We start from the raw sequence: 117,930 nt of genomic DNA on the forward strand, positions 1-117,930 counted from the left end.
GTCTTCCTTCGTCTTTCAGTTCTCTTTTTTCCCCCTTACTCTCAGGCTTTTAAAAATGATTCTCTTCCTAAGTCGTTCCCCCATTTGCCTGCTTTCATTGCGTTGTCATCTATAAAGTCCTCTCAGATATAAAATATTGCAGTGTAATGATGTTGACAAGGTTTTATTTGGTATAATCACGAAATACTCTCACACATATTGCAGTGAAAGCATTTCAAAAGCTATTGGCTGGTTGAACCTGGGAAGGATATTGCACAAAGTCTCGGTATTAGACCCATGAGATTATCAGCTTCCGCAATAATCTAAACTACAGAATTACTTTTACCTATTTTATTGAATACTGTTTGATTACCGTTTATATAATGCCTCCAGAAAGAATTCATACCGATTGACTTATTCCAATTCCACATTGTGTTATTACAGCCTGAATTAAAAATGGATTAAAACAAAATAAATCTCACCTATCTACACACAATACCCTGTAAAGACAAAGGGAAAATATTTAAGACATTTTTGCAAATGTACAGTTGAAGTCGGAAGTTTACACACACCTTAGCAAAATACATTTAAACCCAGTTTCACAATTCCTGACATTTAATCCTAGTAAAAATTCACGGTCTTCGGTCAGTTAGGATCACCACTTTATTTGAACAATGTGAAATGTCAGAATAATAGTAGAGAGTGATTTATTTCAGCTTTTATTTCTTTCATCACATTCCCAGTGGGTCAGAAGTTTACATACACTCAATTAGTATTTGTTAGTATTGCCTTTAAATTGTAACTTGGGTCAAACGTTTCGGGTAGCCTTCTACAAACTTCCCAGAATAAGTTGTGTGAATTTTGTCCCATTCCTCAAGGCAGAGCTGGTGTAACTGAGTCAGGTTTGTAGGCCTCCTTGCTTGCACACACTTTTTCAGTTCTGCCCACAAATGTTCTATAGGATTGAGGTCAGGGCTTTGTGATGGCCACTCCAATACCTTGACTTTGTTGTCCTTAAGCCATTTTGCCACAACTGTTGAAGTATGCTTGGGGTCATTGTCCATTTGGAAGACCCATTTGCAACCAAGCTTTAACTTCCTGACTGATGTCTTGAGACGTTGCTTCAATATATCCACATCATTTTCATCCCTCCTGATGCCATCTATTTTGTGAAGTGCACCAGTCCCTCCTGCAGCAAAGCACCCCCACAACATGATGCTGCCACCCCCGTGCTTCATGGTTGGGATGGTGTTCTTCGGCTTGAAAGCCTCCCCCTTTTTCCTCCAAACATAACGATGGTCATTACGGCCAAACAGTTGTATTTTTGTTTCATCAGACCAGAGGACAATTCTCCAAAAAGTACGATCTTTGCCCCCATGTGCAGTTGCAAACTGTAGTCTGGTTTTTTTATGGCGGTTTTGGGGCAGTTTCTTCTTCCTTGCTGAGCGGCCTTTCAGGTTATGTTGATATTGGACTCGTTTTACTGTGGATATAGATACTTTTGTACCTGTTTCCTCCAGCATCTTCACAAGGTCCTTTGCTGTTGTTCTGGGATTGATTTGCACTTTTTGCACCAAAGTACGTTCATCTCGAGGAGACAGACCACGTGTCCTTCCGGAGAGGTATGACGGCTGCGTGGTGCCATGGCGTTTATACTTGCTTACTATTGTTTGTACAGATGAACGTGGTACCTTCAGACGTTTGGAAATTGCTCCCAAGGATGAACCAGACTTGTGGAGGTCTACAATTTGTTTTTGCTGATTTCTTTTGATTTTCCCATGATGTCAAGGCACTGAGTTTGAAGGTAGGCCTTGGAATACATCCACAGGTACACCTCCAATTGACTCAAATGATGTCAATTAGCCTATCAGAAGCTTCTAAAGCCATGACATAATTTTCTGATATTTTCCAAGCTGTTTAAAGGCACAGTCAACTTACTTTATGTAAACTTCTGACCCACTGGAATTGTGATTAAGTGAAATAATCTGTCTGGAAACAAATGTTGGAAAAATTACTTGTGTCATGCACAAAGTAGATGTCCTAACCGACTTGCCAAAACTATAGTTGGTTAATAAGAAATTTGTGGAGTGGTTGAAAAACGAGTTTAATGACTCCAACTTAAGTGTATGTAAACTTCCGACTTCAACTGTATATACATTAAGTATTCACACCCCTTTGCTATGACACTCCAAATTCACTGCAACTTGATTGGAGTCCACCTGTGGTCAATTCAAGTGTTTGGACTTGATTTGGAATGAAACACACCTGTCTATATAAGGTCCCACACTTGACAGTGCATGTTACAGCAGAAATTAAGGAACTGTCCGTAGATCTCCGAAATAGAATTGTGATGGTAGCATCATGCTACCGGGATGCTGTTAAGGATAGATGGAACAATGAATGGAGTCAAATACAGGCAAATACTTGATGAGAACCTGCTTCAGAGTGCAACCGACCTTAGACTGGGGGGCAAATATTTACGTTCCAACAGAACAATGCCCAAATCCAGATGTGCAAAGCTGATAAAGACATACCAAAGATGACTCAAAGCTGTAATTCCCGCCAAAAGTGCTTCTACAAAGTATTGACTCAGGAGAGAATTACTTAAGTAATTTAAATATTTCTGTACTATTTTCAATAAAATATAAAAAATGTCAAACAATGGGTGAGAATGTGTATTTATGTAATACATTTTAAATTTGGGCTGTAACACAAAGTGTAGTAAGTCAAGGGGTATGAATATTTTGTCTGTGTGGATTCTCATGGGTGCTTCTTAACAGTAAGAATTTGCTCTGCAAAAGCTTTGAGTTTAACTACACACAGTCTGGGTGGTATAGTTGTACATGTGGGCCCCAGGTTTGGTATAAATAATTCTAAATTTGGATGATGCGTTAAGCCACAATAATATTCACTCCAGTGCTGCTCCCTCCTCTGGATATACGAACCCTCAGGGTTAAACACATTTCACAGAAAACAAAACCGAGAAGCTCATCATTCAATTGCTCTTGGCCCACACAGCACGACATGTCTTTCCCAACTTTATTGTCCTTTTAGCCAATCTGCTATTCATCCACTGCTATGTTTCCTTGTGTCTACATGTTTTGTGGGCCAGTAATGGTGGTAACGTTGGTGCACAACGTGAACCCCAGCAGATAATTAGACCTTAAACCAATTAGGAGGCAGATGGAGGAGGCTTTGTATTGCCCTGAGGCCTGGCCCTGTTATCCAGCTCAGGACTAGGCCTTGGCCGAGGTGGTCTCCCCCAGCTCTGGCATCGTTTTAAGAACCAAGTGACATTACTTCATCCCAGTTGTGGATTAATACAATTTCCTGTCAGTGTAGCCTTGGAAAGACCTTGCCAACTTAGCTGCAGGCAAGGCACCATAGTCCAAAAGCCACGTTTTTAAGAACAAGGTGGCCATTTTAGGTTTGTCATCGTGACGTGTGGAGATTAAAGTGCTACCTGTGGTTTTGGAGAGAAAGGGGAGAGAACGGGATTGGGAGTGGCAGGGGAAAAAGAGTAGTGAATTCTGCAGACATTGGTTTTCAACATTTTCTGTCCATCCTACAATCCTTGAGTCAATGTTTTGGTTTCATTGTGCTGGGAACAGTAGGAGGCCTAGAACTGCAAGACACAAGGCATTGTGCATGTTTAGGCAGCATGGTTCTAAGCCATCATCGAGTCAGATGGGATAAAACTCTCCCGTAGCAATCCATGTTGGGAAATCTACAGACACCTCCCTGTGAAGTATCATATGGTTACTGTGGTGGACACGTATTTGTACACTTCGTTCTTTCAGACAAATGTTTCCCAGTAGTCATATTGTTGTGCTTGGCCTATGTAGGTGAACTCTGAAAAGAGTGCAGTTGTGATTTTAGCAAATGTTAGAAACTCAGGTCTTAATGGACAGTTTTGAATGATGGATTTTCATCATTTAGAAACCACTTATGGCACTTTTTATTACAACTAAATAGTTCATCTTTAACTCAAACATTGACTCAATTGAAATAAATTGCTTATTTACAAGAAATCCCATTTTCTCCAGAGCTTTCACTTCCAAATCTGAAAGCGGGTCAAATCCATCAATGCAATTGTTGGTCGTTATTGCTCTGCAAATTAGTCCGCAGTCTGATCAAGCAAATTCCAATGTCATTCTCCACTGATTGCTCTTGTAATCAGGTTCATAGGTTTAATTGGTCATTCGTGATCTATTTTTCTCCAAGGAAAGTAACAATGCCCTTACACAAACAATTACAAACCTTGCCAATACCTGTGAAACATTCAGAATCTATGCTCTACTGAAGTTATTATCGCCAACAAAGTCTCTAAAAACAGTACACTGTCTCATAATGGTCTCATAACATGAGTCCCTTGTTTACAGTATAATCAGAAGGCATAGAACCACCTCTTTGTGGTAGTTTTTATAGTATTGTGAAGTGTTGGAACAAGCTCCACATCAGACACCAAATGAAACAAAAAGCCTGCTATAAACATCAGTATTCTACAAAGACATTCTATTGAATCTTTCACATGGTGCTACTCTGCAGATGTCTGTTTCTGACTTTCCTGAGTTAAAACGACAGTCTCCTAGATTACTGATTTAATTTGTGTTCTTGCCGTCAAACATGTCAACATGCTGGAGACAGAGGAGAGGAAAGTGGAGAGTCAATACAAGCCTCAGTAATAACACTGACAATAGAAAGTTGTTGATTTAGACCCTGGATTTGAGAATAGCTGTTTATCTACACTCCCTAGAAAGAGGTTTACAGAAGGAGGGGGGTCAAGACAGGTTATGGGAGAGAGGGGAGGGGACATGAGGCGAGTTTAGGGCCAAGCTAGTTCACTCCAGGGAAGGCAATGATTGACACTTCTGGGAATACTCCAGAAGACACATTTTCCCAGCGTATGTTTCATGCAGAAACCTTGACATAAAGTTTGGGGGCGTGTGTACATGTGATTGTGTGTGGTTATTTCATTTTAATTATGGTAATGCTGCACTTGTATCTGAACACCAGTAGAGGTCAGCCTCCTCCTACATACTCTTCTTTCTCTTACATTCAGATCATACATGCTCCCATACTCTGATTTCAACTTAGCCATATCAATTAAATTCAAAGTGCTTTATTGGCATGGGAAACATAGATAATAAACAATCAGAAATTAACTGTAAACATTACACTCACAAGTTTCAAAACAAACATTTCAAATGTTATTATTGGCTGTGTATTGTCTTGTGACAATGTGCAAATAAACTCAGAAAAAAATAAATGTCTTCTCACTGTCAATTGCGTTTATTTTCAGCAAACTTAACATGTAAATATTTGTATGAACATAAGATTCATCAACTGTGACATAAACTGAACAAGTTCCACAGACATGTGACTAACAGAAAGAAATAGAATAATGTGTCCCTGAAGAAAGGGTGGTCCAAATCAAAAGTAACAGTCAGTATCTGGTGTGGCCACCAGGTGCATTAAGTACTGCAGTGCATCTCCTCCTCATGGACTGCACCAGATTTGCCAGTTCTTGCTGTGAGATGTTACTCCACTCTTCCACCAAGGCACCTGCAAGTTCACTGACATTTCGGGGGGAATAGCCCTAGCCCTCACCCTCCGATCCAACAGGTCCCAGATGTGCTCAATGGGATTGAGATCCGGGCTCTTCGCTGGCCATGGCAGAACACTGGCATTCATGTCTTGCAGGAAATCACGCACAGACTGAGCAGTATGGCCGGTGGCAATGTCATGCTGGAAGGTCATGTCAGGATGAGCCTGCAGGAAGGATGATGAGCCTGCATGAGGGAGGAGGATGTCTTCCCTGTAATGCACTGCGTTGAGATTGCCTGCAACGACAACAAGCTCAGTCTGATGATGCTGTGACACATCGCCCCAGACCATGATGGACCCTCCACCTCCAAATCGATCCCACTCCCGAGTACAGGCCTCGGTGTAACGCTCATTCCTTCGACGATAAATGCAAATCCGACCATCACCCCTGGTGAGACAAAACCATGACTCGTCAGTGAAGAGCACTTTTTGCCAGTCTTGTCTGATCCAGTAACGGTAGGCGAAGTTGTTGCCGGTGATGTCTTGTGAGGACCTGCCTTACAACAGGCCTACAAGCCCTCAGTCTAGCCTCTCTCAGCCTATTGCGGAGAGTCTGACCACTGATGGATTGTGCGTTCCTGGTGTAACTCGGGCAGTTGTTGTTGCCATCCTGTACCTGTCCCGCAGGTGTGATGTTCTGATATACAGATCCTGTGCAGGTGTTGTTACATGTGGTCTGTCACTGTGAGGACAATCAGCTGTCCGTCCTGTCTTCCTGTAGCGCTGTCTTAGGTGTCTCACAGTACGGACATTGCAATTTATTGCCCTGGCCACATCTGCAGTCCTCATGCCTCCTTGCAGCAAGGCACATTCACAGAGATGAGCAGGGACCCTGGGCGTCTTTCTTTTGGTGTTTTTCAGAGTCAGTAGAAAGGCCTCTTTAGTGTCCTAAGTTTTCATAAGTGTGACCTTAATTGCCTACTGTCTGTAAGCTGTTAGTGTCTTAACGACCGTTCCACAGGTGCATGTTCATTAATTGTTTATGTTTAATTGAACAAGCATGGGACACAGTGTTTAAACCCTTTACAATGAAGATCTGTGAAGTTATTTTGATTTTTACAAATTATCTTTGAAAGACAGGGTCCGGAAAAAGGGACATTTCCTTTTTTGCTGAGTTTAGTTGAAGTACAAAAGGGAAAATGAATAGACTGATAAATATAGCTTGTATTTACAATGGTGTTTGTGCTTCACTGGTTGCCATTTTCTTGTGGCAACAGGTCACAAATCTTGCTGCTGTGATGGCATAAATATGGGAGTTTATCTTAATTTGATTTGGTTTCAAATTCTTTGTGGGTCTGTATAATCTGACTGAAATATGTCTCTGTTAGGAAGTGCAGCTCAGTTTTCACCTCATTTTGTGGTCAGTGGGCAGTCTTCTCTCAGGAGCCAGGTCTGCCTACGGTGGACTCTCAATTACAAGGCTAAGCATTCCTTACTTTTAGGTCAGTCACAGTGGTCAGGTATTATGCCACTGTCTGCTCTCTGTTTAGGGCCAAATACCATTCCAGTTTGCTTTGTTTTTTGGTTAGTTCTTTCCAATGTGTCAAGTAATTTCATTTTTGTTTTCTCATGATTTGGTAGGGTCTAATTGTGTTGCTGTCCTGGGACTCTGTGGGGTCTGTTTGTGTTTGTGAAAAGAGCTCCAGGACCAACTTGCTGAAGGGACTCTTCTCTAGGTTCATTTCTCTGTAGGTGATGGCTTTGTTATGGAAGGTTTGACATTTGACTTAGAATTCTAGCAGGGTGAGGCCAGGTGCTGAAAACTGTTCTAGTGCCCTCGCCAATTCGTTGATATACTGTATATGTTGAAGAGGGTGGGGCTTAAGCGGCAGCCATGTCTCACCCCATAGCCCTGAGGAAGGAAATCAGTGTACATGAATATTATGCTGTATGTTTTTTCCCCCCAACACCTCTTTCCATCAATTTATATAGCAGATCCCAAATTGAGTCAAAAGATTTTTTGAAATCAACAAAGCATGAGAAGACTTTGCTTTTGTTTTGTTTGTCAATTAGGGTGTGCAGAGTGAATATGTGGTCTGTCTTACGGCAATTTGGTAAAAAGCCAATTTGACATTTGCCCAGGATGTTGTTTTCACTGAGGAAATGTAGAAGTGTGCTGTTTATGATAATACAGAGGATTTTTACAAAGGTTGCTATTGACACAGATCCCACGATAGTTATTGGGGTCAAATGTGTCTCCACTTCTGTTGATTTGTTCCACATATTGGGGAAGATGCCAGAGCTGAGGATGATGTTAAAGTATAGCCAATTGGAATTTGTGGTCCAAATATTTTATAATTTAATGTAAGATACTATCAACACCACAGGTACAGTGCCTTGCGAAAGTATTCGGCCCCCTTGAACTTTGCGACCTTTTGCCACATTTCAGGCTTCAAACATAAAGATATAAAACTGTATTTTTTTGTGAAGAATCAACAACAAGTGGGACACAATCATGAAGTGGAACGACATTTATTGGATATTTCAATTTTTTTTAACAAATCAAAAACTGAAGAATTGGGCGTGCAAAATTATTCAGCCCCTTTACTTTCAGTGCAGCAAACTCTCTCCAGAAGTTCAGTGAGGATCTCTGAATGATCCAATGTTGACCTAAATGACTAATGATGATAAATACAATCCACCTGTGTGTAATCAAGTCTCCGTATAAATGCACCTGCACTGTGATAGTCTCAGAGGTCCGTTAAAAGCGCAGAGAGCATAATGAAGAACAAGGAACACACCAGGCAGGTCCGAGATACTGTTGTGAAGAAGTTTAAAGCCGGATTTGGATACAAAAAGATTTCCCAAGCTTTAAACATCCCAAGGAGCACTGTGCAAGTGATAATATTGAAATGGAAGGAGTATCAGACCACTGCAAATCTACCAAGACCTGGCCGTCCCTCTAAACTTTCAGCTCATACAAGGAGAAGACTGATCAGAGATGCAGCCAAGAGGCCATGATCACTCTGGATGAACTGCAGAGATCTACAGCTGAGGTGGGAGACTCTGTCCATAGGACAACAATCAGTCGTATATTGCTCAAATCTGGCCTTTATGGAAGAGTGGCAAGAAGAAAGCCATTTCTTAAAGATATCCATAAAAAGTGTCGTTTAAAGTTTGCCACAAGCCACCTGGGAGACACACCAAACATGTGGAAGAAGGTGCTCTGGTCAGATGAAACCAAAATTGAACTTTTTGGCAACAATGCAAAACGTTATGTTTGGCGTAAAAGCAACACAGCTCATCACACTGAACACACCATCCCCACTGTCAAACATGGTGGTGGCAGCATCATGGTTTGGGCCTGCTTTTCTTAAGCAGGGACAGGGAAGATGGTTAAAATTGATGGGAAGATGGATGGAGCCAAATACAGGACCATTCTGGAAGAAAACCTGATGGAGTCTGCAAAAGACCTGAGACTGGGACGGAGATTTGTCTTCCAACAAGACAATGATCCAAAACATAAAGCAAAATCTACAATGGAATGGTTCAAAAATAAACATATCCAGGTGTTAGAATGGCCAAGTCAAAGTCCAGACCTGAATCCAATCGAGAATCTGTGGAAAGAACTGAAAACTGCTGTTCACAAATGCTCTCCATCCAACCTCACTGAGCTCGAGCTGCTTTGCAAGGAGGAATGGGAAAAAATTTCAGTCTCTCGATGTGCAAAACTGATAGAGACATACCCCAAGCGACTTACAGCTGTAATCGCAGCAAAAGGTGGCGCTACAAAGTATTAACTTAAGGGGGCTGAATAATTTTGCACGGCCAATTTTTCAGTTTTTGATTTGTTAAAAAAGTTTGAAATATCCAATAAATGTTGTTCCACTTCATGATTGTGTCCCACTTGTTGTTGATTCTTCACAAAAAAATACAGTTTTATATCTTTATGTTTGAAGCCTGAAATGTGGCAGAAGGTCGCAAAGTTCAAGGGGGCCGAATACTTTCGCAAGGCACTGTAGCTGCCTTGAATTGACAGTAGTTAGCCTACTTTGTTCTTATGTTTTCCCACAGTTATCACACATGGGGTTAAAAAATTCCTGGAACTTTCAATAAACTCTCTGGTTTTCCAGAAAACCATTTTGCTACCGTAATCACACATCACCTCCATGTGTGTGCGCACCCTATCCCATCCATCAATAAAGTAATGCTTCTTCTACTGAACTCTACAGTACTGCTACCATACCAGTATTGTACATTGTAATAGTTTTGTGAGTAGTTGATTGATAAATTATTTCCTATTTTGAGAATATAAACTGTTGTGTACATCAATGTATGGTGTTTGTCATGGCTCAGAAGATCTAGACCAGTGACAGAAAGAAAAAACAGATTAAAAAGTGCAAAGAAATGCCCATCACTACATTTCTCACTTACCCCTTTCAAACATTTACACCAGAGCTGTCCATTATTTTAGCATGTCATTATGACCATTAGAAGCACATAGTATAAAAGTTTAGGGCAGCACAAAGTAGTTGTGAGAGTAGTAAAATAAGTGTATCACTGTGTTGAGAATGAGACAGCCTATAGGGAGGAGGTCAGAGACCTCGCCCCCATTCTCATCAACGTGGCTGTAGTGGAGCAGGTTGAGAGCTTCAAGTTCCTTGGTGTCCACATCACCAACAAACTAACATGGTCCAAGCACACCAAGACAGTCATGAAGAGGGCACGACAAAACCTATTTCCCCTCAGGAGACTGAAAAGATATGGCATGGGTCCTCAGAACTTCAAAAGGTTCTACAGCTGCACCATCAACAGCATCCTGACAGGTTGCATCACTGCCAGGTATGGCAACTGCTCGGCCTCCGTCCGCTAGGCACTACAGAGGGTAGTGCGTACGGCCCAGTACATCCCTGGGATCAAGCTTCCTGCAATCCAGGGAAGGCCCTAAAAATCCAGCCACCCTAGTCATAGACTGTTCTCTCTGCTACCGCACGGCAAGCGGTACCGGAGCGCCAAGTCTAGGTCCAAGAGGCTCCTAAACAGCTTCTACCCCCAAGCCATAAGACTCTTGTACAGCTAATCAAATGGCTACCCAGACTATTTGCATTGCCCCCCATGCTACTCTCTGTTATTATCTATTCATAGCCACTTTAATAACTCTACCTACATGTACATAATTACCTCAATTACCTTGACACCAGTGCCCCCTGCACATTGGCACATTTACTCTGCACCGGTACCCCCTGTATATAGCCCCGCTATTGTTATTTACTGCTGCTCTTTAATTATTTGTTATTCTTATCTCTGACTTTTTGGGGGATTTTCTTAAAACTGAATTGTTGGTTAAGGGCTTGTAAGTAAGCATTTCACTTTAAGGTCTACACCTGTTGTATTCGGCGCATGTGACAAATAAAATTTGATTTGAACCACATTGGAAGCATCCTGAGTACGATCAGGCATAGCGCGCCATCGCGTGGTCATTTTAAACACCATTCCATACGCAGGAATAAAACTGCGCGTGCGCAATATGTAAACCATCCACCCGGCCACTATCAATCGATCAGAGAGTGGAAGATGGGGGTAAATCGAGCCTGTGGGGCTAGATCGATCACCGAAAAACTCGATTGAAGGAATTCAACGGATGGTGTTAAAATAGTACAAAACAACACCATAACAAGCGTTTGGAGCGGGAAATTCAGCGATCATCAAGATGTATTTTGAATGTACGTCTTTTGAAAGATGGTGCATGCTTAAAGCACACAATGAGGCTCTAAGGACGGGCAGAACGAAAGGCCCCAAAACATGTATGTTTAGGCAGGCTAAATTAATCCCGGATAGCGAATGTAGAAGGATATAGTATTCGTAATCAATCCGCTGCATCGTCAACCCAACAAAAATGCAAGATGTTCCTTGAAAACGACCAACATTATGTCTCGTCGATTATTAAACTAGGACTCTGATATTAATAATCGGGAGGCCATATAGGTGGTATAGGCCAACTCTTTTGATAAATTTAATTTTGCATTGCTATAAATGGAATATTTTAACATCTTTATCTATAAAACAACCCCATCCATATCTTGTGAGCACCGATGATTTGGTTGTCAGGCTATGTCAAATTATTAAATTGCATGTCATAAATCACCCAGGAATACAACTAGCTGTAGGTGATTATACTGTATCATCATATTAGTCACATTTGAAGTGAGAATCCCCTCCAGTCATGGCTTTTTACATTTCCAAACATTTTGATAAGTTTGACAGTGGTAATGTGTTACCTCATCTGATTGACTAAATCCAACACAACCCATATTTACTCAGTGGTGTAAAGTACTTCAGTAAAAATATTTGAAGATACTACTTAAGTCGCTTTTTGGGGTGTCTGTACTTTACTATTCATATTTGTGACAACTTTTACTTCAATACATTCCTAAACAAAAATATGTACTTTTTACTCCATACATTTTCTCTGGCAGCCAAAAGTACTTGTTACTTTTTGAATGCTTAGCATCCATGGTCATCCTTACTGCCTCTGATCTGGTGGACTCACTAAACACATGCTTTGTTTGTTAATGATGTCTGAGGGTTGGAGCATGCCCATGTCTATCCGTATATGCAAAAAAAGCAAGAAAATTATGCTGTCTAGTTTGCTTTATATAAGAAATGTGACATTATTAACTTCTGACACTATATTTGATAGTATATTTAAAACCAAATACTTTTACTCAAGTAGTATTTTACTAGGTGACTTTCACTTTTACTTGAGTCATTTTCGATTAAAGCATCTATACTTTTACTCAAGTATGACAAGTACTTTTTCCACCACTGCCCACTCTCACCAGGATGGACTTTCCCTGGCACAGTGGCAAGGTTTTGGAACAGCTCAACCGCCAGCGCCAGCTGGGACTGCTGTGTGACTGTACCTTCGTGGTGGACGGGGTGGACTTCAAGGCCCACAAGGCCGTGCTCGCTGCCTGCAGCGCCTACTTCCACACCCTCTTTCTGGACCAGAAGGATGTGGTGCACCTGGACATCAGCAATGCAGCAGGTACATCCGACTGGGTACAAACTGGTTGAATCAATGTTGTATCAACGTAAACATTTGAGAGTGAAATTTCAACCACCGGATTATGTCATCATGGTGACTTAATTTCAACACAGACAAATCTTGTATCAAATGTTTTATTTGTACTTTTAAAACAATGTCATATTATTATATTTTTGTATTTAACTAGACAAGTCAGATAAGAACATATTCTTACTTACAGGACAGCGGGTTAACTGCCTTGTTCAGGGGCAGAATGACCTAGTCACCTCAGGGATTCGATCTAGCAACCTTTCGGTTACTGGCCCAACGCTCTAACCACTAGGCTACCTGCCACCCCAATATAAGAAAAAATACAATAGGCTGGTCAGCACCTCCTACTGGAGAATAGATCTATCTACAGCTATCCTTTGGTCTCCCATCCGATGTTTTAACCAAGCCCAGCTTAGCTATATTAATTATTTGTCAATGACTATTACCAATGTGCTGTCGTGAGAATGATTGTTGAGAGATCTCCACTTAAAAACGACACTGATTCGCTTTTGCTATTGAAGTCATTCCAAAGGGTATATTTAACAGAGCAAATTAAATGTGATCATACATTATCAGTCATCAATGATGCTATTTATCCCTACAGTATGTAACAAGTCATCAACAGCAATTGAACCCAGAATTCAGCTAAAAATAGACAATAAAATAGGACTGGTTGATTTCAAATTTAATGATATTTAGTGATATTGCATTGTGTTTGGTTGTGAACCCAACCAAATATCAACATTTTAAGGAGATCATTTGAAGGAGACAGTTTCATCTGTGCCACTGACTTAGTCTTGCTCAGGGTTGGGGAGTAACGGATTCCATGGAATCCATTACATATGTTAAAAAGAAAAATGCTCTTGCAACCACTTTGCAATACGGAATTGAGACCAAAGGCTTAAGAGAAGTTTCAAGTGTTTAATACCATGGATACAGTCAGCTGAGCGCGTACATTTAGAAAACTCACAACACATGTTATACTCTTCCCTTGTAGGTGTCACATGTCACCTCCCCAGCTATACATTTTATGACCCCAATGAGTTTCCCTCTGGTTCCCTTGTGGAATGTCCATGGTTCTCTCTTTGTTTAGCCAGATGTCAGAATCACACCCTGTCCATCATCTGTTCTGGGCCTGACCCTGCTCTCTGATCCTAGGCAGTTTCCTAGAAAAGAAAAAATAGCAAATACACAGTTTCATGGCCTAAACTCCATTAATACTCACAGTAATCATTCACTAAACAGGATACAAACAAACTACAGTTTAATTTGAAACATGTTACATTTTAATAGACTCCATCACATATAAGGGATTACAAAAAAAACGGTAACTGGAATCCGTTACCAGCTAAAATATTGTAATCCGATTACATATACTTTTGAAAAACTAGATGATTACTTTGAGGATTACTTTCTGCATTTAAAAGTATGTTTGCGGAAAAAAAATCTTTGTCACTTCTGTTTTCTCAATGACATTTAAATCAGCATAGAAAAGAGGCGCAAATGTAAGTTAGTTACACCTGAGCGAGTCTGACCACAAGTCAGAGAACACTATAATGACACACCAAATGGGTTTGATGGATCGCGGGAAAAGAGCAGGAATAGGCTTTTGTAGGCTACAGTCCAAGCAATGTGCGACTGCTGTCAGCATCCAAAGATTATCCAACTTGAATAAACACTTGGAGGTAAGGGTGACAGCAGTGTAGTCTATGGTGATACAGATATCACTTATTGATATCTACATAGCGCAATGATGTGAATTACACTGCTGCTCTCTCATTTAGCTATTTGCGCCTTATGGATTGTGGTTGTTGTGTGGATGGCTGTTCACAAATCTAAATGTGTATTTAAAGTAGGGTTGCACATTCTGGGGAATATTCAGAGGTGGAAACTTTCCATGGGAATATATGGGAATTAACAGAAATATATTGAAATTAATATTAATTTAAATGTAAATGTTTTTTACATTGGATATATTTACCATATCATATGGGGACAGAAACATAAACATTTTATCTTATCATAAGTATACATAATTGCAAATGATTAAATCCTTCCAATAGAAAAAATAAAAACAATTAGTTACGAATTTAATTAAATTTGTTGACTCTTCACATGGGATGATTTCACTGAACAACAAAAGAAAGGGAATATTGAATGATTCCCAATGATCCATCGCATCTCCCAAAAACGTTTTCAACAAAGTCTAAAAACTAAAGCTTTGGTTGTCTTCCTCTCAGGCTTCCATGTCTTCTCCCTGGACCTGCTCAATGTCCACCTCTTGAACATCAGACTCTGAGGCCTCATCTACACTGTCACTTTCCAATCTTGAGGATGAGGATGGCTTGTTGTCAGGCTCAAAAAGCCTCAAATTTGCCCAGATGGCCACCAATTTTTCAGCCCTTTCTATTGGTCAGGCTGTTTCGTGCTTTGGTGTGTGTGTTCCCAAACAAGGACCAGTTGCGCCTTGAGGCGGCTGATGTTGGTGGGATTTGGAGGATGATGGAGGTAACAGGGGAAAGAGCCTCAGATCCACAAGTTCCCTTCCACCAGGTAGCTGATGAGATATGTTGGCACGACTGCCATAATTGCATCTCCATCCCAAAGCACTTGCTTGGAAGTGTACTTCGCAAGACTGCCAAGAACCTTGCCCTCATCCAGGCCAAGGTGGCGAGACACGGTAGTGATGATACCATAGGCCTTGTTGATCTCTGCACCAGACAGGATGCTCTTGCCAGCATACTTGGGGTCCAACATGTATGCTGCAGCGTGTATGGGCTTCAGGCAGAAGTCTTCACACTTTTTGATGTATTTCAGAACTGCAGTTTTCTCAGTGAAATGGGCAGGGCAGTACAGATTTCTTCCCTTATATCTGCAAGCAGAGTCTGAACATTAGACAGGATGGCATTGTCTCTCTCAAGCCGTGCAATGGCTACTGCTATAGGTTTCAGGAGTTTCAGGCTGCTTACCACTCTCTCCCAAAACACATCATCCAGGAGGATCCTCTTGATGGGGCTGTCCATATCGGCAGACTGTGATATGGCCATTTCTTGGAGAGACTCCTTCCCCTCCAGGAGACTGTCAAATATGATGCCAACACCACCCCAACGGGTGTTTCTGGGCAGCTTCAATGTGGTGCTCTTATTCTTCTCTTTGCTTGGTGAGGTAGATTGCTGCTATAACTTGATGACCCTTCACATACCTAACCATTTCCTTGGCTCTCTTGTAGAGGGTATCCATTGTTTGCACTGCCATGATGTCCTTAAGGAGCAGATTCAATGCATGAGCAGCACAGTCAATGGGTGTGATGTGAGGGTAGGACTCCTCCACTTTAGACCGAGCAGCCTTCATGTTCGCAGCATTGTCTGTCACCAGTGCAAATACCTTCTGTGTTCCAAGGTGATTGATGACTGCCTTCAGCTCATCTGCAATGTAGAGACCGGTGTGTCTGTTGTCCCTTGTGTCTGTGCTCTTGTAGAATACTGGTTGAGGGGTGGAGATTATGTAGTTAATTATTCCTTGCCCACGAACATTCAACCACCCATCAGAGATGATTGCAATACAGTCTGCTTTCTCTATGATTTGCCTGACCTTCACTTGAACTCTGTTGAACTCTGCATCCAGCAAATGAGTAGATAAAGCATGTCTGGTTGGAGGGGTGTATGCTGGGCAAAGAACATTCATAAATCTCTTCCAACACACATTGCCTGTGAGCATCAGAGGTGAACCAGTTGCATACACAGCTCAAGCAAGACATTCATCAGCATTTATCTGACTACGTTCCTCCATTGAGTCAAAAAAACTTCTGATTCCAGGAGGACCATGAGCTGTTGCTATCGATAAGGTGTCTGATTCATCATTTTCACCTTGAATAGAAGTAGAGGGACTTTTGTCAGAGGTTGCTTATTGTGAGCGCTAAGGGAACTTTATGCACTTGGCTGATTCTGAAACTGTGTTGCATTCTTCACATATGATTTGGCACAGTATTTGCAAATGTACACATCTTTTCTTTCTATATTAGCTGCAGTGAAATGTATCTACACATCAGATGGTGCCCGCTGTAAAGATTATAAAAAATAAAAAATACAATTCCATGTACAGATAGATAGTTAAGCAGTTAGATTAAACAACTCCTTTGTAGGATAAATGTTTTCAAATGAAACATGTATGGAAACAGGTGAATTAACACTCCTCAGTTAGCAGACTCAAGCAAGCTAAAACCCACATGGTAGCAAAAACTAACTTGCAGAAATTGTTAATAAGTTAGAAATGATTTAAACACACTTTGCTGTAGGCTACTATTTACTAGTTAACAAAAAATAATGTATGTCATATATATTCACCCCACCCAGTATTGTAATCAAAACTTTCCAGAATGCATGTAGTCCTTGGCTCAGACAGTGTAGTAGTGTGGGCTCAATAGCATCTCATTAGTGTGCAAGATCTTGAGAATCAGCTGTACATGTGATGGAAGAGTGCACTGCACATGTGATGAAGAATGCACTGTGCATGCCATTCCATTGAATTGGGGATAGTTTATCCAAAATATGCCACAAGACCTACAATTCCCTTATGTGTATCCCACAAAAACGGTTCACTGTTATAAGCTAACTTTTTTTGATGAATTAAAGCAAAATTCCCCAATTTCCCGTGCTTAACTACCTATGGAAAATTTCCAGAAAGTTTCTGGAAAGTTTTTTGACTCTTTGCAACCCTAATTTGAACTCAATAATGATTGAATTCAAGAAGTTTAAGCTGCCTATATATCATTGTTTTTGAAACCAGTGGGACAGACAGTGAATAATGTGCTCTTGCAACAGCTGCACAGTGCGGATCCCAGCCTATGGAATAAAAGTAGGGCTTTTATTATTCAATCTAATTCATGCTGATAAAACATTTGAATCCATAGACCTAATGGACACATGTTCAAACTCGGACACTTTTTATAGATTAAAGGGGCAATCTGTAGTTGATACATATATTTTTGGACTTAGAAATTATATATATATATATATATATATATATATATATATATATATATATATATATATACAGTGCCTTGCGAAAGTATTCGGCCCCCTTAAGTTAATACTTTGTAGCGCCACCTTTTGCTGCGATTACAGCTGTAAGTCGCTTGGGGTATGTCTCTATCAGCATTTGTGAACAGCAGTTTTCAGTTCTTTCCACAGATTCTCGATTGGATTCAGGTCTGGACTTTGACTTGGCCATTCTAACACCTGGATATGTTTATTTTTGAACCATTCCATTGTAGATTTTGCTTTATGTTTTGGATCATTGTCTTGTTGGAAGACAAATCTCCGTCCCAGTCTCAGGTCTTTTGCAGACTCCATCAGGTTTTCTTCCTGTATTTGGCTTCATCCATCTTCCCATCAATTTTAACCATCTTCCCTGTCCCTGCTGAAGAAAAGCAGGCCCAAACCATGATGCTGCCACCACCATGTTTGACAGTGGGGATGGTGTGTTCAGGGTGATGAGCTGTGTTGCTTTTACGCAAACGTCTTGCATTGTTGCCAAAAAGTTCAATTTTGGTTTCATCTGACCAGAGAACCTTCTTCCACATGTTTGGTGTGTCTCCCAGGTGGCTTGTGGCAAACTTTAAACAACACTTTTTATGGATATCTTTAAGAAATGGCTTTCTTCTTGCCACTCTTCCATAAAGGCCAGATTTGTGCAATATACGACTGATTGTTGTCCTATGGACAGAGTCTCCCACCTCAGCTGTAGATCTCTGCAGTTCATCCAGAGTGATCATGGGCCTCTTGGCTGCATCTCTGATCAGTCTTCTCCTTGTATGAGCTGAAAGTTTAGAGGGACGGCCAGGTCTTGGTAGATTTGCAGTGGTCTGATACTCCTTCCATTTCAATATTATCGCTTGCACAGTGCTCCTTGGGATGTTTAAAGCTTGGGAAATCTTTTTGTATCCAAATCCGGTATCTCGGACCTGCCTGGTGTGTTCCTTGTTCTTCATGATGCTCTCTGCGCTTTTAACGGACCTCTGAGACTATCACAGTTCAGATGCATTTATACGGAGACTTGATTACACACAGGTGGATTGTATTTATCATCATTAGTCATTTAGGTCAACATTGGATCATTCAGAGATCCTCACTGGACTTCTGGAGAGAGTTTGCTGCACTGAAAGTAAAGGGGCTGAATAATTTTGCACGCCCAATTTTTCAGTTTTTGATTTGTTAAAAAAGTTTGAAATATCCAATAAATGTCGTTCCACTTCATGATTGTGTCCCACTTGTTGTTGATTCTTCACAAAAAAATACAGTTTTATATCTTTATGTTTGAAGCCTGAAATGTGGAAAAAGGTCGCAAAGTTCAAGGGGGCCGAATACTTTCGCAAGGCACTGTGTATATATATATATATATATATATATATATATATATATATATATATATATATATATATATATATATATATATTGATTCTTGAAGAATATACATTCTAAATGCCTCAGGAGTTTAGTTCAACTGTTACACTCCATGATACCCCAAAACATAAGATTGTTTTTCGCCAATGTTTATTAACATTGTAAATGTAAACACTGTATAGCCTCAACACAGTTACAACAATCATTTTGATATCATGGATGGTCAGTCCTTGCATCCATAGCACTGCCTATTAATCTGAGAGGGCCCATCCCTCAGCTTTTTACCAAAACAGAGATGGGGCAACCGTTTTATTATTGTTTCATCTTTGGATTTGCCCTTTAAACAGCTGCATATTATCAAGATATCAAAGTGTCACCAACTAAAAGGTAAACAGTAGGCCTACAGCAAATGCAGCATATGGCATTCATTTTTCACATGTAAACAGCACTTTTCGGTAGTGCTCTAAGCATGCCATTCCATGAGCGCCGCATTTATTTTTGAACTTGAATCAATGAGCCCAATCAGTCCTCCATGACAACAAAATCATAAACAACAGAGTTGGGCTGGATAATAAATCTTTAGTTTTGGGGTTATGCTCTGGTGAAACAATATGGCTAATTTAGACTTCCTTATTTCCCCATCCTATTCTTGAAGATCAAAGGGTATAATATTTATTGGAATGACTGGAATTCTGATAGACTTTGGTTTTTAATGTAAAGATATAATTTAATGGAATTATTATATGTAGTAGAAAGCGTTGGTTTAGAAGAAGCCTACATAACCAACCCATAAAGTAAAAATGTACATCCATATATGGCCAGCTATGTAAACTTTAACATTGATTTATCCTGCAATAGATGTCGTTCAATTGGTAACATTCATTTTTGTCTTCTTCTAATGCCACTTAAGGGGTAAGTCATCTAAAAGTAACTGAATGTAATCAGATTACATTAGAGGTTGGGTAATCCAAAAGTTACATTACTGATTACAGTTTTGGAGGTAACTAGTAACTGTAACGGATTACATTTAGAAAGTAACCTACCCAACCCTGGTGTTGTTTAGTTCCAGTTTATCTACAAAATAATAATTGATATGTTTGATTTCATGTCTCCTTCTCAAACAAAAATCGAAGTAAAAAAATAGGGCTAAATTATATCAAACTTTATTTAAAGTGCATTTAAAGTTTGATTTGATTTATAGTGTTCAAGATAGCATGCATAAGACATCGCAGATCTGTGGAGATCTTCACAATTGCTGTTATAATCTGTGCAGGATCTTAAACTGCATTGATAATTTGCACCATGTATTTTTAATGTAATCTAACTGCAATCCAGGTCATTTGGTTCTGCTATAAAATGAAGCAAAGTGATATCAAATTCATCTGAACTCTATTTGCTTTACCTTAATATCCAAGACCATGTTGAACGTAATGCTTGAGCTCCTAAGTGGCACAGCGGTCTAAGGCACTGGATCTCATCTCAGCTTGAGGCGTCACTCCAGACACCCTGGTTCGAATCCAGGCTGTATCACAACCGGCTGTGATTGGGAGTCCCATAGGGCGGCGCACAACTGGCCCAGCATCGTCTGGGTTTGGCCAGTGTAGGTCATCATTGTAAATAAGAATTTGTTCTTAACTGACTTGCCTAGTTAAATAAATAAAATAAAATCTGTCTCGCAGTCACAGCAGGGCTCATGGATCCATCCCTGTGTGTATGCTGCAGGTTTGGGCCAAGTCCTTGAGTTCATGTACACGGCCAAGCTTAGTCTGAGTTCTCAGAATTTGGAAGATGTGGTGGCAGTGGCCACATTCCTTCAGATGCAGGAGATAATCAATGCCTGCTCTGCTTACCAGTCGCTGGCTGTCTCCACAACATCCCAGTCAATACAAGACTTAAATGACAGTGAGTACAGTACAAATCAGTACACAAACATTGGTTATTAGTACACAGAAATATCCATCAATAATTAGTATGCTTTCTTTAACAAGCCCACTAATGTTATCCGTCATAGCTTTGCACAGCTGAAGCAAGCACACTGATTTTCTTCAGGAAATGTACATTTTGTGGTTTATATTGCTCTCTCCCATAATCTCTTCCAAACCATAAAGACAAGATTGAGGAAGGAGAGCAGAACATAGAGAAGGTGCCATCAGAGACATGGTCACATGACGAGGAGATGCTAAAAACAGCAGATGACGGAGGGTCAAAGGGCGTTCAGGAAGACCCGAACGAGAGCACCCCAGACGATGGACAGATCAACAGTAAGACCCCCGACAAACCCAACCCACAGACCCCGGGGAGAGGAAGACCCTCCAAAACCTCCAACTACGCCGCACCAAGAAAAGCCACAGCAGAGAGAGAGGAGATGGAGGTGGAGAGCCCTACTAAAGATGTGCCTGAGTGTCAAGATGACCACTCGGATGTGGACTACACTCCCAGTAAGTGAATTAGTCTTCATACTTTTCATTGGTGATCTGTATGTTTAATATTGCTGTGCGGATAAAGATGTATTTTGTTCTTAGAGTTTCCATTCAAGTCTGAAGCCGGTATATCTTACATGAGTACCAGGAGAAGAAGGACAAGGAGAGCTCCTCATCGCAACCACTCTCAGGGTAAACAAACAGCTTGACTGACCTTCCTACCTAGGAGCAATCACTAATCTGCCATGCTTTCTCCTACCCAATCATGCTAGATCAGTGACTACTTCGAGGAAGGAAAGATGGACGGCTACATTTTCAAAACATTTGACTGCAGTGGGCCACAGTGTCTGATGGTTATACAATTCCTCTTCATAGATAATGACTCCGATGAGGGGAACAGCGCATCAAAGACGGTAAATGAAGAAAAAGAGGTTGAAGAGGGTGAGATGGATGAAGAAGACGAGGATGAGGGAGAAGATGGCCAGGGGACGGAGAGCGGAGAGGAGAGGAAGCAGCTCCAGTCGGGTGCCGTCACCGACCGCACCGAGTCACGGTCCTACGGCTCTGTGACGCACAAGTGTGAGGTGAGGACCGTGTGTGTTTGCGTGTGCTAGTTTGAGTGTGTGGTTACTGTAGAAATGTAAAGGATTGAATGTTTTTGGATGATCCATTCCCTATTAGAGGAGGACTTATTGTTTTGAACTGTGTATTCATATAGACAAAATTGTCTTCAAAAAGTAAGGAGGACCAAGGCACTACATTTTGGAATGAAACCAAGATTTATTTTTAACTGACTTGTTTCGGTTGCATGGCCTTTGTCAGGGGGTACGATGATACACAATTATTTTGAACCAAGCATTTTACAAACAACCCTGATTAGAGGGAATAGTCAGTCATTGGATAACACCTAGTAAAAAATAATATACCATGAACAAAAATATAAACGCAACATGAAAGTGTTGGTCCCATGTTTCATGTGCAGAAATAAAAGATCCCAGACATTTTCCATAAGCACAAAATCTTTATTTCTCTCAAATTCTGTGCTCAAATTTGTTTACATCCCTGTTAGTGAGCATTTCTCCTTTGCCAAGATAATCCATCCACTTGAAAGGTGTGGCATATCAAGAAGCTGATTAAACAGCATGATCATTAAACAAGTGCACCTTGTGCTGTGGACAATAAACAGCCACTCTAAAATGTGTAGTTTTGTCACACAACACAATGCCACAAATGTCTCAAGTTTTGAGGGAACATGGAATTGGCATATTGACTGCAGGAATGTCCACCAGAGCTGTTACCAGAAAATGGAATGTTAATTTCTCTAACATAAGCATAGATTTAGGCTTAATTAATGTATTTCAATTTACATATTTCCTTATATGAATTGTAACTCAGTAAAATCTTTGAAATTGTTGCATGTTGCATTTATATTTTTGTTCAGTATACATTCAAAATGGTCTACTAGAGAATATTGCATTCACATTCATGTAATTCGGGATTGAGCATATCTAACTCACTAAATTGCCATGTATTTTCTAGGACTGTGGAAAGAAGTTCACCCACACGGGTAACTTCAAAAGACACATCCGCATTCACACAGGAGAGAAACCTTTCAGCTGCCGTGACTGCCACAAGGCCTTCTCCGACCCGGCTGCCTGCAAGGCTCACGAGAAAACACACAGGTTAGTATCAACCTCATCACTCATCTCTTTGGCCCAATGCCAAACAAATCCCTTAGTGTTCAATAACAACCCTTTGTATGACAGAGACGATACGCATTTGTGCAACACGTCCTCTTGTAAAATAGTTATTAATTGATAATAACAATGATCAAATTGATAGTGAATTAAAAATCAAGACAGTCATAGTAATCACAGTTTCATAGCATCAACATAGCATCAGCATTTCTCTCTCTCTGTGTAGCCCCCTGAAACCCTACTGCTGCTCCTCGTGTGGGAAGAGCTACCGGCAGATCAGCCTACTCAACCTGCACCGGAAAAGGCACACAGGCAAGGCCCGATACAGCTGCAAGGACTGTGGCAAGCTCTTCACCACATCTGGCAACCTGAAGCGCCACATTCTGGTGCACAGTGGCGAGAAGCCGTATCACTGCAACTACTGCGACCGGGCCTTCTCCGACCCCACCGCTAAGATGCGCCACCTTGAGACCCACGACGCAGACAAGGGCCACAGCTGTCCACACTGCGATAAGCGCTTCAACCAGGTTAAGACCACTTCTTGACCACTACATTGACCAGTATTGGGGATAGTAGGGAGAATTTGACCTGCATGTAAATAGTTGGGAGATAGTGTGGCAATGTGTTTGAGCAGTGGTGGGAAAAGTACTCAATTGTCATACTTGAGTAAAAATAGATACCTGAAAAGAAAATGACTCAAGTAAAAGTGAAAGTCACCCAGTAAAATACTCTTTAGTCATTATTTATTTTTTAAGTCAAAGTTTCCAGTTTTAAATGTACTTAAGTACAGTGGTGGAAAAAGTACTAAATTGACATACTTGAGTAAAATTAAATGCTCTACATTAAATTCCTTATATTAAGCAAAATAGACAGCGAAAATGTTATTACATTTTTTATTTACAGACAGACAGGGGTACACTCTGACATCATTTACAAAGTGGAATTTGTGTTTAGTGAGTCCACCAGATCAGAGGCAGTAGGGATGACATTGCGTTATATTGATAGGTGCGTGAATTGGACAATATTGCTGTCAAAATGTAAAAAAAGTACTTTTGGGTGTCAGGGAAAATGCATGGGAGTAAAAAAATACATATTGTCTTTAGGAATGTAGTGGAGTAAAAATCAACATTTTCAAAAATATAAATACCCCCAAAAAGTACATACTCAAAAAGTAAATACTCTAAAGTATTTAAACTTAGTTACTTTACACCGCTGTGTTTGATTTAAGTAGCCCTATTTTGTACAATCCTGTATATAGTCGCTCTCTATCCTTGCATTGAAATGTTGAACTGTATCTAACCTGGCTATTCCTCTGTCTGGACAGACTGGGAATCTAAAGGCTCACCTGAAGATCCACATCACAGACGGCCCTCTGAAGTGCAAAGAGTGTGGCAAACAGTTCACCACTTCCGGTAAAACCAGACCAGACATGGACTTCCGAACCTGTATTCATAAAGCATCTCAGAGAGTAGGAGTGCTGATCTAGGATCAGGTACTCACTGTCCATGTAATCTTATTCATTATGATCTAAAAGGCAACACTGGTCCTAATAAGATTACATGGACAGGGAGGGGACCTGAACCTAGATCAGTACTCTTACACGCTTTATGAACACAGGCCCTGGTCTCTCGATGTGTTGATATATAACTAGTCTCTGGTCTTCGCATTGATATATATATATAACTGTAGTCTTTGATTCCCAGGGAACCTGAAGAGACACCTGCGTGTGCACAGTGGGGAGAAGCCCTATATCTGTATGCACTGCCAGAGAGCTTTCGCTGACCCAGGGGCACTGCAGAGACACGAGCGCATACACACAGGTAACAGTCCTGGATTTAAAGGATTATGTTCACATTGACCTCTTTCTTTGTATTTTTTATTTATCATTTATTTAACTAGGCAAGTCAGTTAAAAACAAATTCTTATTTACAATGATGGACAACAATGATGGACAACGCTGGGCCAATTGTGCGGCGCTCTATGGGACTCCCAATCACGGCCGGCTGTGATACAGCCTGGAATCGAACCAGGGTCTGTAGTGACGCTTCTAGCACTGAGGTGCAGTGCCTTATTCCGCTGCGCCACTCGGGAGCCCAAACATGTGTAGCCTAAACATGTGCAAAAAGAACAGGGAATGCCTGTGCATTGCATGATAGGTTGGAGACTGTCATGTAATTGTAGTGTCTGTGTGCATGCTTGTGTGTGGGTCCTGTAGGGGAGAAGCCGTGTCTGTGCCGGATCTGTGGGAAGGGGTTCACCCAGGCCAGTTCACTCATTGCTCATGTCCGCCAGCACACCGGAGAGAAGCCCTATGTCTGCGACCGCTGTGGCAAAAGGTAAACACACACACACACACTATAATCCTATTGATGTAACATAGAGCCCTTTTTGTCTTGATGCCCTATCTCCAACTCCAGGTTTGTCCAGTCCAGTCAGCTGGCCAATCACATCCGTCACCATGATAACATCCGGCCACACAAGTGTCACAACTGCAAAAAGGCGTTTGTCAACGTCGGGGACCTCTCCAAGCATATCATCATTCACACAGGTAGGAAGACATGGAATGTACAACTAACTGTGAGTGAGAAAGTACGGTTCGCTGGGAGTAGTGGATAATAATGGATAGTCAAAGAAGTCTATAATATGTCACTATCTTGTGGAATATAGGTATCTTGATCTAGTTAAGAAAACAAAGCTGTTGGGTAGCTGGGCACATTCTTTCCCCTCCAGCTTTAGTGTGCCTCCAACCTCCTTCCCCTGAGGTATAACATTAACTGCATTAGTCTACCTTCCCCCTTCAAGTAATTCTCCCCCACGGGTGGTGTCTGAGATATCACCTGTGACTAATGTGGTCAAATAACACAAGTGTGTAACCTGGGCACTAATTCGATACAGTTTACCCACGCTCTAACCGCAGCAGGTAGCCTAGCGGTTAGAGCGTTGGGCCTGCAACCGAAAGGTTGATAGTTCGAATCCCTGAGTCGACAAGGTGAAAAATCTGCTGATCTATCACTTAACCCTAATTGCTCCAGAGTTGCTGTCAATAATGGCTGATCCCTGGCCATGACCCGGTCTCCGAGGGAGCGGGATACACAAGTATAAGCACCCCCTATTAAAAAATAAATAGCATTAATCACATTTATTGTCCCCCATGATGAAATCAGGGGGAGGGGGATGGACGGACGGGCTATGGATCTGTACATTCGTAAGTCACGCGATATCAGACACCACTGGCCCGATCTTGACTAAACTTACAGTGATTGGCCCAATGGGGATGCTGCGTCATTCTTGGGGGAGGACATGTTTACTGTTGCATTGTTCTCTTTTTTTTTACCATCCCCTAGGAGAGAAGCCCTTCCTGTGTGACAAGTGCGGTCGCGGGTTCAATCGTGTCGACAATCTACGCTCCCACGTCAAGACCGTCCACCAGGGTAAGGCTGGGATGAAGCACCTGGTGGTTGCCGGGGGTGACAGTGATGACGGGGGTGACGGGTTCCATGGCGGGTCGGCCTCGGAGATGGACGAAAATGAGATCAACATAGTCACTGTCACCACCGAGGACATCGTCACCCTGGCGACGGAGGCCCTGGCTGGCAGCACTGTGTCCCAGCTGACAGGTCAGATGGAGCGCATGCTGGGTAATGTAGTTCAGACGGGTGGGAGAAGGGGACTATGCAAGGGATGTGACTGTAAAAGGAATGGGATGAAAGGAAGGTGGCTGTGTAAGAGTAAGAAGGAAATGGACTCAGAACAAAGGGAATAATAAAGAAAATTCTCCTGCCATGTGTTTATATGGGATTCTGTCTGTTTCCAGTGGTGCCTGTGGTTGCATCAGTGTCAGCAGATGAGACGGAGGCTCTGAAAGCTGAGATTGCGAAGGCTGTGGAGAAGGTGCAGGAAGCAGGTGAGACTGGCCACACACAGCTTTGAATAGCTTTTACTATTCATAACTTCCTCATACATCCTCACTGTCTATCTCCTCTCCCTCCCAGACCCCAACACTCAGATCCTGTATGCATGCGACTCTTGCGGTGACAAGTTCCTGGACGCCAGCTCACTGGCCCAACATGTGCGAATCCACACCGCCCAGGCCCTGGTCATGTTCCAAGCTGACTCTGACTTCTACCATCAGTACACCGTAGCTGCCACCACCGTGGGGGAAGATGTTACCACAACCTGGCAACCCACTTCCGAGCAGGTTATCCAGGGAGGGGAGCTCGTCTTCCACACCCGAGAGGTTGAGGCGGAAGGGGATGAGGTGACTCAGGAGGAGGGAGGAGAGGTGGTGGCCCAAGCTGACCCCCAGCCAGAGGAGGAAGATGAGGCTGTGACAGAAGAAGGACAAGGAGAAGAGATGGAGTGTGGAATGTGCAGTGATGTGGCACTCAAGAATAAGAATAAAATGCAAAGCAGTCAAGTTCTTACTGGGGTCTGACAATACCTCATACGAAGCTGCCAGTCTCTGGGTCTCTCTGAGTCTCTGCATCAGTGACATGAACATCTGTGTCCAAAGTTTGGGAAGAAACCGTTTGGCTTGTTTTTTGGACATTGTATTAAGTAAAATTATATATATATATATATATATATATATATATATAAAAAGAAGCAAAACACATTGCTATAGGCCTATCTGTGTGTTTCACCATTACCTTGAAAATAAATATGTGTTTAGAGTTAAATAAGTTTGTTATTTGGTGTTTAAAAAAAAAAATGATGAGGCATGTGGCCCACGATGCACACTGAAATTCTCAATGTGGCAGCCCGGGTAAAATTATTGCCCACCCCCATGCTGTACAACATTCAAACTGGGGACCATTGAATGCAGGGGTCAGCAACAGGCAACAGTTTTTGGCCCCCCATATTATTATTTTTTTAATGCAAAATGTCCCAAAAGTAATGTCCCAAGAAGGAAGTTACCCCATCTAAATAATGCAAAAGGTATATTAACTTCAATTATTGAAGAGAGGGCAGGAGACAGTCAACTAAAAAGGTGAGCGGGCAGACAGCTTTGGAGTGCTGAAATGTGAAGCGGTGGCCTCGACAATCAGAGGTGGACTGCAAAAGGTGTTGAAAGTCATTTGAGTAGCCTAATTAATTTCAACAATCGTCTTCATTAGACTTAACAACAAGAGGGCTTTGTTGGAGCCTATGTCTTCCTATTTAAAAAAGAGGTATGCTATCCGACGCCTCAGTTTTAATTAAATAATTGAAATAAGGCTATTGTTTAGGGGCACAAGGGGGAAGATGGATTCTAATCTAGATAACTGGCAAAGTGTATTTTGGGTCGTATAAAATAAGAATATAGCTTTTCATGAACAATTATTTTTAAGTTAATGTATTTATCCAGCTCAACTTCAAGAAAGAACCTGAAAAAATGTACTTCAAATGCCAGCAAGACACTGGGAAAGCACTGGACACAACCAGACCAAGTCAGTTCAGTGCTCTGAGCATTGTCAATCAGCAGCCACTAAACTAAATCAAATCCAACAGTCACCCACCTAATCCAGACAGCCATTTTTATTTGTAATGTTTTTTTTATTTAACTAGGCAAGTCAGTTAAAGGTAATGGGTGTTAGTTAACACCATCCCTTCAGACTGTCTATGAACAGACAGAGACCGAAGATGAAACAGACACGCCAGTCATAATTCTTTAGAATTTGGTGCGGGGCTGTGATCTGGTCTGCTTATTGTCCTTGCCTCGCAGAAAAGTTGCCCTTTTAACAAAATGTCTGGTCAAGGGAGCCTCCTCTGCGGGGCGGGATATTTTTGTTATCCGTAATCTTTGGCCTGTCTGATGTTTGTCTCAATCAAATCATCCCAGACCCCTCCCATATACTCCATCCAGAGTTACAGCCTCTCTCCTCAGTCTATGCAGTTCCTCTATGGACAGTTAATAGATTAAGTATTCATTCATTAGTATTTGATTTTCTGTTTGTTTCTTTAAATAGGAAATAAGCAGACGAAGCCATGTGGCCATAAAGATGTAAGCCTAATGGGTAAATCTAGGAAGTCTAGATATTGTTACGTATTCGGTACATAATATAGAGAATGCAAACAAATACTGCATTCAACTCATCCGTGTACAATTCAAAGTTGCTTAGGGATCTGACCCTTTTTTTAAATTTTCGCATAAAATGACAAACTGCCTGTAGCTCAGGACCTGAACCAAAGATATGCATATTCTCAATACCATTTGAAAGGAAACACTTTGAGGTTTGTGGAAATGCGAAATTAATGTAGGCGAATACAACACATTAGATCTGTTAAAAGATAATACAAAGAAAAAAACATGTTTGAAATGCAAGAGAAAGGCCAATATGACTTAGGAATATAGCCAAAATTTCGACAGTATATGTTCAAAGTTTTAGACTGATCCAATTAACCATTGCATTCTGTTCAAAATGATGTATCAAGACTGCCCAAATGTGCCTAATTGGTTTATTAATACATTTTGAAGTTCATAATTGTGCACTCTCAAACAATAGCATGGTATTCTTTCACTGTAATAGGTACTGTAAATTGGACAGTGCAGTTAGATTACCAAATGTAAGCTTTCTGCCCATATTAGATATGTCTATGTCCTGTGAATTTTGGTTACTTACAACCTCATGATAATCACATTAGCCTACGTTAGCTCAACCGTCCGGCAGGGGATACACCGATCCTGTAGAGGTTAATTTGTCTACAATTTGTTCATCATTGTTGATTTAATTAACTTGCTGGTGGTCCAATATGATGCGTCAGCTTGCCTGCCTGTCGATCTAGCTGCGACTACAGCTGATTTTTTCTCAATGCTTTGTGCTGACCAGTGTTCCTACAGAATGCCTTCTTGTTATGCTATTAATGTACTTGAAGATAAAACTCTGGGAAACCTTTAAAAATAACTGCAGTAGTGAATAACACATGGTAAGGTTAAAAGAAAGCCATCATGTTTATTTGTACAACGGTTCTGGGCCAACATTTCACGAGTGCATAAAATGTTTTATGTCGCAGAGGGGCCAGGCTATGTGTGTAGTCTATACTCTTGTATAATCTTTACTGCAAAATTCAGACAAATACATCAGTCTACACCATTCAGGAAGAAAAAGTAGTGACCAAGATGTTTGATTTTTTTAAATGAATTAGATATTATTAGTAGTATCTTTGGTAGAGCACGCATGGCTTGCCTCACTCCGTCTGACAGTCAAACAGTGAGGTTTTGAGACTGTTCATGAAAGTAACAAAGTAATATAACGTTACTTTCTATGCAAAGTAATATTGTAACAACATTACTTTTGTTACATGTTCTTATAACTAATCACAACACTGCCTAGGACTAAATACCCTTTAAAAAAAAATTAAAAAATCTGATAAATAAACAAACTGCAAATGAACTTTTACATTATTCGGGTAATTGTGTGAATATTAAACATTGTACATAATATTGTCTTGATTACAACTAGGGAATCTGGAGGCACTGCATTTCAGACAGGCAGAGGCACAGACTGACAGACAGGCAGGCAGAGGGACAGACAGGCAGGCAAAGGGACAGAGACAGGCAGGCAGACAGATATGCAGGTAGAGGAACAGACAGAGGCAGAAAGACAAGCAGACAGAGGGCCAGACAGACTACAACATTTATTGGTAGTCCTGCTCACATGTGCTGTAATTCTGTTCTTGACATAATACTTCACTGCCCGCCAGTCCCGCTCTCTGAGGGCTTGTGGCACTGCCTTGATGCATGCAAGAGTCTGCATTCCCTGGAGTAGCTCCAGAGTCCATGAATTGAATATATGTTTCTTCCACTGTCCCTTTGTCCTCCTCACTCCACTTCCTCTTCTTAGAACCTTGGGACAAGTAAACAACAATTCAAAAATATTTGAGGCATTTTTGGTGCGTCACCATACATCATGCTGTATTTGAATTCTATGCATGTGCTTTTGCTGCTTAACTGAAGTCATGCGTTATGTTGCATGCTGTTTACAAACTGGATACATTTTTATTTGTATTTTTTTAACATTCCAGTCATTTAGCAGACACTCTTATCCAGAGCGACTTACTTAGGGTTAAGTGCTCAAGGGCACATCTACAGATTTTTTCACCTTGGAGATTCGAACCAACAACCTTTTGATTACTGGCTTAACGCTCTAACCACTAGGCTACAAAATTGTAAACAAATTTGTGCATACAATTAGAGAAATAAGCTTTTTATGCAAATGGAAAATGTCTGGGATCTTTTATTTCAGCTCATCCAACATGGGACCAGCACATGTTGCGTTTACATTTTTGTTCAGTGTAGAAACAATAACGTTTACTCACTCTCTTACTTTCATGTAGGCTATTTTTGCTTTGACCACATTGATTCGGATGGGGTTTCTCACGATCCGCAAATGCGAGTTGTAGTTGCCATTTACCGATGGGAAAAACAAATGCTATTTGTTGAGTATTAGGAGTACAGTAATACTTCAATAATTTCTGGAAAGCACTGTTATTTGCCCCCTTGATAGTTACGATGGGTAGAAAAATATGTGGTTGTCCCACCTAGCTATCTTAAGATGAAGCTATCTTAAGTCGCCCTGGATAAGAGCGTCTGCTAAAAGACAAATAAAATTATAATAAATTGCTGTGGCTAAAACTACACTAAAATTGTCCAGAGTTTTAGATAACTAAAACTAACGAGAGATGAAATTACTCAAATGTGACTAAGACTAAAACAGCTAACAAAATTAACACTGGTCTCGCTGAGTCTCTCTTTAAAAAATTGGAACATTGCATTATAAGAATGTAATTGTTGGAGCATGAGTAATGAAATCACGAGTGTGTGGATTACTTGTTCATTTTTAGAGCCACAATTTGAGACTCCTTCAGCAAAGTGGCTGAGTACCACTTACTAAAGAACAGAGCTCTAAGATCTGGCTTGGCAGGAAATATAAACCACTAATTCACCGACCACAGTCTACGTGCAAGGACTAATATGTCTATAATAAAAATGTTTGTGGGAGTAAACAGAGAAACTATTTTGACATGACTAAGTGCTGGAAATGCATGCAGACATTTTAGAATAGCAGAGACTAAAGAGCCAAGTGGAAACAGGAACAAACACATCAATAAGATTCATTTGGGCAGGTTCCTTACCTGATCTTCCTGCCATGGCCTCTCGTGTCCTCTCTGGTGAGCCAATGGAAACACATGAATACAAATTCCTAAATCCCATGGATCAGTATTGAAATCCTACAACATGCTGTTTGCATATACAGTATCAATTAAACTGTTGGCCCTAAGGTACAGTATGTGTGTGTCATTTATGAATATGTTATGGCTGGAAATTCAAATTGAACAAGTTTCTAAAAGCTGCTGGGCCTTAAATGCTTTCATTCCACATCAAAATCTTTACCTTGTGGCTCACATGACCTTCCAGGAGTTTCTTCAGTCAAGTCTGTATCACTCTCTTCATCCAGCTCAACACACTCTGAAAGACAAGCAAGCAAGAACATCTCTTAGCAAGGAGAGCGAAATAGACAGGTTGCTCAGAAAAAGTCACCATGACAGGGTTGAGGTACCAGGTTCAACTTGACAGATTGTTACATACCCACTGGACTGATGTGGATCTGGTCAAGACCTTTCCCCTTGAATTCGTTTAGCCTTCCCTGCTCCATCGCCATGAGGACTTTGGTGATTTTTGCCAGCTGAAGTGTCCCCTCAGGTAACCTGTAATATTTTTTGTCCATCTGTAGATCATGTCCCAGGAAATCGGCTAGCAGGTCCATGTCGGTGTCATTTAAGTTGAGTACAGTAGACATCATGGTGATGTGTTTACGCAACTTGGTGGACGAGAGGGATTCTGGACATTTAGCCCCACACTTCTTGGCAAAGAGACGCAGGCAGTCTGATCCGCTGAATGATGTTGGACAGCCTGGAATGGCGAACATATAGATGTTCTCCTTCAGAACGCTGCAATGTTCACGCTTCTCTGCAAGCAGCTCCATTGATTTGATCATTGTAGGGGATAGAAGCACTGCGACTTTTCTTGATCGCTTTCCACATATTTCTATGCGACTAAAATGTTGGCATAGCGCCCGTTCAACATCTGAAAGGGAGTTCCCATAATCGTCATGTAAAGCAGTTTTGTCTCGAGACACGAATGAGGCCACTGTCATCAGGGAGGCATCCCCTGGTCTTTTTCGGTTAAAGACCGTCATTTGTGACAGAGTGACTTTAGCCAGCTGTGCCCACGTCTTCCTGTTAGGTTCTTTGAAAAGTTGGCTGTAGCATGTTTTCTGTTTTTCTTGAAGGTGGATGTGCAGTTTCTTGACATCTTCAGCAAATGTCAAGATCAGTGGAGCATTGAACTTATTTTTTTCAAATGTTTTGTGAGCATGACACGAGATGTACTCTCTCCAGCATGTCTTATAGATATGTTTGAAGTCCTCTACCTTCTGAGCCTTTTTCTTGTTACCGGAGACCCTAGCCTCACAACTAACTATGTCTGCAACCTTCTGAAGGTTATGGCCAAGTTTTAAGGCTAGTGAAGGTGTCTTTAGTGTATTCTTATCACTGTCAAAGCCACAAACAGCTTTCACTGCACTGATTGTGTGGAGGAAGTTGGCTGGATCAATGTATTCCTCCAATCTCGTGAGAGGTGATACATGCTTCCCTTTCAAAACTAGTCTCCCCAGCTCGCGCATTTTCTGCCGTATCAATTCATGATTGGCACGTCTGTGTCCCATAATGTTGTAATGTTGCTCCCCGAACTGGATGATACATTTGTCTTTCTTTATGACATCTACCACCTCATCTTGTGTCATATCATTGACGAGTTTCCACAGTCCCTTGCTTATCCCATCAGGCACAGGTTGTGCATGGGCACAAATAGCCTGCACTCGTGTTTTACCAGGTTTCAGCCGTACACCACTCAGTGGGCACCTTTTCATGTGTTTCCATAGGAATTTTCTTTTAAAGAGTCCTTGGCAATTTGCACAGTGCAAGAAGTCTTTTGGATTTCCATTTGGGGAACTGGTTTGTTTACAAGGAACTATAACACCTTTGCCTTCTCTTATGACTTGCATGTTGTGTGCCCTGTCCCCTCGTTTCCTCAGTATTGTCAGTTGGAGCTTTCTGTCCTTGGAGTTCTTTGGGAAAGAAAGGGCCTTTGCGACTTCAGCTTCACTTTTATGAATCATTTCCAGATGCCGGGCAATTTTTGATTGTGGTTTCTCACAAAAGAGACAGTAATGTTTTTTGGTGTATCTTCTTGATCCATCTTTAGTCTTTGTAACGTGCATGACTTCAAGTGAACTTGTCGATTCTTGCACAGAGGTGTCAGATTCTGTATTTCTATGTCTCTTATAAGTCTTTTTTGGACCATCTTTAGGAGCAGATCTTGCTTTGGTGGGGCCTTTGTTCTTCAATACAGTGCAGTGCTCCAAGCTGCTCTCACTGTCACTTTCTGTTCTTGACACACATTCATCTCGTGTTATTTCTGTGCAGCTGATTGAATCTTCAGAATTATATCCAATCCTGTCTTTGTCAAGTTGGCCATCTTTAGGTTCCAATCTTGCTTTAGTAGGGCATTTGTCCTTCAATGCAGTAAAGTCCTCTAAGCTGCTCTCACTGTCACTTTCTGTTCCTGGCACATATTCATATTCTGGCACATATTCATATTCTGTTATTTCTATGCTGCTGATTGAGTCTTCAGAATCATAACCAAGCAAGTCTTTGTCAAGTTGGCCATCTTTAGGTGCAGATCTTGCTTTAGTGGTGCATTTGTCCTTTAATGCAGTAAAGTCCTCTAAGCTGCTCTCACTGTCACTTTCTGTTCCTGGCACATATTCATATTCTTTTATTTCTATGTTGCTGATTGAATCTCCAGAATCATATCCAAGCATGTGTTTGTTGAGCTGAAATCATGAAAACAAATCAGAATTGATACATTTGTTTTACTAAATGCATTGTCTGATCACTGAAAACCTGAACTGTTTTACTCCAACATATCAACTCATTTACTAAACCAATAACTGTGTCCTTATTATTCTGAAAGGGCCTATTTCATGCAATCAAGTAATAAAATAAAACCATGCACCTTTCTTATGTGTAATCATTCCATTATCTATTCTGTATGCTAGTGTACAGAGTAAAACATGTATCAGGTCTCTAAGTTCCTGACTAACTCCACAGCTAAAGGGATACCGAGACAGATTTGGTCCTTGTGAAAGGAATGAGACTAATTTCATCCCTGTATGATGACCACAAATCAGTGGCCCTAGAAATATGATATCCACAGTATCTTGGCCTGAGCTCAGTCTTGCTCGACCTCTTCAGACTCTGTCACAGACAGAAATATCAACTCAGGGATAATCTTCAGACTTTAAAGTTTCCGGAATGGTGACTTGCTCAGGTAGACCATTTTTAGATAGCTAAAGATCTCATTGGGCCCATATAATACATAGTCACCTCAAATTATTGGCACCCTTGATAAAGAAGAGCAAAAAAGACTAAACTAAATACCAATACTGAGCTATATTTTATGCTCCAAAAAGTTTTCAAATTATTATTTTATACTGATATAATTTCTCAGAGAAATAGATTGTTTCAATATTTTTTATCTCTTAAAAAGATGGGTGAAGATAATTTTGACCCCTCTGTCAAAAGTTTAGTGTTTAGTATTTAGTTCCATATTCTTAGCGCACATTGACTACACCAAGCTAGTGACTACACAAACTTGTTGCATTCACGCTTTGTTTTGGTTGTGTTTCAAAGATCATATCCTTAAGACATGCTAACCTCTCACCATTAGCAATAACAGGGGAGGTTGGCATGTCTTGGGGGTATGATCTTTATTCTTTGGCCCTAATCTATGGATTTCACGAGTGGAAATACAGACATGAATCGTGACACGTCTCCTTCGCATAGAGTTGATCAGGCTGTTGATTGGAATGTGGAATGTTGTCCCATTACACTTGTTGCTTGATATTGGCGGGAATTGTAACACGCGTTCCTACGCGTCGATCCAGAGCATCCCAAACATGGCGAGTATGCAGGCCAGAAACTGGGACATTTTCAGCTTCCAGGAATTGTGTACAGATCCTTGCGACATGGGGCAATGCATTATTATGCTGAAACATAAGGTGATGGCTGCTGATGAATGAGCCTCAGGATCTCATCACGGTATCTCTGTGCATTCAAATTGCCATCGATAAAATGCAATTGTGTTTGTTGTCTGTAACTTATCCCTGCCATACCATAACCCCAAAGCCACAATGGGGCACTCCATTCACAACGTTGATATCAGCAAAATGCTTGCCCACACGACACCATTACACGTGGTCTGTGGTTGTGAGGCTGGATGTACTGCCAGAATCTATAGAACGACGTTGGAGGTGGCTTATGGTAGAGAAATTAACATAAAATTCTCTGGAAACAGCTCTGGTGGACATTCCTACAGTCAGCATCCCTCAACTTGAGACATTGTGGCATTGTGACAAAACTGAACATTTTAGTGGCCTTTTATTGTCCCCAGCACAAGGTGCACCCGTGTAATGATCATGCTGTTTAATTATCTTCTTGATATGCCACACTTGTCAGGTGGATTGATTATCTTGGCAAAGGAGAAATGCTCACAAAATGAGAAAAATGGGCCAAAATTCACCCAAATTATTGTGGGAAGCTTGTGGAAGGCTACCCTAAACATTTGACCCAAGTTAAACAATTTAAAGGCAATGCTACCAAATACTAACTGAGTGTATGTAAACTTCTGACCCACTGGGAATGTGATGAAAGAAATAAAAGCTGAAATAGATCATTCTCTCTACTATTATTCTGACATTTCACATTCTTAAAATAATGTGGTGATCCTTACTGACCTGAGACAGGGAATTTTTACTAGGATTAAATGTCAGGAATTGTGAACTTAAGTTTAAATATATTTGACTAAGGTGTATGTAAAGTTATGACTTCAACTGTGTGTGTGTGTAATATATATATATATATATATAAATAAATAAATAAAACATCCCTTTTTCAGGACCCTGTCTTTCAAAGATAATCCAAATAACTTCACAGATGTTCATTGTAAAGGGTTTCAACACTGTCCCATGCTTGTTCAATGAGCAATAAACAATTAATGAACATGCACCTGTGGAACGGTCGTTAAGACACTAACAGCTTACAGGCGGTAGGCAATTAAGGTCACACTTGTGAAAACTTAGGACACTAAAAAGGCCTTTCTACTGACCAAAAGAAAGATGAACTGCGTGAACGTGCCTTAGGCATGCTGCAAGGAGGCATGAGGACTGCAGATGTGGCCAGGGAAAGAAATTGCAATGTCCGTACTGTGAGTCGACTAAGACAGCGCTACAGGGAGACAGGACGGACAGCTGATTGTCCTCGCAGTGGCAGACCACGTGTAACAACACCTGCACAGGATCGGTACATCAGAACATCACACCTGCGAGACAGGTACAGAATGGCAACAACAACTGCCGAAGTTACACCAGGAATGCACAATCCCTCCATCAGTGCTCAGACTGTCCGCAATAGGCTGAGAGAGGCTGGACTGAGGGCTTGTAGGCCTGTTGTAAGGCAGGACCTCACCAGACATCACCAGCAACAATGTCGCCTATGGACACAAACACACCGTCGCTGGACCAGACAGGACTGGCAAAAAGGGCTCTTCACTGAAGAGTCGCGGTTTTGTCTCACCAGGGGTGATGATTAGATTCACGTTTATCATCGAAGGAATGAGCGTTACACCAACGTGACACGCCTGTACTCGGGAGCGGGATCGATTTGGAGGTGGAGGGTCCGTCATGGTCTGGGGCGGTGTGTCACAGCATCATTGGACTGAGCTTGTTGTCATTGCAGGCAATCTCAACGCTGTGCATCACAGGGAAGACATCCTCCTCTCTCATGTGGTACCCTTCCTGCAGGCTCATCCTGACATGACCCTCCAGCATGACAATGCCACCAGCCATACTGCTCGTCCTGTGCGTGATTTCCTTCAAGACAGGAATGTCAGTGTTCAGCCATGGCCAGCGAAGAGCCCGGATCTCAATCCCATTGAGCACGTCTAGGACCTGTTGGATCGGAGGGTGAGGGCTAGGGCCATTCCCCGCAGAAACGTCCGGGAACTTGCAGGTGTCTTGGTGGAAGAGTGGGGTAACATCTCACAGCAAGAACTAGCAAATCTGGTGCAGTCAATGAGGAGATGCACTGCGGTACTTAATGCACCTGGTGGCCACACCAGATACTTACTGTTACTTTTGATTTTGACCTCCCCTTTGTTCGGGGACACATTATTCCATTTATGTTAGTCACATGTCTGTGGAACTTGTTCAGTTTATGTCTCAGTTGATGAATCTTATGTTCATACAAATATTTACACTTTAGGTTTGCTAAAAAATAAACGCAGTTGACAGTGAGAGGACGTTTCTTTTTTAGCTGATATATATGTATATATTTTTTTTTTTATTAAATCTAATTTACAAAAATCTGCAAGGAACAAGAGAAAATGCCTAAATCCAGATGTGCAAAGCTGATACAGACATACTTAAGACGACTCAAAGCTGTAATCGCCACCAAAGGTCCTTCTACAAAAGTAGTGACTCAGGGTTGTGAATACTTATGCAAATGAGATATTTATCCTTCATTTTCTATACCTTCGCTAACATTTCTAAAAGCATGTTTCACTGTCATTATGGGGTTGTGTGTGTGTGTAGATGGGGGGGAAAAACGAGCCGAATACAATAGGTATTACCGTGAAATGCTTACTTACAAGCCCTTAACCAACAATGTAGTTTTCGAAAAATACGAGTTAAGCAAATATTTACTAAATAAACTATAAAAGTTACAAAATAACAATAACGAGGCTATATACAGGAGGTACCGGTACAGAGTCAATGTGTGGGGGTAGAGGTTAGTCGAGGTAATATGTAAAGTGACTATGCATAGATAATAACAGCGAGTAGCAGCAGCTTAACAAAATGTGGAATAAGTCAAGAGGTATGAATACTTTCTGAAGGCACTGTATGTCAAGGGTTTTTGAAAATCAGGAAGGCAGAAGCCTCTGCAGAATTGCAGTTCACAGTCAGCCTAAAACATGACATAGTTGCTGTTGACACACAATGGAAGTGAAACAAGCTCCAAAATGGCTATTGTACAATTATCCCCAAACATTTCTCCCCAAACACAAGTGGTGACAACTTTGCAGGACTTAAATAATATCAGCCATTTTGTGTTGTGATATACAATGATACTTACAAATACACTCTCCACTTCTCTGGTTGAAGAAGATGTATTGTCCATTTCTGAGCTTGACTGAAAAGAAAATCTAAAAAGAACCATTTCAGGTAATGAAATGACCACACTCAAATCAGTGACTTGCATCTTATGTGAGGTTGAACTGACAGTCTTCCAAAATAAAAAAGGAAGCAAAGCGCCTTACTAGCAAGAGTGACACAGACAAGCTGATGTTAGAAGACAACATCTAGGTTAGGGCTATTCAAATGGCTGCCAGTGGGCAAGATGCGGCCTTTTACCAATTTAGATTGGCCATTTGCTCAAACATAAAAAACGATTTCATCAGCTAAAAATCCATGCAGAAATCCAATGTTAAGTGCCAAAATGAGTTCAACATTCTCCAATGGGAGAATCTGTTTTCCCAACGTCCTGCCCATTAAGTGCTGTCAATCAATAGCACTAAGATACCAGTTACAGCCAATCAGAGCAGCTAACAGGGGTACAGGGTCTGTCTGGTCACCTATAGGTGGTATGGACTCTTTCACCGCAGATGTGACTACACTGCCTGAGTGTGCTTTGCGCTAAACTCTGCGGTGAGTTAAAGAATGCACTGGACTCAGTTATGGCCATCATAAACTTTATCTGATCAACATTTAGCCTTCAACATTGCTTGTTTCTTAGTCTGCTGAAAGACATGTCTGCTGAGCATCATGATTCAGTGGTTAAATAAGGGTAGACCTAACGCTCTTAAGAGAGTATGTGAGCTTAGGGAGGGGAGAGTTGCTTATCTCTCGACTGCCGTCAGAAGAAACCCATCACATTCTAGAGAAAATGATTTTTTTTTTCAATCACTTGAATGGACTTAATTTGGGACTACAGGGGAGGGACAAAACAGTTAATGACATAAATTAAAAATAGTCTGCTTTCCAAAGAAATTTGGGTAACACTTTACTTGACACCCAGTATCATAACGTTATGGCACGGTCAAAACCATGTCAAAATATGTCATAACAGCTAACATAACTTTTCATAACACTCATGACCCATATATGTACACCTGCTGAGACAAATTGCATCATTTTATGGCTGGTTATGTTCAAATGTGTTTTTTTCCTGCCAATAACTTTCCTTTCGTTTGTTGTTGTAACAAATTCTTTAGTCATTTTTTCTCTCCATCATATTTAAAATAATTTGTCATTAAGCATTATGATCATTATGACCATCATAATCATATAAGCCAGATATGTATATCACGTACTTTCCCTTATGTCAGTCATCAGTCAAATAGAGGGTGTCTTGTCCTGTTCCTTAAATCTGCTCCTGCATGCACCCCAGTCATCAGAAACAAAGCATTTGGGTAGTTGCATGTCTGACATCAATGTGTGCACAAATACAATGATATTAAATTCTGGTCAATTCCAGAAAATGTTTGGTAACATAAACATACTACTGACAAGTAGGCTATGGTGTAATGAAATGTTTTGCTTTGTGTGGTAGGTTGTGGGTTTTGACATTTATGTAGGCGTCATAACCAGCCATAAAATAATTGAATATGTCACAACAGGTGTAAATATGCCAGTTTATGACAAGTTATGTCAGCTGTTATGACATGGTTATGACCGTTTCATAACGTGTAAGGACGCTGGGTGTCAAGTAAAGTGTTACAGACATGTTGTATTTTCCCAAACATCTTTGCAACGAGATTTGGTGAGTTTAATCTCCCCACAGAGGTGCTGAATTTTGTTAGGGACATGTTCGATACTGAAGGGGGAGGGGGCACTTCTTTGCGAAAGCTAAACAGGTGCCGACGTCACTCACCGAGGGTTCCCTCCAGCTGTAGACATGCAAACGTCTTATCTGAGGCAGGCACTTAAGTCTGTGGGCTGTGCAATGTTTTGGACTGATCATATTACTGCAGAGTAATTCCCAAACATGACAGCACTGGCGTTTTTTCTTTTAACGGTGTTTGGATAAACATACACAACATATAAATTCAGCTTCTCTCACATGAAAACGAACACTGTTCTTCTCTGTCAAATGTGCATCAACAACACTGCAGGTTGCCCTGAATTCATATGTGCCAAATGTTTTGCTCTTTCACAATTTAAAAAGTGCATCCAACTTGGAATTCTAACTCAGAAACTCTGGCATCTTTCTACAGCTCAGATTTTCCAACCTGAAGATTACTGACATTGTGATTTGACTCTGTTTTTTTCCCCAAGTTCCCAGTTGTCTTGAAAGCACCATTAATGTTTCTGCACTTTAATGTTCCATCATTATGCAGTTTTACATATTCATAAGCATGATCATTTCATACTTCAAAACATGTTCATAACAATTATCAGATTATCTTGAACCATCATCATAACATGGCATGTGCATTGTAACAATTAATAACCCCTTACATTGTCAGGTTAATTATTTTACTGATAAAAGTCTTTACAGTTTGAGTAGAATAGCTCTGACTTTTATTGACAAATTCTGTCAAATAGGACACAATGCGTGATTTCTGATTGTCTAGTTTTCTGGATATTACAAAAGGTGTACCGCAGAGATCAGTATTGGGACCTGTTCTCTTTCCCATTCATATAAATAATATTAAAACTGTTAAAACTTGTAATATTCATCTGTTTTCAGATGACACTTATGTATGCCATTGTCCCAACTGTTGACAAGGCTATATTAGAGCTGCAATTTGACTTTGTTGCCTTACAAAATAGCCTGTTTGGTTTAAAACATGTACTTCATGCGGGCAAGACTGTTGTATGTTGTTCTCTAATCCTCGCAAACAAAAAACATTTGACTACATATTTATTAATTGCCTTTCTCCCATCAATCTGGTTCCCGGCAATAAATACCTGGGCATTTGGATTGACAAGATTTAATGTTTAAAAAAAGATATGGATGAGATAGTTAATTATCCACGATTTAATGTGGGCTTCTTTATAGAAATATATATTGCCTCTCCCTAAATAGCAAGAAGCAGATTGTACATTCAACTTTCGTGCCAGTTCTTGATTACGGTGACACCATTTACCAGACTGCAGCAGCCATTACTGTTAAACCTTTGGATGCCATGTCTCCCATAGCTCCCTTCACAGGTGACAGTTTCAATACTCACCACTGAATGCTGTATCAAAAGGTTGGCTGGTTCTCATTAAAGTCCCGTAGATCAGTTAATTATTACCTTTTTATTTACAAAGTACTACTACACAATCTTCCGACTTATCTAACTTCACTGTTCAAATATAAAAACATGAGATACCAAACCCGTCCACGAGGTTGGTTGAATCTTAAGGTTCCTCGGGTCTCCACCGAACTAGGTAAATGTGCTTTTAGTTTTAAAGCACCACATTGCTGGAACCAACTATAAAATACATTACAATTGCATGTTCTGGTGCCACTCTGACAATTTAAAATATTGATTGGGGACCTGCTTATTGAGGAATGTAATAGTTTTCCTTGAATATTTGTGTATTGCTGTATTTTACTTGTTTCATATAGTATTTGATTTTTAGATTTATGAAATTATATATTGATGGCTCCCTTGTGAAAGAGAACCTCATCTCAATGGTGACTCCCTGCTAAAATAACGATACAATTAAATAAAATTAACTGGCAACATTGCCCAGCCCCTCAACCCCTCAACCCAATACAGAGAGAGGTAGGGAACTGGCAGTAATTAGACACTGAATGCATGTATTCACTAGGAAACAACATTAATACATGTAGCTAAGGATGCACAATCAATTAATTGGCTAGTAAGCCTACATGAAGCAGAAAACAACTAGCTGAATGTCAAATGTTTTTAAATCAGATAATGTTACAATATCTTACCTCCACACCAGTCGGGAAAGAGTGCTTGGTCCTGCTAAAGCGTCAATTGGCCTGTTTAGTCCCTGAAAGAAAACGGATTTAAAAAGATGATTTGCAACAAATAACCAATTCAGGATTTAAAAAATAAGCGGTTCTTTGTAGTTGACACATTCCTGAATGTACAATTAACTAGTTAGTTTAACTTTGGTTGTTCATCTAAACACCGCCTGCTGGCAATCAGCAGGGACATAAACGTTCAGCCTGCTGCAGAGACCCTTTCCATGGTCTCTCTAGTCTAGAGCAATGGTTAAATTGAGCATGTTTTACATCTCTAAATGGATAAACTTGTGAGAAATGTGATTATTGAACAAATCTGTGAGTTTGCATAATTTATTATCATCCTAAATTAAGATATTGAATTATTTTGCCATATCAAAATACAAAATAGGATTAATATGTAATTAATGTATATTACGCTACTTTCCATGATATAAACTGTGTGTTACTACTACATTACACAAACTGACCACATCGAATGGGGGGAGGGTTACACATGATTTTTACCTCAGATTGGTGATGTTAGTATAAAAGTTTATCGTCAACACGATGACAAAATATCAATTGCTTAAAACAGATCAATATCTTTGGTGTTGTAATGTTGATTTTGTCATACACGCTGAGGGTAGCAGGATTTAGAACGCTAATAACATTTTATTTCTCAAATGGCGCAGATAATTCGGACGGTCTATATAAAAGTCGATGACTACACAACAATAGACGGAATTGAAAGTCAAACGATTACTTAAATAGCCGCCAACCGTTGTCAATGTTGATACCTTATGGCGGGTCGTGATTCGTTGTAAATTAACTAAACAGAAAAAGTGTTGTATTCCCTTTTCCATGATGGCAGCCTCCCGAAATCAACATCCGCCATTTCAAAATAAAGATAGAAGCCTTATACAAATTATCATCTAACCAACCATGTACAGGTTATTCCAAGTTTCCGTGTGGCCTTTGAATAGCGTTAGTTTAAACAGCGCTACAACCCAAACGTTTACCCCCTGTTCTATTGATTTCAGTATGATATCGATGGAAGTGATTAACATAAAGGTGTTGTTACACTTACCTCGTTGGTGACCTACTTGAATCAAAATGCAACACTTCAAATTGTAGCTAGCGTTCTTCTACAAATTGTCCTCCAACCAGTGATGTACACATGATTCTCAAATTCCGTGTGGTTTTTGAGTGTGTGAGATTTACACAGCATTCCCCCCTCTCGGGCAATTTATTTCAACGTGATAATAGATTGGAGTGATTGACAAAACAATGTTGCGTTTCTCTTTTTGTTTTGGTGACCCCCATATCCAAATTCAACATTCCAAAATGCAGCTGACCGTTGTGAAGGGTATCCTCTAACCAGTGAAGTAAAAATATCCTCATTCCATGTGGTTTTGAGTTGTGGTAGTTTGAACAGCGCATCGATTAATGATTTAGTACCACTTGACAAAACTGGGTTTTGGTGCGTGTGGAGTTTATAGGGTGCTCGTTTAAAAAATACAAGTAATATGATTACTATTGTTGCACATGTAAGTGTAGTTAGTAAATTGTATGTTTACGTTTTCAATATATCACTAACTGTTTCTGCATATTGGTTATTGATTTGGACACTTTAAAACTGTTGGACATTGGGCTATTTATTAATGTCTTGTCAACAGGAAGCAGCGGCTGCATTATTTTCAACTAAAATTATAGGAATATAAATTGAATTTAGCATTTAATTTAATGGTATTGTACTGCTGAATGAGTCCAAAAACTTGCAGTGATTTATTTATTTGGATGATTTACCAAGAATCACCAAAACGGGTTTTTCGTCCCTACGTTACTAATCGGACGGTAGTGTCCAACAACGTAAGCTAACAGTAGTTAGCTAGATAGCTTGCTTGGCTAGTGGGATGATGTTGAAAACACACTCGGCGTTGCATACCCCAATGATCGAATTAAACATTCAAATGAAAGTAATTTGTTGAATAAATAAACGTTGTACTCACATTTCACGAAGTTGGTCTTTGTTATTCTAGCGAGAAAGCGTTCTCCCAAGAAATCTTCTTCAAATGTGGGTGGCAGATCACAATTTACTGTTAGGTGCATATAGCGCCATCTTCTGTACTGGAGTGTGAGGCCTTCCCTATTAATCAAGGTTATTAATCAATTTCTCTTATCTAGGCCCTGCGTTTTTGCCTACTTCTGGAATGTGAATTCATTGCAATTTGAGACAAAAATGGAAGGGAAATGGATGGGGAATCGGGAAGAAAAATTGCCCTACCAACTAACCCTACACCCAAAAAACCGCACCACTATTCCACTACTTGGCTCTATCTGATCCTACACCAAGCCGGCAGCCTGGGAGAACCCGGGACAACTATTGCCTAACATTAGCGTCACGGAAGTGTGTGTGGATTTTGTCAAGAAGGGATAAAGATTTTGTCAAATTTGACTTTTCGTAGGGGGTTTAGGAGAACTAATAAAAAAAATACGAGGCCAAATCATGAAGTCAGTGACCTTCAGGACGGAAAGTCGGAGCTCTAGAAAGAGGCCCGAGTGGGAATTCTGAGTTGGATGACCGTTCAAAATGATTTTTTTCCAGGTGGAACTCGTTTTCCAAGTTCCCAGTTGTCTTGAACGCACTGAATCCGGAAGTCGGAGATTTCCGAGTTCTCAGTTGTTTTGAACAAGGCATTCAAAGCGCCACCAGAAAGCGGTGAATGAGCGAGATTTCTTGCACGTTATCGTCACAAACCTGACATTTTTAAAGAGACGATGTACAATGCAATGCGTTTCAATAAGAATATAGTGCTTTACACAATGTAGAAACAACTTATTTTGTAATTTCAATGACAGGTATTCGTATCAACATTTTAGCTTTGATAATAAGCTGATGTATTTACAGTGTTACACATTAATTTCTATGGCACAACATGTGCTTCAAATGTAGCTAGAATTCATATAGTCCCAATATAGACTGTATCTCCCCCCCAAAATTCTGGCGCTCCTACATTTTATTTGGGGGCTCCTACCTTTCTTTAAGAAGGGAGTACCAGTGCTACCAATATTTTTGTTTTAAATTTAGAGCCTTGAACGCAGCTATAGTTTTCTTTCTCAAATGACACAGGTAATTCGGGCCGTCTCTATAAAAGTCACTAGCCACACACCAATAAACAGTCCCATTATCAATAAATAGCAGCCAACGATTGTCATTGTTTTTATTTTGTAACCTTTATTTAACTAGGCAAGTCAGTTAAGAACACATTCTTATTTTACAATGATGGCCTACCCTGGCCAAACCCTCCCCTAACCAATTGTGCACCACCCTATGGGACTCCCGATCACAGCCAGTTGTGATACAGCCTAGGATCTAACCAGGGTCTGTAGTGATGCCTCTAGCACTGAGAAGCAGTGCCTTAGACCGTTGCGCCACTTAGATATTGTATGGCGGGTTGTGAAAATGTGTTTTGTTCCCTTTTCGCTGATGGCAGCCTCCTGAAATTAACATCAGCCATTCCAAAATATACACTGAACAAAAATATAAACTGGATTTGCAACATTTTCAAATATTTTACTGAGTTACAATTCACATAAGGAAATTAGTCCATTGAAATAAATGATCCCCTAATCTTTAGATTTCACGTGACTGGGAATACAGATATGCATCAGTTGGTCACAGATACCTTTTTTTTTTAAGTAGGGGTGTGGATCAGAAAACCAGTCATTATTTGGTGTGACCACCATTTGACCACATCTCCTTCGCATAGAGTTGATCAGGCTGTTGATTGTGGCCTGTGGAATTTAGCCCCACCCCTCTTCAATGGCTATACAAAGTTAATGGATATTGGCGGGAACTGGAGCACGCTGTCATACACGTTGATCCAGAGTATCCCAAACATGCTCCATGGGTGACATGTCTGGTATGCAGGCCATGGAAGAACTAGGACATTTTCATGCTGAAACATGAGGTGATAGCGGTGGATGAATGGCACAACAATGGGCCTCAGGATCTCGCCACGGTATCTCTGTGCATCAAAATTGCTATGATAAAATGCAATTGTGTTCCTTCTTAGTAGCTTATGCCTGCCCATACCATAACCCCACTGCTACCATGGGGCGCTCTGTTCACAATGTTGACATCAAGCTCACAGGACGCCATACACTGTCTGCCATCTGCCCGGTACAGTTGAAACCGGGATTCATCCGTGAAGAGCACACTTTTCCAACGTGCCAGTGGCCATCGAAGTTGAGCATTTTCCCAGTGAAGTTGGTTACGACGACGAACTGCAGTCAGGTCAAGACCCTGGTGAGGACGAGGAGCACGCAGATGAGCTTCCATGAGATGGTTTCTGACAGTTTGTGTAGAGATTCTTTGGTTATGCAAACCCACAGTTTTATCAGCTGTCCAGGTGGCTGGTCTCAGACAATCCCGCAGGTGAAGAAACCAGATGTGGAGGTCCTTGGTAGGCGTGGTTACACGTGGTCTGGGGTTGTGAGGCTGGTTCGATATACTGAGAAATTCTCTAAAGCAACGTTGCAGTCAGTATGCCAATTGCACGCTCCCTCAAAACTTGAGACATCTGTGGCATTGTGTTGTGTGACAAAATGGCTTATTTTAGAGAGGCTTTTACTGTCCCCAGCACAAGGTGCACCTGTGTAGTGATCATGCTGTTTAATCAGATTCTTGATATACCACAACTGTCAGGTTGGCAAAGGAGAAATGCTCACCAACAGGGATGTTAACAAATTTGAGCTTATGGAACATTTCTGGGATCTTTTATTTCAGCTCATGAAACATGGGGCCAACAATATGTTGCACGCTTTCCTGAGATTGAGTAGCACAATAACCATCTTGTGGTGGGAGAGATCAGGAGCAATCAGGTCAACATAATTTACTTTTAGGACTGACTTAGAGATCTGTTCTGTTTACATAGATCTGTTGTGCAATTATCTAATCAAAGAGACAATGTGTGCTTGCTTTTATAGGCAGCTCAGATCCGTTAGCCAGTAATAGAGATAGAGATGCATATTGAAAAATGTGCATTGGCTGGTGCTAGGAAAGTGATTGAAGTCAGACACATCTCCATCTTTGTATCTTGAAATGTTCAGAGGAGGTTTTACCCCCTAGATAGAGACATCGGGAACATAGTCAGGAAGACAAATGACAGTACGAGGCGGTCAAGCATTCACCAAGTCAATCTGCAGGTAACCATTGCTTTGGTAGGAGATTGTTTTTTAGGATTGAAACAACATTGGAGAGAATTGATCCTTGCCTTCTGGCTGATCTATTTGTGGTATCAGGATGGGTGAAGAAGAGGTTGGGGACTGTTGAATCAGTGAAAGTAACTTAAAGTGGATTTGTGAATATATTTTTTGTGTCTTCCATCCTGAAGGAGCAGGTGTCCCAGGACAAGACCTGTGACTTGCTCTGCTATACGGGCGCAATTGAAAGGAATGACAATTGGAGTGATGTTAAGTGTTGAGGAGGACCAACTGAATTTGGAAGATTCGTGGTGTCTGCAACGCCTGCCGTTTGGTGTGACGCAGACCCGGTGGAGAGTGTGGTGAAGCAGAGAAGACACTGTCTGTCCTGCTCTGTTTTGATGCAGAGTCTTTACCCGACAAAGTCAAGTTGGGATGTCACTTATCCCGTGAGAGTTTTTATTCTGAAGCCATTATGGTTCTTTAGGTGCCAAGCTTATTGTAATGTTGCAACCGTGTGTAGGAGGGAGATTCTTAGATGTGAGAAGTGTGCAGGAGGGCATGAGACAAAGGAATGTGTAGTTTTGGTGGGAAAAGCTGTGTGTGTTAACTGTAAGGGTGCCCATGGTTCTGGAGATCAGAAGTGTCTGGTGAGAAAAAGGTAGGTTGAGGTTGCCAGGATCAGAGTAGTTCAGAAGGTGTTGTATGCTGAGGCAGTGAAGAGAGTAGCAGAGGAAAAGGGGTCCAGTGTAAGGGATCCTGAGAAGCTCTCTGTGAGTAGGCTGAGGCCAACAGAGAGTGATAGGAATGAAATGTGTTTCGGTAAGGTTGGCTCCTTAACATTCATAGCCATGGATATCAACTGTACTGCAGAAATGGAAACGTAAATCACAGAAAATAGATGTTGTGGTGGCAGCTGCAGAGAAGTACTTGGGTGTATGAGATTTTACTGCAGAGGAGTTACAAGGTGTGTTGAACTATCGTATCAGATAGGATAGGTTTAATGGGTGTAGGGTTAGATGGTAGGGACATTTTTCCCCTCCCTTTTGTGTCACAAAGTGGAACGAATTCACGCTCAAAAACAGTAGGCGGAAACACAGGGCTAGATACAACAAAAAGATTAATAGGGCCTCACACACTCCAGTGTAGTAGATGGCAGTGTATGCGCCTCTCAGTTGGTTGCGATCAGCCAGTACACATTTTAAAAAGAAGAAGAAGAACGCTGACGTCGACTTCTTCTCCAAAATGGCGAAGTGGACCTCAGACAAGCAAATTAATTGGTGCAGTTCTACTTTGTTGTTAAAAAAACGCACTGTAAGCATGGGTCAGACAAAATCCAGATTGTTGGGAAACAATTTTATTTTATTCTTGATGATATCGTCCATGATGCACATGGCATTGGCTGACGGAAAGACGCTCGTTTTGTTGGACAACCTCAACATCAGAGATACCCATGCAATCTTCTTCCGCAGTCTGGCAGGTGGAAGGAATACATGTTCTTTTCTCAGGCATTTGTTAGCTAGCTAGTTACAATTATACGTTTCTTTTTTATCCATAACGAAGATTTGTTTTCATTAATTTGTTTTCGTTCCGTTAGTAAGCTAACGTTATCTTAGTTAGCGCTCGTAACTCCACTAACGTTAGCTTGTTAGCTAATCGTTGCTAGCTAGGTTGCCAACGCAACCTATAGGATAGGAATAGGTGTCACTACTGGGGCATGTGGCATTGATTTGGGTAAAAAAAAGAAGGCCCGGGGCACCTGAGAATGTTAGCTTTTGCACTGTGATTGTACTACTACTTCATACACATTCTTTCAGTCCCTACTGCGCATGTACTGTTTGTTACATGATGTTTATCCCAACATTATGCATAAGTGTGTGTTGTTTTTATACACTAGAAATGCTGTGTTAACCCACCCTGGGCATCAAAATGGTTTAAAACAAAGTAACTTAGCGGACTTATTTCCAAATCAATTTCCACCAGGCTGATGTAGTTCTATGTCCCTCTTTGCAGATCGTGGCTTTGACCTTTCATTCAAGACTGCAGATGATCCTTCTCTTTCCCTGATCAAATATGGCCAATTTCTCTATGACCACCTCATCATCTTCTCCCCATCCGTGGAAGGTTAGTTACCTAATATTGCAGTTCTAATTTTTGACATTTCTTATCTTGCATCAAATCATTTTTGTTACAACAAACAGAGTACTAAATATTTAATGCAACTTTTATCCTATTAAGACTTTGGTGGCAACATCAGTGTTGAGACAATCACTTCCTTCATCGATGGTGGAGGCAATGTCCTGGTTGCTGCAAGCTCTGATATTGGTAAGTGAAAAATATATTATTCTTACTTGTGTAAAAACCACAGATGTTGTTTCTACAACATGTACGTGCTGACCAAACTAACCAAGATGTTGCAAAATAAATGTACACAGGTTATTTAATCATTTCATCCAAACATCAACAAACTTGGTTCCATTTTAGACGCTTGACCCGCTGCAAGTCCTGCCTCTCCCATCTACTCATTGGTTTTTAGGAGCATACTAACCCACGTGGTTGATTGAAAGATGAACAAGATCCACACGCCAGTCCAGTTGGTGGTGGTAATGCACCTTAAAGTTGGTTGCCAACTGCCATATAGAATCCACAGAAGAATAAGAATGAAGGAGGGAAGATTAATTAAATAAAACTAACTTTAAAACTAACTAGGGTTCCCCTTTTATCTATGGATTAATTGTCAGAGTAGAGAACACATGATTTTGTGACTCAAAATGGGTCAAAATTTTACAAAGAAAAAAAGGACCATGTGCATTTCAAGTAAAATAACAATCCAATGTTTATCTCCCAGGACAAATTAGCTAGCAACAGCAAGCTTGCTAAATATCCATGAATGTTTCGACCTGTCCAATAATGAATATAGTTCATTTACAGTTGGTTTGGTATTTAAACCTGCGTGTCATGAGCACGTCTGATGGGGATAGACAAAACATGCGCACACTGAGTCTGTTTGGTCAGAATGTTTCACAGTAACTAATGCCATTCTCCTGTAATCTCCTTTGTCCTAGGTGACCCTCTGAGAGAGATAGGCAGTGAATGTGGAATTGAGTTTGATGAGGAGAAGACTGCTGTCATTGATCATCACCATTACGATGTGTCAGACCCTGGTGAGGTAAGCAGAATAAAGAACATTCTAATGTAAACCTTTTAGCATTAGGTTTTGCAATTGCTTACAGGGGCATGTGTCAATGCACTTCTGTCTAATAATGGAGAATTCCCAAGTTAAGTCTCAAGAAAAGGTGTGAAATGGGTATTGAGTGACCATTAAAATTGCAGAGCACTTGAGGTAGGCGAATGAAGTGAATCATAAGAGGTAAACTTCCCCCCTATTCCTTCCCCTAGCATACCCTGATTGTTGCTGATCCAGACAATCTTCTGAAGGCTCCCACTATTGTCGGGAACCCCAGTGACAAACCCATCCTCTTCAAGGGTGTTGGGTGAGTCTACCATTACAGTTGAGAACAAGTATTGTCAGTTCTAAACAAGGGAGTTACTACACTGGTATTATGTTGTTATACCCCTATGGACATATTTTTATATGGTAAAGGATTGTTGTCCTCTCCCCTTCTTCCAGCATGGTGGCAGACCCAGATAACCCCCTGGTCCTGGACATTCTGACTGGCTCCTCCACCTCCTACTCCTACTTCCCTGACCGACCCATCTCTCAGGTAATACCAACACTGTTTCCTTCCTTATCAAACATTCTCCTTTGAAATTTGACTAACTTATGTGTGTAAGGTGTTTATAACTGAAACTTTATATTTTGGTTGACACTACGCTCTCCTTTCTGGACAGTACCCCCATGCTGTTGGAAAGAACACTCTTTTGATCGCTGGGCTCCAGGCCAGGAATAACGCCCGAGTGGTATTCAGTGGCTCACTGCACTTTTTCAGCGACGCCTTCTTCAACGCCGCTGTTCAGAAGGCCACACCTGGCTCCCAGAGGTAACCCTCTCTCATAATGCTTTTCATCATCTGCTCTGTAGTTGCCTGCCCTACTTTTATCCTGATTTTCATTGTTCAATAATCACCTTTTATATTTTAAGAAATGGAATAACTGTGTTTTAATTCCAGTCTTGGATCTCTTGTAGGTACGCTCAGACTGGGAACATGGAATTAGCCGAGGCTCTGTCCCGATGGGTGTTCAAGGAAGCCGGTGTACTCCGGGTGGGAGCCGTTACACATCATCCTGTGGGGGAGAGCACCCCTCCTGCAGCTTACACCATCACAGACCTTGTGGTGAGTCACTATTTAATCCATCAACATCTCGTGGTAAGACATTTTTGCTGTCCATTATGACAGTATTTAGTTATTTTTCTTATTTAACAAAACATTAAAATGTGAAAATATGCCAATTTAGCTAATGTGGATGAAAAAAGGCATGAATATTTTTGTTTTTTTACTCCATGAACTGTGGCCATTATGTTGTTTCTGTCCTTTTCCTCCGACACAGGAGTACAGCGTTGTAATTGAGATGCTGTCCGAGGGCAGCTGGATTCCCTTTGATGGGGAAGACATCCAGTTGGAGTTTGTGAGAATCGACCCCTTCGTCAGGACCTACCTCAAGAAAAATGGTATGAACATTTCAGAGATTACTCTTTATTTTCATGATTATTTACATTGTGGAAATTGATTGAACAGTTTGATGTCAATCAAATAATTATATTTACCTGAATAGGAGATAAATACAGCGTCCAGTTCAAGTTGCCTGACGTGTATGGAGTGTTCCAGTTCAAGGTGGACTACAACAGGCTAGGCTACACACACCTGTACTCCTCTACCCAGGTGAGGGAACTGTCATGTTTTGAAATGGAAGGCTCTTGAGTATATCAAGGGCTACACCAGCTAATTCATTGTACGTGTCACACTATAAGCAAACAAAGTATAGTACTCAATTGCTAATGTATACATGTCCTCTCCCATAGGTTTCTGTGCGTCCTCTGCAGCACACGCAGTATGAGCGCTTCATCCCCTCAGCGTTCCCTTATTACGCCAGTGTCTTCTCCATGATGGGAGGACTCTTTGTCTTCAGCATAGTCTTCCTTCACATGAAAGAAAAGGAAAAATCAGACTAGGGAGATGAAACGTTTCGAGAAAAGCTTATTAAATTAGGAGGGAGGGGTGGTAGATTAAGAATTTGCCTTATTGGGGTGAAGGTTCTTGGTTGCTTAAATCATCTGGCAGAGTCTGCAAGAAGAGTTGGTGAGAATTGAACATGTTGCTTCTCTATTGGTTGTGGGGGAATTTAATGAGGGCTTTGCAGGCAAACTAATTCAGCTGTGGCTGAGATTTTTTGTCATTCTGAAAATAATACACTTGTGTAAAATAATCACTCAAATTATCTGTGCACATCTCTGAATTCAGTCAGCAATTGGATATGGTTGCTTCACGATCTCAATAACAGATGGAACACTTGTTTGGAAAAATCCCATGAATGTATGTTTTTCCCACCCCCTTGTATGAGGATAAAAACATTTTGATGCAGTACATGCACTGAATATTTTTGTTTTGTCTGATCAAATAGTCTTGCCAATAGAAACACTAACATGTTTGCAACAAACGTTACATAAATCCTTAAACTACAATAAAATGTTGACATTCCACTCTGTTGAAGTCTTAATTGTGATCAATTGTGTGTATATATAAATCATTGAGCTGGATAGGGTAGAGAACATGTCGTTTTTTTTAAAAGACAAACTACAGCAAAAAAAAATCAGTTACCCACATTTGTTGGAGGTGATGTTCGTGGGTCACGAGCTCGTTGACAGGCATTTGGTGACTTATCAGTCAATTCTATAACTTCAAATGGCAAGCTGCTAAATTTAACCATAGACAGTACAGTATGAAGATGGGCAGAAATTGCTTCCCAAATGGAGATACCCGATCACGCTTCTAGGCCATGTCATGGCGACGTTGGCTAGCTAAGCTCATGCGCAGAAACACTTCTTCGGCTCTAATGATGGTCTCGCGCCGGAATGCGCACGTGCTGGACGTCGACTTAAAGGCACTCCTTCGATATAAAGTAATTTTTGACAAAGGAAAACGTCAATTTCACGAGGTTGGAGTAACAACAAGTTCAATTACTTAAGACGTGGGCTCGAATCTAGGTTGTGTATTGACATTTCTAGAAAATTAACTATAGAATGCCCTTTCACTTCTGGAATTGAATTGTTAAATCGGAAACCCCGGTCTGTTCTGCTTGCTCTGTTTCGCAAGCGTTGCCGGAAGCCTCGCGATGTTGCACCTCTGGCTTTAGAGCCTGGGTTAGCATTGTCTTGAATATATTCCTCCGGACTAAACATCGAGTTTGTTAAAACTTGGTCATGGTTTCTACATTTTACATCATAAAGTTGAACTACAACATAAGTTTAAACAAGTTGAGTGCCGGCTAACTACAAAAAGTAAAAGTTACCGGCTACGACAGCAGGATATTTACTCCCTACTAGCGCTGACGCCAACTAACGTGCTGGCCAGTTCGGTTGACTAACGACGTTAGACACTCGAACCTTAGTAGGAGGACTAGTATGAGGGAGGACGACGTTGCCAGTCAACGTTATTAGCCATGGCCATGTTGTCTTATGCTAGTTGTTACATTACCTAGCCAGCTCTTTGTTTGATATGTTGTTCGCTTCGCTAGCCAATTATCAGTGTTGAAAATATATGGCTGGCTAGCTTTGAGAACATCGACAGCAGACCACATTGAGACCCCTGGAAATCAGCTGACAGCTGCAGGCAGCCAAGGAGACCAGTCAGTGATGGATCAACTCAAAGTCAAGGACCGAATATTGGAAAACATTTCTTCGTCTGTCAAGAAGGTAAGACTGATAACAAGTCTATACACATACCGTTAGCAAGATCAGCTAACTTATTTGAAGACGGTAAACACCAGTATTACCCTGCTTGCCTGCTAGGTGGGCCTGACTCATCGTAGAAAACAGTTGCTGACTATCTGTGAGGTCTTTGAAGATTGTTTAGCTAACGTTAAACACATGGATTACGTTTGTAATGTCATGGGTGTTTTGTCTTGCTAACTTAGCTGACACTGTGTTGTATTCGCTAATGCTGTCATGTAAACAAACACTTTCTTGCTTCTAAAATTCTGAGTCACGGCCAATTCAACAACCCTCGGTTAGCTAGGTCTATTTTTGAAGGCCAAAATAACTTTTGTTGCTTATTTTCCAAACACATTTCAATATGCTTGCTTAATATAGGCATAGTTACGCATACTGTGACCACATTCAATTTGACTTCTGGGTTACTTAATCAATTAAGCTAAACCCTGGTTGAATGTTTGTTGATGTTCATCCTTTGCATACACCTGTACAGTTAACGTTCAGTCCCATCCTTCCAAAGTATTTGCACTGTGCCAGACTGACAGTGCTTTAATAGACCTTGCCTGGTATGATTTTCAAGTCCTCTCCAGTTTATATTCAGTTTGTTCCTGTTCCCAGTCACATGATTGTCATCAGGTGACTGGAATTTAAGATCCCACATTCCTTTATATTCAGTCAGTCCTGTTAAACTAGTCTTTTCAGGGGTTATGAACAAAAGTCTGATTAATGCTTTTAAGTCAGTCAAAGTAATACCATTTAGTGGATCAGATGTACAGTAGCAATTATCCAATTTCAGGCTCCATGCTTGCAGATATCTGGCACTGAGGGACTCCTCTCAACATCTCATGAAGAAGATATCCCTATATTTCTAGTTTGGCTGTGGGCCTAGTACTCTTGTCAGCTCCATATGTTTTGTGCTCTGACTGCAGTTGCAGAGTTACTTTGCTGCCTGTGAGGATGAAACTCCAGCCATCCGGAATCACGACCGGGTCCTACAGCGACTGTGCGAGCACCTTGACCATGCTCTACTCTATGGGTAAGAAGACTGAGCCAAATCTGCTCAGTACTTTAATACATCCTAACTCAGTTCAATTCTCATAGTCTGTGCATTGCAGGCTGCAGGATATCTCCTCAGGTTACTGGGTACTGGTTCTACACTTCACCCGCAGGGAAGTGGTCCGGCAGGTAGACGAGCTCCAGCACATAGCAACCAACCTTGGGCGAAGTAAGAACACCATTTTTACTGCTTTCTTACGCACACATCCACATTCATGGTCAGTCTTGTGGGCAACTTGAGAAACAAACGTTTCACAGCAGTTAATACATACATGCCATTTCTGTCAATCAATTCATACACCTACATTTACTGTGATAAAATGAATGACATATGTAAGCCAGTGGTTTGCTAATTGTAAGTTCCTCTTGTGCCACATGCCAGAAATGTAGCATGATGTTGTTATTTGAGGTCAGGATTACAGTAATTACCATTGGTGTTTGCACATATGTTTCTCTTTTTACAGAAGTTTCTTTGCAGGCCTACTTATTTGCAAGTTCAGGCAGGAAATAAATAATACATGGTACTAGTAAATATGACCTACATATGCCCATGTTTGTCCCTTGTTTATATTTATTTTCTATGCAGGTCGTGCCTGGCTATACCTAGCACTGAGTGAGAGCTCCTTAGAAAGCTATCTCCGTCTCTTCCAAGAGAACCAAGGATTGCTGCAGAAGTATTACTTCAAGTGAGTGTTCTGACCCAAAGAGCCCTAAATTATGCATTTAGACTAAAATCAAATATAATTTTGTCACATGCACCGAATACAACGGGTGTAGACTTTACTATAAAATGCTTGCCTACGAGCCTGTCCCAACTATGCAGAATCAAAAGATAATAAAAATAGTAACACAAGGATTAAGAAAATAAAATATTTAAGATATGCATACACACACACACATACACACACATACAGTGGGGCAAAAAAGTATTTAGTCAGCCACCAATTGTGAAAGTTATCCCACTTAAAAAGATGAGGCCTGTAATTTATCATAGGTACACTTCAACTATGAATTTATTTGCAAATTATGGTGGAAAATAAGTATTTGGTCAATAACAAAAGTTTATCTCAATACTTTGTTATATGCCCTTTGTTGGCAATGACAGAGGTCAAACGTTTTCTGTAAGTCTTCACAAGGTTTTCACACACTGTTGCTGGCCCATTCCTCCATGCAGATCTCCTCTAGAGCAGTGATGTTTTGGGGCTGTTGCTGGGCAACACTGACTTTCAACTCCCTCCAAAGATTTTCTATGGGGTTGAGATCTGGAGACTGGCTAGGCCACTCCAGGACCTTGAAATGCTTCTTACGAAGCCACTCCTTCGTTGCCCGGGCGGTGTGTTTGGGATCATTGTCATGCTGAAAGACCCAGCCACGTTTCATCTTCAATGCCCTTGCTGTAGGAAGGAGGTTTTCACTCAAAATCTCACGATACATGGCCCCATTCATTCTTTCCTTTACACGGATCAGTCGTCCTGGTCCCTTTGCAGAAAAACAGCCCCAAAGCATGATGTTTCCACCCCCATGCTTCACAGTAGATATGGTGTTCTTTGAATGCAACTCAGCATTCTTTGTCCTCTAAACACGACGAGTTGAGTTTTTACCAAAAAGTTATATTTTGGTTTCATCTGACCATATGACATTCTCCCTAGCTTCTTCTGGATCATCCAAATGCTCTCTAGCAAACTTCAGATGGGCCTGGACATGTACTGGCGTAAGCAGGGGGGGCATGTCTGGCACTGCAGGATTTGAGTCCCTGGCGGTGTAGTGTGTTACTGATGGTAGGCTTTGTTACTTTGGTCCCAGCTCTCTGCAGGTCATTCACTAGCTCCCCCTGTGTGGTTCTGGGATTTTTGCTCATCGTTCTTGTGATCATTTTGACCCCATGGGGTGAGATCTTGCGTGGAGCCCCAGATCGAGGGAGATTATCAGTGGTCTTGTATGTCTTCCATTTCCTAATAATTGCTCCCACAGTTGATTTCTTCAAACCAAGCTGCTTACCTATTGCAGATTCAGTCTTCCCAGCCTGGTGCAGGTCTACAATTTTGTTTCTGGTGTCCTTTGACAGCTCTTTGGTCTTGGCCATAGTGGAGTTTGGAGTGTGATTGTTTGAGGTTGTGGACAGGTGTCTTTTATACTGATAACAAGTTCAAACAGGTGCCATTAATACAGGTAACGAGTGGAGGATAGAGGAGCCTCTTAAAGAAGAAGTTACAGGTCTGTGAGAGCCAGAAATCTTGCTTGTTTGTAGATGACCAAATACTTATTTTCCACCATAATTTGCAAATAAATTCATTAAAAATCCTACAATATGATTTTCTGGAATTTTTCCCCCTCTTTTTGTCTGTCATAGTTGAAGTGTACCTATGATCAAAATTACAAGCGTCATCTTTGTAAGTGGGAGAATTTGCACAATTGGTGGCTGACTAAATACTTTTTTGCCCCACTGTACATACATACATACATACAGTGAGTGCAGAATTCAGGCCCCTTGACGTTACCAGCCTTATTCTAAAATTGATTTTTTTTTTTCTTCCCCCCATCAATCTACACAACCCCCCCCCCTCACATTTACATAAGTATTCAGACCCGTTACTCAGTACTTTGTTGAAGCACCTTTGGCAGCGATTACAGCCTCGATTCTTCTTGGGTATGGGTACGCTACAAGCTTGGCACACCTGTATTTGGGGAGATTCTCCCATTCTCTGCAGATCCTCTCAAGCACTGTCAGTTTGGATGGGGAGCGTTACTGCACAGTTATGTTCAGGGCTCTCCAGAGATGTTGGATCAGGTTCAAGTCCGGGCTCTGGCTGGGTCACTCAAGGACATTCAGAGACTTGTCCTGAAGCAACTCGTGTTTTCTTGGTTGTGTGCTTAGGGTTGTTGTCCTTTTGGAAGGTAAACCTTTGCCCCCCGTCTGAGGTTCTGAGCGCTCTGGAGCAGGTTTTCATCATGGATCTCTCTACTTTGCTCCGTTCATCTTTGCCTCGATGCTGACCAGTATCCCAGTCCTTGCCACTGAAAAACATCCCCACAGCATGATGCCTCCACTACTACCTTGGTTTTTGCTCTGGCATGCACTGTCAACTGTGGGACCTTATATTGACGTGTGTGTTCCTTCCCAAATCATGTCCAATCGATAGAATTTATCACAGGTGAACTCCAATGAAGTTGTAGAAACATTTCAAGGATTATCAATTGAAACAGGATGCACCGGAGTTAAATTTTGAGTCTCATAGCAAGGATTGTCGTGGAAATTCTACACATGGGACACTCGACGTCAGTGTTTAATGAATCATTGTTGATTAACAGTTAACTGGCGAGGTTCCAGCAAACTTGATGCACCATAGTGAACATCTGTCAGGAGCTCTACCGGGGCAGTCCCGTTAGTTCTTTTATTCTGCGAACAAGTTATAGGTATGATTTTAGCTTGTTCTTCATTCATAATTAATTCATCATTAACGTTTGCTTCATTCATGTGACCGACCAATACTGGTTCATTCATGTGACAGACCAATACCTCAACACTTCTTCTCTTGAAGCTGAGACCTTGAAATGTAGATATTTTGTTCTCAAAGCAAGGGTCTGGGTGTACTGCTGAATTGCAGATAATGAGAGTGAGGATTTGTTCAATCGGTCACTTACATGAACACAGAAACTAGTTATTAGAAAAGCACAAGATAAAATGTTCCGTCACAGTTTCTTAATATTTATGTAAATCACTAATTATGGAGGTATTGTGTGTAGGTTGGAGTTTAAAAAAATTAATTTAGAGTATGGCTGTAACGTAACAATGTGGAAAAAGGGAAGGGGTCTGAATACTTTCCGAATGCACTGTACATGCAAATACAGGGAGTACCAGTACCGGATCGACTGGGATATTCTGTAATGATGTCAATGATCATTGTCCAATTGCTTGTATTAGAAATACATGACCAAAGCCAAACCCTGTTATATTTTTAAAATATATTTTAGACAGTTTTATGAGCAAGCGTTCTGACATGATCTGTACCATTTAATATTGACATGTCTGATTCCCGATGTTGACACTGCCTGGGACTATTTCTATACATGTCTTTCCATCTGTGATAAGCATGTCACTTTGAATACATTTAGAATCAGTGGAAGGGTTTTCAGGTAACTGAAAAACTGCTCTCCGCAGCTGATGTAAGACCTTTTTAAACAGGTCAACATTCACCGGGCCAGACGGATTACCAGGACGTGTACTGCAAGCATGCACTGACCAACTGGCAAGTGTCTTCAATGACATTTTCAACCTCTCCCTGTCTGTAATACCAACCAGTTTCAAGCAGACCACCATAGTCCCTGTGCCCAAGATCACAAAGGTAACCTGCCTAAATGACCACTGACCCATAGCACTCACATCTGTAGCCATGAAGTACTTTGAAAGGTTGGTCATGGCTCACATCAACACCATTATCACAGAAACCCTAGACCCACTCAGTTTACATACTACCCCAACAGATCCACAGATGATACAATCTCTATTGCACTCCACACTGCCCTTTCCCGCCTGGACAAAAGGAACACCGATGTGAGAATGCTATTCATTGACTACAGCTCAGCGTTCAACACTATAGTGCCTTCAAAGCTGATCACTAAGCTATGGACACTGGGATTAAACACCTCTGACTGCAACTGGATCCTGGACTTCCTGACGTGCCGCCCCTAGGTGGTAAGGGTAGGTAACAACACATCTGTCACGCTGATCCTCAACACGGGGGCCCTTCAGGCGTGCGTGCTCAGCCCCCTCCTGTAGTCCCTGTTCACTCATGACTGCACGGCCAGGCACGACTCCAACACCATCATTAAGTTTGCCGATGACACAACGGTGGTAGGCTTGATCAACAACGAGACAGCCTATAGGGAGGAGGTCAGAGACCTGACTGTGTGGTACAAGGACAACAACCTCTCCCTCAATCAAGATAAAGGAGATGATTGTGGACTACAGGAAAAGGAGGACTGAACACGCTCTCATTCTCATCAACGGGGCTGTAGTTGAGCAGGTTGACAGCTTCAAGTTCCTTGGCATCCACATCACCAACAAACTAACATGGTCCAAACACACAAAGACAAGTCGTGAAGAGGACACAACGAAACCTATTCCCCCTTTAGGAGACTGAAAAGATTTGGCAATGGTCCTCAGATCCTCAAAAGGTTTTACAGCTGCACCATCGATAGCATCGTGACTGGTTGCATCACTGCCTGGTATGGCAACTGGTCGGCCTCCGACCGCAAGGCAGAGGGTAGTACATGCAGCCCAGTACATGACTGCGGCCAAGCTTCCTGCCACCCAGGACCTCTATACTAGGCGTTGTCAGAGGGAGGCCCTAAAAATTTGTCAGACTCCAGCCACCCAAGTCATAGACTATTCTCTCTGCTACTGCACAGCAAGCGGTACCTGAGCGCCAAGTCTAGGTCCAAGAGGCTTCTAAACAGCTTCTACCACCAAGCCATAAGACTCCTGAACATCTAATCAAATCGCTACCCAGACTATTAGCACCCCCCCCCCCCCCCGCTTTTACGCTGCTGCTACTTTGTTATTATCTATGCATAGTCACTTTATTAACTCTACCTACATGTACATATTAAACTCAATTACCTTGACTAACCGGTGCCCCCCGCACATTGACTCTGTACTGGTACCCCCGCTATTGTTATTTTACTGCTGCTCTTTAATTATTTGTTACTTTTTATTTTTATTTAAACTGCGTTGTTGGTTAAGGGCTTGAAAGTAAGCATTTCACTGTAAGATGCATGTGACAAATAAAATTGGATTTTAAATCAATGTCAGGTTCTAATGATTCCTCTGGCCTTCCTGACCAATTAATGATGGATTCTAATAAAGTGAAGGATAAAGCCCATATTGTAGGGGTTTTTAACAAGCACTTCATGTACAGTTGAAGTTACATACACCTTAGCCAAATACATTTAAACTCAGTGTTTCTCAATTCCTGACATTTAATCCTTGTATAAATTGCCTGTCTTAGATCAGTTAGGATCACCACTTTATTTTAAGAATGTGAAATGTCAGAATAATAGTAGCAAATTATTTCAGCTTTTATTTCTTTCATCACATTCCCAGTGGGTCAGAAGATTACATACACTCAATTAGTATTTGGTAGCATTGCCTTTAAATTGTTTAACTTGGGTCAAACGTTTCGGGTAGCCTTCAACAAGCTTCCCACAATAGGTTGGGTCTATTTTCGCCCGTTCCTCCTGACATAGCTGGTGTAACTGAGACAGGTTAGTAAGGCCTCTTTGCTCTCACACGCTTTTTCAGTTCTGACCACAAATTTTCTATAGGATTGAGGTCAGGGCTTTGATGGCCACTCCCATACCTTGACTTGGTTGTCCTTAAGCCATTTTGCCACAACATTGGAAGTATGCTTGGGGTCATTGTCCATTTGGAAGACCCATTTGTGACCAAGCTTTAACTTCCTGACTGACGTCTTGAGATACTTCAATATAGCCACATAATTTCCCCTCATGATGCTGTCTATTTTGTGAAGTGCACCAGTCCCTCCTGCAGCAAAGCACCCCCACAACATGATGCTGCTACCCCCGTGCTTCACTGTTGGGATGGTGTTCGTCGGCTTGCAAGCATCCCCTTTTTCCCATCAAACATAACGATGGTCATTATGGCCAAACAGTTCTATTTTTGTTTCATCAGACCGGAGGACATTTCTCCAAAAAGTACGATCTTTGTCCCCATGTACAATTGCAAACCGTAGTCTGGCTTTTTTATGGCGGTTTTGGAGCAGTGGCTTCTTCCTTGCTGAGCGGCCTTTCGGGTTATGTCAATATAGGACTCGTTTTACTGTGGATATAGACACTTTTGTACCTTTTGTACGCTATTTCCTCCAGGATCTTCACAAGGTCCTTTGCTGTTCTGAGATTGATATGCACTTTTCGCACCAAAGTACGTTCATCTCTTGGAGACTGTTACGAATCCCTTTTGGCCCGACAGTCTAGGGGGGGATGGTAATGAGACCCGTAACATAACTCATGCAAATTATAATAGTGACAAAGTAAAAGTGAGAACGAAATAACTACGACAACTGAAATCTACCGTCAAACTCCAGGTTTATTTGTGTAAACACGGTAATGGGGGAGCAGGAAAAGGGGCTAAGCTGGACCCAAGGAAAGAAACCATAAGTATTCAAAAACACCCCTAAGCTAGACTAGCCTACTTTAACAACAGCTAACTAACTAACCAAAAATACAGTGGGTGGTCCGCCCAGTTCTAACTAGTGTATTTAACAAAGTCTACCTACGGGTAGTGTATGCCCATGGGCGACTTGTCTTGGTTTCCCCTTTTCCCACCTGCAAACAAACACCATAACCAAAACAATACTCACAGGTGATGAAAGTGCTATGGAGGTGCTCAAACAAAAGAGAGGTTAAGACACAAAGAGAGTAAAACACAGAGACCTACAGACATGGCATTTACAGAGAGATTGAGCTCTAGAGTAAACAACTGATGGGGTTTTTAAACCAAGGGAAAGGAACTGTGATAGGGTAGGAAACAGGAGGAGGTGTGTCTTCTGATTGATGATTGGATTGGTGACTGATTGGGGAGTGATGATTTTCACCTGTGAGGGGAGAAGGAGAGAAAAGAACACAGGATACACACAGACACAGGGTACCTGTATCCGTAACAGACACAGAACACGTCTCCTTCCTGAGCAGTATGACAGCTTATACTTGTGTACTATTGTTTGTACAGATGAACGTGGTACCTTCAGGCGTTTGGAAATTGCTCCCAAGGGATGAACCAGACTTGTTGAGGTCTACAATTTCTTTTCTGAGGTCTTGGCTGATTTCTTTTGATTTTCCCATGATGTCAAGCAAAGAGGCACTGAGTTTGAAAGTAGGCCTTGAAATACATCTACTGGTACACCTCCAATTGACTCAAATGATGTCAATTAGCCTATCAGAAGCTTCTAAAGCCATGACATCATTTTCTGGAATTTTCCAAGCTGTTTAAAGGCACAGTCAACTTAGTGTATGTAAACCTCTGACCCACTGGAATTGGGATACAGTGAATTATAAGTGAAACAATCTGTCTGTAAACAATTCCTTGTGTTGTGCACAAAGTAGATGTCCTTAGTGACTTGCCATAACTATAGTTTGATAACAAGAAATTTGTGGATTGGTTGAAAGCGAGTTTTAATGACTCCAACCTAAGTGTATGTAAACTTCAACTGCATGCTGTACGTTTTTGATAATGTTGGGGCTCAGGCTTCTAATGTAAGCTCTGTTATTGTAAATTAAATGCCCTTGTGAACCATTTACATTTTGAGCCTGTTTCTTATGCTAAGGTCTGTAAAGCTCTACATGCAAGAGACACTAAAAAGTTTGCAGGTCCAGACAACCTGGATCCCTCCTACCTCTAAAAGATAGCAGCTGGTATTATTACTGAACCTGTGGCTCACATTGTCAACTTGAGTCGCTTGACCAATTCCATACCCAGCATTTGGAAATCCGCTTAGATTAGCAAGATTCCTCAGATGCTAATAACTATCATCCTATCTCTAAACTCCATATCCTGGCCAAGGTCTTTGAATCCCCGATGAACACACAGTTAAAAAACATATTAATTGAAAGGAACATACTGAGAGCAGTTCAGTCTGGCTTTAGATCAGGGCACATCACCAAAGCTGCAGCTATGCCAGTGGCAAGTGACAGCATTTGGGAAATGGGATGCAACCGAAGTTGCATCTATATGCAGATGCTAGTCATTTATTAATGTTCTCCTTCTCTGGTTCAGGCTGTTGAAGATCTCCAGACTGCTTTTCAGTTACCGCAGGACTCCCTTTATGGTCTCCAACTGGTCTTGAATGTACAGAGAGAAAAAATTCATGACCTTTGCCGGAGCTCACACTCAGCCAGAGTGTGAGCTCTTTGTCGCAACATCCTCTCACTGCCAACTGCGTTTTATTTTCAGCAAACTTAACATGTGTAAATAGTTGTATGAACATAACAAGATTCAACAACTGAGACATAAGCTGAACAAGTTCCACAGACATGTGACTAACATAAATGGAATAATGTGTCCCCGAACAAGGGGGGGGGTCAAAATCAAAAGTAACAGTCAGTATCTGGTGTGGCCACCAGGTGCATTAAGTACTACAGTGCATCTCCTCCTCATGGATTTGCCAGTTCTTGCTGTGAGATGTTACCCTGCTCTTCCACCAAGGCACCTGCAAGTTCCCGGACATTTCTGCAGGGAATTGCCCTAGCCCTCACCCTCTGACCCAACGGGTCCCAGATGTACTCAATGAGATTGAGATCTGCGCTCTTCGCTGGCCATGGCAGAACACTGGCATTCCTGTCTTGCAGGAAATCACGCACAGAACAAGCAGTATGGCTGGTGGCATTGTCATGCTGGAGGGCCATGTCAGGATGAGCCTGCAGGAAGGGTACCACATGAGGGAGGAGGATGTCTTCCCTGTAATGCACAGCATTGAGATTGCCTGAAATGACAACAAGCTCAATCCGATGATGCTGTGACACTGCCCCAGACCATGACGGACCCTCCACCTCCAAATTGATCCCGCTCCAAAGTACAGACCTCGGTGTAACGCTCAATCCTTCAACGATAAACACAAATCAGACCATCACCCCTAGTGAGACAAAACCGCGACTCGTCAGTGAAGAGCACTTTTTGCCAGTCCTGTCTGGTCCAGGGACGGTGGGTTTGTGCCCATAGGCGACATTGTTGCTGGTGATGTCTGTTGAGGACCTGCCTTACAACAGGCCTACAAGCCCTCAGTCCAGCCTCTCTCAGCCTATTTCGGACAGTCTGAGCACTGATGGAGGGATTGTGCGTTCCTGGTGTAACTCGGGCAGTTGTTGCCATCCTGTACCTGTCCTGCAGGTGTGATGTTGGGATGTATCGATCCTGTGCATGTGTTACACGTGGTCTGCCACTGCGAGGACGATCAGCTGTCGGTCCTGTCTCCCTGTAGCGCTGTCTTAGGAGTCTCAGTACGGACATTGCAATTAATTTCCCTGGCCACATCTGCAGTCCTCATGCCTCCTTGCAGCATGCCTAAGGCACGTTCACGCAGATGAGCAGGGACCCTGGGCATCTTTCTTTTGGTGTTTTTCAGAGTCAGGAGAAAGGCCTCTTTAGTGTCCTAAGTTTTCATAACTGTGACCTTTATTGCCTACCTTCTGTAAGCTGTTAGTGTCCTAATGACTCTTCCACAGGTGTATGTTCATTAATTGTTTATGGTTCATTGAACACGCATGAGAAACGGTGTTTAAACCTTTTACTATGAAGATCTGTGAAGTTGTTTGGATTATCTTTGAAAGACGTTCCTGAAAAAGGGAGATTTTTGTTGTTGTTGAGTTTACATAAAGGCAGGGTTTAGTGACTAGGCATAAGGATAGTTAATAAGAGTAAAATGATGAACTGAGTAGTAGCAGCATATGATGAGTATGAAAGTGTGTCTGTATGACTAATGCGTATAACCCTTATTGTACATAAACCATCTGCTTTGAATCTCTTTCCAGAAATGCATTGGTGTGCAGCCATGATCACCTCACACTCTTCCTCACATTGGTGTCGGGACTGGAGTTCATTCGCTTTGATCTGGAGTTGGTCAGTTATTAGACAGTGCTTTACAACCATTATAATTCACATTAATACACTTCCAACGGTTCAGGCTTTAACCAAATAATCTAAACATAGTATTTGGTTTGTGTGTAAAACTTATAAATAGTTCAGTCAAAAGGGGATGTGTGATGTAACATCAAGAACACTCTCAAACCCCAATTGTTTTCTGGATGTTAGGATGTCCCTTACTTGGATGTGGCACCCTACATGCCGGAGTACTACAAGCCCCAGAATCTGCTGGACTTTGAGGAGCGCCTTCCCAGCTCTGACAGCCTTTCTCTGCTCTCCTTCACCTCCCTCACCTCTACCAACCTGGAGTGGGACGACAGCGCCATCGCCCCGTCCAGCGAAGGTCGGGCTCCACCTATCCATCTCTTTCATTTTCTCCTTCTCCACCTCTGTCTTTTTTCCACCCCGTCTCTCCCCGTCTGTCTTATGTGGTGTCACTAGTCTAATTCATAGGCTGGTTTGTCAAGTAATGAAGTATTGATGCTGAAGTTGGATCGATCAGGAAGACACTTGTGGCTCATGTGTTTTAATGTAGAAATAGTCGCTTAGCACTCACATTGAAGTGCTCTTCATTGATCACATGGCACAGTATATGAACTCCAGGGTGTGAATGCTTTATCTCCTGTCACTTTCCATAAACCGTTGAGCCCCCATTCATTTGTAGTTTTCTCTGCCTATCCATACCAGTAACTGTTCTCATCAAGTGTATCATATTTCTCTCATATGTCACATTTTCTACCTCTGTCTCGGGCCTTCCAGTTCTAACGTTGAGTCTTATCCCTCCTTTTTAGATTATGATTTCGGTGACATCTTCCCCGTGTTGCAGCAAGCTGCAGACTGGGAAGGTGGGACATGGTTACCCCTCTCCTCCCTTCCTCCCCGATCACAGCATCATGCATGTCCTCCATCCCAGTGTGTGCTCAATGCATTCTGGTCCTCTGTGTAGTCAGTGGTTTAATTGGAGTATCTCAATTGCAATATCAATGCTGAGAGGGAAATGGTAGAGAAGCCAATGAAGGGGCTTCTGTTTTATGCACTTTAGTTTATTGGGAAGTAGGCTAGATGGATTCGTAAGCATATTAAAATCCACTGTTGCTGTGCTTTTACACTTATCTTTTAAGACACTACTGAATCACCTTTATGCAAGAAAATGTGGCACTATTGCCAACATTTCATACGATTTTATTGCCAGGTAAGTTATTTTCTAAGCAGACATTTCTATGCACTGGTGAATTGTTAATGTTGTCTATTATGTTTTAATTAACCACTCAACGTTTATTTTACAAGACGTGACCTTGAAGCTTACGCAGCATTGATGTGGAATAATACTAGAGAACTGCAATGCCTGATGTAGCTGGTACTCACTCTGTTTGGTGTCTGCCGGCATATATGTGGTATATCCTCTATTTCTCATTGGAACCATTGGATTGCATGGCTTTGTTCTACGTTCAACTCTGCCTTCAAAGCTTTTGCCACCAACTGTAGCATGTACTATAGCACTGCATACCACTGCTGGCTTGCTTCTGAAGCTAAGCAGGGTTGGTCCTGGTCAGTTCCTGGATGGGAGACCAGATGCTGCTGGAAGTGGTGTTGGAGGGCCAGTAGGAGGCACTCTTTCCTCTGGTCTAAAAAAATATCCCAATGCCCCAGGGCAGTGATTGGGGACACTGCCCTGTGTAGGGTGCCGTCTTTCGGATGGGACGTTAAAGGGGTTTCCTGACTCTCTGAGGTCATTAAAGATCCCATGGCACTTATCGTAAGAGTAGGGGTGTTAACCCCGGTGTCCTGGCTAAATTCCCAATCTGGCCCTCAAACCATCACGGTCACCTAATAATCCCCAGTTTACAATTGGCTCATTCATCCCCCTCCTCTCCCCTGTAACTATTCCCCAGGTCGTTGCTGCAAATGAGAACATGGCGTGTTCTCAGTCAACTTACCTGGTAAAATAACGGATAAATAAAATAAACTGTCACTGCATTCATTTGACATAGTTTCACCAATGCCTGTCACTCAAAAATATTGTCTTTTTTTCTGCCTGCCTGTCTTTGTCCTGTGCATCCTGTGGGAAATGTGTGGTTGCGTGCCCTAATCCCTGTCCCAGCCAAAGCACCACCATTATCCATTCTCATTATTTGGATCCAGAATGTGTACAGTATCTGTAGCATACTGTATGTGTGAATGTTCTGCTATTTTGTTTACTGTGTGTGTTCCTCTCCCGTCCTGCCGCAGAGGGTGACCTCACCGACCCGGTTATCTGTCCTTGCTCCAGCGCCTCAGACCCTCAGACGGTCTTCAAAGACTCTGTGATTCTCCGGGCTGCCATCATGCCAGTGAGGGGAACTTCCCCACCCCGCAGCCCCACCAGACACAACCCCTTCAACGAGGACTCAGACAACAACACCTCGGCCGACATCACCCCCGTCCACACTGCTAGCCGCCACTCCCACGACACCACCACCACCGTGGACGACACGGAGAGCACCAGCAACGAGCTGGAGGTTATCAGGTACAGCACACACTCCTAACATTAGTCTCTATGGGTAAAACTACATGAGATTTAGGCTAGTTAGCTGCTTAGCCACTAACTGGTTATCAGGTTTATGTTGCCCACACTTTTTCTCAGCCTCAACACACAGAGCTTGGAGTTATTGAATCCAAATGGCATGTTCCAACTTCATTTTAGCTCAACAAACATCGGGGTTATCAGGTCAAGCGAAGCCCTCATTTATTGGCACACTCATACAGGTCAGCAAGTCACCTAGCTTTTTGGCTTGTGAAATGTTAGGAATTCATATGGACCTAGGAGGAGTACACATGGACTAACTATTATGACGTACTGCTTTTTTTTCCACCAGGATGGCCAGACGAAGGAAGCCAGCCAAGAAGCGCCATGTCGTGAAGGGCTCCAGCAACTCCACGGTGAGCAGTGAACAGAACACAGCGGCCTCCGAGCAAGCGGAAGTAGAAGATGGAACCCAGGCGAGAGGGGGAGAGGGGCTGGATGGAGACTCCTGTAGCCCCTCTGTGGGGCCGCCGCAGGGCTCAGGGGCGGAGACAGTGAGGAGAAGGAGAGGGATGGGGGATGAGGAAGGCCAGGAGGAGGATGAGTCAGAGGGTCTCCTGCGGCTTCCGGAGATGACTGACACCTCCATGGACAGTGTGGGCCAGCCCCTACGTGATGTTATGGACCGGCTCAATGGAGCTCTGGACGGGGGGCAGGCCTGGTGGCGACCAGACAGAGAGGAAGAAGATAAGGGGGAGGAGGGGGAGAAGACCCATCAGAGTTCCCTCCCTAGAAGGTCCTCCTCTGGCAGCCCTGAAGCCAACTCCCAGCCCCCGGGGCAGCAGCCCTTTCGGGGGGATCCGATTATTGAGCCGCCTGCCCCTCCGGCCCCTGCAGACGTTTACTGCTTTATCCCCCACAGTTCAGATGCTGCTGCCACGCGTGGTGGCCACCATGACACTGCAGGGCATGGCCAGCCGCAGGCTCTTCCTGGTGGCCATGAAGATGAGAGAGAGGCAGAGGCACCACCAGAACAGGACCCCTTCTTAGAGGAGGCAGGGGTGGTTGAGAATGGATTGCCTGCTGGAGAAACTGAAGAGGACAGGCTCAGTCCAACAGAAAACTCCCATTCTGCAGAATTCAAGTGAGTTGGGAGATTAATTACACATGTTTGGGTGAACCATGAATGGAACCTTTTTTAATCATTGTCTAAGCTGGGGGGGATGTTCTACCCTGCTAACATATAACTGTTTTAAGATGGTCATACCAAGGATCATTGAGCTATTTTATTTAGAATTTTAGAACCCATTTAGGTATCAAAATAATATATAAAACATGTATTTGAAACATTGAATTTGGCCACGAATTAACCCATATAAACGCATTGAATAATAGATTCATACACTTTTAAGTGTCTGTCCTATATCTGAGCGATTATTTTAAAAATGTAAGAAATTATTACATTTTTTACCCATATTTAACCAATTGTTTTGGGCACTAAACTACTTCCATAATACACTGAGTAAAAACATTAGGAACACCTGCTCTTGACCTGGGGAATCCATGTGAAAGCTATGATCCACTTCAATCAGTGTAGATGAACGGGGAGGAGACAGGTTAAAGAAGGATTTTGCAATAATCAATAATAATGTAATACTAGTAAAACACACAATAAATAATAAATATGAAGAACACAATAATTAAGTAAGCATACTATATACATGGTAAAGTTACAATAGCATATTTACAGGGATTTACAAGGAGCAGGGATTTCGCTATACAGTGGGGCAAAAAAGTATTTAGTCAGCCACCAATTGTGCAAGTTCTCCCACTTAAAAAGATGAGAGAGGCCTGTAATTTTCACCATAGGTACACTTCAACTATGACAGACAAAATGAGGGGGAAAAATCCAGAAAATCACATTGTAGGATTTTTTATGAATTTATTTAAGATTTCTGGCTCTCACAGACCTGTAACTTCTTCTTTAACCTTTCTGATCTCCCAATCCCGGATCCGGGATCGTGAATACAGACTCAAGCTCATTACCATAACGCAACGTTAACTATTCATGAAAATCGCAAATGAAATGAAATAAATATGCCATCTCTCAAGCTTAGCCTTTTGTAAAAAACACTGTCATCTCAGATTTTCAAAATATGCTTCTCAACCATAGGAAAACAATCATTTGTGTAAAAGTAGCTAGCTAGCGTAGCATTTAGCGTTAGCATTAGCGTTAGCATCTAGCACGCAACATTTCAACAAAAACATAAAAGCCTTCAAATAAAATAATTTACCTTTGAAGAACTTCGGATGTTTTCAATTTGGAGACTCTCAGTTAGATAGCAAATGCTCAGCTTTTCCAAAAATATTCTTTGTGTATTAGAAATAGCTCCGTTTTGTACATCACATTTGGCTACCAAAAAAAAACGAAAATTCAATCCTCAAAACGCGAACTTTTTTCCAAATTAACTCCATAATATCGACTGAAAACATGGCAAACGTTGTTTAGAATCAATCCTCAAGGTGTTTTTCACATATCTCTTCGATGATATATCGTTCGTGGAAGCATGGTTTCTCCTCTCAATCAAATGGAAAAATACTTGCACCTGGCTTTGCGCACCAATTTCGACGCAGGACACCAGGCGGACACTTGGAAAATGTAGTCTCTTATGGTCAATCTTCCAATGATATGCCTACAAATACGTAACAATGCTGCCGACATCTTGGGGAAACGGCAGAAGGTCTAAGCTTATTCCTGTCGCATTCACAGCCATATAAGGAGACATTAGAAAACAGAGCTTCAGAAATTCTGCTCATTTCCTGTTTGACGTTTCATCTTGGTTTCGCCTGTAGAATGAGTTCTGGGGCACTTACAGACAAAATCTTTGCAGATTCTGAAACTTCAGAGTGTTTTCTTTCCAAAACTGTCAAGAATATGCATAGTCGAGCATCTTTTCGTGACAAAATATCGCGCTTAAAACGGGAACGTTTTTTATCCAAAAATGAAATAGCGCCCCTAGAGATGCAACAGGTTAAGAGGCTCCTCTGTCCTCCACTCGTTACTCGTATTAATGGCACCTGTTTGAACTTGTTATCAATATAAAAAAACACCTGTCCACAACCTCAAACAGTCACACTCCAAACTCCACTATGGCCAAGACCAAAGAGCTGTCAAAGGACACCAGAAACAAAATTGTAGACCTGCACCAGGCTGGGAAGACTGAATCTGCAATAGGTAAGCAGCTTGGTTTGAAGAAATCAACTGTGGGAGCAATTATTAGGAAATGGATGACATACAAGACCACTGATAATCTCCCTCGATCTGGGGCTCCATGCAAGATCTCACCCCGTGGGGTCCAAATAATTACAAGAACGGTGAGCAAAAATCCCAGAACCACACGGGGGGACCTGGTGAATGACCTGCAGAGAGCTGGGACCAAAGTAACAAAGCCTACCATCAGTAACACACTACGCCGCCAGGGACTCAAATCCTGCAGTGCCAGACGTGTCCCCCTGCTTAAGCCAGTACATGTCCAGGCCCATCTGAAATTTGCTAGAGAGCATTTGGATGATCCAGAAGAAGATTGGGAGAATGTCATATGGTCAGATGAAACCAAAATATAACTTTTTGGTAAAAACTCAACTCGTTGTGTTTGGAGGACAAAGAATGCTGAGTTGCATCCAAATAATACCATACCTACTGTGAAGCATGGGGGTGGAAACATGCTTTGGGGCTGTTTTTCTGCAAAGGGACCAGGACGACTGATCCGTGTAAAGCAAAGAATGAATAGGGCCATGTATCGTGAGATTTTGAGTGAAAACCTCCTTCCATCAGCAAGGGCATTGAAGATGAAACGTGGCTGGGTCTTTCAGCATGACAATGATCCCAAACACACCGCCCGGGCAACGAAGGAGTGGCTTCGTAAGAAGCATTTCAAGGTCCTGGAGTGGCCTAGCCAGTCTCCAGATCTCAACCCCATAGAAAATCTTTGGAGGGAGTTGAAAGTCCGTGTTGCCCAGCAACAGCCCCAAAACATCACTGCTCCAGAGGAGATCTGCATGAATGGGACAAAATACCAGCAACAGTGTGTGAAAACCTTGTGAAGACTTACAGAAAACGTTTGACCTCTGTCATTGCCAACAAAGGGTATATAACAAAGTATTGAGAAACCTTTCTTATTGACCAAATACTTATTTTCCACCATAATTTGCAAATAAATTCATTAAAAATCCTACAATGTGATTTTCTGAATTTTTTTCTTCTAATTTTGTCTGTCATAGTTGAAGTGTACCTATGATGAAGATTACAGGCCTCTCTCATCTTTTTAAGTGGGAGAACTTGCACAATTGGTGGCTGACTAAATACTTTTTTGCCCCACTGTATATATATATTTTAAATAGGTTAAGTCAGTTAAGAACAAATTATTATTTACATTGACGTCCTACACCGGATAATGGAGTGATGGAGGGTAGATACAGTATGTACATGTATGTAAGGTATGTACATGTATGTAAGGTGACTAGGCAAAAGGATATAAGATGAACAGAGTAGCTGCAGCTTGTATGTGAGTGTGTGTGTGTGTGTAGAGTACATATTATGTGTGAGTGAGCAGATGATGGAGTGAGTGTAGGGCCTGTAAGTGTGCATATAGACAGTGTAAAAATAAAAGGTCAATAAAGATGCAAGGTTAACTCAGTCTGTGTAGCTATTTTGTTAGCTATTTATCAGTCTTATTGCCTGGGAAGAAAGCTTTTCAAGAGCCTGTTGGTGTTAGACTTGATCCACTGGTACTGCTTGCCGTGTGGAAGAGGAGAGAATAGTCTATGGCTTGGGTGGTTGGAGTCTTTAACGATTTTACTGGCCTTCCTTCCACACCGTCTGACAAACAGTGATTTCAGAAAGTATTCAGACCCCTTCACTTTGTCCACATTTTGTTACATTACAGCCTTATTCTAAAATCGATTGAGGATGTATTTATTATGTATATAGACTCCCCTTTTTTTTTCTTTTTTTTTCTACTGTGTTATTGACTTGTTAATTGTTTACTTACTCCATGTGTAACTTTGTGTTGTCTGTTCACACTGCTATGCTTTATCTTGGCCAGGTCACAGTTGCAAATGAGAACTTGTTCTCAACTAGCCTACCTGGTTAAATAAAGGTGAAATAAAAAAATAAAAAAATAAAAAATATTTAATCTACACACAATACCGTATAATGACAGTGAAAACAGGTTTTTAGAAATGTTTGCAAAACATTAGTATTCAGACCCTTTGCTATGAGACCCGAAATTGACCTCAGGCGCATCCTTTTTCCATTGATCATCCCTGCGATGTTTCTACAACTTGGAGTCCCCCTGTGGTAAATTAAATTAATTGGACATGATTTGGAAAGGCACACCTGTCTATATAAGGTCCCACAGTTGACAGTGCATGTCAGAGCAAAAACCAAACCTTGAGGTCAAAGGAATTGTCTGTAGTACTCCGAGACAGGATTGTGTCATGGCATAGATCTGGGGAAGGGTACCAACACATTTTATGCAGCATTGAAGGTCCCAAAGAACACACTGGCCTCCATCATTTTTAAATGGAAGAAGTTTGGAACCACCAAGACTCTTCCTAGAGCTGACAGCCTGGCCAAAAGGAGCAATCGGGTGAGAAGGGCCTTGGTCAGGAAGGTGAACAAGAACCCGATGGTCAGGGAGGTGACCAAGAGCCTGATGGTCACTGACAGAGATCCATAGTTCCTCTGTGGAGATGGGAGAACCTTCCAGAAGGACAACCATTTCTGCAGCACTCCACCAAGCAGGCCTTTTATGGTACAGTGGCCAGATGGAACACACTCCTTCATAAAAGGCACATGATAGCCCGCTTGGAGTTTGCCAAAAGGCACCTAATGGACTCTCAGACCATGAGAAACAAGATTCTCTGGTCTGATACAACCAAGATTGAACTCTTTGGCCTGAATACCAAGTGTCACGTCTGTAGGAAACCAGGCACTGCTCATCACCTGGCCAATACCATCCCTTTGGTGAATCTTAGTGGTGGCAGCATCATCTTTGGGGATTGTTTTTCAGCAGCAGGGACTAGGAGACTATTCAGGATCGAGGGAAAGATGAACAGAGCAAAGTAGAGAGAGATCCTTAATGAAAACCTGCTCCAGAGCACGCAGGACCTCAGACTGGGGCAAAAGTTCACCTTCCAACAGGACAACGACCCTAAGCACACAGCCAAGACAATGCAGGAGCGTCTTTGGGAGTCTCTGAATTAGAGGTCGACCGATTAATCGGAATGTCTGATTAACTAAGGCCGATTTCAAGTTTTCATAACAATCGGAAATCGGTAATTTTGGATGCCGATTTTTGCCGGTTTTTATTTTATTTTACGCCTTTTATTTCATCTTTATTTAACTAGGCAAGTCAGTTAAGAACACATTCTTATTTTCAATGACGGCCTAGGAACGGTTGGTTAACTGCCTCGTTCAGGGGCAGAATGACAGGTTTTTACCTTGTCAGCTCAGGGATTCAGTCTTGTAACCTTACGGTTAACTAGTCCAACGCTCTAACCATCTGCCTCACGAGGAGCCCGCCTGTTACGCGAATGCAGTAAGAAGCCAAGGTAAGTTGCTAGCTAGCATAAAACTTAATCAATCATAATCACTAATTATAACTATATATGGTTATTGATATTACTAGTTTATCTAGCGTGTCCTGCTTTGCATATAATCGATGCAGTGCGCATTCGCGAAAAAGTACTGTCGTTGCTCCAACGTGTACCTAACCATAAACACCAATGCCTTTCTTAAAATCTATACACAGAAGTATATAATTTTAAACCTGCATATTTTGCTAAAAGAAATCCAGGTTAGCAGGCAATATTAACCAGGTGAAATTGTGTCACTTCTCTTGCGTTCATTGCATGCAGAGTCAGGGTATATGCAACAGTTTTGGCCGCCTGGCTCATTGAGAACTAATTTGCCAGAATTTTACGTAATTATGACATAACATTGAAGGTTGTGCAATGTAACAGGAATATTTAGACTGATGGATGCCACCCGTTAGATAAAATACGGAACGGTTCCGTATTTCACTGAAAGAATAAACGTCTTGTTTTCGAGATGATAGTTTCCGGATTCGACCATATTAATGACCTAAGGCTCGCATTTCTGTGTGTTATTATGTTATAATTAAGTCTATGATTTGATAGAGCAGTCTGACTGAGCGATGGTAGGCACCAGCAGTCTCATAAGCATTCATTCAAACAGCACTTTCGTGCGTTTTGCTAGCAGCTCTGCTGTTTATGACCTCAAGCCTATCGACTCCCGAGATTAGGCGGGTGTAACGATGTGATGTGAAATGGCTAGCTAGTTAGCGGGGTGTGCGCTAATAGCGTTTCAAACATCACTCGCTCTGAGACTTGGAGTAGTTGTTCCCCTTGCTCTGCATGGGTAACGCTGCTTCGATGGTGGCTGTTGTCGTTGTGTTCCTGGTCCGAGCCCAGGTAGGAGCGAGGAGAGGTACGGAAGCTAGACCGTTACACTGGCAATACTAAAGTGCCAATTGACCAAAAGTCAAAGGTATATGAAATACAAATGGTATAGAGAGAAATAGTCCTATAATTCCTATAATAACTACAACCTAAAACTTCTTACCTGGGAATATTGAAGACTCATGTTAAGAGGAACCACCAGCTTTCATATGTTATTATGTTCTGAGCAAGGAACTTAAACTTTAGCTTTCTTACATGGCACATATTGCACTTTTACTTTCTTCTCCAACACTTTTGTTTTTGCATTATTTAAACCAAATCGAAATTATTTATTTGAGGCTAAATTGATTTTATTGCTGTATTATATTAAGTTAAAATAAGTGTTCATTCAGTATTGTTGTAATTGTCGTTATTACAAATAAAGTTTAAAAAATCGGCCGATTTAATCGGCACTGGCTTTTTTTTGTCCTCCAATAATCGGTATCGGCGTTGAAAAATCATACTCGGTCGACCTCTACTCTGAATTGCCTTGAGTGGCCCAGCCACAGCCCAAACTTGAACCTGATCGAACATCTCTGGTGAGACCTGAAAGTAGCTGTGGGGCGACGCTCCCCATCCAACCTGACAGAGCTTGAGAGGATCTATAATTGCTGCCAAAGGTGCTTCAACAAAGTACTGTGTTAAGGGTCTGAATACTTAAGTAATTATGATATTTCAGTTTAACATTTGTACTAAATTACCTGTTTTTGTTTTGTCATTATGGAGTATTGTATTTCAATTGATGAGGATTATTTATTCTTTAATAATTTTTAGAATAAGCCTGTAATGTAACAAAGTGGAAAAAGTGAAGGGGTCTGAATACTTTCCGAATGCATTTTATATGTCCTGGATGGCAGGAGCTCGGCCCCAGTGATGTACTGGGCTGTCCGCACCACCCTCTAGCACCATACCAGGCAGTGATGCAGCCAGTCAAGATGCTCTCAATGGAACTACTGTAGAAGTTTTTGAGGATTTAAGGGCCCATGCCAAACTTTTTCAGCCTCCTGAGGGGAAAGAGGCGCTGTCGCACCTTTTGTACGTGTGTGCTTGGACCATTTTTAAGTCTTTAGTGATTTGGACACAGAGGAACTGGAAGTATGTGTGCTATTCAGAGGGTGAGTGGACAAGGCCAAAGGTTTGTTTCTTTGAACAGGGTATGGTAGTAGGTGCCAGGCGCAACGCTGCTGGATTTTTCACACTCAGTTTCCCATGTCTGTCAAGAATAATCCACCACCCAAAGGAAGTCGAGTCAACTTGACACAACTGTGGGAAGCATTGGAGTCTCACCATATGCCAGTATCACTGTGGAACGCTTTTGACACCTTGTGGAGTCCATGCCCTGACGAATTGAGTAAGTTCTAAGGGCAAAAGGGGGTTCAACTCAATATTAGGAATGTGTTCCTAATATTTTGTACACTCTGTTTATACCTTCATTTTCCGACATGTACGTGCTAGTGAGAGTCTAACCTTTCCATAGAGGGGTCATATTAGTGCGTAGCTCAAACTGTTCGGACGCAACAGACAGAAGTTGGCAGATAAGCGGTACCAACTTCAGTCGAGTTCCATGATGCTTTTGGCCGTAGAGCGAAACAGAGAACACCATCGTGTTCATGAGAGTCTCATCTTTACGTAGAGTGGTCAGATGATTAGTTTGTAGGCCAAACCATTCAGACACTACAGACACTTTAGCGACAACATCGATTTTTGGGATGTCTCACTGTCTGACAAACACCGCTCTAGCTCGGCCACGTTCCACCGCAGATGCGGAAGGCCACTGTTGGTGGATAAAAAAATAGACTGATTTTGATGGTGATTTTTGTTACTATGCAAGTTAGATTGACATCGACTCTAGCGGTTTTTAAAGGCACAATATCTGGATTTTTTTCTTTTTAATGTCCACCTGGTTTCAGTTTGACATAACAATCAATGTATAGTGTAGAGAATCATTGTACCATCTTTTTCAATAACAAAAAAATCTATCTTGGCAGAAATAGCTTGTTTTTGTAGCTGTATGAGTCTGATGTACAAAACTGAAAGTAAAAATAAACAAATGAAACTTACTGAAGGGAAGCAATCAGAATGACAGATCTATTACTAGCATTTCGATCGGAAATCTGTCGGTCGTTCACAAAATTACATAACTGTTAAGCCTTTTTTGGGGCGATTCTGATTGTGTGGCTGTTTCAGGGTGGACAACAATCACCTGCTACTGCTCATGATCCACGTCTTCAGAGAGACCGAGGAGCAGCTCTTCAAGGTAAGCCTAGTATATTATGTTGGGTGGAGGGGGTGTAATCAGGCTGTGTGCTTAGGGTTGTTGAAGGTCAATCTTCGCCCTTGTTCTGAGCACTCCGGAGCAGGTTTTAATCAAGGATCTCTCTGTACTTTGCTCCGTTCTTCCTTCTTTCTTTCGATCCTGACTCGTCTCCCAGTCCCTGCCGCTGAAAAATATCACCACAGCATGATGCTGCCACCACCATGCTTCACCGTAGGGATGGTGCCAGATTTCCTCCAGACGTGACCCTTTTTTATTCAGGCCAAAGAGTTTCATCTTGGGTTTCATCAGATCAGAGAATCTTGTTTCTCATGGTCTCAGAGTCCTTTAGGTGCAAGCGGGCTGTCATGTACCTTTTACTGAGGAGTGGCTTCCGTCTGGACACTCTACCATAAAGGCCTGATTGGTGGAGTGCTGCAGAGATGGTTGTCCTTCTGGAATGTTATCCCAAATCCACAGAGGAACTCTGGAGCTCTATCAGAGTGACCATCGGGTTCTTGGTCACTTCCCTGACCAAGGCCCCTCTCTCCCGATTGCTCAGTGTGGCTGGGCGGCCAGCTCTAGGAAGAGTCTTGGTGGTTCCAAACTTATTCCATTTAAGAATGATGGAGGCCACTGTGTTCTTGAACCTTCAATGCTGCAGAATTTTTGTTGTGCCTCGACACAATCCTGTCTTGGACCTCTACGGAAAATTCCTTCGACCTCATGCCTTGGTTTTTGCTCTGACATGCACCATCAACTGTGGGAGCTTATTATAGACAGATGTATTTCTAAATAATTTCCAATTAATTGAATTTATCACAGGTGAACTCCAGTCAAATTGTAGAAACAACTCAGGGATGATCAATGGAAACAGGATGTACCTGAGCTCAATTTCGAGTCTCATAGCAAAGGGTCTGAATATTTATGTAAATAAGGTAAATAAATGTGCAAAAATATCTAAACCTGTTTTCACTTTCTCATAATGGGGTATTGTGTGTAGCTTGATAAAGAAAATAAGGCTGTAATGTAAAAAATGTGGAAAAAGGGAAGGGGTCTGAATACTTTCCGAATGCACTGCATTTGTTTTTTTTTTAAAGTTTTTTTTAGAGCCTTTGTTCATGATTTTTCAAGGCCCCCGTAGTTTCTCAAAAACATGTGAAATCACAAAGGTGTCTGGACCCTTCCATAACATGCCATTTACTTAAAAAAATAGAAGTACTCCTTTAATAGACAAGGACAGAACTATATACCGTAATTTCCGGACTATAAGTCGCTACTTTTTTCCCACGCGGTTTATACAATGACGCGGCTAATTTATGGATTTTTCCCGCTTTCACAAGATTCATGCCGCCAAAAAACTGAGGACCGTCACATAATGTGCGCTCAAACTTCCCATCATTCTGATTACGGTAGTAATTTTGTCACCCTCATGGCAAAGACACAAAGAAATGCATATGATGCAGCTTTCAAGTTGAAGGCGATCGATCTGGCTGTTGGAAAAGGAAATAGAGCTGCTGACAGCTTGGAGCATTGTCAAAAAATCCACTATCATCAACGGGTTTCGAAAGGCTGGACTGCTGCGTGTTGAAGAGGGCAGCGATCCAACATCGGATGAAGCAATTCTGAGGCTATTCAACTCCGACAACGAAGGAGATGGTTTCAGTGCACATGAGGAGGAAGATAGTGACCAATGACTTTCTTGGTAGGCTACTGTTTAATTTTTGTTACACGCCGTGTTTTGTTAAAGCCTATTTATATTTGTTACAAGCCGTGTTTCGTTTAAAGGCTGTGTAAAGTTAATTTGTTTCAATGTACCGGTAGGCACCTGCGGCTTATTTATGTACAAAATACATATTTTTTTATAATTCAGTGGGTGCGGTTTATATTCAGGTGCGCTTAATAGTCCAGCAATTACGGTACATTTAAAACATCACACATAGTCTACATATCAGTAGAAACAAACAATAGCTACAGTGCCTTGCAAAAGTATTCGGCCCCCTTGAACTTTGCGACCTTTTGCCACATTTCAGGCTTCAAACATAAAGATTTAAACTGTATTTTTTTGTGAAGAATCAACAACAAGTGGGACACAATCATGAAGTGGAACGACATTTATTGGATATTTCAAACTTTTTTAACAAATCAAAAACTGAAAAATTGGGCGTGCAAAATTATTCAGCCCCCTTAAGTTAATACTTTGTAGCGCCACCTTTTGCTGCGATTACAGCTGTAAGTCGCTTGGGGTATGTCTCTATCAGTTTTGCACATCGAGAGACTGAATTTTTTTCCCATTCCCCCTTGCAAAACAGCTCGAGCTCAGTGAGGTTGGATGGAGAGCATTTGTGAACAGCAGTTTTCAGTTCTTTCCACAGATTCTCGATTGGATTCAGGTCTGGACTTTGACTTGGCCATTCTAACACCTGGATATGTTAATTTTTGAACCATTCCATTGTAGATTTTGCTTTATGTTTTGGATCATTGTCTTGTTGGAAGACAAATCTCCGTCCCAGTCTCAGGTCTTTTGCAGACTCCATCAGGTTTTCTTCCAGAATGGTCCTGTATTTGGCTCCATCCATCTTCCCATCAATTTTAACCATCTTCCCTGTCCCTGCTGAAGAAAAGCAGGCCCAAACCATGATGCTGCCACCACCATGTTTGACAGTGGGGAGGGTGTGTTCAGGGTGATGAGCTGTGTTGCTTTTATGCCAAACATAACGTTTTGCATTGTTGCCAAAAAGTTCAATTTTGGTTTCATCTGACCAGAGCACCTTTTTCCACATGTTTGGTGTGTCTCCCAGGTGGCTTGTGGCAAACTTTAAACAACACTTTTTATGGATATCTTTAAGAAATGGCTTTCTTCTTGCCACTCTTCCATAAAGGCCAGATTTGTGCAATATACGACTGATTGTTGTCCTATGGACAGAGTCTCCCACCTCAGCTGTAGATCTCTGCAGTTCATCCAGAGTGATCATGGGCCTCTTGGCTGCATCTCTGATCAGTCTTCTCCTTGTATGAGCTGAAAGTTTAGAGGGACGGCCAGGTCTTGGTAGATTTGCAGTGGTCTGATACTCCTTCCATTTCAATATTATCGCTTGCACAGTGCTCCTTGGGATGTTTAAAGCTTGGGAAATCTTTTTGTATCCAAATCCGGCTTTAAACGTCTTCACAACAGTATCTCGGACCTGCCTGGTGTGTTCCTTGTTCTTCATGATGCTCTCTGCGCTTTTAACGGACCTCTGAGACTATCACAGTGCAGGTGCATTTATACGGAGACTTGATTACACACAGGTGGATTGTATTTATCATCATTAGTCATTTAGGTCAACATTGGATCATTCAGAGATCCTCACTGAACTTCTGGAGTGAGTTTGCTGCACTGAAAGTAAAGGGGCTGAATAATTTTGCACGCCCAATTATTCAGTTTTTGATTTGTTAAAAAAGTTTGAAATATCCAATAAATGTCGTTCCACTTCATGATTGTGTCCCACTTGTTGTTTATTCTTCACAAAAAAATACAGTTTTATATCTTTATGTTTGAAGCCTGAAATGTGGCAAAAGGTCGTAAAGTTCAAGGGGGCCGAATACTTTCGCAAGGCACTGTATGTCAAATAGGGAAGAGGCGTTGTGCGGCGAGGTGTTAATCTTTTTTTTGATACCAGGTTTGCTGTTCACTTGAGGAATCTTTGATGGAAGGGAGTTCCATGCAATCATCCTGTACATTTTCTTGATTTTGTTATGGTTTTGGGGACCGTGAAAAGACCCCTGGTGGCATGTCTGGTGGGTAAGTGTGTGTGTGTGTCAGTGCTGTGCGTAAGTTGCCTATGCAAACAATTTGGAATTTCCAACATGTCGTTTTTTAAATTAAAAATAAGAAGTCATGCAGTCAGTCTCTCCTCTACTTTTAGCCAAGAGAGACATATGCATACTGTTGTATTGATTAGGGTTGAACCCATTTAGTCGGCAGTCAATTGTTTGGTCAATAGGCTGTTGGTCGACATTTCTTTAGTCACAAATTGATTTAAGTGGTGCACAAGACACATGTCTGAATCACACCTGTCTCAGTGGACTAATCCATTACGGAGGCCACAGGGCTGGCGCAGTCCATCACTCTTAAGACGTGGTACTGAAATTGTACATGGTTATATTATGTTAGAATAATGGTGCAACACTAATAAATATAATATTATTTTATAACAAACACGCTTTCTCCCGCGATGGATATCGGTTGCTGTTCGCGGTTCTGAAACATAATCTTCAGTACGTCATTAAATTTGCGCCTTTCCTTATATGTTGGTATGTGCATAATAGCAAACTTAACCAGCATATTGGTGTTGAGAACGATGCTGCTGAGGCAGCAGCAGAGTGAGGAAACCACCCTTGGCTTAATTGTTTAAGAAAATTGAAGAGAGAGTATACCTTAAGTAGGTCTATAAGTAATAATAGCCCAACTTTTAAGCGTGCCTAGCTTTAGAAATCATCCATAATATCTACAGAAATAAGACAGATCCGGCTTCTGTTGCCAGTTTGAGTGATTAATAGTCTACCGAATCCGTAAGTATGCATGTTTCATGTAAAGAGAGCAACGATGGAGGGAATAGGGAATGTTTTTCCACAAAAATGGCTATTTCTGTAACAGATCTTTCCCTCAGAGAAACAAGTAAGAAATTAAATGGCTATAATGATGTTTCTTTCAACCAATTCTAAGTAATTTGTGTCAGTGCAGTTTTATTTTGAAGGCCCATCTCTATAAGCATGCTAAAAGTCTGTTGTTAATTTGTTTACAGAGAAATAGTATTGTATCTGGTCAAAACAAAAAATTGATCCAAAAGTTGAATAAGAGTCGGCAGCAAGCTGATTGGTTGGCTGGTAACGGAATGACTGTCCTCGAACCTGGAGGGAAGCCATTTTTTGACAAATGACAAATAGGAGTGGCGATATAGTTCTCTACCATCCTCAATAACTTTCCATTCTAAGTTGTCAATACCAGGTGGTTTCTCATTATTGATGGACAACAATACCTTTTCCACCTCACCCACACTAACGATACACAATTTTGAATTACAATGCTTTCCCTTCATTGTTTGGTATTTTATGCATGAATATGATGGCTCACAGTTGTTGGCGTTTCATGCCTAAGTTTGCCTACTTTGCCAATGAAATAGTCAATAATGTAATTGGCAACATCAAAAGGTTTTGTGATAAATGAGCTATCTGATTTAATGAAAGATGGAGTTGAATTCGTCTTTCTGACCCATAATTTCATTTGTATTATACCAAAGCTTTTTTTCGTCATACTTTGTCATTTATCTTGGTTTCATTAATACAATTTATTCTTCTTTTTGTTCAGTTTAGTCACACAATTTCTCAATTTACAGTAAGTTTGTCATTCGGATGGGATGTGGGGACAGACTTATTCGCCACTCCTTTTGCCTGGTGCTTCTCAACCATACAGCTTTTCAATTCCTCATCAATTCCCGGGGCCTTATCAGTTCTAACGCTCTTATTCTGAAATGTGCATTTAAATACTCCCCGTTATGGATTTTACAATGGTGGAAATTCCCTCCAGCCAATGCTTTCCTTCAATCTAATGCATTTAAATCCATGACTGAGTGTGTGTGCAAGCACACACTTTAGGAGAAGCATGGATAATCGGGATGCTGCCAGGGCCTCCCAACCATCTCTACTCTGAATGCATCTTTATACACATATATTGAGTGTTCAAAACATTAAGAACACTTGCTCTTTCCATGACAGACTGACCAGGTGAATGATGATCCCTTGTAAAATCGAATTCAATTAATGTTAATGAAGGGGAGGAGATGGGTTAAAGAAGGATTTTTAAGCTTGAGGCTATTGAGACGGATTGTGTATGTGTGCCATTTTAGAAGGTGAATGAGTAAGACAATGGGATATGGTAGTAGGTGCCAGACACACCGGTTTGTGTCAAGAACTGCAACGCTGCTGGGTTTCACGCTCAACAGTTTCCCGTGTGAATCAAGAATGGCCCACCACCCAAAGGACATCCAGCTAACTTGAAGCATTGGAGTCAACATGAGCCAGCATCCATGTAGATGTTTCGACACCTTGTAGAGACCATGCCCCGACATATTGAGGCTGTTCTGAGGGCAATATTAGGAAAGTTATTTATTTGTACACTATCTGGAACAAATTGATTTCAAAGGTATTGGTAAGTAAATCAGTGAGATTAGTATGCTTTGTAGTCTATATGAAAAGGGGCAGTCCTGAGTCTTTGGTTATTTTTGTCTGTTCCCAGATGGTGAGGATGAGCACGGGTCACATGGAGGGAGACCTGCAGCCTCTCTACCTGCTGCTGACTGACTGTTACATCTACCTGCTGAGGAAAGGTGAGGGTTTACTGCTCACCACGCTCTCAGATACTCGTTATTTCCGTCTCACTCTCTCTCGCTCTCTAATGGTGGGTCCCGTGTGGCTCACTTGGTAGAGCATGGTTTGTGGGTTCAATTCCCACAGGGGGAACAATAAAAAATAAACAAATGTATGAAGGGGAGGAGATGGGTTAAAGAAGGATTTTTAAGCTTGAGGCTATTGAGACGGATTGTGTATTTAAATTGTTTGTGTATGTGTGCCAGTAAATTGCTCTGGATAAGAGCAACATTTGGTGGTGGCTTTTGACTTTGCTTGTCATGCTGTCTCTCGCTCTCCCTTTCTCTCGCTCTTTCAGGTGCAGCAGAAAAGCCCTATACAGTGGAGGATGCCATCTCTTACAATGAGTTGGACTATGTCTCTGTGAGTTGTCTACACTGCTGGGATATGTTTTTTACTGTCAAGATTGTCTGTGACTGGTTTCTTGTAATGTCACATGGTTATCTTTTCTGCAAGCGCGCAATAGGTTTTCTTCCAGGTTAGCTTGAAGGTTGTCTTGGTCAATGTTTAGCGTCAGGGTCATGCAGGATCCTTAAATTACAAGGTTCAGGAGGTCAGATGGTTCATGAGTTTACTAGGTTCAGGTCATTCTAGTTGTTGTTTATGTGAATTCCAATATGGCCGACAATCACGCAGCCATTTTGAAAGCCATTGTCCCTGTGACTGTCTTTCATTCGACTTCAACATGTGCAAATACAAATTGTCGGTCTTATATGGACAAATGTGCAGCAGCTGGAATTTAAGAAAGTGAATGCCCAATTCTTATTTTATGTTCTACAGTTATGTAATGGAATTGATTTTCCAGATAGTGTGGATGCCACCATATCATTTTAGGCTATGAAGCACTTTGGGCTGTTTAATGGAAGTGATTGAAGGAAGCCTTAACAATTTTCATAAAAATGTAAAAGTTGTTTTTATATAGCACATTTGCTTCACGACCATCACCTAAAAAGATGATGGACAGAAGAGGGAAATGACAAGAAGGAAGAGTTATTGTCAATGTCCATTCCACTAAGTTGTGATATTGTCCCTGTCCGTCTCTCAGGTGGGCGTGGACCAGCAGACGGTCACGCTGGTCTGCACAAACCGAAGACGGCAGTTTCTCCTGGACACATCCGACTCCTCGTTGACTATGTGAGTGCTTCCTCTCCTCTGCCCTGCTCTCCCCTTCTCCCTGGTGGCATCTTTATAGTCTAAGGTGGCTTCCTCTCCCATTTCCTTTCCTCCAAATGCACGGACACTAAAGGGCTGGACTGAGAAAGCAAGTTCCTAGTTGGCACGCCCTCACTTAGATAATGTTTTCATATCAGTATAGATGAAGGAGAGGAGACCAGTAGTAGAAATCACTCTCTTTATCCCTCCCTCTCTTTTCTAATCCAGCATGCTCTTTTTCCTTCTCTCTCTATCCTTCAGTTGGTTCCTGGCAGCCCTGAAGTCGGCCATGATTAAGGGGTGCAGGGAGCCTCCTTACCCCTCGGTGCTGACCGACGCCACCATGGAGAAACTAGCCCTCACTAAGTTTGTCTCCCAGGAGTCTCACTGTGAGGTGAGGAACACCGATATCTAGCTAGGCCTGCACACTAACATAATTTCTCAGGGACTGTCATGTAAATGAAAGACAAATGTCATGTTGAAAAATGTCTGGATACTGATTTATGCTCAAGAAGTGAAGTCTAAATTTGATTGGAATCAAATTACAAGAGGCACTTAACCGTCATAAATTATGGATTTAATCTGATGGAGTGGTTATATGCATCAGTAGACATCACCAGCTCAATCATATGTGTTCTACAGTATACACTATCGTTCAAAAGTTTGGGGTCATTTAGAAATGACCTTGTTTTTGAAAGAAAAGCACTTAATTTTGTCCATTTTAACATCAAATTGATCAAAAATACAGTGTAGACATTAATGTTGTAAATGACTTGTAGCTGTAAACAGCAGATATTTAATGGAATATCTACATGGGCGTACAGAGGCCCGTTATCAGCAACCATCACTCCTGTTCCAATGGCACGTTGTGTTAGCTAATCCAAGTTGATAATTTTATAAGGCTAATTGATCATTAGAACACACTTTTGCAATTATGTTAGCACAGCTGAAAACTGTTGTCCTGATTAAAGAAGCAATAACACTGGCATTTGAGGGTTTGATAACAGGCTCAAAATGACCAGAAACAAATAACTTTCTTCTGAAACTCGCCAGTCTATACTTGTTCTGAGAAATGAAGGCTCTTCCATGTGAGAAATTGCCAAGAAACTGAAGATCTTGTACAATGCTGTTCATAGAACAGTGAAGAGGCGTCTCCGGGATGCTGGCATTCTAAGCGGAGTTCCAAAGAAAAAGCCATTTCTCAGACTGGCCAATAAAAATAAAAGATGGGCAAAAGAACACAGACACTAGGAACTCTGCCTAGAAGGCCAGCATCCCGGAGTTGCCTCTTCACTGTTGGTGTTTTGCGGATACTATTTAATGAAGCTGACAGTTGAGGACTTGTGAGGCGTCTGTTTCTCAAACTAGACACTATAATGTACTTGTCCTCTTGCTCTGTTGTGCACCAATGCCTCCCACTCCTCTTTCTACTCTGGTTAGAGCCAATTTTCGCTGTTCTATGAAGGGAGTAGTACACAGCGTTGTACGAGATCTTCAGTTTCTTGGCAATTTCTAGCATGGAATAGCATTAATTTCTAAGAACAGGAATAGACTGACGAGTTTCAGTTATTTGGTTCTGGACATTTTGAGCCTGTAATCAAACCCACATGCTGATGCTCCAGATACTCAACTAGTCTAAAGAAGGCCGGATTTATTGTTTCTTTAATCAGAACAACAGTTTTCAGTCTTGGAATACAGGAGTGATGGTTGCTGATAATGGACCTATGTAGATATTCCATAGAAAATCTGCCATTTACAGCTACAATAGTAATTTACAACATGAACAATGTCTACGCTGTATTTCTGATCAGTTTGATTATTTTAATAGACAAAAAAATCAGCTTTTCTTTCAAAAGCAAGGACTCTTCCAAGTGACCCCAAACTTTTGAATGGTAGTGTATATGCCCAACACGTATAACAATGAGTAATAGACAAATTATAGAATTGTTTACTGACACTGTGTGTCTCTGTAGGTTTCTGAAGTGGTCATCCGCCTGTATTCTTTGGTCCACTGGGAGGACCCCATGGATGTGACTCTGGCCCCCCAGACAGCCTTGGTGGGTGCTGGAGACTCCTCCAGCACTAAAGAGGGCCCCTTACTCTACAGAGCTGGCACCACCTACCTGGGCAAGGAGCTGTGGAAGAGCTGTTACCTCGTACTGAGGTATGTATGGGCAGCCATAGGCTTTTAGTGGAGCAATATGCAGAAATCCCTCCACCATTGCCTGGTTGCTAAAATTCTGAACTGTTTCCATTATTTCAGTTTGTGACAAAACAAGTAATGTCTAAACCGCTGTGAAATATATTTTCAATAACCAAAAATAAGATTATTTTTAGCTATTTGAAGCCGGTGTACTTAAGGCTGGGGAGCATAGAAATAGCGCACATAGAACGGATCCTCTGCTTATCAGACTTTCAGTCAGAATGACAGATCTATAACTCACATTTCTATGTGCATTTGGTCGGGTCGTCTACAAAGCTACACATTACGCCTTTTAATATAACCAATCAAATTTCAATAAATCAAATGTGTTTATAAAGCGAAACCACTCGAGGTGAAAGAACGGCTAGACCTCAGCCATTGCACCAGCTGTTGTCATTGGCTGTTCTATTGTAAGAAATCAAATCAAATCAAATGTATTTATATAGCCCTTCGTACAGCAGCTGATATCTCAAAGTGCTGTACAGAAACCCAGCCTAAAACCCCAAACAGCAAGCAATGCAGGTGTAGAAGCACCTGTGGCTAGGAAAAACTCCCTAGAAAGGCCAAAACCTAGGAAGAAACCTAGAGGAACCAGGCTATGTGGGGTGGCCAGTCCTCTTCTGGCTGTGCCGGGTGGAGATTATAACAGAACATGGCCAAGATGTTCAAATGTTCATAAATGACCAGCATGGTCCAATAATAATAAGGCAGAACCGTTGAAACTGGAGCAGCAGCACGGCCAGGTGGACTGGGGACAGCAAGGAGTCATCATGTCAGATAGTCCTGAGGCATGGTGCTAGGGCTCAGGTCCTCCGAGAAAGAAAGAGAGAAAGAGAGAATTAGAGAGAGCACACTTAAATTCAAACAGGACACCGGATAGGACAGGAGATGTACTCCAGATATAACAAACTGACCCTAGCCCCCCGACACAAACTATTGCAGCATAAATACTGGAGGCTGAGACAGGAGGGGTCAGGAGACACTGTGGCCCCATCCGATGACCCCCCCTGGACAGGGCCAAACAGGAAGGATATAACCCCACCCACTTTGCCAAAGCACAGCCCCCACACCACTAGAGGGATATCTTCAACCACCAACTTACCATCCTGAGACAAGGCAGAGTATAGCCCACAAAGATCTCCGCCACGGCACAACCCAAGGGGGGGCGCCAACCCAGACAGGAAGATCAGGAAGACAGGAAGACCTCCTAGGGACGGTATGAGAGAGCTCTAGTAAGCCAGTGACTCAGCCCCTGTAATAGGGTTAGAGGCAGAGGAATCCCAGTGGAAAGAGGGGAACCGGCCAGGCAGAGACAGCAAGGGCGGTTCGTTGCTCCAGAGCCTTTCCGTTCACCTTCACACTCCTGGGCCAGACTACACTCAATCATATGACCCACTGAAGAGATGAGTCTTCAGTAAAGACTTAAAGGTTGAGACCGAGTTTGCGTCTCTCACATGGGTAGGCAGACCATTCCATAAAAATGGAGCTCTATAGGAGAAAGCCCTGCCTCCAGCTGTTTGCTTAGAAATTCTAGGGACAATTAGGAGGCATGCGTCTTGTGATCGTAGCGTACGTGTAGGTATGTACGGCAGGACCAAATCAGAGAGAGAGGTAGGAGCAAGCCCATGTAATGCTTTGTAGGTTAGCAGTAAAACCTTGAAATCAGCCCTTGCCTTGACAGGAAGCCAGTGTAGGGAGGCTAGCACTGGAGTAATATGATCAAATATTTTGGTTCTAGTCAGGATTCTAGCAGACGTATTTAGCACTAACTGAAATTTATTTAGTGCTTTATCCGGGTAGCCGGAAAGTAGAGCATTGCTTTAGTCTAACCTAGAAGTGACAAAAGCATAGATACATTTTTCTGCATCATTTTTGGACAGAAACTTTCTGATTTTTGCAATGTTACGTAGATGGAAAAAAGCTGTCCTTGAAACAGTCTTGATATGTTCTTCAAAAGAGAGATCAGTGTCCAGAGTAACGCCGAGGTCCTTCACAGTTTTATTTGAGACGACTGTACAACCATTAAGATTAATTGTCAGATTCAACAGAAGATCTCTTTGTTTCTTGGGACCTAGAACAAGCATCTCTGTTTTGTCCGAGTTTAAAAGTAGAAAGGTTGCAGCCATCCACTTTCCTTATGTCTGAAAACACATGCTTCTAGCGAGGGCAATTTTGGGGCTTCACCATGTTTCATTGAAGTGTACAGCTGTGTGTCATCCGCATAGCAGTGAAAGTTAACATTATGTTTTCGAATGACATCACCAAGAGGTAAAATATATAGTGAAAACAGTAGTGGTCCTAAAACGGAACCTTGAGCAACACCGAAATTTACAGTTGATTTGTCAGAGGACAAACCATTCACAGAGACAAACTGATATCTTTCCTGACAGATAAGATTTAAACCAGGCCAGAACTTGTCCGTGTAGACCAATTTGGGTTTCCAATCTCTCCAAAAGAATGTGGTGATTGATGGTATCAAAAGCAGCACTAAGGTCTAGGAGCACGAGTACAGATGCAGAGCCTCGGTCTGATGCCATTAAAAGGTCATTTACCACCTTCACAAGTGCAGTGTCAGTGCTATGATGGGGTCTAAAACCAGACTGAAGCATTTCGTATACATTGTTTGTCTTCAGGAAGGCAGTGAGTTGCTACGCAACAGCCTTTTCTAAAATTTTTGAGAGGAATGGAAGATTCGATATAGGCCGATTTAGTTTTTTATATTTTCTGGGTCAAGGTTTGGCTTTTTCAAGAGAGGCTTTATTACTGCCACTTTTAGTGAGTTTGGTACACATCCGGTGGATAGAGAGCCGTTTATTATGTTCAACATAGGAGGGCCAAGCACAGAAAGCAGCTCTTTCAGTAGTTTAGTTGGAATAGGGTCCAGTATGCAGCTTGAAGGTTTAGAAGCCCTGATTATTTTCATCATTGTGTCAAGAGATATAGTACTAAAACACTTGAGTGTCTCTCTTGATCCTAGGTCCTGGCAGAGTTGTGCAGACTCAGGACAACTGAGCTTTGAAGGAATACGCAGAGGAGTCTGTAATTTGCCTTCTAATAATCATGATATTTTCCTCAAAGAAGTTCATGAATTTATTACTGCTGAAGTGAAAGCCATCCTCTCTTGGGGAATGCTGCTTTTTAGTTAGCTTTGCGACAGTATCAAAAATTAATTTCGGATTGTTCAATTAAGTTGGAAAAATAGGATGATCGAGCAGCAGTAAGGGCTCTTCGGTACTGCACGGTACTGTCTTTCCAAGCTAGTCGGAAGACTTCCAGTTTGGTGTGGCGCCATTTCCTTTCCAATTTTCTGGAAGCTTGCTTCAGAGCTCGGGTATTTTCTGTATACCAGGGAGCTAGTTTCTTATGAGAAATGTTTTTAGTTTTTAGGGGTGCAACTGCATCTAGGGTATTGCGCAAGGTTAAATTGAGATCCTCAGTTAGGTGGTTAACTGATTTTTGTCCTCTGGCGTCCTTGGGTAGACAGAGGGAGTCTGGATGGACATCAAGGAATCTTTTTGTTGTCTGTAAATTTATAGCACAACTTTTGATGTTCCTTGGTTGGGGTCTGAGCAGATTATTTGTTGCAATTGCAAACATAATAAAATCGTGGCCCGATAGTCCAGGATTATGAGGAAAAACATTAAGATCCACAACATTTATTCCATGGGACAAAACTAGGTCCAGAGTATGACTGTGACAGTGAGTAGGTCCAGAGACATGTTGGACAAAACCCACTGAGTCGATGATGGCTCCGAAAGCCTTTTGGAGTGGGTCTGTGGACTTTTCCATGTGAATATTAAAGTCACCAAAAATTTGAATATTATCTGCTATGACTACAAGGTCCGATAGGAATTCAGGGAACTCAATGAGGAACGCTGTATATGGCCCAGGAGGCCTGCAAACAGTAGCTATAAAATGTGATTGAGTAGGCTGCATAGATTTCATGACTAGAAGCTCAAAAGACGAAAACGTCATTTTTTTTTTTGTAAATTGAAATTTGCTATTGTAAATGTTAGCAACACCTCCGCCTTTGCGGGATGCACGGGGGATATGGTCGCTAGTGTAGCCAGGAGGTGAGGCCTCATTTAACACAGTAAATTCATCAGGCTTAAGCCATGTTTCAGTCAGGCCAATCACATCACGATTATGATCAGTGATTAGTTCATTGACTATAATTGCCTTTGAAGTAAGGGATCTAACATTAAGTAGCCCTATTTTGAGATGTGAGGTATCATGATCTCTTTCAATAATGACAGGAATGGAGGTGGTCTTTATCCTAGTGATATTGCTAAGGCGAACACCGCCATGTTTAGTTTTGCCCAACCTTGGTCGAGGCACAGACACGGTCTCAATGGGGATAGCTGAGCTGACTGTGCTGGTGGCAGACTCCACTATGCTGGCAGGCTGGCTAACAGCCTGTTGCCTGGCCTGCACCCTATTTCATTGTGGAGCTAGAGGAGTTAGAGCCCTGTCTATGTTGGTAGATAAGATGAGAGCACCCCTCCAGCTAGGATGGAGTCCGTCACTCCTCAGCAGGTCAGGCTTGGTCCTGTTTGTGGGTGAGTCCCAGAAAGAGGGCCAATTATCTACAAATTCTATCTTTTGGGAGGGGCAGAAAACAGTTTACAACCAGCGATTGAGTTGTGAGACTCTGCTGTAGAGCTCATCACTCCCCCTAACTGGGAGGGGGCCAGTTTACTGAAGCCCCCTTTATTGACTTAAATAGCAGCCAAATCAGCCTGTTACTAACCCTTAGTAAAAATAAAATAAAAATTGTGTTGACCAGATACAATGCCATTTTACAGTAAAAGAACATTGACAACTGACTTTCTGCATGCTTAAAGGGAAGGACATTCAACAAGCACAGCCCTTACGCAAATGACTGATGATTGGCTGAGAGAAATTGATGATTAAAAGATTGTGGGAGGTGTGTTACATTTCAGCGCAGCTTTTGACATTATCGATCATAGTCGGCTGCTGATAAAACGTATGTGTTATGGCTTTACACCCCCTGCTATATTGTGGATAAAGGATGACATGTCTAACAGAACACAGAGGATGTTCTTTAATGGAAACCTCTATAACATAATCCAGGTAGACTCAGGAATTCCCCAGGGCAGCTGTCTTGGCGCATTTTTTTAAAATCTTTACTAATCAAATCATATTTGTCACATACACATGGTTAGCAGATGTTAATGCGAGTGTAGCGAAATGCTTTGCTTCTAGTTCCGACCATGCCGTAATATCTAACAAGTAATCTAACCTAACAATTTCACATCTACCTTATACACACAAGTGTAAAGGAATGAATACGAATATGTACATAAAAATATATGAATGAGTGATGGCCGAACAGCATAGGCAAGATGGTATAGAGTACAGTATATACATATGAGATGAGTAATGTAGGGTATGTGAACATTATAAAAAGTGGCATTGTTTAAAGTGGCTAGTGATACATTTATTACATCAGTTTTTCCATTATTAAAGTGGTTAGAGTTGAGTCAGTATGTTGGCAGCAGCCACTCAATGTTAGTGGTGGCTGTTTAATAGTCTGATGGCCTTGAGATAGAAGCTGCTTTTCAGTGTCTCGGTCTCAGCTTTGATGCACCTGTACTGACCTCGCCTTCTGGATGATAGCGGGGTGAACAGGCAGTGGCTTGGGTTGTTGTTGTCCTTGATGATCTTTTTGGCCTTCCTGTGACATCAGATGGTGTAGGTGTCCTGGAGGCACTAATGACATGGCTTTGAGTAAAGTCATTGTGTCTGTATGCGGATGACTCAACACTATATACGTTAGCTACTACAGCAACTGAAATGATTGGAACACTTAACATAGAGCTGCAGCTCGTTTCAGAATGGGTGGAAAGGAAAAAGTTAGTCTTAAATATTTCAACAATTAAAAGCATTGTATTTGGAACATGTCATTCACTAAACCTCAACTAAATCTTGTAGTTAATATTGTGGAAATTGAGCAAGTTGTGGTGACTAAACTGCTTGGAGCAACCCTGGATTGTAAACTGTCATAGTCAAAACATGTTGATACAACAGTAGCTAAGATGGGGAGAAGTCTGTCCATAATAAAGCGCTGCTCTGCCTTCTTAACAACTCTATCAACAAGGCAGGTCTTACAGGCCATACTTTTGTCTCAACTGGACTAATGTTTGGTCATGTGGTCAATTGCTGCAAAGAGGGACTTACAATTGGTCAGGACAGGGCAGCACGGCTGGCCCTTAAATGTACACAGAGAGCTAACATTTAATATATTATATATGTCAATCTCTCCTGGCTCACAAGTCGATGAGAGGATGACTTCATCACTACTTGTTTTTGTAAGAAGTGTTGACAAGCTGAATGCACAGAGGTGTCTATTTTTAAACTATTAGCACACAGCTCGGACACCCATGCATACCCCACAAGACATACCACCAGAGGTATCTTCACAATTCCCAAGTCCAGAACAGACTATGGGAGGCGCACAGTACTACATAGAGCCATGACTACATGTAAGCAGTAGAATCAGATTTAAGAAACAGCTAAAAATACACCTTATGGAACAGCTTGGGGAATGTGAAGACACACAGACACAGGCACACACATGCTAGCACACAAACTTTACACAGAAGTATATTATAATGTTGTTTTGTAATGTAAATATGTAGTGGTGCAATAATGTTATATTATGTACTGTTATCTTTTGTTTTATGTGTGATGTAAGTGCCTTACTGTGTTTGGACCCCAGGAAGAGTAGCTGCTGCCTTGGCTTGGGGATCCCTAATAAATACAAAGGTCAAGAATCTGCGTCTCTCACATGGATAGGCAGACCATTCCATAAAAATGTAGCTCTATAGGAGAAAGCCCTGCTTCCGGCTGTTTGCTTAGAATTTCTAGGTACAATAAGTAGGCCTGCGTCTTGTGACTGTAGCATATGTGTAGGTATGTACGGCAGGACCAAATCAGAGAGATGGGTAGGAGCAAGTCCATGTATGCTGGGATCGATGGTGTCAAGCGGCATTAAGGTCGAGGAGCACAAGGATGGATGCAAAACCTTGGTCTGACACCATTGAAAGGTAATTTACTGCCTTCACGAGCGTGGTCTCAGTACTATGATGGGGTCTAAAAGAGACTGGATCCTTTCGTATTTATTTTTCTTCATGATGGCAGGAAGTAGATTCGATATAGGCCGGTTTTTAGTTTTTAACGTTTTCCGGTTTAAGGTTCTGCTTTTTCAGGAGAGGCTTTATTACTACCACTTTTAGTGAGTTTGGTATGGTTAACACAGGAATTAACACAGGAATTAGTTATTTCAGTAGTTTAGTTGAAATTGGGTCCAGTAGGGAGCTGGAAGGTTTAGAGGCCATGACTATTTTCATAAATGTGTCGAGAGTTTCAGGATTTAAAAAAAAACTCCATCTCCATTGATCCTAGGTCTTGGCAGTTCTGTGCAGACTCAGGACAAATGCATTTTAGAGAAATATGCATGTTCAAAGAGGAGTCCTTAATTTGCTTTCTAATGATCAAATCAAATGTTATTTGTTACATGCGCTGAATACAACAGCTTACAGTGAAATGCTTACTTACAAGCCCTTAACCAACAACCAAAATACCTAAAAAAAGAAGTAAGAGATAAGAATAACAAATAATTAAAGAGCAACAGTAAATGACAATAGCGGGGCTATATACAGGGGGTACCAGTACAGAGTAAGTGTGTGGGGGCACCAGTGTTGAGGTAATTGAGGTAATATGTACAGTGGGGCAAAAAAGTATTTAGTCAGCCACCAATTGTGCAAGTTCTCCCACTTAAAAAGGTGAGAGGCCTGTAACAAATCCTACAATGTGATTTTCTGGATTTTTTTTTCTAATTTTGTCTGTCATAGTTGAAGTGTACCTATGATGAAGATTACAGGCCTCTCTCATCTTTTTAAGTGGGAGAAATTGCACAATTGGTGGCTGACTAAATACTTTTTTGCACCACTGTATGGGTAGGTAGAGTTATTAAAGTGACTATGCATAGATAATAACAGAGAGTAGCAGCAGTGTAGAAGGGTGCGGGGGCAATGCAAATAGTCCGGGTTGCCATTTAATTAGCTGTTCATGAGTCTTATGGCTTGGTGGTAGAAGCTGTTTAGAAGCCTCTTGGACCTAGACTTGGCGCTCAGGTACTGCTTGCTGTGCGGTAGCAGAGAGAACAATCTGACTCTGGTGGCTGGAGTCTGACCATTTTTAGGGCCTTCCTCTGACACTGCCTGGTATAAAGGTCCTGGATGGTGGAAGCTTGTGATGTACTGGGCTGTACGCACTACCCTCTGTGCCTTGCGTTTGGAGGCCGAGCAGTTGCCCTACCAGGCAGTGATGCAACCTGTCAGGATGCTCTCGATGGTGCAGCTGTAAAACCTTTTGAGGAACTGAGGACCCATGCCAAATATTTTCAGTCTCCTGAGGGGAAATAGGTTTTGTCGTGCCCTCTTCACGACTGTCTTGGTTAATGAGTTCATTACTGCTGAAGTGAAGGCCATCACTTGGGCTTTGCGACATAACATTTTTTTTTCGGAAGTCTCCCAGTTTGGTTGAGCGTCATTTCCATTCCAATGTACACTTAACGCATGTTGGACAAAACCCACTGGATCAATGATGGCTCTGAAAGCCTTTTAGTGGGTCTGTGGAGTTTTCCATGTGAATATTGAAGTCACCAAAAATGTTAATATTATATGCCATGACTACGAAGTCCGATTTGAGAAATTCAGGGAACGCTGTATAAAGTGATTGACAATAGCTATATAAAGTGATTGATTAGGCTCCATAGATTTCATGACTTGAAGCTCAAAAGACAAATGCATTCATTTTTTTCTAGATCGAGGCACCGACACGGGGTCTCAATGGGTAAAGCTGTGCTGACTACACTGACTGTGCTAGTGGCAGACTCCACTAAGCTGTCAGGCTGGCTAACTTTGTGGAGTTAGTGCCCTGTCTATGTTGATAGAGAAGACGAGAGTACCCCCCCAACTTGAATGGAGTCAGCACCCCCAGCAGGCCAGGCTTGGTCCTGTTTGTGGGGGAGTCCTAGAAAGAGGGCCAGTTATCTACAAATTCTATATTTTAGGAGGGTCAGAAAACAGTTTTCAACCAGCGTTTGTTGTGCAAGTCTGCTGTAGAGCTCATCATTCCCCATAACTGGGAGGGGGCCATAGAAAATAACTCGATTCCAACACATCTTTCTAGCTAAGTTACAAGCTGAAGTTATTTTGCGCTTGTTGACCTGACTGTTTCATCCTAACATTGTTAGTGCCTACGTGGACAACATACCGCTATGCCATCTACACGTGCCTGTTTCAGCCTTAGCCAGCACCATCTTCAGATTAGCCTTTATGTTGGTAGCCCTGCCCCCCGGTAAACAATGTATGATCGCTGGATGATTATTTTTAAGTCTAATATTGCTGGTAATGGAGTCTCCAATGACTAGGGTTTTCAATTTGTGGGAGGGAGGCTTCGGCAGCTCAGAGACATGAGAAGGCTCGGGCTCTGACTCAGTGGGGAAAACAGGGTGAAAGTTAATATCGCCTGAGTGAGCGGCACCGGTGGAGCATGCCGGCAGCATTGCTTTCCTGAAGCCATGAGAAAATTATCTGGCTGCTGGGACTGTGCAGGGGGATTAACACAACTACCTGTATTTATTGGTAGCACAGACGCTGTATCTTTCTTTCCAACACTTAAATTGCTCTTGCCTAACTCTGCTATCCTCACCATAACGCGATAGTTCTTCTGTATATTATGAGTACAGCGAATGCAATGAGAAGGCATAAGCTTCATAAAGCATTAGCTTTTTTCGGCTGGAGGTGGTCCGGCAGAACTATGTCCAGGTAAAGTGTCCAGGGTGAAAAAGTTGTGAGGACAAAGCTAAGGCATTGGTAAATTTAGTTTCAATACAGTTTGATTAAATAGTTATTAAGAGTAAAAGGCCAAATACCAACAAGCAGTATGTAGACTGTTGTGGAAATGTCCTGTATTACCAAATGAGGAGAGTTACAAACCACACACCAGTCAGAGTTATACTTAAACTTCATCTTTAATAATATGAGCTTTACAATAACCCTTTGACTTTCAACAACTCACTATCTATAATTAATTGTTGAGAGTCCCAACATAATGGCAATTGAGATAATGGCAATTTATAGCAAAGATACACCCCTCTCAACTTACATGACAAACCACAGATCTTAGGATCTCTTCACAAAGGGCCTTTTACTTGAGAAAGGAGTATCCCTTAGCCAGATTGCATTCGCTATAAATTATCGCTCAGTTTGGTTTCTAAAACGAGTTTCTAATCTCGTTCCTGGTACGTCATAGTACCAAAACATTACCTCATCCAAGGCATAATTGAATTGTCAATTATTCTCAATTGTCAACTCTTTATACTCCCATCTCAAGTAAACCCCCTCTTCTCCCCACTCCTGGACAAGCTCACTGAGGGGAGTGACTTGCACACATACATTGTGGAATCAATTAATTGGTTCCCCCCTTAATCATGCCATCTCTTCACATGGTTTAACAGATACATTCACATATGAAGACAAAGTCCCATCCTGTCCTCTTCCCTTTCTGATATTCTGCATAGCACCAGAGACATGTAAAAGACAATCCTGACCTCTCCCCTCTCTGGGCCCCAAATGACTGAGCCTCAGCTTTAAAAAAAATGCAACTGCCAACACTATAGTCCAAAAGGATACATTCTAATGACAAGTATCTCACATAAGCATATTAGATAAATAAAACATCTTATTTATCTATGTTACCACACTAATTCTGATTCCTCCGCCACAAGACAACAGCTTGTTATTAGACATTATAAAGGCTCATACATGCTTAAAACAAGTAATAAAGCATTATAACTGAATGCTTTAGGTGTTACCGATTTTACATATCTGCCCCTTACATTTGTAATAGAATGTTGTGTAACTTTACTTTAACAGGTTGAAGTGTGGCTACAATAACCATTTAACATGTTGTTCTTATTTTAATGAAACTGCAATATTAAATGTAATAATATAATGCTAATCATACATGTCATATGAATAGCTCTTTCATACATTACATACAATAATATATTTCAATAATGTGATCCTCTTGTTCAGCAATGGGAATCTGTACCAGTATACAGAAAAGAGTGATACGACACCACTGATGTCCATCACTATGGGGTAAGTCATACTGTGTTACTGTTCATAATCATGTGTGCTGTGTCTGTTTATGGTGGGGTAATTTTCTCAAGAGAATGGATTTGTGGCTAGAGCTTTTATGGGTCAAGTGGTTAGAACAAGTGGACTGGGTTCAAACATAGTTGATCACACTTATTTTGCTGAATCATCCGAAGTCATTGTTTAGGAAATACCCATAGATACTACATCTATTGCTATGAAAATAAAATGTTTTACCCTCTCTTATTTAATTGGAAATAGTAGGCTATGGTTGACTTCATCTTTTAATTGTTGTTTGATCTATGTGTACTCTCTCTTTTTCTTAATCGAGGGGTGAGCACTGCGGAGGTTGCCGGCGCTCCAACAGCACAGAGCTGCCTCATGCCTTCCAGGTGATCCTCACAGAGCGGCCTCCTCTGGTGCTGAGCGCTGACAATGAGGGAGACATGTCCGACTGGATGCTGGTGCTCTGCCAGTCAGTCTCCAAAGGGGTGAGGACACACACGCTGCACTCTGACACAGATGCACTTTGACTCACACACGCCGTGTATACACACACACTCACATATCACCTACATACTTCCCAGCACATGTTTAAAACTCGCCTCATGGCTGCTTGGCTTTGCTCACAGCCCTGTGGGAAAATTAGTGACCATGCATGGCTATACATGCAGATTTTACCATGTTTTTGGCATGAGGAGCAGAATACCCTAGTAGTATTCAAAACCTTTGTATGCACACCATGTCAAATCAAATTTATTTATATAGCCCTTCGTACATCAGCTGATATCTCAAAGTGCTGTACAGAAACCCAGCCTAAAACCCCAAACAGCAAGCAATGCAGGTGTAGAAGCACGGTGGCTAGGAAAAACTCCCTAGAAAGGCCAAAACCTAGGAAGAAACCTAGAGAGGAACCAGGCTATGTGGGGTGGCCAGTCCTCTTCTGGCTGTGCCGGGTGGAGATTATAACAGAACATGGCCAAGATGTTCAAATGTTCATAAATGACCAGCATGGTCGAATAATAATTAGGCAGAACAGTTGAAACTGGAGCAGCAGCACGGCCAGGTGGACTGGGGACAGCAAGGAGTCATCATGTCAGGTAGTCCTGGGGCATGGTCCTAGGGCTCAGGTCCTCCGAGAGAGAGAAAGAAAGAGAGAATTAGAGAAAGCACACTTAAATTCACACAGGACACCGAATAGGACAGGAGAAGTACTCCAGGTATAAAAAACTGACCCTAGCCCCCCGACACATAAACTACTGCAGCATAAATACTGGAGGCTGAGACAGGAGGGGTCAGGAGACACTGTGGCCCCATCCGAGGACACCCCCGGACAGGGCCAAACAGGAAGGATATAACCCCACCCACTTTGCCAAAGCACAGCCCCCACACCACTAGAGGGATATCTTCAACCACCAACTTACCATCCTGAGACAAGGCTGAGTATAGCCCACAAAGATCTTCGCCATAGCACAACCCAAGGGGGGGCGCCAACCCAGACAGGATGACCACATCATGTCGTTACTTCTCTCCCACCTTTTGAGTACAGTTCCTCCAGATTAAATCGATGGTTCACTGCAGAAAAGGGATCTTTCCATGATTTTAAATCTTGAATTCCAGATTATTTTTATTTTGTTTATCAGTAGCTCTTAAGTACATAGTCTAAATACAGTTGAAGTCAGAAGTTTACATACACCTTAGCCAAATACATTTAAACTCAGTTTTTCACAATTCCTGACCTTTAATCCTAGTAAAAATTCCCTGTTTTAGGTCAGTTAGGATCACCACTTTATTTTAACAATGTGAGATGTCAGAATAATAGTAGAGTGATTTATTTCAGCTTTTATTTCTTTCATCACATTCCCAGTGGGTCAGAAGTTTACATACACTCAATTAGTATTTGATAGCATTGCCTTTAAATTGTGTAACTTGGGTCAAACATTTCGGGTAGCCTTCCACAAGCTTCCCACAATAAGTTGGGTGAATTTTGTCCCATTCCTCCTGACATAGCTGGTGTATCTGAGTCAGGTTTGTAAGGCCTCCTTACTCACGCACTCTTTTTCAGTTCTGCCCACAAATTTTCTATGGGATTGAGGTCAAGGCTTTGTGATGGCCACTCCAATACCTTGACTTTGTTGTCCTTAAGCCATTTTGCCACAACTTTGGAAGTATGCATGGAGTCATTGTCCATTTGCGACCAAGCTTTAACTTGCTGACGGATGCCTTGAGATGTTGCTACAATATATCCACATAATGTTCCTTCCTCATGATTTCATCTATTTTGTGAAGTGCACCAGTCCCTCCTGCAGCAAAGCACCCCCACAGCATGATGCTGCCATCCCCGTGCTTCACGGTTGGGATGGTGTTCTTTGGAGTGCAAGTCTCCCCCTTTTTCCTCCAAACATAACGATGGTCATTATGGCCAAACAGTTCTATTTTTGTTTCATCAGACCAGAGGAAATTTCTCCAAAAAGTACGATCTTTGTCCCCATGTGCAGTTGCAAACCGTAGTCTGGCTTTTTTATGGTGGTTTTGGAGCCGTGGCTTCTTCCTTGCGTAGCGGCCTTTCAGGTTATGTCGGTATAGGACTCGTTTTACTGTGGATATAGACACTTTTGTACCTGTTTCCTCCAGCATCTTCACAAGGTCCTTTGCTGTTGTTCTGAGATTGATATGCACTTTTCACACCAAAGTACGTTCATCTCTAGGAGACAGAACACGTCTCCTTCCTGAGCGGTATGACAGCTGCGTTGTCCCACGGTGTTTTTACTTGTGTACCATTGTTTGTACAGATGAACGTGGTACCATCAGGCGTTTGGAAATTTCTCCCAAGGATGAACCAGACTTGTGGAGGTCTACAATTTATTTTCTGAGGTCTTGGATGATTTTCTTTTGATTTTCCCATGATGTCAAGCAAAGAGGCACTGAGTTTGAAGGTAGGCCTTGAAATACATCCTCAGGTACACCACCTCCAGTTGACTCAAATGATGTCAATTAGCCTATCAGAAGCTTCTAAAGCATGACATCATTTTCTGGAATTTTCCAAGCTGTTTACCTTTTGCGTGTAGGGGGCAGTATTTTCGTTTTTGGCTAAAAAACGTACCCATTTGAAACTGCCTATTTCTCAGCCCCAGAAACTAGAATATGCATATAATTGTCAGATTAGGATATAAAACACTCTAAAGTTTCCAAAACTGTAAAAATATTGTCTGTGAGTATAACAGAACTGATATTGCAGGCCAAAGCCTGAGTAAAATCCAATCAGGAAGTGCCTCTTATTTTGAAACCTCTCTGTTCCTATGCATGCCTATCCTCCATTTAAAGGGATATCAACCAGATTCCTTTTTCTATGGCTTCCCTAAGGTGTCAACAGTCTTTAGACATAGTTTCAGGCTTTTATTTTGAAAAATGAGCGTGAAAGATCACATTGCGTAAGTGGATATGTGGGGCCCCGAGTGAGTTTTGCGCAACTGAGTAAAGCCGCCATTGTTCCTCCCGCTGTTATTGAAAAGCCTACACACTCGGTTGATATATTATCGAAAATATATTTTAAAAACAACATGAGGATTGATTATAAAAAACATTTGACATGTTTCTGTGGACATAATGGATATTATTTGGAATATACGTTTGCGTTGTCGTGACCGCTCTTTCCTGCGGATTTCTGAACATAACGCGACAAACAAACGTCGGTATTTTGGGTATAAAAATAATCTTTATGGAACAAAAGGAACATTTGTTGTGTAACTGGGAGTGTCTTGAGTGAAAACATCCGGAGATCATCAAAGGTAAACTATTTTTTTGATTGCTTTTCCGATTTTTGTGACTTAGCTACTTAATGCTTAGTGTACATAATGTTATTCTATGCTATCGATAAACTTACACAAACGCTTGGATTGCTTTCGCTGTAAAGCATCATTTTCAAATCTGAGACGACAGGTGGATTAACAAAAGGCTAAGCTGTGTTTTCCTATATTGCACTTGTGATTTCATGAATATGAATATTTTTTAGTAATATTATTTGACTGTGGCGCTATGCTATTCAGCGGTTGCTGATGACAATTATCCCACTACCGGGATGGGTAGCGTCAACAAGTTACAGCCACAGTCAACTTAGTGTATGTAAACTTCTGACCCACTTCAATTGTGATACAGTGAGTTGTAAGTGAAATAATCTGTCTGTTAGCAATTGTTGGAAAAATGTATTGTGTCGTGCACAAAGTAGATGTCCTAACCGACTTGCCAAAACTATAGTTTGTTAACAAAACATTTCTGGAGTTGTTGAAAAACAAGTTTTAATGACTCCAACCTAAATGTATGTAAACTTCTGACTTCAACTGTATGTCTGTATTTTAGAATTATATTAGACTGGTTTCCCTAGATGACCCCCCCCCCCCCCAATATAAATGCTTTCATTATTTACCCCTCTCTCTGTTACTGTAGGTGATCCCCCAGGGAGTGCCACCCACGCCGTGTATCCCCTGCTGCCTGGTGGTGACGGACAGGGAGCTGCTGACATGCCACCAGGACTGCCAGACCAGCTTCTTCCGCTCACTGGGCGGAGCTGAGCTCTCTGACATTAGTTCTGTCAGCCTGGAGGATGACAAGGAGTATTGTGTTGTTGTGAGTGACCTCACGCCTGCCTAACCTCTGACCAAATGACGGTTGTCCTCACTTTCCTGTGCTCTCTAGTCTTTTCTTTCTGTGTCTCAATTAAATTCTCAGAACAAATTGAATTTGTTCTATTGAACATGCCACCACTATAAAGGCATTTTATTTATATGAAGAATATTGTAGATAATAGGCTGAATCTACCTACCGCACACCCAAAAACGATTAGTAAAGGTGCTGGAGGCAAAATGCTAAACTGGAGAAACAGGAAAAAGTCTCTGCATACTTCCAGTCCGATGGAAATGTATTTTAAAAGTAGATGAGCTATCATGAAGGTCGACTGACTGAAAGCTCAGCTACTATTAAAATACATTTGCATCTGACTGGAAATGTGCAGATACTTTTTCCTGTTTCTCAAATTATATAAAGAATGCCTTGGGTCCTCCTGTTTTGATTATCAACTAACACCTTAACCTTCAAACTGGAAAGATGCGCATCCCATCCATTTTTCTTCTCAATTAAATATTACTGTTAATCCCTGAGGGGAAATTAGAAAGGCATTGACAGGTATTGGAGTTGACTATATTGATCTTGCCCCATACTCTTTTTCTCTAACATTCTTTCATTCTCCCTTTATCTTTTTCTCTTTCTTTCACTCTCTACTCTCTCCCTCTCTATGTCTCTTGTCTTGACCTCTCCCTCACATTCTCTTCCCATCTCTCTTTCTTTGTGTGTAGGATTTTGCATCAGACCGAGCTCAGTTCCTGCCTCCCTGGGTGCTGTACTTCAGTGGCTGTGAAGAGAGAGACCGCCTGCTGGAGGCACTAGAGAGTGTCTGGAGAGACATTTTCCAGGTAAGGTAGAGAAGAATGGAAGAGGAAAGGATTTGCTGTGACGGTAAAAGCATTATATCAATAACATGATTTCCTGTGTCTCATTCTCAATCTCTTTCTCACACTTTTTTTCCCCCACCCCTCTTTCATTTTCTTGTGATGATCCAGGTGTGTCTGCCTCGTAGGAGGGTGTCAGAGCCGTTGGTGCAGAAGCATTGTGGCGATGCCCTGGCTCTGATGAGGAGCGCCTGGCAGAGGAGTGACAGCCTTGCCCGGGGACGCGCCCAGAGAGAGCCCTGGTGCTGACGGACAAACAGACAGGTGGACGGACATATAGGACAAAAGGCTTTCACTAGCACTCCTACTCTAAACACCAGGATTCGGGTCAATCGCATTCAAAATGTGTAAATTCTGGAAGTGGATAGAAAATGGACCATTATTTTCTATGAGGATTTTTTCGATCATTGAATGGAATTTGTTTGGGAGAGTTTTAATGGAATTCACACCAAACCTGTTAATTATGACAATCGCCAAATAGAGGGAAACACACTCCGTTTTGTGTACATCATGAAGATTATAAGTATACGAGGGGTCGCATCATCACCAGATGTAGCGAGACGAATGTCAGTTTGAATCTCAGTTCACACTCCTGGCCTTCACAAATATCAAGCCTTTCCTCTTGTCATTGAGACAGACGTTAGGGTAGGAAGTGCATCCCTTACCCTATAGAATAAGACGTTGTTCGCAAACAGCTTTAAGGTGTTATTTTGAACCTTAACGACTGCACAACGTTTATAGTGTGGTGTATGGCACAGTATAGTATTGACTTATATTATAATCAATCCGTACTCAAATGTACATTGCCCATCCCTCCATGAATCCAGACATACATTGGTTTCCGCTTATATAGGTTGTCTATTGAAAAATACCTCACAAAACTCAACCCTTCTCTCCAATGCACAGGTTGTGATGGATATTTTGCTCAAGGATCGACGGTCACTTGAAGTGGCCTAAACTATGAAGAATGTCTATGGAGAGTTTACCACTTGGACTGTGACGTTAACAACACTCGTCTATTGCCTTTGTCAGCCATGTTGGTTTACCATTGGGTTTTTTAGTTATGATGGTTTGGCAGGTCTAAGTCAGTATTGGAGTATCATAGCGGGGAATGGGCTAACCTAGCATGGATATACTTTTAACAAGAAGGATGAGAGGAGAGACTAACTTGCCATCGAATGCGAGATTGCACATTGCTTTTGGGTTTGGTCCATGTTGTTCGATTTTGAGGGGACTGATAAGTTCATTGGGGTTGTGTGCAAAGTTCATGTTCAGTGTTGCGTTTTAATTTTAAGCAAATAGTTGTTTATTTGTAACACGACTTGTTATGGTAGTGTAATTGTGTGCAATTTATAAAGGGGATAAGTTTACTTTAATTTTATTGTTTTTGTTCTAGTCTTTGTTATTTGAGTGAGTACTCCTTTATCAGGTGAGTGTCTGTCATTGCATTTTTAGATGTTGAGAGTGGTCTGGTCAAGATGTGGGAAGTGTCAATGTCGTTATGTTCTACGTCTGGTGTAGGTATCAGTGCATCCCTACTTTATTATTCTCCCTGTAGTTTTGATGTTGCTCAGAAGAGAAGGTCGTCGTTAGTTATTTCGTCCCATTGGGAGAACACTCAATGAAGTGGTAATATCGCTGTTGAGACACAACAGACCATTGCTTGTAGTTATACTACAATCAATCAATATGCATTAGGGAAAAAATCTAGTTGACTAGTGATTATACTACTTCATTCATATGATTTGTCATTGCATTAATCCAATTTACCCCTGAAACAATCTATCCCCAACCTCATATTCTATTCATACATAAGTAAAAGCAAATCATCCTCACAAATATTATTTTGACAATGTAGCTAATTGCTGATGTAGACATGTCAAAATTCAATTTGTGTGTTGCTATTGGCGAGAGGAGAATTTATCCAATGCCATTGCTATCCTGGAATTGCTATCCTGGAATTGCTCTATCATCAGGAGAAGGTTTCTGGAGGCTTTCAGCTTCATTGCCAGTTGTTCCTGATAATCATGTGGCCTTTTTCATTACCTTAATTTGATTGGAGATAATGGCCTCAGGCCCAATTTTTACCAAATAAAGTATTACTCTTGAATGTGGCCTTATACTGCTGTTGAGAATTGGGCTTCTGACAAGTCATAATACACACACTGTTTAAGTGTCAGTATAAGACCTATGTGTGTTCCTTGTCTAACCATTGCATTATAGTAATAGTAGTAAACATATTCTCTGCTTTGAGCATTGTGGTCTTGCCTCTATTCTGATTTTTCTGTAGGCGTGGAAAGCCAACATCCTAGCATTTTGCATCTCAGGTTAGAAATGGTACAAATATTTTAAATGTAGTAGCCTAGATCCCATGCAGAAAAGACCCAACACCTCAAGCCAGGGGTAACCGTGTCCTACATTTTAGTTTCGACTGACTTGTCATTTTATATCTCCTTTCGTCTTTTGTTGGTACCTATCCTATACTTAAGTCTATTTTAGAGAAATGTACAATTACGGTACTTATACACTACCGTTCAAAAGTCTGGGGTCACTTAGAAAAGTCATTGTTTTTGAAAGAAAAGCAACATTTTTTGTCCATTTTTAAAATAACATCAAATTGATCAGAAATACAGTGTACACTTCGTTAATGTTGTAAATTACTGTTGTAACTGGAAACGGCTGATTTTGTATGGAATATCTACATGGGTGTACGGAGGCCCATTATCAGCAACCATCACTCCTGTGTTCCAATGGCACGTTGTGTTAGCGAATCCAAGTTTATCATTTTAAAAGGCTACGACAAGTACATTATAGTGTCTAGTTTGAGAAACAGACGCCTCACAAGTCCTCAACTGGAAGCTTCATTAAATAGTACCCGCAAAACACCAGTCTCAACGTCAACAGTGTAGAGGCGACTCTGGGATGCTGGCCTTCCAGGCAGAGTTGCAAAGAAAAAGCCATATCTCAGACTGGCCAATAAAAAGAAAAGATTAAGATGGGCAAAAGAGCACAGACACTGGACAGAGGAACTCGGCCTAGAAGGCCAGCATCCCGGAGTCGCCTCTTCACTGTTGACGTTGAGACTGGTGTTTTGCGGGTACTATTTAATGAAGCTTCCAGTTGAGGACTTGTGAGGCGTCTGTTTCTCAAACTAGACACTATAATGTACTTGTCCTCTTGCTCAGTTGTGCACCGGGGCCTCCCACTCTTTCTATTCTGGTTAGAGCCAGTTTGCGCTGCTCTGTGAAGGGAGTAGTACACAGCGTTGTATGAGAGCTTCAGTTTCTTGGCAATTTCTCGCATGGAATAGCCTTAATTTCTCAGAACAGGAATAGACTGATGAGTTTCAGAAGAAAGGTATTTGTTTCTGGTTATTTTGAGCCTGTAATCAAACCCACAATGCTGATTTCCAGATACTCAACAAGTCTAAAGAAGGCCAGTTTGATTGCTGCTTTAATCAGAACAACAGTTTTAAACTGTGCTAACATAATTGCAAAAGGGTTTTCTAATGATCAATTAGCCTTCTAAATAATAAACTTGGATTAGCTAACACAACTTACCATTGGAACACAGGAGTGATGGTTGCTCATAACAGGCCTCCCTGCGCCTATGTAGATATTCCATTAAAAAAATCTGCCGTTTCCAGCTCCAATAGTCATATACAGCATTAACTTCTTGACGCTACCATCCCTGTCGCATGATCATTTTCGTCAGCAACCGCTGAATAGCATAGCGCAACAGTCAAATAATATTACTAAAAAATATTAATATTCATGAAATCACAAGTGCAATATTGCAAAACACAGTTTAGCCTTTTCTTAATCCACCTGTCGTCTCAGATTTTGAAATTATGCTTTACAGCGAAAGCAATCCAAGCGTTTGTGTAAGTTTATCGATAGCCTAGCATAGCATTATGTACACGTAGCATCAGGAAGCTTGGTCACGAAAATCAGAAAAGCAATCAAATTAACCGTTTACCTTTGATGATCTTCAGATGTTTTCACTCACGAGACTCCCAGTTACACAACAAATGTTCCTTTTGTTCCATAAAGATTATTTCTATACCCAAAATACCTCCGTTTGTTCGTCGCGTTATGTTCAGAAATCCACAGGAAAGAGCGGTCACGACAACGCAGACGGAAATTTCAAATAGTCTTCATAATGTCCACAGAAACATGTCAAGCGTTTTTTATAATCATTCCTCAGGTAGTTTTTAAAATATATATTTGATAATATATCAACCGAGTGTGTAGGCTTTTCAATAACAGCGGGAGGAACAATGGCTGCTTTACTCTGTAGTGCAAAAACTCACTCAGAGCCCCCACGTATCCACTTACGCAATGTGATCTTTCATGCTCATTTTTCAAAATAAAAGCCTGAAACTATGTCTAAAGACTGTTGACACCTTAGGGAAGCCATAGAAAAAGGAATCTGGTTGATATCCCTTTAAATGGAGGATAGGCATGCATAGGAACAGAGAGGTTTCAAAATAAGAGGCACTTCCTGATTGGATTTTCCTCAGGGTTTCGCCTACAATATCAGTTCTGTTATACTCAGACAATATTTTGACAGTTTTGGAAACTTTAGAGTGTTTTCTATTCTAATCTGTCAATTATATGCATATTCTAGTTTCTGGTCCTGAGAAATAGGCCGTTTACTTTGGGAACGTTATTTTTCCAAACATAAAATACTGCCCCCTTGCTTCAAGAGGTTAACAATGTCCACACTGTATTTCTGATCAATTTGATGTAATTTTAATGGACAAAAATTGTGCTTTTCTTTCAAAAACAGGACATTTTTAAGTGACCCCAAACTTTTGAACGGTAGTGTATGTATTTGAAAAGTTTGTCAATATTTGATTGAAGAAAGGAGATATCTTGGAATCGTATGCAAAGTGAAGTTTGTTGTTATGAACAGTAATTTGAATGTTGGACATTGCTGGCCGATGGTGGATTACATATTTTTATTAACAAGTTCTTACATTTAGTTTTTTTATCTACAGTACCAGTCAAAAGTTCAGCCACCTCCTCATTCCAGGGTTTATCTTTATTTGGACTGTTTTCTACATTGTAGAATAATAGTGAAGACATCAAAACTATGACATGACACATAGGGAATCATGTAGTAACCAAAATTGTTCAAAATATATTTGAGATTCTTCAAAATAGCCCCCCTTTGCCTTGATAACAGCTTTGCATGCTCTTGGCATTCTCTCAACCAGCTTCATGAGGAATGCTTTTCCAACAGTCTTGAAGGAGTTCCCACATACGCTGAGCACTTGTTCGTTGTTTTTCCTTCACTCTGTGGCCCAACTCATCCCAAACCATCTCAATTGGGTTGAGGTCGGGTGATTGTGGAGGCCAGGTCATCTGATGTAGCACTCCATCACTCTCCTTGGTCAAATATCCCTTACACAGCCTGGAGGTGTGTTTTGGGTCATTGTCCTATTGAAAACCAATGATATTCCCACTAAGCACCAAATCAGATGGGATGGCGAATCACTACAGAATGCTGTCGTAGCCATTCTGGGTGTGCCTTGAATTCTAAATAAATCAGACAGTGTCCCCAGCAATGCACCCCCACAACATCACACCACCACCTCCATGCTTCACGATGAGAACCACACATGCAGAGATCATCCGTTCACCTACTCTGCGTCTCACAAACACAGCGGTTAGAACCAAAAATCTCAAATTTGGACAGATTTCCACCGAGTACATTGCTCGTGTTTCTTGGCCCAAGCAAGTCTGTTCTTCTTATTGGTGTCCTTTGGTAGTGGTTTCTTTTCAGCAATTCCACCATGAAGGTCTGATTCACCCAGTCTCTGAACAGTTGATGTGTCTGTTACTTGAACTCTGTTACATTTATTTGGGCTGCAATCTGAGGTGCAGTTAACTCCAATGAACTTATCCTCTGCAGCAGAGGTAACTCTGGGTCTTCCTTTGCTGTGGCTGTCCTCATCAGAGCCAGTTTCATCATAGCGCTTGATGGTTTTTGCGACTGCACTTCAAGAAACTTCCAAAGTTATTGAAATATTCTGCATTGACTGACCTTCATGTCTTAAAGTAATGATGGACTGTCTTTTCTCTTTGCTTATTTGAGCTATTATTGCCATAATATGGACTTTGTCTTTTACCAAATAGGGCTATCTTCTGTATACCACCCATACCTTGTCACAACACAACTGATTGGCTCAAATGCATTAAGAAGGAAAGAAATTCAACAAATTAACTTTAACAAGGCACACCTGTTAACTGAAATGCATTCCAGGTGACTGCCTCATTAAGCTGGTTGAGAGAATATCAAGAAGTGTGCAAAGCTGTCAAGGCAAAGGGTGGCTACTTTGAATAATGTAGAATAAAAACTATATTTTGATTTACCACTATGTTTCATAGTTTTAATGTCTTCACTACAATGTAGAAAATAGTAAAAATAAAGAAAAACCCTGGAATGAGTAGGTGTGTCAACTTTTGACTGGTACTGTATGTATATTGTTTTAGCAGTTATTTTTTTAATTATATAAACAATAATGGGATGAATCTATTGTATGCTAACCCTTGATCACACTAAATCCTGCATGTATTGAATGTTTTTATATTGTACATATGATAATGAATGTGTGAAAAAAGGCTTGTGAATAGGACTACATTAATCAAATAATTAAAACCTAAACTTTTAAAGAGCAGGTCTTAGTTACTTTGTTTTAATGACCTGATTACAGGTGTTCTAAGCAAAGTTAATGAACAACGTTGATGGATGGCTTATTGCAACGGAGACTATGGAGAGTAAGGACTAGGCTATTCCCTCAACAGCCTTTTATTTTATTTCCTGTTTTGCTTCGGTTTTGTTTGTTTCTTTAAAATTAATCTAAGAGGTGTCATTGGGTGTTTGAAAAGCTGTATGCATGTATGTAATTACACCACCATTCAAAAGTTTGGGCTCACTTAGAAATGTCCTTGTTTTTGTAATAAAAGCTCAAATAAATTGTACATAAAAATATCATCAAATTGATCTGGAATACAGTCGTGGCCAAAAGTTTTGAGAATGACACAAATATAAATTTTCACAAAGTCTGCTGCCTCAGTTTGTATGATGGCAATTTGCATATACTTCAGAATATTATGAAGAGTGATCAGATGAATTGAAATTAATTGCAAAGTCCCTCTTTGCCATGCAAATGAACTTAATCCCTAAAAAACATGTCCACTGCATTTCAGCCCTGCCACAAAAGGACCAGCTGACGTGTCAGTGATTCTCTCGTTAACACAGGTGTGAGTGTTGACGAGGACAAGGCTGGAGATCCCTCTGTCATGCTGATTGAGTTTGAATAACAGACTGGAAGCTTCAAAAGGAGGGTGGTGCTTGGAATCATTTGTTCTTCCTCTGTCAACCATGGTTACCTGCAAGGAAACACATTGCTTTGCACAAAAAGGGCTTCACAGGCAAGGATATTGCTGCCAGTAAGATTGCACCTAAATCAACCATTTATCGGATCATCAAGAACTTCAAGGAGAGCGGTTCAATTGTTGTGAAGAAGGCTTCAGGGCGCCCAAGAAAGTCCAGCAAGCTCCAGGACCGTCTCCTAAAGTTGATTCAGCTGCGGGATCGGGCCACCACCAGTACAGAGCTTGCTCAGGAATGGCAGCAGGCAGGTGTGAGAGCATCTGCACGCACAGTGAGGTGAAGGCTTTTGGAGGATGGCCTGGTGTCAAGAAGGGCAGCAAAGAAGCCACTTCTCTCCAGGAAAAACATCAGGGACAGACTGATATTCTGCAAAAGGTACAGGGATGGGACTGCTGAGGACTGCGGTAAAGTCATTTTCTCTGATGAATCCCCTTTCTGATTGTTTGGGGCATCCCGAAAAAGCTTGTCCGGAAAAGACAAGATGAGTGCTACCATCAGTCCTGTGTCATGCCAACAGTAAAGCATCCTGAGACCATAAATGTGTGGGTTGCTTCTTTATCCAACGGAGTGGGCTCACTCACAATTTTGCCTAAGAACACAGCCATGAATAAAGAATGGTACCAACCAACACATCCTCCGAGAGCCACTTCTCCCAACCATCCAGGAACAGTTTGGTGACGAACAATGCCTTTTCCAGCATGATGGAGCACCTTGCCATAAGGAAAAAGTGGCTCGGGGAACAAAACATCAATATTTTGGGTCCATGGCCAGGAAACTCCCCAGACCTTAATCCCATTGAGAACTTGTGGTCAATCTTCAAGAGGCAGGTGGGACAAACAAAAACCCACAAATTCTGACAAACGCCAAGCATTGTTTATGCAAGAATGGGCTGCCATCAGTCAGGATGTGGCCCAGAAGTTAATTGACAGCATGCTAGGGCGGATTGCAGAGGTCTTGAAAAAGAAGGGTCAACACTGCAAATATTTACTCTTTGTATCAACTTAATGTAATCGTCAATAAAAGCCTTAGACTCTTATGAAATGCTTGCAATTAGTAACATCTGACAAAAATATCTAAAGACACTGAGGCAGCAGACTTTGAAAACTAGTATTTGTCATTCTCACAACTTTTGGCCACGACTGTACAGTGTAAACATTGTTAATGTTGTAAATGACTATTGTTGCTGTAAACGGCCGGTTTAAATATTTTTTTTTTTAAATAAAAAATAAAAATAAAAAAAACATTTTTTTAAAACTTTTTTAAAAATGGAATATCTAGATGGGCGTGCAGAGGCCCATTTATCAGCAACCATCACTCCTGTGTTCCAATGGCACGTTGTGTTAGCTAATCCAAGTTTATCATTTTAAAAGGCGAATTGATTAGTATTTGGTAACATTTTCTTTAAATTGTTTAACTTTGGTCAAACATTTCAGGTAGCCTTCCACAAGCTTCCCACGATGAATTGGGGGAATTTTGGCCCATTCCACCTGACAGAGCTGGTGTAATTGAGTCAGGTTTGTAGGCCTCTTTGCTCACAAACGCTTTTACAGTTCTGCCCACAAAATTTCTATAGGATTGAGGTCAGGGCTTTGTGATGGCCACTCCAATACCTTGACTTCGTTGTCCTTAAGCCATTTTGCCACAACTTTGGAAGTATGCTTGGGGTCAGTGTCCATTTGGAAGACCCATTTGCGACCAAGCTTTAACTTTCTGACTGATGTCTTGAGAAAGCTTGTGGAAGGCTACCAGAAACATTTGACCCAAGTTAAACAATTTAAAGGCAATGCTACCAAATACTAATCAATTAGCCTTTTAAAATGATAAACTTGGATTAGCTAACACAATGTGCCCTTGGAACACAGGAGTGATGGTAGCTGATAAATGGGCCTCTGCACGCCCATCTAGATATTCCAATATTCCACTCATTCCATTGAGTGTTTATACACTTCTGACCCACTGGGAATGTGATGAAAGAAGTAAAAGCTGAAATAAATCACACTACTATTATTCTGACATTTCACATTCTTAAAATAAAGTGGTGATCCTAACTGACCTAAGACGGGGAATTTTTACTAGGATTAAATGTCAGGATTTGTGAAAAACAGAGTTTAAATGTATTTGGCTAAGGTGTATGTAAAGTTCTGACTTCAACTGTGTGTGTGTGTGTTTGTGTGTGTGTATATACAGTAGGGAGAACAAGTATTTGATACACTGCCGATTTTGCAGGTTTTCCTACTTACAAAGCATGCAGAGGTCTGTAATTTTTTATCATAGGTACACTTCAACTGTGAGAGACGGAATCTAAAACAAAAATCCAGAAAATCACATTGTATGATTTTTAAGTAATTAATTTGCATTTTATTGCATGACATAAGTATTTAATACATCAGAAAAGCAGAACGTAATATTTGGTACAGAAACCTTTGCAATTACAGAGATCATACGTTTCCTGTAGTTCTTGACCAGGTTTGCACATACTGCAGCAGGGATTTTGGCCAACTCCTCTATACAGACCTTATCCAGATCCTTCAGGTGTCGGGGCTGTCTCTGGGCAATACGGACTTTCAACTCCCTCCAAAGATTTTCAATGGGGTTGAGATCTAGAGACTGGCTATGCCACTCCAGGACCTTGAAATGCGTCTTACGAAGTCACTCCTTCGTTGCCCGGGCGGTGTGTTTGGGATCATTGTCATGCTGAAAGACCCAGCCACGTTTCATCTTCAATGCCCTTGCTGATGGAAGGAGGTCTTCACTCAAAATCTCACGATACATGGCCCCATTCATTCTTTCCTTTACACGGATCAGTCGTCCTGGTCCCTTTGCAGAAAAACAGCCCCAAAGCATGATGTTTCCACCCCCATGCTTCACAGTAGGTATGGTGTTCTTTGGATGCAACTCAACATTCTTTGTCCTCCAAACACGACGAGTTGAGTTTTTACCAAAAAGTTATATTTTGGTTTCATCTGACCATATGACATTCTCCCAATCTTCTTCTGGATCATCCAAATGCTCTCTAGCAAACTTCAGACGGGCCTGGACATGTACTGGCTTAAACAGGGGGACACGTCTGGCACTGCAGGATTTGAGTCCCTGGCGGCGTAGTGTGTTACTGATGGTAGGCTTTGTTACTTTGGTCCCAGCTCTCTGCAGGTCATTCACTAGGTCCCCCCGTGTGGTTCTGGGATTTTTGCTCACCGTTCTTGTGATCATTTTGATCCCACGGGGTGAGATCTTCCGTGGAGCCCCAGATCGAGGGAGATTATCAGTGGTCTTGTATGTCTTCCATTTCCTAATAATTGCTCCTACAGTTGATTTCTTCAAACCAAGCTGCTTACCTATTGCAGATTCAGTCTTCCCAGCCTGGTGCAGGTCTACAATTTTGTTTCTGGTGTCCTTTGACAGCTCTTTGGTCTTGGCCATAGTGGAGTTTGGAGTGTGATTGTTTGAGGTTGTGGACAGGTGTCTTTTATACTGATAACAAGTTCAAACAGGTGCCATTAATACAGGTAACGAGTGGAGGATAGAGGAGCCTCTTAAAGAAGAAGTTACAAGTCTGTGAGAGCCAGAAATCTTGCTTGTTTGTAGGTGACCAAATACTTATTTTCCACCATAATTTGCAAATAAATTCATTAAAAATGCTACAATGTGATTTTTTGGATTTATTTCTTCTCATTTTGTCTGTCATAGTTGAAGTGTACCTATGATGAAAATTGCAGGCCTCATCTTTTTAAGTGGGAGAACTTGCACAATTGGTGACGGACTAAATACTTTTTTGCCCCACTGTACACTGAAGTTGCTTACCAAGAAGACAGTGAATGTTCCTGAGTGGCCAAGTCACAGGTTTGAATTTAATCTGCTTAAATCTATGGCAAGACTTGAAAATGGTTGTCTAGCAACCGAGCTTGAAGGATGTTGAAAACAATAATGTGCAAATGTTGCACAATCCAGGTGTGGAAAGCTTTTAGAGACTTACCCAGAAAGACTCACATCTGTAATCATTGCCAAAGATTAATCTAACATATTTTGAATCAGGGGGTTGAATACTTTTCTGATCTGAAGATATATTAGTGTTAAAAAAAAAGAAGTTTTTTTTACAAATGTAAATTTTTTTCTTTCACTTTTACATTAGACAAATCTATTTTAATCCCACTTTGTAACACAACAAAATGTTGTTACTGCTTAAGCACCCTCGTGACCAACATCATGAAGGATATCATGTTTAAGCCCCACCCCCTTGGAACGTTTAGATCAGGAAGGATTAGATAGCAAGGTATATGGCACAGAACAATTTAGGTACATTACAGATTGGGATAATTGTATACTGAACAACAATATAAACACAACATGCAATCATTTCAAATATTTTACAGAGTTAGAGTTCATATAAGGGAATAAGTCAATTGAAATACATTCATTATGCCCCAATCTACAGTTGAAGTCAGAAGTTTACATACACTTAGGTTGCAGTCATTAAAACTCATTATTCAACCACTCCACAAATTTCTTGTTAACTAACTATAGGTTTGGCAAGTCGGTTAGGACATCTACTTTTTGCATGACACAAGTAATTTTTCCAGCAATTGTTTACAGAACAATTATTTCACTTATAATTCACTGTATCACAATTCCAATGGGTCAGAAGTTTAAAAAAAACACTAAGTTGACTGTGGCTGTAACTTGTAGCAATTTCCATACACCTGAAGGTACCACGTTCCTCTGTACAAACAATAGTATGCAAGTATAAACACCATTGGACCACGCAGCCGTCACACCGCTCAGGTAGGAGACTCGTTCTG

The 117,930-nt window shown here is 41.4% G+C and overlaps 4 protein-coding genes across 9 annotated transcripts; 3 read left to right on the top strand and 1 right to left on the bottom strand.

Moving 5' to 3' along the window:
• The first annotated feature begins 11,042 nt into the window (after window positions 1-11,042).
• Window positions 11,043-30,044, top strand: LOC139416578 (zinc finger and BTB domain-containing protein 17-like). Its single transcript, XM_071165407.1, has 15 exons — window positions 11,043-11,238; window positions 12,369-12,574; window positions 20,728-20,907; window positions 21,114-21,443; window positions 21,528-21,617; window positions 21,801-22,009; window positions 22,965-23,107; window positions 23,349-23,649; window positions 24,447-24,534; window positions 24,826-24,942; window positions 25,338-25,458; window positions 25,540-25,670; window positions 26,467-26,739; window positions 26,937-27,026; window positions 27,115-30,044. Coding segments are annotated over exons 1-15 (2,724 nt in total). The 5' UTR covers window positions 11,043-11,236; the 3' UTR covers window positions 27,558-30,044.
• Window positions 30,030-45,305, bottom strand: LOC139416577 (uncharacterized). Of its 5 annotated transcripts, none has more exons than XM_071165404.1 (7): window positions 45,199-45,305; window positions 43,172-43,233; window positions 39,356-39,425; window positions 32,691-34,998; window positions 32,496-32,570; window positions 32,237-32,269; window positions 30,030-30,948 (listed from the first exon to the last, which is right to left on the bottom strand). In XM_071165404.1, the coding sequence occupies exons 3-7, from the start codon at window positions 39,398-39,400 to the stop codon at window positions 30,740-30,742; spliced, it is 2,670 nt and encodes an 889-aa protein (XP_071021505.1). In that variant the 5' UTR covers window positions 39,401-39,425; window positions 43,172-43,233; window positions 45,199-45,305; the 3' UTR covers window positions 30,030-30,739. The 5 variants fall into 5 exon arrangements, with proteins under 5 accessions (XP_071021505.1, XP_071021504.1, XP_071021506.1 ...); XM_071165403.1 differs by having other exon boundaries at window positions 43,172-43,222; window positions 45,199-45,210; XM_071165405.1 differs by lacking the exon at window positions 45,199-45,305 and adding an exon at window positions 44,277-44,576.
• A 4,286-nt stretch (window positions 45,306-49,591) lies between these two features.
• On the top strand, window positions 49,592-54,051 carry LOC139416583 (dolichyl-diphosphooligosaccharide--protein glycosyltransferase 48 kDa subunit-like). The gene is made up of 11 exons (XM_071165419.1): window positions 49,592-49,874; window positions 50,408-50,518; window positions 50,633-50,719; window positions 51,460-51,563; window positions 51,794-51,888; window positions 52,026-52,119; window positions 52,247-52,395; window positions 52,542-52,689; window positions 52,904-53,024; window positions 53,129-53,235; window positions 53,376-54,051. The coding sequence occupies exons 1-11, from the start codon at window positions 49,640-49,642 to the stop codon at window positions 53,523-53,525; spliced, it is 1,401 nt and encodes a 466-aa protein (XP_071021520.1). The 5' UTR covers window positions 49,592-49,639; the 3' UTR covers window positions 53,526-54,051.
• A 554-nt stretch (window positions 54,052-54,605) lies between these two features.
• Window positions 54,606-107,983, top strand: LOC139416584 (pleckstrin homology domain-containing family M member 2-like). Of its 2 annotated transcripts, XM_071165421.1 has the most exons (21): window positions 54,606-55,265; window positions 56,213-56,319; window positions 56,399-56,508; window positions 56,926-57,025; window positions 66,882-66,969; window positions 67,162-67,336; window positions 67,785-67,838; window positions 69,223-69,499; window positions 69,849-70,640; window positions 79,208-79,277; window positions 85,552-85,642; window positions 85,981-86,045; window positions 86,728-86,816; window positions 87,096-87,228; window positions 88,808-88,998; window positions 100,167-100,232; window positions 100,561-100,720; window positions 104,673-104,852; window positions 105,578-105,694; window positions 105,842-105,994; window positions 106,637-107,983. In XM_071165421.1, exons 1-20 carry the CDS (start codon window positions 55,206-55,208, stop codon window positions 105,977-105,979), a joined length of 3,063 nt encoding a protein of 1,020 aa, XP_071021522.1. In that variant the 5' UTR covers window positions 54,606-55,205; the 3' UTR covers window positions 105,980-105,994; window positions 106,637-107,983. The 2 variants fall into 2 exon arrangements, with proteins under 2 accessions (XP_071021522.1, XP_071021521.1); XM_071165420.1 differs by having other exon boundaries at window positions 105,842-107,983.
• The last annotated feature ends 9,947 nt before the right edge of the window (window positions 107,984-117,930 follow it).

This window comes from Oncorhynchus clarkii, chromosome 9 (assembly GCF_045791955.1).
Source record: "Oncorhynchus clarkii lewisi isolate Uvic-CL-2024 chromosome 9, UVic_Ocla_1.0, whole genome shotgun sequence".
In the NCBI taxonomy this organism is placed as follows: domain Eukaryota; kingdom Metazoa; phylum Chordata; class Actinopteri; order Salmoniformes; family Salmonidae; genus Oncorhynchus; species Oncorhynchus clarkii.

What these genes read in the sequence shown, in the direction of transcription:
- LOC139416583 (XM_071165419.1), top strand. Translation starts at nt 49,640, where the DNA reads ATGGCGAAGTGGACCTCAGACAAGCAAATTAATTGGTGCAGTTCTACT. An exon ending in GCCACACCTGGCTCCCAGAG is followed by an intron (nt 52,396 to 52,541) that starts GTAACCCTCTCT and finishes GATCTCTTGTAG; the next exon opens with GTACGCTCAGACTGGGAACA. An exon ending in ACACCATCACAGACCTTGTG is followed by an intron (nt 52,690 to 52,903) that starts GTGAGTCACTAT and finishes CCTCCGACACAG; the next exon opens with GAGTACAGCGTTGTAATTGA.
- LOC139416578 (XM_071165407.1), top strand. An exon ending in GCTCACGAGAAAACACACAG is followed by an intron (nt 23,108 to 23,348) that starts GTTAGTATCAAC and finishes CTCTCTGTGTAG; the next exon opens with CCCCCTGAAACCCTACTGCT. An exon ending in GCGATAAGCGCTTCAACCAG is followed by an intron (nt 23,650 to 24,446) that starts GTTAAGACCACT and finishes CTGTCTGGACAG; the next exon opens with ACTGGGAATCTAAAGGCTCA.
- LOC139416584 (XM_071165420.1), top strand. Translation starts at nt 55,206, where the DNA reads ATGGATCAACTCAAAGTCAAGGACCGAATATTGGAAAACATTTCTTCG. An exon ending in CATCGCCCCGTCCAGCGAAG is followed by an intron (nt 67,337 to 67,784) that starts GTCGGGCTCCAC and finishes CCTCCTTTTTAG; the next exon opens with ATTATGATTTCGGTGACATC. An exon ending in CCGAGGAGCAGCTCTTCAAG is followed by an intron (nt 79,278 to 85,551) that starts GTAAGCCTAGTA and finishes GTCTGTTCCCAG; the next exon opens with ATGGTGAGGATGAGCACGGG.
- LOC139416577 (XM_071165402.1), bottom strand. Translation starts at nt 39,481, where the DNA reads ATGCAAGTCACTGATTTGAGTGTGGTCATTTCATTACCTGAAATGGTT. An exon ending in GATCCACATCAGTCCAGTGG is followed by an intron (nt 32,571 to 32,690) that starts GTATGTAACAAT and finishes CTTGTCTTTCAG; the next exon opens with AGTGTGTTGAGCTGGATGAA. An exon ending in AAGGTCATGTGAGCCACAAG is followed by an intron (nt 32,270 to 32,495) that starts GTAAAGATTTTG and finishes TTGGCTCACCAG; the next exon opens with AGAGGACACGAGAGGCCATG.